A 141,264-nucleotide genomic window follows, 5' to 3' on the forward strand; every position below is an offset into this window, starting at 1 on the left:
GAAGAGGGAGGGAGGGAGAGGACTTGAAAGCAGTTCTTTTTCTAGAGAGGCAGGAGGCAGAACATGTTGGCAAACAGGTGGAGTTTATCGCAAATGAGGTAAAACTAGCACAGTAATGCAGAAATACTCCGAGGTGCAAATGAAAGGTCTTCCACGGGGGAGCAGGCGGGATGCGAGGGATGGGACTTGTGGCTTTCGCAGTGAAGCTGAATTAGACACTTTCTGTATTACAGGGCAGTTTGGTTATTTTTACTTGTTTAGTTTCTGCTGCAGAGGAGCTGAGAAGATGGCTTGTCAGACTTTTAAAAACAAATTGGAACTGTTCTGAAGTCGGGACTTAAGTTTTATGTAGTGGGGAGACATTTCCTTTTGAGGAACTGCATTTATTTATTTATATTGTGATTTATATCCTGCCTTTTTCCTACAAAGGGCTCAAGGCAGCTTAGATGCATTTGGCCTTCTCTGCATTCCCATGTTGGGATGGGAAACTCGACTGAAATAAACAAGAATCTGCTTTAAAGTCATTTAGTTTCATAGTGCAGCTGTGACACATGAAGATGCTGACCCCTTGGACAGCATCACCATTTTAAAAGCCCCCAGACCCCTGTTTTGTGAGAGCTGTCACAAGTTGTCTCTGGCTTGATACGCCCCACTTGCACCCCCAGAGTCCGTTCTAGGCTGAAGCGGAGCAGTCTAGGACTGGAATGCATATTGGCTCCTGACGGGAGACCATTTCCCGTTCTTTCCTTTTGCCCAACCTGAGTGGTGTTGGGTAGATGTAAGCCCTGCACTCCTTTACGCTGCCTGAATGCACGTGTGGGAAGCTTCTTCGAGTTTAGGATTTTAAATAGCCATGCGTCTGCTTGTCTGATCCATCAGAAATGAGCAGTTGCTTTTTAGTAGCCTACGGTGGGGGGTGGGTGTAGATATAGCTGGATAAGCAGAAGGTCATAGGGACTACTAACTTTGGTGGATTTATTTGTATGGCTGCCTTGGTGGCCAACTCTTGCTGGATCAGCAGGTGTACAGGAAAACAGGTGACTGTCTGCTCGTGTGTGTGTGTGTGTGTGTGTGTGTGTGAGAGAGAGCGAGAGAGAGAGAGAGAGCAAGCACATGCACATGACCAGGGATGAAAGTAATCTGTTGCTCCTATTTGAGTAACGGTTGCTCTTGATTGCTTCGGTGCCAGGGGTCTCCAGGCTTTGGGCTGGTGGACACAAACTATTGAGACAAAACTACAGCGACTTGCCCAAGAAGTGAAGCACAAGGCAGAGACTGACTGCACAAAACCACTCTTTGGAACCCCAGAAAGATGTCCCTGGGGGACAGTGCCTCACAGGCCAGCTAAAAAGCAGGCTTGAATTAAAAAATCTTACGAAGTAAAATAAAGCTCAGGAGGGGCAGGAAGTCTGCTGGGCACCGAGATTCCCTTTCTGTCCGCTTGGCCTACGCTACCGTAATGTCTGAAAATGTCTGCGTGCTTAAAGTGCTTTGCCTCTGAGTTGAGTGGACGATTTGCGTGGAGAGAGGCTCTGTTAATCCCGAAGAGAGCGGGAGAGGGAGTACGTGAGGGTGGTCATTGCTCTCGGCTGTCCCCTTCCCCCCCGCTACTCCCCTGCTTAAATTTCCATGAGTTCGAGAGATGACGATGACTCACAGCTTGGAGCGAGCCGAAATCCCGAAGGTGCTACTTTTGCTGCCTCCTGTCATGTACTGAATTTCCAGCATACCAGGGAGATGTCTGCGGAGTTTCTTGGATGATGTGCCGTCCACAAAACCTCCCGCTGGTTTGCACAGGAGCGATTAGCGAGGTGTGCAGGGCTAGGAAGCCGGCGCTTCACCACCGGCTTTTGATTCCCGCTGGCTGGCTTGTTAATTCCGTATTGGTTTTGCTTCCTCCAGGATATTGATGCTGAAAGACTGGCACGGACGTCCTCAGTTGGCAATGCTGCCTTGACTCCCTCCAACATACAGACATTATTGGGTGGTTGGTTATCTTGTGCCCAAGGTAAGTTCTGGAACTTTATATGAACAGATCTCAGGAAAATCTTGATCCCTTTCCTTTCTCCTTCCCTTTATTTATTTTATTTATTTCCTCCCTGCTCTCAATTTTAAGCAATGCTGTATTTCTGACTTATATATTCTGTGCTGGAAAGCAAGCAATGCCATACAAAAATATGAGTTCTGCTGCTGCAGCCATTATATAAAGTAAACACAGAGGACTTGGGCTGTCTTGTTTTGGTTTTGCTGAAACATGAGTTGCCACAAAAGTCTTGGTGGTCCTATTCTCTTATCATTGGATGTTGCAAGCAGCCACTTCTCTGACTTGTGAGATTTCAGCAGGTTTTGCTCACCCACTTTCAAGGATACTTTTACAGCCACAGGGACTAGAAACTTGGCCTGTTTAACACATGTTAAAAGATAGCATAGATTTTCAGGAAGTGGAATTTCTGAAGTGGACATTCGCTTTGCATTTCAGGACTTCAGAACCTTAGTAAGGGTACAGCTCTGGAGGGGGCAATGCTCTTTTCCTGGTCCTTTTCTGCGTTTTTCAATTAGTTTAGTTCAGCACCGAGCATTGCAGAATGATGCAACTTGCATAAATTCATTCAGATTAGGGAAATGGGCATGTGTTTCTCTGTTTTGTATCTGCTGTCCTTTAGCTACAGGCTGTGGCGAGGAACAGAGAGCAATGCAATCTACAGAAATTGAGCTCTCTGTCTCTCACCTTGACGCATTCCTTCGCTCTAGGTTTTCTGCCATTTTCCTGGAATTAGAGAAGAAGCAGAGAGTTCTCAAAGGCTGGCTTTGGTCAGAGTCTTCCTTCAGCACAGCACTCGGGCGTTCCCAGAGAACTTTTGAAACCAGTCCCACACAGTTCCCGTAACATTCACGGAGAGGGCAGGTGGATGGCAGGGTTCTTGTCTCTCTCCAAAATGCTAGCAACACTGGCAGGAGAAAAGACTGCTTGGTTTGCCCCCGTCTCTCTCCATGTTGCCCCCGGGGGCTTGAGGGCAAGAATCCACCTCCTCTCCCCACAGCTGTGCTCACCAACTGCTCTTGCTCCTTGTCCTGGCGCAGAGCATGCAGTCTTTCTGAGGTGCCACCTCCTCTTCAGTGCGGTCTGGGCCAGAGACACACCACAAGCCCATTGCCGCGATGCAAAGGAGGTGTGCAAACCCCCTGGGCTCTTGCTGGGGTACGACCCCCTGGGCGTTCTTGCTCATACCTGCCCTTCGGCGGATCTCTGACCTCTGCAGCCTCCTCCAAGTACTGTAGAACTCAATCCATGGGGAAGTGACTCTTTCCGCTGCGTCAGTGGCATTTCAAGTGGGTCTAAATATAACTTCTGAGGATTACTATGGGGTGGTTTCCTCCCTTGACTCCTTTCCAGTGAAAGCTCTCCGCTCAGTACAGGGTTGAGGCACATGGTTCTCACCGGGAGGAAAGAGTGGGTGACGCTCATGGGCCTTCCAGCCACAAAGTGAACTGACTATATTTCCTGTTTCCAGTAGAAGAGGAGACTCCTCAACTAACGTGGCTCGTTTATGAGCTTTTTGTGCATTTAATTGGAGATTCTTTGTTGCCTTTTAATATAGGCACCTGGAGACTCTATTCTGCCTTCTGTGGGTTTCGAGAGGGGAAGGGAGCAAGAGCTACAATTACAAACACAGCTAAGAAATAAATGAAAAAGCATTTTGCTTTCTCTGAAACAAACAAGGAGATCCTCAAAGGATCTCTTTTTGTCTTAGAACAATCCCAAAGCACTCATTTTGCAATCAGATTAGTAACATGCTGCAGAGTCTTGCTGATTTTGCAGAAGAGTGATCTTGTTGCATGGACATGGCTGTTGGAACTCGCTTTCAGAAGACGTGTCCACGCTTTAAAAGGGTTGGGGCCAATCGATTCGTCGAGGCAGCAAGGTCTTTCAGTGGCAACGCTTCGTGATCTGTTTTCTTGGCCTCTCTGGATCTATTTTAATCAGCACTGTATCATCCATTTATGGAACATGTTCTACTGGCAAAACACTCCAGAATCTCAATCCGGTTTAATTCAGGTATCTATCTATAGGGGCAGTCACTGTGGTTACAATTTCTTTGAAGGGGTAATTTTCATATGGTCACCCTGAATGTCTATTGTATAAACAAGACCTTAAGACCAGTTCTCCTCCGGCAATTTCAAATATGTCTTCTCTGAATAATCTGGTTTGTAGTAGAGGAAACTTCTGTTTTGAACGAGACTGAAATGCGCAGGAAGAGGATGCCTGGGATGTACTTCTGATCCCCCCCCCCCCCGGCCCCTTGCATTTTCATGATGCCTGAAACTGCTCTTGGATGCAACCCATTGTTCTGTTAGCTGCCTCTGATGATGATTTTGCATGTCCTGTGTTTTGCTCACAAGGGGAAGGGATGTCTCTTTCGGTCCAAGGGTTGAATTCAGTTTCAGGGAAACTCTTGTGGGTGCAAAGCAGTCATGGATGGGGCAGGGGGGACAGGGCCAAAATGTGAAACAAAATACCAGTGTATTTTAGCTTAATGCACATATTACCAGTAACCAGATCACAGGGGAATATCATATGAACCTTTCCAAATGGGAGAGAAATTGTGTAGAAGCTGGCAAGCCACCCAAAAATGTGTGTTTGGGAGAAGGGATTGGGGCTGGAAGGCTGGATTAGACCCCCAGACTTTCTGTCTTAGAGTATGGTATGGTAGACTTCTGCCTTTTAAAAAACCTCTCTTTTGTATAATGTTGGTTGCATTCTTTGAGGAGGCCATCACTAGCATGCTTCTTAACTGGATCTGGCAAGAGACTAATTAGCAACTGGCCGCAAAGCTGTTTTGGAGGCGACAGGCAGCTCTGGTGTTGATTCTGATGCTGAAAGTCGATTCTGCATGAGAGGGCGGGCCGGCCTGGTCCTTTGCGAGGGGCACAGAGAAAGTCCGAGGCAGGTAGGGGGTTTTGAGCCCATCACATGGGTTTTGTTTCTTGAGAAGGATGGAGTGAACATGCCGTAGGTTTCCCATCCTCTTTTTCAAGACTTCGTTTCCAACTATTGGAGCAGAGCCTTCAAATGTGGCTTAATGATTTTGCTGCTTGGGATCCTTGTAGTGAGAAGGGCAAAACACGCATAGGAGCGTTCGTAAACAAGGCAGGCTATGGGCAAGGCAATAGAGCGCTGGAGGAGGTTTGGAAGAAGCCTTGCTTTCGAATGTGAGCGTGTCTCTCCTGCCCAGAGAGAGCAGGGTATGGTGCCGGGTGTGTGTGTGTGTGTCTTGAATCAGGACGTGCAGCTATCGCGCTGCAGAGCCTTGTAAGTCCCCCCCCCCCCCCCGCCCCGGTTCAATGTTTCTCCAGCATCCCTGGCTACAAGGATGCCCTACAGCATACAGGGCCCATCTGCCTGAATATTTTGGTGCCACCTTCCTTGCTTGCCAGACCCTATGGATTGTCTGGGCACGATCCTTCCCTTCATAGCATCATAGAAGAGTAGAGTTGGAAGGGGCCATGAAGGCCATCGGGTCCAACCCCCTGCTGTTGCAGGACACCATGTCACACCATCCCACTCAGATGGCGGTCCAGTTTCAAATTGAATTTTGAGCCCCTCTTCTGCTGAGAAGACTCCGCCTGAGTTTATATTCCGCTTTTCCTGACTCCTGGCTTGCAGTGCAACCCCCTTTGTGGTTTTAACTACCTTGAGTTCCCCCTGGAACCTCATTCCTGCCAGTCTGGGGCTGAGCACCTGCCTGACTGGAACTGTCAGCTGCATGCCCCAGGTCATCTTCAGACCTGGACCGTGCCATTTCCTTGGAGAATGCACAGGGACATCCAGCAATTGCCCACACAGGAGGTGGCCCTGAGGAATCGAGACATTGACAGCCATGGGACCAGACGTCTCCATGCTGGCAGGTAGGTCCTGAGCTGCTTTGCAATAGCTCCTAAACCACACACAGGTCATGGTTTTCAAGGTGTCTTAGAAAGTACTGGTGTTCTCTCTCTCCTTGGAAGTAAGCAACTCCAAAAGTCCTCTCGGAGAATTCAGAAGTTTGCTTGCGCTTGTTAATGTGAAAGTGGCCTTTTCAAATGTGTTCAGCAAAGGACTCTTACATCTTGTAGCTGGAAGGTTATGTAACTCATTGGAATCTGAACTCACTCCAGGGCCCATTTCTGCTCCCAACAATGTGTAAAATATCACGGTCTCCAGATGCAGAAGCACGTTCTCTTTTACTGTCACAAATCCAGCAGGAAAACTTGGACAGCTCCTTCCCCTGTGGTTTGTTGTTATGTAAATAAATCCTTGGCTGGGTCATCCTTGTCTCCAAGAGGGGAAAAATGTAAACAAAACAGCGCTTGGTTGTTGTGGGGAGAACCGTGCCTCTGTATTAGGGAGAAATGGAAGGCTGGGGAGGGCTGTGGTTCATGCCATTAATTTGTTTCTTTGTTAATTCTAAATTGCAAGTTCGTAGCCATGATGAACAGTGTATGTAAGAGAAATGTCCTCTTTGCCTTTGTAAAATACTTTATGGTAGCCTTGCAAATAACTCAACGGAAACTACTAGTCCACATGGTTTTAGGCTAAACAAACAACCCAGGGACAAACGAATGCGACTTGTTTGTTACTACAATAGTTGTTTACTTCTGTCAGAGGAGGAAGAAGGGCTTTGCGATACACAAACAATTCCCGAGTGTCCTTGTGAGCTGCAGACCTGCCTTCTATAAGCCATGTCTTGGCACATCCTCCCTCAACCAGATACCTTCAGGTATGTCAGGCAATGGCATTATTTGCTGGAGTTTGGGTCAGGGCTTTGAAAGTGCAACCTATTGTTCCTTTAGAAGAGCTTGACTGAACCTAAAGCCTTCCAGTTGCGCTGAAACACACATTGCACAATCCTAACCAATGGCCTACGCAGGACTGATGTGGTGGGAGCTGTGGTCTGCATTATGTGTAGGGGTCAAGTTGCGGGAGGTGGCTTACCCTGCTTAAAGTTCAACGTCTCTCTAGAAATGCGAAAGAAGGGCAGATTTCAGCCCAGATCCACGGTTCCTACTGCAAATAGCAGGCCCAGTCATTCAAGTGGTCTCTCTCAGACGGTGGATTTAAAGAGAGCTGTCTGAAACGCAGCAGCTTACCAGCTATTAAATTCACTATATTTATTTATATCCTGCCTTTTTTTCCTTTCAAGAAACTCAGGGCAACTTACATAATCCTCCTTTTTCAATCTTATCCCCGCAACAACAACCCTGTGAGGTAGGTTGGGCTGAGAGTCTGTGACTGGCCCAAGCCACCCAGTTGGCTCCATGGCCGAGCGGGGACTCGAACCCGGATCGCCTGAGTCCCAGTCCCGTGCTACACCCACTGGCGCTAAGAAAACCCTAAATTTTCCCCCATGGGGACATGCCATTTAGCTTTTTTTTTAAAAAATGAGACCTGGTTTGGGCACCAAAATGTTGTGGGCCAGGAGAGGCATCCCCAAACGCATAAATGCATGCTGGGAATATGATGATACGGACAGGTGTGCCCATTGCTGAACACTCAGAAGCAAGAGGCAATCACATTAAAAAGCACATTGTTAATCATTTAGGGATGCCTGTATTTATAACAAGGAAAGATAGTCTAAATCTTGCCTGCAGAAAGCGCAAAGTGGTTCTTGCTTGCGTCTTAGGGTGATATATGGACTTCAAAAAGTTTCTCGGTTTCTTGAGGCTTAACAGAGTTGGCTGAATCTGGCCAAGAATGTTCTGAACAGTTCTTTAGTTCCTGGAAGGAGACTTGCACAAGTTTGTAGTTTCTGAAGCAGTGTCATTAACAAATGTAATTTATTCATACTTCAGGCCAGAGTGCAAAAGATTAATAAGTGCACTTTATTAATAAAGGTAATAATTTAGGGATCTTTGTAGTTTGATATAAACAAGAAATGTAAAATACCAGAAGCATTGGATGAAAATTAAAATGCCAAGAAATTGAGTGAAAAACATTGGTGGGAAAGGCTTTTTTTTAGGTGAAAGCAAAGAAAAAAAATATTGCTGTGACATTTGAACTTGGTTTCTAATCAGGGGTAAGATTTGGACATGTCTCTGCATGGCACTGTAAACAAACTGATGGGTTTGTGCACATGATGATCTGGCTTTCCAGTTCCTGGTAATTGAATCTCTCTGAAGAAAGAAGAGTTCATTAAAACACAGCCTACAGTCTGTAATTCCTGATGTACCTTTGAGGATGGGCCTGGATCCCGCTAAAACGCTTTTGAAAGCTTGTTCGTGTTTGCGATGCAGTCATGTTATCAAAAAAGGGATTGTAAGTTTTTATAGTTAAGGAGAACAGGAAGAAAGGAGCCAAACTCTAGTGATGGTTTGCTGGCCTTTTCACAGTTCTTTACTGTTCTTGTTTCTTGAGTTCCCATGATTACCAGGCACCACTGTGGCTTAAATAACCCACAGTGGGTTATGGTGTGTGTCGGCCACCACTGAGAATAGTCAGCTTGCAGTGGACAATTGCCGTGGCTTATTGTGACATGTGAACCAGGGCTGGTTATCCAGGTCTGCCCAAATTTGCACCTCATGCTCCAGTTGGGCTCCCACTCGCCCTGCGCATGGGCGATAATGGAATGCGCTCCCCAGAGAGGCCTGCCTGGCGCCGTCGTTATTTGTTTTTCGGCGCCAGGCGAAGATCTTTTTATTTCAACAATATTTTAATAACTTTTAATATCAGTTTATGGGTTTTCATCTGCAGTCAGGGTGGATCTGGATTTTATTTGTATTATGTTTTATTTTATTTTATGTAAGCGGCATACAAATGCTCTAAATAAATAAAGTGACACATCCCTTTATCTCCTCCTCCAAGCTGAGGAGAGTAAACACTCTGAGCCAATGCCGAGTGTTGCAGGGCCAGCTTCAAGACTGGGAGGGTGTCTGGACGTCCTTCTGTGCCTGGAGGGAGCAGCTGGGCCAAACATGGCGCGTTCTGCGCCCAGTGCGGATACTGGCACAATGGTTAGCTTTGCCTAGGCACAAACAGTACGGAGTTGGGCTTTGCTAGGACTCCGGGTCCGCCCCACACCTGCTTTCATTGCTTCAGGCCAGAGGGCCAAATCTGGCCCTCCAGATGGTGTCGGACTCCAACCTGCACCATCCCCAGTCGGCATGGCCATTGGTCAGGGATAATGGGAGTTGTATTCCAACAGCATGGGGTGAGCCCTGATTCCTCATCCCTCATTTAGAATCTCTGCTGTGGGATGAGGTTGCTGGCAAAAAAAATTCTCTGCATTTCGAGGGCAAAGTACGAGCCCGCAAGGGGACCCGTGGTTTCTCCTGGAAGATGTGGCTTCCACGTACCGAATTATCTACTGCTCAGGACTTGCATTTCAGAGAAGTGGCCCCCATTCCTTCCTATCAGTATTGTTCAACGGAAAAAACAATTGTTTTTTTTCCTCTCATTTTGCGTTCTCATTTTTAATCTTTAAATTCTGCCAATGCAAATAACGCATTAATAGAGTGGAAGACCAGATGAAGGTTTAAGGGAAAGTTGGTGTTCATTTTTTGAGCCAACTAGATGCCTTCGATTAAATAAATCCTTGTTTAAAGAAAGGGGGAAAATGAAAGAAACATAATATACATTTTATTGTAGCATGCAAAAGCTTACAGAATAAATTTCCGGAATGAGCCATTTGGAAGGTCTCTGTGGACTTTAAGATCCACGTCATTAATTTAATTCTGCTGCTTTCATTAAAATCATCTACACATTTTTTTACTACAATATACAGTACAGATGCACTTAGAGTGGGAAACCAAGACAATCAGAGAAGCATTTCAAGAAAGTAATATTGAAGAGACTCACTAATGGTTTTTGAAAGATGCCTGGAAACATGAGCATTAGGCTAGCCTGCATCAGCAAATTAAAATTGGAGAGAGAGAGAGAGAGAGAGATCTGTATTTCCCCCCTGCTTTTACTACCCCTGGATAATGCTGGTAATATTGTGTTCCTCTGTAATTGAGCAGTCAGAAGAAGCAAAAGGGCTCTCTAAAATTGGAATTATCAGTGAATACAAACACTATTGGAGATGAAGCACGGGAGTGAGACTATAATTAGAAGGGGCCGTTAATCGAAGGAGCATCTCATCGGACGTGTGTGCTCTGGCCCCCGTCCTGCTGTTCCCCAGAGCCCACTGCAACCGTGCAAATGTCACATCTGCTGCAGGGCTCGTAAACCCTCTGCGTGGCCCAGGAATCTTGTACGCACAACGTCGACCTCTCTCGCCCTTCTCTGAAGATCCTGCTCGATGTGCCCCCTCTGCCTGTTCATCGAACATCAAAATGCAGCTTCGCTTTGCCTTCTGGGCGCCTTTCGTTCACCAGAAGGTCTGAAGGGAGAACTTGCTGGTGTGCCAGACCCAATCCCAGTCATGTGCAGGAGTCTGTGTGCACATATTGTATGTGTAGGTTCTGTTTCTGAGGTCCAGACCTTCCACTTAATGCGTGAGCTCACAGATATTATGATGGGGTTGGTGGGTATGCTCCCGCTCCGTTTTCCACACGGTCAGGTCATGCGTGAAGAACATGTTTGCCAAGTCTTTCTCTCAGGGTTGGACTTGGGTTGAGACTTGAGTGGTGGGTTAGACTCCTCAAGATCCCTGAAGTTACCAGCTGGAGCACCAGGCCTCTGTGTGGCAGAAAGACTGGCTGATTGACTCCAAAGGCTTTTCATACAAGGCACGCCAACTGAAGAGGCCAAGGTTTCGGAGGATGCCAGCTGGCCAGATACGAAGCCGCTTGGCCATTTTGTTTTGATTTGTGTATGCCTTGAGACTGGTTTTCACAAACACAAGGACACGTTTAGTGTTTTGGTTGTTGCTTAATTCCTCTTCGCTCAGCCATTTTTAAAAAGATTCTGCGCCTTAAGAAAATAGACAACATTTCACTTGTCTAATCCAGTCTAAGTTGCTCAGCTTGGCCCTTTGCTCCAACCAAAAATGTTACGTCCTGTTGAGATTTCAAGTGTGGCCACCTTCTCTTTCCGTACTTCTTCAGGTAGAGCCTGGGGGCTGCCTGGCCCCAGCCCTGGCCGAAGGTCCATGAGTTCCCTCTCCGTTCAAATTCTGAGCTCTGCTGGAAAACACACGGCCTTCCAGAGTCCGTTGAACATCAGCTTCCATCAACCCCTGCCAGCACAAACCATTTTTAGTTGTGAGGGAAGCTGTAGTCCAACAAATGTATTTCATTTGAAGATACAGATCCTGCCCCAATCACAGGCTTAGAGAGCAAGAATGTTGGAAGATGAGACAGAAGTAGTCTGTGAAATGTTAAGGATTAATGCAGGATTCACTGAGATAATAATCCTGACCCACAGTTTGGTACTAGTGAACAAGCAAGAAGGTGTCTCAGCTCAGGGTTGTTTGTTTAAAGCTTTTCTGTCCCATCCTATTACAAAGGCTCAGGACCATCATACAATAAAAATTGGAAAAAACCACAGTTCTCCCACTCATTTGCAGACAAATCAAACCTCTTTTGTGGTGAGGCTAGCCACAGGCTGCCCTCTCATCCAGATGGTCCAACGACAGTTTGCCCTCACAAACCACACAGTTAATTCTTGCGATGACACAGCAAACTATAATTTTTCCCAAGTTAGGATTAGGATGAGGGAGCCCGGGAGCCCAAGGCTTTGGGGTGAAGTGGCCTACGGTGTCTGCAGTAGGATGTGGGATAGTTATGGGGGGGAGAGACTCTTCTCCGGGTTGTCTGCCTTAAATCAGGGCTCTCGCTTCCGAAGAACATACAGAATCCCATTTTGGTGAATAACACAGCCCAAACTGCTTGGTTCTCTGTATCCTGGCCAGGCCAAAAGTCAATGCTGCTAGAGATAATGCCTGCCCATCCTCTGCTAGAACAGTGAAGTGGATTCTACTCAACTGAATATAAACTGAGCTGGGCCTGTGTTGAGTTCACTTCCCATTTTGGCATCTGCCTCTAAGCCCATTTCTTCTACCCGCACAACAAGTGAACCATCTTCCCCAGCCCTTTCGTGTCTTCTTTTTGCTTCACTGCTGACTAGATGATAACAAAATGCATGGAGGGATCATTCAGTATAAAAATAAGGAGAATGTGTGGGTATATTTTTCCTCATAAAAATGAATCTGCATGTGTCCGTAATTAGTCGAAATGCATTTTCTTTGCATTATTTATTGCCTGTGCTCCAGAACCTGCCACAGTTATGTCTGTCCACAAGCTGCCTGAGAAGATAAAGTTGGCCTCTTGAAATAATTTTTTAATGACTGCAAAATGTAATTTGCCTCCCACTGAAGTCAATGGAAAAATGGTCATTAGTTATAATGGGGCTAAATTACACCCTAAATATATTTAATGGTTGTTGATGCTTTTTTAGTCTTTATCCTCTTTATTTGGGAAAGGAGTGCTATCTAAAAAATAATAAGACAGCTGTGGATACAAATGCGAGCATTTGGCAATATTGGTAAAAATGTGAAAGTAGTCTGCAGATGAACTGATACTTATTTTTGCAGGGGGATCAAAGAACTAGTCTGTTAAGTCACAATAGGCATTGAGGTTGAATATTTGAAAGCAGCCATCCCATAAAATATCTGATACCTGCTTTTCCCTCTTTAACCTGTATTGTGTTCAGACTTTACCCTGCAGCACTGCTGCCTTTCCATCAGCTGGAGAATTCCCGTGAGGTTGTTGGCTTGGTGAGAGCTAAGGAAGCGTGGCTCTCTTTTAATGGAAACAACCACCCGCCGGAGGTCCAGCGTTGCCCTTTATTTCAGCCCAGTGGTGGGGGAGTCGTTGATGTCCCTGCTAGCCAGGTGACTTGCAGACCCACTAAACCAAGTGCCGATGAGGTCCAGTCTGGCAGAGATTCACTCAGGTTTCTTTATTCAGCTGAGCAAAGCAACCAGGTGTCTGCTCCTTACAGGCAGGCAGGCAGCAACACACACACACCGTCCTCCTTTTCCTCCCTTTTCCCACTTAATCTCGCTCCCGTTGTTCCCTCATCCGATCCCCTCTCAGGGTCTGCCTGGCCCTTTACCCACTCCCCTTGCGGGGTCTGCATGTCCACCTCGTGCAGGGGCTTATCTATGTCCCATCCCTTCACAGGGGGAGCGTGATCACTGCGTAGGGGGTCTTCTTCACACTACCTCTGTCTGTCTTTATCACCATTCCTTTGCCTTCCCTTTTTCCTCTCTAAAGCAAGCAGTTTTACAAAACGCAAATGGTGTTTGTTAAGCTAATCAGGCTCCTTCAGAGTCATTGTTTGTGTCGAAGGCCCCTGTGCGGGAATGGCTGTGATATGACGGAATGGCTGTGATATGACTTGGCTGTTGGCCGTGGAACTCCTCGGGCCTTTGGTCCTTTGGTCCTTTGGTCCTTTGTGCACCCAAAAGCGTCTCCGCCAGGGGCTTAACGAAGGAATATGTCTGGACGCCTTGGTAGCTCAACCATTCACGAGTGGGGTGTGTGGTGGAGGTTGGCTTGGTAGATGGCCCAGGTTGTGCATGAGTGTGGTGGCGTTTCCGTTGGTGCATGGCTAGGCAGTTCTCTGGTTTTGGAGGCCTCCTACTCCCAGTGCAGCCCATGGGATCATGGGAGCTGTAGGTGAGAACTTCAGGAGACCACAAATGGTTCACTAGCTGTGCTAGTTACAGAGTGAGAGACATATGTGACAGATTTAAACTGAAGCTCTAGTCGCTTTCCCCAGCGCCGTCCAATCCCTGGGAATCCTGTGGCCTACAGGGTATGACGACCAGACCGCGGCTACAGTTGCAGCCTCAACAAAATCAGCGTTGGGTTTGTTTGTAATGATTGATTCCATGTATTCCATTTTTATCCGCTCCTCCTCCTCAGGACGGCACACATGCCGTCTCCACCCTGGCTTTATCCTCACACCAGCAGCAAGAGATGTGAGGGGGCTCCAGGGTCTTGGTCGCGGCCTGTGAAAACGAAAGAGGAAATGCTCAGAGTGCATGTCTTAGAGCTAAGAATGCTAACTTTCATGCCTGCAGGGTGTTTGCCTCACCGTGACACCCTGGAGCGTGCGCGGGGCCGCTTTTGTGTGCCTGCTTGCGTGCCGTTCCAGTTGTGACTGTCGTCAACATGGAAAAGTTCCTCGTTTTTCCGAGTAAAAGGTCGCAATCCGTTTCTGGACTGCAGCCCAGAAGAAGTCTCTGCTTCTTTGTTTGCAAACAGTGGTTGTTGGAACACACCCAGAGCGAATGCAGTCTGTACACCCACCCCGCTTGTGTCTCGTTGGTGAAAAATGCATCGTGTTCTCCCTTCTCACACCCAGAACAGCCAGTCAGTCCTCTGGCTACCTATGTCCTCACTTTGGGCAGGAAATGCCGCGTTTTCAGCCTGATCTCCTTTGTTCTGTCAGGGCTTGAACCCTGAAACTCCTGACTTGGAGCTGAGTCAAATGACTTGTCTCCATTAAATACATATCCATGTGTGTGTTTAGATAGCAGCTGCAGAATCTCTGGTCTGGATTGCAACTGGCAACAAATGAGGGATGTTTAGCCTTTACTCCTCATTTCCCAATAAAAACCAGACAACTGCGCATTGCTACGGTTTTCTTTGGGTGGGGGGGATTTTGGGCAGAACTATGGTAGGGGAAGGGGCTAAGCCCTCTCCCCCTGAGCTATGGAACCGTGAGCACCCAGGACTCCAGATACTGTAATCAGCAAAAAGCAAAAAAGCTTTTGCATTGGACAGACTCTATATGAGCACTAGGAACCCACCCATTATTAATACAATGGGGTCTGGCCCTTGGTGATGATACTTAATAAATAACATTAATCTAGAAATAAAACCAGTCACTCTTTGTTAAAGGCCAAGGTAAAAAAAAGACATGCAGCCGCTCATGTAATATTTGAATTCTTCCCATTTATATTCCATTGTTACCTCTCTTACTGTATTGTTTCCTCTGCTAGAAAATAGTGCTAGAAAATGCTTTAATTAAAGGGTTCATCCATATTCTAGAGCAACTTAGTATTATTAATAATGCATACCCTGTTGAGAATATAGAATTACTGTCCTTCTGTGCATTGTCCTCCTTGTTAGAGGATCCTGTCCCAGAAGTTTAGAATCATTGTTGATCTTTGCAGCGTCTAGACTGGCACAGTTGTTCGGCTAGTTTCTGAAACCTCGCCCTGCAACCCCGGGAATGCCTTCCACTTCACTTTTCCAGGATACAGTTCCTCTTCTCCCGTTTCTTGCTGCCTTCGTGGTCATTTGCCATTGGATCTACCAGTGCTTGCCTTGTCTGATGCTAGCCTAACTCACCATCTTAATCCTGATGATGGGCCACAGGTTGGGATCCAATACCTAGGAAAACAGGAAGCTGACTTACGTTGAGTCAGCCGTTTGGTCCGGTGTCGTCAGCATGGACAGGCAGGAGCAGGGAGCAAGCCTGGGACTTTCTGCAGGCAAAGCGGGGGCTCTGCCACGGAGCCTCGGCCCCTCCCTGGAAGAGCAGCTCCCCCCATATTCTGCCTGTGCATCAAGACCCTCAGATGAGGCTGCTCCCTCTGTTTGATGAGTTGGGGAAGTACATCATGCTTGTACAAAGGACAAGAGTCGCCCTGACTTTTAGAACACCCCCTCCAGGGAAGCTTGCCTGTAAAATATATTTAGCATCAAGTCAAAATTTTTACAATTGGCTCCATTTCCGTTGTCTGCAGTGTCGTGTTCTGTTGCCTCTCAGTTTTATGTTATAGGAAAGAATAGATTGGATTAATTATATTGAATGTTTATTATTATACACTGTCTTGGAATCCACGGGGATGAAAAGCAGTCCAGAATTCTTTAAGCGAATAAATAATTGTATTGCATCTTAGTAAGTCATCGGATGTTGCTTGCGTGCATTTTCCCAAGATAGCCTCTACCCCCCTATATAAATTGAACATTCAGGGAGTGGTATCTGGCTTTTTTTAAGCCTTGGAAACAGTGCTTGTTTTCTTGCTAATCAGGTAATGTTGTCGTGTAATGTTATGTTATTATGTTGTTGTAATTGCAGTTTGATTACTTTATTCTGTTAACTATTGAATCACTATGTATGTTGTTTGAAGACTGCCATTCCCAAGATAAACTTGCAATGTGGCATTGAGGGTTCTGGATATAAATGATAACAAATAAATAGATATGCCTGAAAAAGACACACTGCTTATGGCCCCAAGAGAGCCAGATTTGCACAGAGCTGACAGACTTGTGTCTGCAGGAGCCAAGGTGCGGTCCAGACAGAGAACACTGCAAAAGTTTGCGTGCAGAACCTTTAAATGCGACTCCTGAGTTTCAAAGATGGCAGCACATCTTTGCCCATGTGTGTAGGCAGAAATTTTGGGAATCTTAGCTGTCACTTCTGGAGGATGAAGAATATGGATTTAGCAGTGCTGCCACATCTGATGAGGGAGAGGAGGAAGACCATCTGTGTAACATGGAGAGAGAGAGAGAGAGAGATCTTGGTTTCTTTCTTCTCCTCCTCCTCTTCTTTTTCTAATAAACAGCACATTTGGGCTGAAGATGTTCTAAACCATACACAAGTTGTTGAAGATACTACATGGCCTTGCATCTTGGTTGCCTTAATCTTGGCTCCAGATGGCACATTTCATCAAAACATTCACCCACTCAGGTTTACACCTTCTGAAGGAATTGGCAGATCTAAAATCTCTCCCCCAACTCTCTCTCTCTCTCTCTCTCTCTCTCTCTCTCTCTCTCTCTCTCTCTCGCAGCCTATTACGCTCCTCAGCTTGGTGTTCGTACTTGCAGGTGGTGTGCGATCCCGCACACTGAATTTCATGCTCCGAGGCACTAATGTCAAATGTTTGATCACCATTAAAAAAAATATTGCTAGTGTATTGGATAAGCCATTTCAAATTGCAAGGCTTTTCAGGAAGCCAAACTAAATGCATTATTGCACAGTTCATTCATTAACTCTGCTGTTGTTACCCCTTCTTTGGAGGAGAGCTGTAAATAAATAGCCATTTGGACATAGTCAGGTGTTGCTAGAATGAACTCCGGCTGAAGGGAAGCTTTACACATGCTGAGTTATGTCTCTCCACCTTTATGGCCACAGTTATTACCATAAATATGTGTGTGGTCAGGTCAGTGAGAAGCTGAATTGTAACCTGCCTTCAGGAAAAGGAAGTGAGGCTAAGGCTTAGAAATTGGTGAAACTTAAGGCTTAGAAATTGATCAGGCTGACATGCAACCAGATCATTGGCTTCATGTAGGAGATTTTCCTCGAAGAATGAATTGTGTTTCTGATATACAGGCACACCTTCGTTTGTGGGGTTTTTGTCTCTTCTCTCTCCTTGCTGAATGTTTCTCCAACAATGACCTTCAAAGGTGGCGCGATACTCAAAACCACAAGTTGTTGCCTAGGATGTAGCACCAAAGTACAATTTGACCACATGCCGATTTGCAAAGCAGCTTTGGGTTCCATATCCTGCTTTGATGGAACCAAAATATGGGTATTCAGGGACAGTAAAATGCACATATTAGCAGAAATTGCATCAAAATGTATGCATTCATGTATAAAATGCACTAAATGGCATTATATTAAGGAGTACTCCTTGCAAAATTCATGCTTTCGGTGAGCATACGTTAGGAAAGTGCTCATCAATTGCATACAGATTTTTGTGCAAAGTGTACCCAGTGCAGGAATAAGATGGAACAAGGATAGAAAAATAGGAGAAATGGTGAGAGATTGACTGATCTAGCCCTTCTCGTCTCAGCTCTAGATCTGTGCTGCAGAATGGGAATACAATGTGTACTCAGATGCGACAGTGACCTGAGCTTTTGCATCTCGTGGAGAAGGGAGAATTTTAACTGGCACAGCCTTGCTTTCCTCTAAGGTACTCTTTCCCGACAAGCTACCTTGGTTGAAATGGCTGCTTCTGCAAAACTCTTAAAAGGCACAGCTGTCCTCTCCTCTCTGAACATCTGGTGGCTGGGGTGATTAGTCCCACAGGGTTGCTGCGAGACTGAAAAGAGGCAGCTGAAACGGACTTTATAGGTGAAGTGCTCTGATCTTTATAGTGCTAAGATACTATAAAGGACAGTTTTGTTTGTTTCTGTTCCGAAATCAGGGTGTCAACTCAAGGAAGATGATTCCCAGTCATCTTTTATTTTGTGTTTGCTGCACGTGTGTGTGTGAGAGGGAGAGAGGGAAGGAGGTAGGGAGTGGCTGAGCACACTCATTAATTTTATTTAAGGCCTAAGAGCACGATCATTTCTTAAAATTAACTGATGGGCTGTTGACTTGTCACCCTGTGAATGAAATCTCCTTGGTTTGTAATTTGTTTGACAGGGTTTCTGTTCTGTTGTCAGTGTTCTAATTACAGGGAAAATATAACCCAGATGTTTGATCTCTTTTGTTTATTTTTGTGTGTGCCCCTCTGCCTTTCTTTCATTAAATTGGTGTTCTCCCCCTCCCCCCCCCCCCGGTCTGTTTGTGATGTGTTGTGGCTGGGGTGATTTGCTGCACGAGCTGTTTATTAATTTTTATCTTGGGCATTGTTATCATGTCTTGCTCAGATAAGACTGCAAATGATAAGATCCCAAAAGAAAAGCAAGCTACAATAATAACACTAATAAGAGTTTAAAATATTCTAGAACAGAGTCATTCAAAAACCCAGCAGTCATATTAAAACAACAGTGCTCAGAAGTCATTGTGAAAAGCAATACACGCCCCCCCCCCCCCAGCCCAAAAAGATGCCTTTTTGGAAAGCTGTGTCTTAGCTATCCACCAAAAAGCGGAAAAAGGTGGGGCCAGAGAGACTTTGCTGGGGAAGTTGCTCTGAAGTCTGGGTGCCACATCAGAAAAGCCCTTCGAGGACCTTCTGGGCACAGATGCTCGGCTTGCTGCAGAGCTGTGGTCCCTTTCCCAAAATATAATCTATCATGCTCACCTTCCTTCTCATGGAAAGAGGCTGAGGGGGGCCAGGAGCAGAGCCATGGAGGTCTTGCCAAGATTCGCACTGCTGCTTGTCTGCAATATAAGTCAGCGATGTAAAATAAGTATTCAACCTGTTAGATGCCCCTACAACATTTAGCACTTGGGTAATGCAAGTAAAAATGATCATCTGCCGGTACTGTGGGCCCGATCCTCCCTCATTTCACCGTGTCCACTTAAGGCCAGCTCTGATGCCAGGTCTTAGATAAGGAAATAGATCCGGCCTATAGGTCAGGTGATACTGGGCCATGATTTCATTAATAATGGAAGGTGATGGCTTCTGTCACTTCTGCAGCTGTGGACCAGCCTGAAGACCCGTCATTCCTGACCAGTACGCGATGCTTGCTGGAGCCGATGGGGAGGGAGTCCAGCAGCATCCTTGTCCTAGGGAATTATAATTGTTCCTCGAGCAGCGTCCTCCGTCTTCATGCCCCAAGTGTCCATTGTCCACAGTTGGGGAAAGGCACACCTGCGTGACGGTGCCAATAGTTCGGGATAGTCCTTGGAGGCTGCTGTGTGTGAGAAGTGGCAGACCGTGTACCTCCACGCCGCCTCCTTCATTCCTTTGACCCATATCCTGCTTTTTTGTTACGAAGGACTCCAAGTGGCTTACAGCATTCTCCTCCTGCTGCTCGCAGTCTTCCTGGCACAACAACAACCCTGTGAGGTAGGCCGGGCCGAGAGTCGGTAGTCTTTGGCATCACCGTGCACCCTGCACTGAGGAGGCGGCTGGGGCTGGGCTGCCTCGAGGCTTCACTCAGCTCTGTGGCCTCGCAGCTGCTTGCCGTGTGCATGAGAGACAAGACACGTCAACCCACACGCCTAGTGAATTGACTGGGGAGGAAGCTGAATGCCAAAGCGTCATGTCTCTAGCAACTGGCCGTAGCGTGTTAATAAGGCAGCCCACCAAAAGAGGCGCTTATGTACTTAGGACTAGTACCCGAAAACAGCAATGCGCTCAGCGCAGGATTTGCGGGGGAAGTGCCCAGGGACCTGCTCAGCTGGAGGGCCTCAAACTTAGCGAGTCTGGTTATTTTGAAGTAAGTGAAGTGATACAGATTACTGTTTAACGAGGAGCCGTCTCCCCTGGTAAACACATTAAGTCCAGATTCTAAAATTACCTAATTGCACCACTGCCAGGAAATAGGGACTTCCCCTGATAAATTGGATGGAGCTTATGAAATTGGCTTCTCCCCCAAACAGCATCCCTTCCATTGTGTGTGTGTGTGTGTGTGTGTGTGTGTGTGTGTAATTTTGAAAACCTGTAGCCGTTTTCCACCTGCCAGAATGAAGTGAACATTTGGATCCTGGGGCCTTTCATTTTTAGCCTCACAAAGGCTTAAAATGCTCTTGGCTCTACCTGCCCCTCAGACCCAAGGAGGGGAAATTGGGTGAGCCAGCAAGTGAAAAATTACATTTCTCCGTAGCGATCTCTGTGGAAGAGATTTGTTTTCAGTACGGCGTGTCTCGCTGAAGGTCTTGGCAGCGAAGTATTATACTTTGTGATGGGTTCCAGTTCTTTCTCTTTGAACCCCCTCCCTCCATCTGTGGGAAAGACCTGAGGTTGGATCCGGGTTTATACAAACTTGGAGTAGACTAACTCAGGACTAGCACAAGTCCCAGTGATTTCCATGAGCCTCTTTTAGGGATGACGAATTGGAACCTCACTCCTAATAGGCCTTCCCTTGAGAAGGTATTCTGGTCTGGCTTGACTTCGATTCAAAACAAAACGGCAACGTGGTAAGGGACAAGTTGAAAGAGTGGTGTTGGGTCCGTGAGGCGTTTTGCCTTGATTCCCTGTGCCAGCTCTGGGGCACCATTTCAGTTTCCTTAGCTCAGACCGGAGCTCAGTGTGAGATCACATGTTTTGCCAGGTCCCATCCCTGGCCTGAAACCCCGGAGAGGCATTGCTGCCAGCCAGTGATGGGGATCCTGGGCTAGGTGGGTGAGGATCTGGCTCGGTGAAAGGTTGGTTCTTGGGATTCCTCGATAGGATGACCAGTAAATCGCAATTAAGTGAAGGACACTCTCTGCTGTTAGGCAGGAAATGCCTTCTTCATCTCAGCAGCCTCTTCCTGGAAAGCCCTTCCTTTGGAGCAGAGCTGCAGAACCTCGGCCAAGTCCAGCCCCTGCCCCTCCGGGTCACCAGGATACCCCACCCCCTCCTCCAACAACCAGTCGCCTCTTGGTTTCCTCGCTTATTTACCATCTTGGAGAAGCTGTGTTTGGTCCATCACTGGGCTCTAGATTAGCACCCCTGCTTCCGACAGCTGCTTTGAGAAGGTAGGTCTAAGACCCCAGCCACTTGCCGCCCTCTGTGGCCAGCTGGCACATGTGTCGCTGTAGCTACAGCATCGTCCTCTGCAGAAGTGCGATGTTGATGCTTAGTTGCAGATTGCAAGAGGCCGGATTGCTCTCCTGAGCCAGAAATTAACACATAACATTCACCTATGTTTATTTAACTCATGGATTATTGAATTCTGGGGCTGTTGTGATGCCAAAATACCGTAGTTCGGTAACCACAAACAACTCAAAAACAGAACACATGGTTTGTTGTTGTATTGTAAACTCTGGATTGTTTAAACTAGAGGTTGTTATGTACAAACCCAGAACTGTGAGAGTTTTTTTTAATGTTCACCATGCTACAGAGAGAACAGACCACAACAAAAGTCGATTTACATGCCAGTACTTTAGGGCTGCAAAGACATCTGGGGATACAGGGAGGAGGTAGATAAGCAGAGGAAGGAAGCAAGGACACCAAGGTTTGAGAAAACAACTACCACTTCTTCGATTGTCTTCTGGGCAAATCCTGAGTAGGCCATCAGACCATTGGTTAAATAAGCCATGGGTTAACCTTATGTGCAAATCAAGATAGTATAAGGCAGGAAGCCGTGCTGAATCAGACTAACATTCCATCCTGTTCCACACCCTCCTTCTCCAAGTGGCCATTCAGGGGCCTCCAGAAAAGTAACGGGCATGAGATGAAGGCGGCGTTAATCCTTCTCCTGCTCTTGGAAAAGGTGGACTGGCCCTGAGCATGGAGGTTCTGTGGTGCTGTCATGGCTAATAGGCTTGGATAGCCATGCCATCTGAGAACGGATCAAAGAATCTTTGCCCTTCTTGTAACAGTGCATCCTGTTCATTAATTATGAACTGATCAGTGTAAACCACTTCAGGTGCATTATTTTGGAAATACGGTATACAAACAAACCCACTGGCTGGCTATATGTGTGAAGACATGGTTTATTTTCCCTGGCCTGAATTAGCTGAATTCATTGCTGGACCACAGCTTGTAGTTGTATATGGGGGTGGGGAGAATTTCTACACCATGCATTACCTTACAGTTTCCGGTCTTCCCCTAGTCATGTTGTAGCTATACTAGTAAAAAACCGAAATGAAACTTGCTTGCCTTTGTTCACTGCAAATGTTGCTCCAAGCCCTCGATTTCTCCAGGCGGCTCTGCCTCATTTTTTACCATGTGGGTCTAAGCACAGGGCCCATTCTGCTGGGAACTGTGCCTTCACCCCCTTGCACATGGACACCTGGCCACCTTGTGCTCCCACGCCGGAAGATGTGACGTTTCCGACTCTTGGTTTTGCCTCAGCCCCCTGCCAAGTGGCATCCGCGCTCTCTGCCACCGCCTCTAACGAAAGGGCCAGCTTTCCTTGGCAAGAGCTTCCATGCATTTTGTACAGCTTCTGCACTTCTCCATGGCAACACAGCTTACTGTTCCCGGCTGAAGAGAGAATCTGTTTTCCTTTTGGTGCCTTTTCCCCGCTCCCCCTCCCCGTGCCTTCTTTTCCGCTGGGCCTTCTTATCCCTGGGCATGGATGCACTGCCGGTCTTTGTTGGTCTCCGGGATGCGTAAGGAAAGGACCGGGGAAGCCTTGTCATCGGAGGATGCCAACGCAAAGGGGATGCTGCAGAAGCTGGGGGCGGGAGATGGAGAAACGAGATCCGCAAATGCTCTTAGTAGGTTCTTTACAACAGGTAATTCTGAAAGCACTGACACGGTAGTTTTTGGCAGCTGGGAAAAGGACGGCCCAGAATGGCCACTATCCTTTCCGATTAGTTGCGGTTTTGATGATGTGTATACACCCATCTGAGTGAGAAACTCAACTGTAGGAGCAGCTTGGCCCTTTCAGAGGGGAATTCTTTGTGGGCTTTAATTGTTCCATCCTGTCCGGACAGATAACTGAGTGACTTTTACATGTTTCAGTTCATTTCGGTGTGTTGTAACAAAGGCAGGTCTGTATCTGAGCCTTTTATGCTGGAGACGGTAAAAACAGAACACAGTGGAGAGGAAGTCTTATTATAATTGTGTTGCTACTGGCCCTGCCCTCAAAACATTTGCATAGTTTTTTATCCTGATGTGAGCTTCAAGGAAAGTGATGTGGCTTTGCTGACTTTGGGCACAGTTGAGTTTAAATCGGGGAACAGCTGGCTGCAAGGATACTTGTTGGGTGAAACAGGTGTATGAATTTCAAAGAATGTGTGCCAGCTGTAAATCTATACGGCTAGACAGAAAGTGAACATACACTCCAGGATGGGAAGGAAATCACGTGGCTATGTGTGTTTTTAACCAAAGATGCCAATGCCAGATCCAAGGTTTAGGCCAGCCTAGGATAAGTTTCCCTTAATGGACCATCTCCCAGGTGGGTTTGTTCCATCTTTACTTCCTTCTTCCACTTCTACTTCACTCCCCTGCACCTGAGTTCAAACATCCTGAAGGAAAATTACAATAAACGGTTCTGTTCCTTTCCTCTTGTTGCTCTTTGCGTGCTCAGAGGCAGCTGGTGGATAGCAAGGAGGGACTTGGGCCTGCAAGCAGCAGCTCTTCACAGCAGCTCTTAAATGATGGTATAAAGGTTTCCTACCCCGCCCTCCCAATGGAAGACCATGCTATGGAAAGTCTCCATGTTTTGGAAGTAAATTATCCAAGGTGCAAATTGGCATTGATTTGTAGAACTTCTCCTTCCCCGGGTATTGTCCATGCCTCTTACGTTGTCCAATGTTTTTTCATGTAATTTTTATCTCCTGGAATTTCCCCAACAGGTTCAGGGGGCATAATGTCTGTGAAAAGGTCTGGTGTAAACAATTAGTTCAGATTCGTTTGCTTTTCTGCAGCATGTATGGCTGCAGTAATTGACAGCAGCAATTCTGTTTGGAAGCGGTATGGTTTGACGGCTCTGCTGGTGATCGTTGTGTCTATTATCTGCAACTCTCAAGGAAAGGAGTCATAACTACCTCAGACGTTTGCAAATTTGGCTTGTGTCTGGCACGAACACCCAAGTTAGATGAGGCAACAAAGACTTGTGGCATGATCAGGCAGCGGTAGGAGAATTGAACTGGGGCCGGAGACGCATCCTCTGTTCTGGAAACCTAATGAGAATCAGTTGGGGTTTTAAAAACTGTGAACCCCTGGCTCTGCCTAAGCCGCATATGTACGTGTAAATAAACCGCCAATGTCTCTAGACAGCTTTTAGCGCTACACCGTAATCGATCTTCCACTGTAAACTGCATGTATGGTGTCTTGTTTGTAGAAAAGAGGGGCCTATGTAGTTTCTGCCAGAAATGGTGGGTCTGTTTTGGGATACCTGTGAACATAATCTGTCCACCCTTGCACATATAAAAGAAGTGTACAGTCTACAGCTCTCAATGCATAGCCCCCCCCCCCCCGGGCATTCTCTTTCATGCATATCCAGGTCTGAAGGGGAACGTTGCAAGGTGAGGGACTGGCAGGGCAAAGAATAGAGCGATTTAGGACTGAATATACTGCAACATGTATGTTTTTAACTTGCAGGCAGGAGTTAGTTTCATTTACTGTTCTAAAGGCGAAGCTCCTCCACCCGCAGCCTGTATGTATGTATGTATGAATGTATGTATGTATTTAAAATATTTATATGCCATCCTAATCGCAAAAAAGCCTCAGGATGGCTTACAATGTCGAATATAACATAAATGACATAAATAAAATTCCCAACGCACCTGTCACAGGCCTCTCCGCATCACCGTCTCCGGATTCCACCTCCTCAGCTTCCTGGGTGTATATGCCCGGTCTGACAGAGTCTGCACGCCACGCCAAGTGCCACATTGAGTTGGCGTTGTCGGTCGTTTCAGAGGGGATTAGGAGAATGGGGCGGTTTCCCCGTTTTGGATACTTTAACTCGAACAAGCCTCCCTGAGTGCTTACGGCTTGCAGTGGGGATGCTGAGTTTGTTCTCAGGATGGCTTGTTGCAGCATCCGAACTCAGCAGTGGGTCGTCTCAGGCAGCTACGGATCTGCCTGGAAAGAGCTGTGAGGAAGACTGCAGCTCCCTGCGCCCTTGCCGGCGCAGCCTCCCCGCTCGCTCCTTGGCTGTACCTGCCTTTTGTTAGAGAGATTTCTGGAGATGATCCGGCTAGGGAGGAAGGAACTCTTTTGGATGGGAGTCATTTTTTTTTCTTTTTTCGTTTGCTGTGTATGAAAGAGATGGGACTGTACTTATGGTCTGAGGGAGAAAGAAATTGCTTTGGGGGTGGGGGAGGGATGAGACCTACAAGCCACCGGCAAACTTGGAAGGGTCCTCGGGGTCAGAATACCCCATGCATCTGAAGCAGTGGGCGGCATAGTTTCCCAAAGCCCATGCCAGAATGGACTTGTTCATCCATAAGGTGCTGTAAGACTCTGTTGTTTTGTAGGTAACAGTTGGTACCTCTCTCTGGAGACCCCACTGAATCTCCCCCCCCCCTTTTATGCCGATCGTCTCCATCTGCTCTCCACTTGTCGGTTTGTAAACAAAATGAAAAATCGCAAAGTTCTATTTGTTTCCTCTTATCTTTTCTCCAAAAAGGAAAGCCACACCAAAGGAGCAGTTGTCCCTGCAACTTGTGACTGACTGGGGAAGTGGGAAAATGGGGGTGGGTGGCGGATGCTGAACCCCTTTGGTAAGAGGGCTGCTTTGGAAAAGATGCCATGGGGAGGTACCTGGTTTTGCTGCGGTTACCTGGCATTTGGTAAGGGGGTCAAGAAATGATGCTTTTGTAATGGGAAAGAAAGAGACTATGTACTTTGTGTATCCTTAAATGACTTGTTTCTTCAAAAAAGTAAATATAGCTGGGGGAGCAGATGGAGAACTGTCTTGTTGCAGCTTGAGAGTCATGGTTTGTTAACAGACATTTGTAACATGTTTCTACATGTTTTTTTTAAAAATTATCAATTTAAAATAATGATAAAGAAATGTTTACTTCTTCATGTTTCTTTCCCAGTGCTGTTGCTGGTTTTTGAAACTACCTTGTTCGATTGCAATCACCCCACCATTCCAGTCTCTTGAACTTGAATTTACCTGGTGCTGCATTTAGCTGGTGAAATGTTTTCATTTTGTGAAGAACCGTGCCCTTTCGGTTCCTTTTTGGAAGCAAAGCGAGATCTACAGCTTTCTAGTATTAGTTTTTAAAAGCAACATTTTACAGATTTTATATTGGGGTCAAATGCACCACAATCGAGTCATAATTTGAAATATTTGACAACGTTATTTGATGCATTTTTTAAAATGAAAGATGATGGTTGATAGTGCAAGGAAACAGTTGTACAATGACTCTGATGGTAGAAAGTGGCACTCTCCAGGTTTCGACTCAATAAGCCCTAACCATTTCACGGCCCAGGGTCACAGAATATGGGGATAATAGTTGAAAACATCTCAGGGTCCCAGAATATCAGCCTCATTTCCTGCAACTCAAAACATGATAGACGTTTGCATTAAAAAATATAGAAGCACTGTTTTATTATAATTGCTATTGAAGGTGACTGTCACATTATTAATACTGTAATCTTATCCCTGTTCAGAAACTACAATCCCCAGCATTCCCCAGCCGTGCTGGGAGCTGTGGGACTTTTTCCCATCTAAACTTGCATGGGATTGTACTTGATGAGAGTTTGCATCATGCTTGGTCCATTTAAGCCTCCGCTACACCTGCAGGTGCTGTGCTGCAGGTGTTTCCATGTCACTTCAGTTGGGGTCTAACTGTCAGTGGCAGCAAAATAATGCTTCAAGCAATAGGATAAAGGCACCATGAGCAGGCTGAATGTGAGCTGGCTCTGGTGGGGGGGATTTGTATGAGGATTCTGTTAATGCACAGAAGGGTTGAACAACAATATATGCGAGCCACAAGCTGAACTTCTGTAATGCTTGTGTAAGGGAAGGTTTCTTCTATTCTTCAAATCCTTCGCATTGAATTTTCTTGCTCTTTTCTTTGTAGTTTTGTGGAAAGAGCAGTCTTGATCAAGAAAGAGAAGGCAAGTGTTTGCCTCTCCTCCCGCAAAGTGTTTGCTTCTCCCCCCCTCCTTTCTTTTCTTTTCTTTTCTTTTCTTTTCTTTTCTTTTCTTTTCTTTTCTTTCTTGCCATATTAAGTCTGGTCAGATTGGCTTTTGAAAGGTCAGATATTAGACTGCTTGCACTGTTTGTGGATTCTTTTTGAACCTCTTCCTTAGTAGGACAAATGCATTGTAATCTATTTCCTTCCTGCCTAGATTTCACACTGGGGTGTGTGTGTGTGTGTGTGTGTGTGTGTGTGTGTGTGTGTGAGAGAGAGAGAGAGAGAGAGAGAGAGAGAGAGAGAGAGAGAGAGAGAGATTTATGTATATGCATGCATTTGATGTGATGGTACATTACTCTTTTCTGAAGAAATACTTTTATTTTACCCTATCAAAAGTTTGGAAAGAGTAGGGGAAAGATGAGATTCTTAGACTGTTTTTAGTCATGTATGGCTTTAGAAAATGTTTTAAGCATTTTCTTGCAACAGATCAACACACAGAAGGAGTGTATTTTCTATAGTTCTCAATTGACATGCAGAATATTGGCCAATTAGGTGATGGTGTTACAAATGCATTGCAACAGTGTTTATTGCCCGGCTTTTCTGTGGGTTATAATTGCAGAATAGTTTAATGGCAGCAAGTTGGAACCATTTTGTCACTGCTGGGTTTTGGGAAGGTCAGAACTCTTCCCTCGCAGGCTGCGAAGAAGGAGAATTGAGGGAGGTTATAACAGGGAGTATGCAGTGTTGTGAAAAGGGAGAAGGCAGTGAGCCTGGGCAGGTGTTAATGAGCGGGTTTTTGGTTCTCAGCCCCCACCCCATATTTTAATTTGGCTACCGCTGTTCACCAGACAGCAGGAAATAACTCTTCCTTGGATTGCACCAGTAGCAGAAATGCAGTTCAAAACACCCTTGTTCTGTTCCTTGGATTTGGTTTGTTAAATCTTGCTTCAGAAACCCGCCAGTACGTTTCAGTACTTAAACAGACAGCTACTCGGTTGGAGGTGCAGCTTTGGATATTCTGGAGACGCTAATCTCAGTTAAGGCATAAGCGTGTGGCGATTAAGGTGAGTATACTGGGTTTCTTTTTCTGTGACAAATTTTGTGATGCACCATGTATCATGATAGTATCAAAGCACATGCTTTTTAGTGCGAAGTGTTGGTGAATGTGTGTGTTGGGAGGGAGGGAGGGAGCTGCCTCCAAGAGCTTATAGTGTCTAAATTTAAGTCACAAGGGAGTGGTGAAAGATGCAAGGGCAACAAGGGAAGAAGACGACTAGCAAATTCTTAGTTTTAACCCAGGATGGGGACCATGCAGTGATTCTCAGCCTTGTTTAAACTTTCCTCCTTCCCCACAGCCGTGTGGGACTCGGCTGCCCAGCACCCAGCTCTGTTTTCTAGATGGATAGGCAGAAGTTTTTGTCTCATTGCTTAAGATCTGTAGGTCTGTAGAGAGCAAGATTAACCCTATACAGGGACCAAGAGGAGACCCTTCCTGGGAGAACACACAGGGAAATGTGGACTTTGAAGGGTGGGGGCGGGCATGGTCTATCGTGCTTGCTGACTCCGGACACAGAGACTTAAAAGTGGGGCATGATATCTAGAGCTATCATGCTGTCTAGATATCCAACCCTTCGGTTATCTTATTCTCTAGAAAACACCTCCCAGTGGATAAATGGCTTGACAACTTTTAATGCTTCAAAGTGGAACAGTTCTTCTACAACTGAGAAGGAAGGAAGGAAGGAAGGAAGGAAGGAAGGAAGGAAGGAAGGAAGGAAAGATATATATACACACAAACAAACAAACTGGTTTACATATCATATGACTTTCCTTTGAAAAAGCTTGGCAGTTTTGGTCTGGGGAAGATGCTGAACATCTGAGTACCTTAATCTCTGGAAAGAATTATGGTTCCTTTGGAAGAGGGGTAGTGTAGGCTAGGGGATCTAAGTTAAGAACACCTGTTGTGGTTTTTTTTTTTGTAGCTTATTAACAACTGGATACATAGGTGCTCCAGGATGATATGTAAGGATAACCTCCCTTTCACAAATGATGCACTAGTGTCCTAACCAATGTTAGCTGAACTTGTGTCATTCCTTTTCAATGGGTAGGACTAACATTGGATGTAACCCTGTACCTTCGCTCAGACCAGCTACTAGTTTAGACATTCTGCAAGCTTTTCCGGAAAGTAGGGATCACATTTCTTGTCGGCGGAAGAAGAATTCTGTTGAAGCTGACAGCTTGCATCCTTTCTAAGAATGACTAGCTGGCTCCAATAAGGAAGCACTCGTCTGGAGGGTGGTGTGATGGCACAGAAAGGTGGCTAATGCTTTTCATTGCCGAAAAGTCTGGCCTAAATTTATAACGGCTGCATTGCTGTGAGCTGGCCAGGCGCTCACAATTCAAGGGGGTAGCAAAAATAGCCCTCGGAGCTAGAAGTGTATCTCTTGCTTATGACACCACGCTGGTTATTTTCGGCACAGTGGGACTATTTATAGGCCTGATGCTTCTCCGTTTGAGTTACTATGGAAACGATGTTATTGGTATGGGTCACCCTGGCAGATGTTGACTGAAGCAACAAGGTGCTCCAATTATCAAAATTAAAACCTTGGAAGTTACCTAGGTCTCCATGAGACCCACTGTTGGTTGTATTAATTATTGGGAGGAGGATAATAGCAACATTTAATTTTATGGTTGTTCATCTCCACCCCTCACATCCCAACCAGTGCTGGACTGTGCAGGATTTCAGGGGCAAAATGAAGCCCTGAATTCCATCGAAACACCTTATCATGAAGCTCGCCTTAAAATGCCCGGGAGTAGAAAGCATGCTTGATGCGTTGGAAAGTGACTTGTCACAGAATCGGGCCTGCTGAGCTATACAAGCCCCTCTCTTGTCTCTCCCATACACAGATTTATTCATTTATTTAAAGTTTTTATATGCCGTCCCCTTGCTACATAGCCTTGGGATGGCTCACAGAGATAAATAAATAAAACAATAACCATTACAATTAAAACCTGGAAACACTGGCTGCACAATTAATATATATAAATATTAAACATTATTAAAATACTGTTTGAATAAAAAGGTCTTGACCGGGCGCTGAAAAATAAATAATGACAGCGCCAGGCGGACCTCTCTGGGGACCTGGTCTCTGCCAGGTCTCTCAAATTAGGGCCAAGGTAGAGCTCTGTCTGAAACCCTGGTTCAGACAATACCATAACCCACGCTCAGGGCATTAGTACGGGTCCAATGTGGCTTGTTAAAACATGGGTTATGGTGTTGTCTGAACCCAGCCGCGGTAACAAACTATGGTGAAGAACACACAGTTTGCAGCCCAATCACAACCCAAAAGTGAGCAAATGTGTTCTCTTCATGGGTGTTTATAGTGAACAAAGCAGAGTTCAGACAACACAATCATCCATCAGAAATGGACCAAAATAGTCCATCAGACATGGACCATATCAGGCAGCTTCTTGTGTTCCTTGTTGTTGATGTGGGAGACCATGCTGAATCCCCAAATGATAAAACCCCATGACTGGTTCATTATGTGTAGACTTCTGGTAATCTGCTTTAGATCAGAGTCCATGATGGTTTTCCTCTGAGACCAAAGGAAAAGATTGTGAACAGTTTGGGGCAGGGAATGTTCTGTTTTGGCAAATATTGGTGACACTTTATATTGGTGGCTCTATAAATAACAATAATTTGATAAGTGATTCGTCAGTTGAAGTCCAAAGCAAAGTAAAAGTAAAAAAAACTCAGAGTATTTAATATTCAAAGTATCATTCTGGGGGTGGCCATTAATGCTTCTGGTTTGTTTTTGCTCCTTAACGGTCCCTCCAGAAGGATTCCGGCATAGGACAAGGTTTTTAGTAGGCGTGAAGAGGCTTCAGAATCCTGCTGAAATTCAGTTTCCCATGGCACATAATCCCTTTAGGCTCTTTTAAAAATCTCGGCTTTTAATTGGTAGAAGACAAAACTAGGTCAATTCCTGCACTGAAATAGGTCTTGCCCTGTTTTTTTTTTGTGCCCCCCCCACCCCCAAGGTGACTTAAAGACTCATTTGTGTTGCAGGTTATCTTAGTAGTACGTATTGTTGTGTATTTGTGCTACTTGTTTGCAACACATTTTGTATTGGGCTGCTAGGCTTTCTACAACTGCTAGGGTTCTCAGCTTTTTTGCCTTCTTTTAATTCTTCGGTGCATTTTTCAAAACGTAAGCAACAATGGTTTATATTTTTGAAAGGGACTCCTTTCGAAGCACGTGCATTTTTGACCTGCAAGCTTTCTCCAGTCATTTTTAAAGTACGCTCGTGCACGTTTTTGAAATGTGTACTTGCTTTCTGATGGGGGTCTGAACATCATATTGTATAGGATTTGGCCACAGTCTCCATCCAAGTCTGTCCAGCAAGCGCAAAAGCTCATGCTAAGATTTTAGATGCAGTCTTCTCTAACTGAGCATGACGGAGCACCTGCCCTTCTAACAGCTCATGGTGCTCCTGAACCGTTCGCTGAGTTGGTGGGAAGTCATGAAACATCCATGAACGGACTAACTCCAGAAGAGAGGAGGGAAGGTGGACAAGGAGAAAGTGGGGAAGAGGCTTGAAGCCAGGCGGTTTTGTGTGCTGCTGGAGGAGATAAACTCTTAGAAGTCTCGGGTGCAGGAATTTACGGAGTCTTTGGAAGCAGAAAACCCTGGGGCAGGGCTTGTATCAAAGATAGCTACTATGGAGCATCCATATTCCAGCAGGGGCTAACTGACAAGTCCTCTGGATTTACTCCTCCTTTTCACCACTGCAACCTGTTTGCACTCGCTTTTTGCCCTGGCCCAGGCAGTGGTGAGGAGGAGGAGGAGCAGCTGCTGTCCGTGCCTCCTTGTCTCTGTCAAGGAAGCGAACAGCAGCAAGAGGGACGGAGGTGGAGAAGCCAAACCAGCCAATGACAGTGGCAGAGCAAAGGTGGAGAAGGAGTCGTTGGAGTCTTGCGCAGGGTCCTCAGGACCAGGAACCGGCCCGGGCCAGGATCTAGGGAGAGGAACATGAAGGAGTATGAAAGGAGTATGAAGAAGGGAGGAAGGCTGGATCTCTCGGACTAATTCAGAATAAGAAGCTTAATCTTTGGCTGCAGTTCTCCAGTAAATCTGAAACCCAGAAGGTCGCAGCAGCTTGTGGCGCTGAGCTGAGCTGAACTGAGCTGCTTCCATCTCAGGCATTTGTCTCTGTCCATTAGTGTATTCATTACTGCTTCGTGACTCTGGGCTGGGCGGTGGAAAGCTGCAGGGAGGAAAATGCCGGGGCCTTTATGAAACCGTAATGCTGCTCCCGTCCAGGTGGGTTAGCCCTTGTTCTGCTGTTTAGGAACATCGCACCCCAATCATGCATGGCAACACAAAGAGACAATTATTGTACTTCCCTTTCCTGCTGTTCTTTGAACACAAAGGAATGAATGAATTCTTCCAAGTCTAAACGGTGACACAGTTCAATGAGAGAAAGCCGCAGAGGTAAGACTCTGATAAGTGACACCTACAAAAACACTGGCAAGAAAGACCCCGTCTTGTTCGGCACGGCTGTGTGTGCCGCTCACTCTCCAGCAGCAAAAGTGCAGCCAGATGAATACAACGTTTGCGGGGTGGGGGGAGAGGAGGTGCCCCCAAGTCAGCTCTGGCTTACGGCACCCCTATGAGTGGAAGCCCTTCCAAATGCCCTGTGCGTTACAGCCGTGCTCGGCTCTTGCAAATTCAGGGCTGTGGCTTCCTGCATGAGGTCAATGGCCATCGGGTTGCCAGACATAATTGGCTTAAGCTTTAAGTGCAGATTCAAATTTTGATTGGTCGCTTATGCAGTCTTCCGGTAGGAAGACCGCAACAGTCTTGTTCTTGAAAGGGTGTTTGTCATTGGCCGAGCACGTGCTTCAGCTCTCATCCTCTCTGGGGAGGGCCAGGAAAGACCCCACCCAGTCCGGGAATGCTGCACATGGGTTCAGCAAGAAAGTTAATGAGAGCCGACAAAGTTAATTGAACCAGCAAAGGCGGCCGTTCTACCATGAGTTGCAGCTAGATCCCTTTCAGTGCCTACACCCTTGCTCCTGAGTAAACCCCATGCAAAAGCTCCCTGATGATCACTCTGAGCATCACACCGTATCCATTGCAACCTAGTGAGCCGTGGGATGGCGGAGAAGACTCAGCCGCTGTGGCAGAGCAAGGGTTCAGATTAAAATAGTTTTTGGACCCCGGGCAAGGGATCTCTGCCCCAGAACTGCTTGACTGTTCTCTCTCTTCTGTGGTAAGGAAGTTTACTCAAGAATCCAAGTCCTCTGTTCCAAAGAGGCCTCTTTGCACTTGGGTCAGCTGGGAGCTTGGCACACTGACCTGGTTCACGTGACAAGAAAATCCATCGTGGCTTATCAGCCATGGGGGACTTTAAAGTCCTGTGATGCTGGGCCATTTCCCACAGGGGTTGTTGGGCTTGTTTCCCACACGGGAGGGAGAGGGACCTTCCATCGCCTTCACACAAACATGTTGTTGGTTGAAACCTGAACGATGGAGAAGAAATGCAGCCAAACAGCACCACAAGGGAGGAGTGGATTCTTCACAGCAGCTGCCTCTGTAAAGAAGATTTCTCCAGAAATATTGAGATACAGATCTTGTTGCTTATTTGCTCCCCACCCACCATTTTTAGCCTTTTGGGCAGAAAATTCAGAGCAACGATAAACATATCTTTTAAAAGATAGAATCAGTCGGTCTCTCTCTCTCAATCTCTCCCTCCCTCCCTCCGTCTTACACAAACAGAGACACTGAGCACATGTTATTGTTAATTTAAATTTTCCATCAGCGAGCAGCGACAGCAACCAAGGCAAAATGCATCACCTGATAGTAGCACCCTTTTTAATGTGCAACATTTCTAAAATATACTGCTAAGTATCTTTTGTGGTGACTGCACTAGATATTTTTCAATTCTATGGTATGCAATTAAGTTACAGAATCAAATGAGAGCTAGATCGATGGCTTGCCAGTTTGTATTGATCCTCCTACGGGCTGTATGCATGCATGTCATTTCCTCTGTATTTCTCATGCACAGCGATGACAGCTCTGAATCCTGGGATTCAGCTGCTTACAACCCAGACACTTCAGAGAGACAATTTGTGTTTTTCTCCAGTGTGTGTGTGTGTGTGTGTGTGCACAGAGTGGGAAAGCAATGCTGTAGACAGGAAGCAAGGCAGCTAGCCAGCTTGGGAATGCTTGAGCCGCCATCCTGCACATGGCTGGAGGTCCAGCGAGCTCCATCTGCAGGACTAGCTGGAAGAAGCCGAGTTGGCAGGAAGGTGCCTGAGCGTTAGCGCAAACATGGATTAGGCCCTGCCCCCACCTTCGTAAAACTGGCGAATGTTCTAGTGTGCATCTGTTCCCCTTCCCAACATCAACACACACAAGGCTGGTGCACCGGGTCAAGATCCACCCAGTCCTAACATTCTGTCTCGACTAGCATCAAGCCAGACATTCTCAAGCGAAGCCGTGAGGGAAATAGTTGCCTTCTGCTGCCATGTCCCCAGCATCTCAGTCCCACTAATGTTCAGTGGTTAAGAGGCCTTTGTGGATGCACCTTCCAGAGTATCACCGTGCCTGAGCAGGCACGTTCCCTTCACAAGGGCAACGCGTGGCAGACCCAGGCCTCAGGCTGGCCGGGATGGCTTTGACATGGGAAGCGAGCGTGCAAAAGTGGCTTCCAGTGGTGGGCTGGCAAATTTGAGCATGCAGGTGTTCATCGCGACACTCCCTGCGGCTGCACCTTCATGGGTGGTCCAAAAAGAAGGGTGCTCTGTGGATCCAGATCTGCCTCTCCATTCTAGCAGGATGCGTACCTTTCCCCTCCCACACAGCAGCGTTCGCCTCTGCCCTACGCAGGTACTGGTGAAGCAGGTACTGGTGAAGCTACTGCCTGCCCGTTCGAGGCCAAGCCAACCCCAAAGGCTTTTCCTTGCAGCAGGGAGTGATCAGCTGTCGCTGGGGGAACCCGTCCAGCCTCCTCCCTGCCAGAACCTACTGTGAGGATTGCAGCTAAGTGCAGAAGGGAAACCTGAGAGGAGTGGCAGATGGTGTCAGTGTCCCCTGGTAATAAATGGTGCCAGCGCTGTGTCCTGGGAGTCCTGGCTCTTGCACAACTGCTTCGCAGGACATGAGAGCCTGCTCTGGCTTTACTTACCTGTGTGTGGGGCGGGACTGTGTCACTGTGCCAGATGCCTGCAGGTGCTTCGTTTGCTCCATCGTTTGGGTGCCCTGAGTTCTGTTGGGTGCCTCGTTGTGACATGTGGACATCCAAAGAAGGTCGATGAGTTAGAGACTTCGGGGGGTGCCGAAAAGGTGTTTGGGGGTTCATCTGCTGCCTGGGACACCACTTGGCACACACCTGCCCTTGTTTCTAGTATTAGGCAAGGAGGAGGAGAACCTGGCTCTGTCCGACTGTTCCATATTATTCATACGTTGTATAAGTGTCTCATGTTCTCCCCACCTTGCTTATATTTTATTGGAAATGTAAAAACCCCTGGCACTTTCACATTCTCTCTTAGAGAAGGTGCCCAAAGCTGCTGATGGTTTTGGTTTTGGGTACCTTCTCCAGGTGTGCAAGCTGAGCATAGAATCAGACAGTTGGAAGGGGCCCAGCAGCCTGCCCATTGCAGGACCCAAGCCACCCATCCAGATCTCAACCCAGCCTGACTCTGCTTAGCTTCCAAGATGAGGCAGAATCAGGCACGATGGGGTGAGGCTGAAACAGAGGCAGACTGCTGTCATAACGTGCTTTTACTGCACTCCCCTAGACACGTGCCGCGTACATCCTGGCAAGCGGTGCCTTTCCCCAGTGCCCGAAATGGGCAATTAGTGTCTAGACTTCAACTCTCAATGGTCACATTTCACAGAACTGCTCAATATTGATCGCACACCTGCTCGCCACATCAGAGTATCGTCACCGCTCTCTCGTAGCAAGTGGCAAAGGGCATGTTGTGACATCTGGCATGTATTCTCTCAAATACACGGATCCCAAATAGAGCTGGTATCAGGTACAAGCACATTGGGATCTCTGCAGCAGGTAACTGCAGCCCGCAAGTTTTAATCTCCCACAGTGCCTGGGGGTACCAGACATAGTGTTTCTCCAGTGCATTCTGGGAGGTTTAAAATGGTGACTGTTTGGCACCAGCTCTAGGCCCAAAATGTCTACCAACCACCTCTTAAAATTATCCTGAAATCAAATCTGGGATAGTAGGTGCAACAACAAGAATAAGTACATCTCCTTGATTTAATGGCTAGGGACAGGGTCTAACTCAGTCAAATACACAAACGGGTAGGTCTCGTTTCATTGATTTTCGTCGTCTTGCCTTCGTATTCCTTTTGGTTCCCCATGCCAGAGCGCTCCTTTTAGGTGGAAATGTGGGTTAGTGTGGTGGAGGAGGTGCATGCTGGGCCACTGTTCAAGGCGTCCTTCCTCCTCCTGGGCAGCCACAGCTTCAAGCAGAGGTGTGTCCGGGCATCTTCCGGCAGGTTTACTACAGCGGTTTTCCAAGGGACGTATATTGTTTTCTTAGGCTGCGTGGACGTCGCACGTGCAACAGTATCTCACCAGTGCAACCATTGTCAGAGACAGCCAGAAAAGCTGAGCTGCATGCAAAATAATCTCATAACAGACAGCCTTGATGAGCACTGGAGAAATAGATGCCTTGAGGGACTGGGAAAATAAAATAGAAGAGAAATAAATAAATAAATCCAGGCAAAATCTTGCTCCTAGCTAACAAATGACACCAAGTGCTTGACTATTACTGCTTTTACAGCAGCTCTGTGAACGCTGCTGGGCTGCTCCGCTTCTCTCTGGGGGGGCCTCTTGTTGCTACTGCCTTTCCTTTGCTGAGGTCACCCTCCCTAAATGAAAGCCAGCAGTTTTAGGCAGCTGCACATCCCATATGCCAGGCTTATGGGGGTGAATAAGGAGATGTTTTGCAGAGATGGATTTCTCACTGTTCTCTCCCTCCCTCCTCCTCTGAAAGTCCCAGTATAACTTCTGCCAGATGGGAATCTGGAGAACATTTCTACCGTGCTTTCCCCCAGTTCCCTTTCCCCTTGGGTGGTTCCTGTTTCAGGCAGACTGTAGCATGCCTTGAAGAATTATTGAAGGCATCATAATGTTCCGTTCCAGAAGCCGAAGATCACCTGCTTAAATGGATTCCACTCTTGCAGTGTGGAAATTGACAGGGAAGCGAGTTCCTCTTTTCCAGGGATCATGCTTTTCTTCACTCAAAATGTGGAGTCTTGGCAAGGTGCTCAGCCATCTCAGCAGGAACGTGCTTTTTGGCTCGTGTGGATGCAGCACTGTGGACGAGGCCTGGATTAAACTGCACAGCCCTGTTCCAACCAGGCTGGGAACTCACTAAGAACCGGGAGCAAGAATGCATAAGGACAGCCATGCTGGCTCATTCCGAAGGCCTGTCTAGTCTAGCATTCTGTTTCCACAGTGGCCAACCATGAGTAGAATCCGAGTGCAAAGTTCCCCAGCAACGGGGGCAGAGAAATAGTGTCTCTGATAGTGGGATCGTGTCCTGTTGCTGTCACTGGGATCCATTGCAGCATGATGTTTGGAGCATTGGGCGGGGACTTGAGAGATGTGGCTACTAGTCCCCACTCAGCCATAAAGCTCACTGTGTGCCTTTGGGTCATTCTCAAACTTTTAGCCGAACTTACTTCACAGACCTGCTCTCGTGAGGATGAAATGTAGAGGAAGAGAACCTTGTAATCTGCTTTGGCGTCCTTGTAGGAGGAAGAACAGTGGAGTATAATTGCAATGTAGCAACAACCTGACTAGTAGCCACGGATGGTCTGATCCTCCATGTGAAAGAGCTGAAGGGAGGCCATCAGAAGCAGGATGCAGGAGCAAGGAGCGGCCTCCGAGAAAGGAGATCCAGTCTCAAGCAGCTGCCCAGGTTCCAGGGCTGCAGGACCTCGGAGAGCTCCCCAGACTCGCAGAGACGTTCCCTTGAAGCTCAGAGAGGCCCAAGTGAGTCGGTCTCCTGACAGCTCGCTCTAAGCTCTGCCCTTCAAGGCAGGGTTCAGAAGAGCTCTGACTGCAGCATTCTGTCTCCCGACTGACAGCTCTGGGCCTTCTTGTGTGTCCCATACTGACGCTGACCTGGTGACGCTGCCTTTCCCGCTGTCCCACCGTGCCTGATCTCATGGTGACTCTCACAATCTGGGATGTTTCTTCCTCCACCTCTCTTGTGTTCTGGTGGGAGAATTGATCAAGAAAAGGGCAGAGTGGTTGTGTTCCTGTTTCCAGCTTTGTTCTGAAAAGTCTCCATGCAGTTAGTTTTTTCCTCCCTGAATTTTGTCAGCTCTTTTCCTTCTGCAGGGACTGTGGCTCAGGGGCTGCCCTTATGTTCTTTAGCTAACTGGTTGAGTGCTGCCTTTCTCCTTTTCAGTGGTTGGGAGAAAATAAACAGCAGTGTATTTGTTCTGTGAACTCCAAGCAACATGGGAGTAGATGCATTTTGCTAACCCCAAAGATTGGCTGAATTCACTCTTTTACTTTGGCTTTGAATTCAGTGTTGTTATTGTAGGACTTCTTTTGAAGAGTTGGGCAGCAAGTATGTGAAACTGGCACGGAGATTTCTGTATCCCAAGAGGAACCTTAATCAAACTTGATCCACCCCCTGACAGAAAAGCCTTTTTAAAAACATTACCCAGCCCAAAATAAAACACAAACACTTACCCAAAGCTGCCAATTTGTTCCTAAACTAATGCTTGAGAATTTGACATCTTAAGAATTTGTGCTGACATGCTTAGGTTACTAAAGTTGTTTTAAGTTAAATTTCTTTTTCCAGCTATGAGTTGGAAGAGGCACATTCCCCCGACGAGGTGGTTGAAATATGGATGAACAATCCCTCACCTTGCCAGGTCTAAATTTATTTTAAAAACACAACCCTGTGTTCCATGTTTGCCAGCAAAGTGTGGTTGCTGAGGGCAACAGATCTATGCCTCCCTGTTCCGTTCTCCCCTATTTAGTAGTGCAAATATGTATTATGCACCAGGCACTAATTTAAATAAGCAATTTTAAGTGAGTGGGGTTTATTTGGATTGATTGATTCTTTATAAATATTGATTAAATCTTCATAAATGTGCATAGGACTAGAAGACTAAATAAACCGCACTTCCTTTGGTTTAGATCCATGCGTACGTTGCAGTCTACTTAAAAGAGGCATTCCCTCTAAGGTGAGGGTGCGGGGAGGATGCATCCTCTAAAATGGAGCATGTCATCTGTGGGTCATATAAGACTAAATATAATTATCCTGGAAAAAATGCTTTCCCTGACTAATTAGCATGCCTCAGCGAGGCCAGTGCCTGCCCCAGCTAGGTGGCTGGGTCTGAGAACCACCAGTTCAGTGTCCTGGAACACTGAGTGCTGCACAGCATTGTGGGAAATTAACATGGCAGGTGCCCTTGGAACATGGCTGCTCCCACCAGAAGTTTGGTCCAAAGAAAGCCCATCAGCATAAACAGCAAGGGCATTTTCCCCTCAGATCTGGAGCTATCCTTGAAAAGGTGCTTCTTCCACCTTGCATCAACACCTAGCAGTTACCTTTACATAAGTGGAGCCAGTATTGGTATAGAAAATCAATATTTTTTTGCCGGAGAAGACAACAAAGGAGGGGAGTGGCTTTCATACAGAGGTATCTTTATTGAGTTGACCACTGTAGGAAGTTGTCCGGAGCGCCAGGATAGACGCACCGTCGGTCTCATCTGGGAGAGGTCCTGTCTACTTGTTATCCAGCCATCTTGTAATGGCTGCTGTTTCTCTTTGGCTTGCTTTATTGGCAAGACTTGCCCTGAACCCAGCCTAGGCCAAGCTTGAAAATCTGGCGCTAACTTGGCTGCCCCTGTCAAGTCAGAACTGCCTGTGGGTACCAAGACCAGAAAACCTTTCCCTGCCTTGCTACCATCTGCTAGCTGCTGAAAATATCTGCTGGGAATTATGGGAACTGCAGTCTAGCAAAACTGGAGGGAAGCATAATGCTAGTTGAAGACCTCGCTTTGCTGTACTCAGTTCACCTTTGCCTGCAGATCTTTGGTCCAATAAAGACTATCGGACTAGAATCTTTAGTTGCTTCCCTTCTGGTACAGTAATTTGCACTTGCTCTTTGTCTGTTTGGAGTCTTCCTCTCTCCACCTCCAAGTATGTTTCATGCTTTCATTCTTTTTGTTCCTTTTATTTTGCTCGTTTTCAACCAGTTTGTTTATGCAAAAATGGACTCTACAGCTTCAGTTCTTCCTCGGGTGTTCAGAATAGCCTTACCTCTCACTATGTAGAGTTGAACTATTTTTAATAGGAATTAGAGGGCAGGTGGGCTGAGCTTCTGCTAGAAAATACAAGTTTAATTGTGGGAGGAATGTTTTTCATGTGTGCAAAATGTGTTTTTTCCAAAGGCCTGAGCATCTGAGCGATGCGTTCCAGACAGTCTCTGCATTTTAACAGAAGCTGGCCAGAATGAATAATTCTACCGAAGCTGCTCTACTAGAGGAGTGTGACTCAAATATGTTCTGTTGGCTGGCTGCAGGGAGCCAGCTGCCCCAGAGTTATCACCTCTGCATCTATTTGTTCTCTGAGAGAGGCTAGATAGAACAGTACTTCCTTCTAGGGTGTCTATCAACACCATCCCAGGAAGATGGGGCGCTTCCTGAGACTGGGTGAAGTGTGACTTCTTATCCCCAAACCATTGGTTGAAGCTTTGGGACCTTTCTCAGTTTGCAAATGATTCAGAGCAGAAACGTCTTTTATTTCCACATTTTGTTCACTTTTTCATTAAGTAAGCAAGGCAGATGGTTAAAGCTGCAGCTGGCCAGAAAAGCTCAGGATGAATGTGGACTCAGCTCGAAAACAGAAAAACCGTTTTCTGATCCCAGTTAAAGATGATGCTGAAGGGCTGTGCTTTGCGTTGCAGCATGTTAACCTCCCAAATTTAAAAACAAAACAAAACGTATTGCAGCAGGGAGCCTGATAGGCACCAAGAAACCTCATGCGGGAGACCCCAGGCTTAGGTTAACAGGTGATAATATTTTTCCTATTCACAAAAAATAGATTGCAGCACTCATGAAAGTAAATTTCTTCCCTAGGTCACAGCACACCACCCTAATGTATAGAAAAAGCTTTGCTAGAACTCTTCTTTATTGACATAAAGAGCACCACAGTCAGTTTTATACCACTTTAAGGGCTATCTTCCCACAGGGAATCCTGGAAATTGCACTTTGGTGAGGAGCTAAGATCCCTGGCATTCCCTTGCTAAGGCAGGAAGTTGTCCAGTGATTTTGCAGTGACAGAAGAGTGGGTTTGGGGTTGGTCTAAGGGTCTTTCAGATATCTCCCAACTCTTGTGTGTCTGTGATTGTGGAAAGAGACCAATGCAATGAGTCATCCAGTTGGGCGAGTTTATCCTGGCAGGTTCCCTGCTTTTAGGGAGATCCACTGCGTTGTGGTGGGTCCTCAGAGGGCCACTGCTCTGGAAAGGGGCTTGCCTTGGCCCCCCATGCCTGGGGAACGTGCTGATTTGAGGCTGATGTGAGAACAAGAGGGGGAAACTAAGCCTGTGTGTAGCAAGACGCCCATTTATGCAAGAACTGGATCTGAAAAGCATGTGGGTAGCTGGCTTTTCTCTCTGCCGGCTGACACTAGAGGTTCTCCTGGAGTCTAGGGTCTGGGCCACAGGTGAGGAATGGCACTTGCAGCGCGTGGGGGTGATGCTGCAGGCCCTCCACTTATGCTCAGTTTATATGCGTGTGCACACATGGGTAAATAAGCCAAATATTATAGGCACGCCATTAGTCTCCCGTGACCTCCCTCTGAAGAAACAGAACTGAAATGCCTCGCTGCTCGGATGCAGGGCAGAAGCATTTTCTGAGCACAGAGGGGCAGCCAGCCAGTCCACTCACGGCCTTCTGCTACAGGCCCGGGGAGCTGCACTGTGTTTATTCATTTCATTTATAAATAATTCCTTCTATTCCATTTGAGGGTTGCATTCTTAACAGTTCCCAGGCAGCGTCTCCTTTCCAGGCACCAGCTGGAGCCCAGCTTGCTGGGTTTCCTCAGCATCCAATGGCTGTAGCACATGATCCCCCTGAGCATATAAATCGGATCTAAAAATTCCCGCCTGAGGAATAGCAACCTTGCCTTTCGGAGCAGCCTCCCTGTTGCTTTTCATTGAATGCCAGCTTTCCGTCTGTGTTCCGGGCCATTCCGTGTCCCATGCTACAGATTAATTTGTCTGGGAAACCTGACAGGAAAATGCCACTAACTGGAAGGACGCTGTCGATCAGTTGCCAGTCCTGGTTAGGCAGGCAGGGGGAATAACCAGATCGAAATGGTGTTTGAGTCCGACCATGTACAGAGAAATAGTGGAAAGTTCGCTTCCACCAAGTATTTTGTGCTTAAACTCCATCCTGTGCCTCGCCATTAATGGGGAACAAAATCAGATGAATCCTCGACCTCTGACAATGACGTTGCAAATACCACCTCTGGGCATCATACTTAAGGCCCAAAGTTTTTGGGTTGGAGATTAGTCAGCAGAAAGTCAATTCTGCCTGCTGAGGGTCGTCCCCCCTTTTAAAATGTTTTATTTATTCATTTATTTATTTTGTATAAAAGCCGCTTGCTAGCATAATGCTCTCTGAGTGGCCATTGCAATAAAATATCAACAATAGCATTACTAAAATACAATTAAGATATTGTAATAAATAGACAAAACTCAATTTGTATCAATGAAACATTAAAAATGTTAAATTACATTAAATTAAAATTAGAACCAGTGCCGTCATATAAATAGTTTAAGCAGAGCCATAGGTGCGTCAAAAAAGCAAGATTTTCGTCAGAGGCCTTAATGTTCTCTAGTTTGTTATCCAATGATCAGTGGAAGGAGAAAATTGGAAGCAGAGGGTTGCTAAGACTGAGTCCAGCCCAGTGCTCTTATGTCTGGTTTAATTTCAAGAACTTAAAAAGACCCATTCTGGATCAGAGCAAAGTCTGTCACTGCGGTCCCACAACGAGGTCTGAGTTTTCGGTACAGATAAAGTTGTATGCTGGATTTTATCTCTCCATGCATTCTTAGAAGAAATTCTGGAAATAAATAGGAAGGGGGGTTCCTACAGAAACAAGCAAACAAGTAATCATGGCTTATCCTAACTTGGGAGGAAACAGCTTACGCACTAGCTGTTGACGCTGGCTATCCTCATACATTTCTGGTTGCATTTAAATGTGGTGCTTCGGGAAGAATTATACGTTCGTAAAGCTACCAGCCCTCACTGGCGCCAGTGGCATTTAAGTCCATGGCCTAGTTCCCTGCCTACCCGACGGGGTTAACAGTGAAGCCATCATAAGCGTAGCTGTTTGCACAGTCAGAAGCAGAACTTCAGCACTGTTGTGCTTTTCAGGGGATGTACCTGTTCTCTGATGTACCACAAGGCAAGATAAAACCCTCACCAATGCATTATTTGCGTCCCGGCGTTCCTGTTCCCAACATGCATCAAACGTTGATCAGCCGGAAAAAGAGATTCTCACCCGTGTGTGCTTCATAAACCCTCCACTTTGTTCACAATCTGGAAATATCCTGGGAATCCATATATTACTGGGATGTTATAAGAGGCTGCATTTCATGTCACAGTTGTGACTTGTGACAGCAGGCCGTAATTTGGAAGGGTGAGGGGAGTTGAATTACTCAGCTGAAATCAGAGCAAGGATCTGAAACTGAGTGGGGATTAATTTAAAAATGTGGTCTCGGTTGGCATGAAATACTGTTTGTTTCTTTTCAAAAACAGTTTTGGAATGAGTTTATTCCCCATCCGTTATTTTCCTGTGGATGAGCCACTGAGTGGTGAATGGATGTGATGTTCCTAATCGGCTAATGTCAGGCATGAAAACATGGATATTAAACTTTTAGACCATTGCAGTGAAATTGGGGCTTTGCAGTCAATCAGCAATTAGATTATGTGAGCATTCATTACTGTCAGTAATTTAATAAATGGAGCATTTTGTTCCTCACATTTATTTAACCTAGGAAAGAAATCAACTTTGAACGATATTGGGTAAGGCAAATTTCGGAAACCATTCTATCCATATTTTTAAGGCATATTTTGAAGATTCTCGTCCATATGAAACCTGGCTGTTAATAGAAGGATTGTTTATACAATGGAGTCTCTCAGGTTATCTCAGACTTGCAAATCAATGCTCACTGGGCAGCTAGACGGGGAAGAGAATCGATCCCTTGGCATCTTGACATGTTTAAAGAAAGACCAGTACTTATGCCTGGACATTGGACTCTTCAAAATCCCCTTATTGGGATCACATTTGCTTCCAGCTGCTTCTTCTGTTTTGCTTCTTAGTGGTTTTTTATCAACCTGAAATAAAGAGAAATAGTATTTTTTACTTTACATCTGTTCACTATGTTACCTTGTATTTTCAAGGGAAAACAGAATAGTCAAAAATAGTTTTCACCTATTAGATATAAAGTAACTGAAAATATGTGCTACCGTATAACAATTTTTATTGTGTAGACTTTACAGCATTATAAGACCTTTCTGTAGCATAATATTTTAGTCCTTTTGGCCTTCTTGGCTTGAGAAAAAGCCACATTGTCCCCATCAAAATGAACTTCACTAAACCAGTTTATTCATAATTAATCGTGTGTTCGCATTTGTATATCTTCCGTCTTTAACAGATGGTATGCCACAGAATGAACACAGAGAGGTCTGTTTTGTAGCTATGAAAACTATGTAAATTTTGAACATATATGTACTGCTACTTCTTTGCAGGGTTGGAAATTTTAGGCAGAAGTATTCTAGTTACCCACACTCTGGTATTTTTTTCATCTGGATTACTGCTGGGCGTGATACATGGGGCTAAATTTGCCTAGCCACACCTTGGATCCTGGAGCCCTTTAGTGGCCAAGAGGTACCAGATCTTGGCCCCATATGGGCACATGTCCCATTCGTATATAGGGAGACTTTTCTCTGTATTTCTGTCCCATGGGTTAGTATCACTGGGACATGGCATTTCCCGCTGGATTAGCATTCTGCCTGCCAAAAAGATACTTTTACCAGATGTGGGAAGGATAGGGGAAAAGAATAAGTTAGTGAACAAAATCAATGGAACCAGGGAACACTGAATTGTTCCTGCTATTTTGGGAACAATTACTTTCATTTTAAAAGCCCCAGTAGGGCAAATTCATAGCACGAAAGGTTCAGTGATAAATTGGTATTTCTGAGAATTCATATCCTTCCATTTCTCCATAGCTGGCTCTTAACAAATTTAATCTTCTTAGAATCAATTCTTTTATATCTATCATTTTGGCAATGATCTGATTGTTCAGCTCAATAACTCAGTGCTACCTTTCAAAGGTTTTGCAGTCTATTTCCACCAGATCCTGTTTGTTTTAGACTATTTCCAGCTCTCCTTGCCTTTTTATTTTTTTTATTTTTTTGCATTATTCTCATATATTTTTAACCAGGTATTTTTAGCTGAATAGGATGAGGGTCAAGGGCAGGCTGGAGGGAGAGAAAACAATGACGAGAAGGAGGGGGAATGGGGGAGAAAACAGAAAGAAAGGAAAGAATGAGAATCTGAATAGGTTCTGTTATTTACCAAAAGCAGGGGATTTAACTTGTGTAAAAGATTTGTAAAAGATACAAATTTTGTAAATGTTAAAGAAACATTGAATTAAAACTAGATTGCTAGATTATTAGTTGTCATCCAAAGAGTGTTATACATGGGAAATGAAAATCAGCCCCATCTTACAGTTAAAATGTCTGAGGGATTATATTGTGCGTGTTTTAGGCAGACAAAGGTCCCCCAACACCCAGCAGGACCCAGTGCTGCCAGGAAATGCTGGGAATGGGAAGAATTTTTTTCTGTCTAAAGGTGCATAAGAATGTACCTTAAATGTTGTTTTTGTTTTGTTTGTTAACCATTTAACTACACTTTATATACTATGATTCTTCCAAAGCACCCAAGAGATATACAGTTGAAAATGACAACGTAGAGTCTAGGTGCAGGAGACAATTCAAAGGGGGAAGGGAACTGGAAGGGATGGCCAATATAAGCAATTGCAGATCAATTATTTCATAGTTTTTTGCATAAGGTACACAATGGCCAGGTGCTGCAGCCACTACAGGAGACAGATTGGGGGGGCACCCCTAATGCTTGACCCCAGCCGTCTCACGAGGGCCAGCCCAAGATGCTTACCTGCCTGTGATGAAGAGCAAGATGGCGCCCCCTCCTCTTCTGCGTACAGAACCCAACAGAACTGTTTCTGCAAGACGGTCATTGGGCAAAAGCACCTTCATGGTGCGTGAAAGCAACAGGTTGGCTCAGTAGACCCTGGGCGGACCGTGTGGCCTCTCCCCACACAACTTGCTGGTACCTCTCAGAATCTGCTTAATGGGAGCGCTGGCCCAGTTTTCTGGGAGGTCTGTTGCCTTTAATGTCATGTGGGATTCCTGGGAATCAGTGGAGCATCACCTACCACCTCCTGAATTGGGCGCTTTGCTTCAGGTGAGAGGATCACAATTGCAGGTTACTATCTTCACCTTTCCTCCATGCAGGAGGGTGGCAGGGAGGATCCAGCTGGCTTGCCTTGTTGGTTTGTTTTGCTGCTGGATTCCACTACATTTGGGAATGGCTAGCTTTCCTTGTGCTTTCTGGCTCACTTCCTTGTTATTCTGGGTTACGCCGCATGGAGGTTCGCTCTTCTTTGATTCTTCCCCCTGCTTCCCTCTCTGATTTGTGGCTTATACAAGTCAGCTCAGTTCTCCTATCGTTTTGCTTTTCTTTTCATTTTTCAGGCATGGAATAACTCTCTATGTTAATTTTCCAGTGGCCATTTAGTGCATGATCTTTGCTACCATTAAAGTTTAAAAATACCAATTTGGAACCGGGAACATTGCAAAAGGAACGTTCATGGCTGGCCCATTTAATACTGCAGGGAAGACTGAAGTTCAATATTCCTTTTCTATTAATGTTGGTGAAAGAAATAAGGTCTTGTATTTGTGAAATTGTATTTAAATCTGCTTTTTGTGAATGTGTTTCTTTCTCATTGCCGCCTCTCTCCCGCTGGCTCGCTCTTGCTACTGTGAGCATGCATTTGACTGCTCTGTGGCCTACAGGACAATTTAATAGCTACAGTAAGCCTGTATTGCATTTGGCCTGATTCCGTCCTTCTACTGTAATAAATGTTGGTTTCTTAATGAGCGCTTAAATTCAAAAGGTGACGTCAAACCTCATCTAATAAAGGAAAGAAGATTAAGACTCATAAATGCAGCTGTTTCTTTTAGCATGCGCTTCAAGCAGCAAGCCTTGTGTCTCCCAGTGTTCACTTGTCTGTGATTTCTGGTATCTTCGTGTATTTGTTCAGAGTTTTCTCATGCTAATCACACTCCCTATGTCTTCTTAGTGCTGTGCATTAATTGGTAGTTTAAATGGAGAAAATGCTTCTTGTGCAGGGTGGTAAAGTTGGATTACACAATATGCTGAGAAACTGTATAAAGAATCAAGGCTCAGCCAAATTGGGGTTTTTTCTGTGGCTTAATTGGTTTGGAGTTTTCCAGTGCAAAACATGTTTGCCCTTGGTGGTCTTTTTCCCAAAATTTCCTGCAGCCATGAACACTGGGTCTTGAAAATGAGGTCAGAAGTCTGAGATTCTGCTTGTCAGAACAGTACCCCTTCTTTTGCAGTCACCACTGGAAAGCTGTATCAGTGTAGAAAAGCACCAGTAGGGGTGGTAGAGAATAATTCATGGTGTGCACATTTCCAAAATCCTGGAGATTTCTGCAGCCTAATTCTTCTGTGTGTGCTACCTCAATATTTTAAGGTGGGCTGTCAGCTAATGCTCACATCGTCTTTCTAAAGCAGGCAGCTGTTTGAAGACTTTCATGAGAACGAGAACCAAGGAAGGGGCCTTGTGGATCAGAAGAGGACTTGTATAGAACAGAACTTGCATTCTGTTCCTCAAAGTCCACCCAAATCACAGTTTTTTCTTCTAGCAGAAGGTTTCTTGTCTTAGAGCCCAACCAGGAGAAAAACGGCTTAAAATAAAGTTTCCCTCCCTCTTTGCTGGAGGAGTGTAGGCAGGAAAAGGTTTTGGTTTCCCCATTAAATCACCCAATTTATAAGGATTCAACGACAGACTTGTTTCTACCAGCAATTCTGCCTCCGTGACTTCTTTGTCTCTTAAAGTCTCTTGCAAAGATTCTCTGAATGTTTTTGCTTTTGGATTGCATCTACATTGGAGGAAGATAGATTGAATCCCCAAGGAACTGCCACTTCATCCTTTCTGCTCAGTAGGAGTAAAAAACTGAGATTTATTGTATTGAATTTCAGTTGCTGCAGATTGGGCTGTTTTGATACAAGTTTCTTTTTTATTATTTTAAACGACTTCCTTTTTTGGCACACACTCTGTCCAACTTGTTACAGAAACCTTTGCTCTTGCTTTCAGCACTTACATCTTTTGAAGGATTTTTCAAGAGGAAAGCGTAGTGAAGCACAAACTATAGTTTGCTGATTCAACTATAACCACTGTAGTTTGCCCAGTCCTTAAACTTGGAAGAGGTGGTGGAAGAGAGACAGAGACGTGTTTGGGTGTGTTTCTGTCAGCCGACGGGTACAATCCTATGTATATTTAAACAGAAGAAAGTCCTACAGCTCCCAGTGTTCTCCAGCCACTCATGTGGGATAAAGAAAGCTGGGGTTGGACATTTTTTGCTCTGAACATACATGGGATTGCGGCCTACGCATGTTCATCACCATTGTAAGCATGTCTGCATTACAACCCAACAATATTTTGTGAATGTTGAATAGCTGAATGGCAACTATTAAGGTAATCATAACCGCTGGGCTTTTTTGTATTTCATTGTATTTCATTTCCCATTACTAGCTCTGCTGGAAATATATCTGATTCTTCCTTTCCCAAGCATTAAGAAATGCAGGACAATATTTACAATGCCTGTTTGCTGTGGAAGACAGTATACCGGAGGCCTTTGTAATAAATTGTGAAAAGATAAATGTTCAAATCCAGCCAGTTCACAGGTCAGTTTAGTTAGGGGTGCGGAAACAAGTCCAGGGGTGGTGCTGGGACTGAAACAACATTATCCAGTTTCTTCAAAGTTCCTCTTTGCGTTTATTAAATGTGCTTGCCAGATATTTTTAGCAACTCGTCTGGGTTAGTGAGAAACCTGGCTTTACGAGTCTGAGTGCCCATGTCTCACAGCGCATCTCAGTGTGGCTTTTGTGCAAAAACAAGCCGAAATCCTATTAGTGAGACACCCGAGTCTTCATCAAGTAGCAGACTGTGCGAAGAGACAGCCATTTCCTCATTCTGAATAACAGCACAGAGCATTCCTTCTATCCTGGCTCATCTGCATCAAATAAACCTTATTTGCGGAACGGGATTAGGGTCCCTCATGTCAGGGGAATGGTTGATTTACCTTGTTATTATTTCATAAGGCTCATTTATACAGAGCCCACTGGAAGGGCATCTCATGCCTGTTTTTCAATCTGAAGTATAGTTTTGTTCTTTGACTGTCTGCCTGAAAGATTACTTGTTCGTATCACTTCATTTTAAGTGTAATTTCCCCCATTTCAGTTCCTAGCGTCCTGCAGATTACATTGCTTTCAAGCTGATGGCTGTACATTACACTTTCTAAAAATGTCTTTTAAAAACACAAACACCCACCCGCCAACAGAGCAGGTTAGAAATGCCTCCCGGGTAGAAGGAGACTATTTTAATTCGGATTTTAAAATAAGTACGTTTCTGGGATGGAAGAAATGGAAGCAAACTATTGTAGTGATTTGAAAGGCTATGCAATGGGACGGCATACAAATGCCCTAAATAATAATAATAATAATAATGGCTTGTAGTCTTTCAGAGCCTGGATTTTTGATGGTGTGTGTGTGGAATTTTGGTCCATTCCTGTTTTCTTATAAATATTATTGGTGTGTTTGGTGATATTAATTAAGAACAGCTTAATGAGATTATCTCCACCCTGTTCTGGAAAGTTCTCCTGATGGATTAGCCTGTCAGAGAAATTATAAGGGTCAGTTTGTGGGGTGAAAGAGTAGAAGATGGGCTACTTCCACAGAGCAGCCTCCCTCTTGGTTCTGCCACACTAGGAATATTTTTCTTCTGGCAGGTATGGCAATTTAAAAGCAGTAAAAAGGCATGAAACAAGGACCTGAAAATGAGAGGGGAATAGGTGTTTATCATGCAGTGCCAGACAGCTAATTTATTTAGGACTTCTGAGGGAGTCAAGCCGGGTCTGCTTTATTAACATTTAAATGAAAAATACTTGGAGGCTCTGTTATGGTTGCTATGGGATGCCACTGAAAATGGTGCTCCCCGTGGAGACGAGGCCTGTCCTCATGGGCTCGTTGGCCAGGTCTAGCGGGCACCAGTCCATCATCAGGTTTTGTCTCTCCACGGAAGGTGGAACATGATAAAAAGGGAACCTGTCAAGAACTTTTGCAAACCTCACCACTGATTTAGTCTTTGAGGCATTGTTGTAGTGACTTTAAGGAGCCGGGTGTTTATAACGCTGGTAGAACGGTTTGCTGATTTATGCTGACATGGTCTATTCTGGGCTTGGCTTGTATTACATTTCGTTTGTATTTTTATGTGTGGGGGGGCTTTGTAGGGCTGAATATTGGCACAGAAGGAATCAAATAAAAAAAACCCTTGGGCCTTGACCCTTTGAGCCTAAGGTGGATGATCACTTTGTGTTTCCTCTTGCACCTTGAAAATGGTAAAGTGAGCAGTTCAGAGAAAAAGTAGGAAGGGACCTTTCCCACCTCAGTTTTCACTTCATAAAGATTTTTGTGGACTCAGATTTACGGCCAGATGACCCCTGAGAGACAGCTGCTCGACACCTCCTGGTGTTTGTTTGAATTTATTCATGGACTCTAATGAAGAAGTGGACTCTAATGTGGGAAACAACCACTCTAAATCTTTGCAATAGTCCATAAACATGCAACTGTAACATGGAAAAGTCTCTTCCAAAACCAACAAAACAAGACTCCCTACTCTGATTTCCTTCCAATGCCTCAGAGCCCATGTCTTCTCCTTTCCTGTCTCAGTCCTATATATGTTTAGATGCTTAGGATTGCACCTTAAGTACACCTAAGTACATTTAATTGCAGCATCACATACCCTTTTCCTGATTGCCCCTGCCCTTTTCCTTCCTCTGTTTTTCCCTGTCTAAAACTTTAGATTTTAAGCTCCCTGGGGCAGTGGCCAGTATTCTGTAAAATGCTATCACCCCCTATTGATGTTACTGTAGACATAAATGATAAAATACTATTCAGCATTTTACTGAGAACAGACTCTTTCTCAAAATGCAGGGCTTAGTTGTATCCAGCTGGAATTGGGCATTTCTTGTTACTGTCCTGTGTAATTGGAGAGAGAGCACAATTTTCAAGTTCTCCAGCCTCTGCAGTGTCCAACCCTTCCGTGACATTGAGATTTATTTTCATTTATTTATTGACTGCATAGCGATTGTCCTTGTCTTCTTTTTTAAGTAGACCTCATCTCCTAAACAAATGAAGAAACTATAAAGCTTTTCTCTGAGCATGTGCAGGGTGCATTTATCTTGCTGCGGAGTCATCGATTCCAGCCGGTGCTGATCTTGGATTATGGGGCAAAGTTTCTACAGGCAGTTCTTCAGCTCAGTTGCATCTCAGATTATGACAAATGAACCTCCAGACCTTTCCTGCACTGGACAGGCAGCAGGAAATATAAGAAGTATTAACTGAACATTTAACAAATGCAGGTTATTCTGATCTGCACACAGGGTGACTTTTAAAAAATGCTTAGAATAACATTTTGGAGAAGACATCGGTTGCTCTCACATAGACCTGTCAATCTTAGTGCCCTAAAAGGAGGGTTATTTTGCTCAGTCATATCATCAGATGCTACTTGTGGGAACAAACACACAGAGGATTTGATCCTTTACCACAATGTAGCGCTTGGCAAGGGTGCAGAAACAAATGGGGCAGAGGAGAGAGGAAGAAAAACAGAAAAGAGCATTCCACTCCCAAGGGGGCACACTCCATTACTGACTTGTCACTTTGAGGGGTATGATATCCTTTTGGGGCTGATGGGATTAACCTTGAAGCTAGTATGCAGCCTTTCAATATAGATGCATTATTTTTCCTTGGCTTCTTTTATGGCTCCTATTGCAAATGTGGCAGAAAGCTTGGGATATATGGATGTTGTGCAGTCGACTCCACTTGAATTTTGCAGATTCTGCGGGAGCTGTGTTTTGTGGTCTGCTCACTGGTAGAATAGGATTTTGCACAAGTCCATTTGGACACATTTCTGCAAAGTCATGCTTGTGCAGTTTGCACTTTTGAAAATATACGAATTCCACCCCTCACCACCTATATATATTTTCATTATTTAGCCTGTGGAGAAAATGGATAAGTTATTTAGAGGAGGTTTATTTTTCTGTTTTTCTGTGAATAAATTTGTGTAAAATTACTATTTTTTTAAGGGATCAATAAGTTTAGAGAGCCCATGCAACTCTAGAAAAGCCCATGTCCTTGCGTCAGGTTCTTCGAAATTTGAACTCATTTAAGTCAAATGTGAATTTCTCTTGTTATTGCTACTGGATGCAGAGGGGAAGTTCTGAGGAAAGCTTATTCAGGGCTCCAGCTGCGCAGTTCTAGGGCACTGTGAAATTGGTACCACTTTTGGCTTGAGTTGGTTTAATGATAGGTTAATCAACTGAAACATTTGGTAATTACCCAGCAGTGGGAGTCAGTGTGAACTGATGAAAGCCAGATTTTAATTGATAAAAGTTAAAGGCACAGCAGTTTGTGTTTTGAGACATTTTGGCTCTATTGTCTTGCTGTAGGGAAGAATAAAAATATTGTAGTAATACAAATATTGAAAGGTAGCAATCTCTTCTGTCCAAGTGGTAGCTTTTGTTTATGAATTTTTCTTAGTATTTGATAGCATTTATATCCCATGGAAGACACTTGTATTAAGAATCCAGTAATAGGAAAAGGTATGTATTTATCGATTTGCTCGCAACATCTTTCTGTCACCCTAGAACAACAACAGTAAGGTTTCTGGGTGGCTTATAATTTTCAGATTAAAAACAAAGGACCACCATGACCATAAAACTTGATGCAACATGTTCTTAATTAAGGTAGCGCTGTGGTGCAAGACGGTGGACACAACTTTATATCTTTGAACTTAGAGGATTACGGACATCCTATGGAAGGATGGAGAAATGAAGATGCAAATGTCACCTTTGCATTCATCTCACTTTGCAAATCCCTTGGTTTCTGGTGTCTGAGTCCCATGCCTTGGAGACTAGGAGATTGCAAGATGTCTCATTGTGGTAGTGACACTTTCTGCTACTCTTTGCCCTCTGGAACACCCCAAAAACGCCTTCTTCAAGGGCACAGTTATGACCTCAGAAAAGCAGCTGGCACAGTTAGTTCCATGCCGACTGGAAGTGGGAGGAGGTGAATCCAGGACACAGATCTCCAGCTACAAGGTCTGAAAGATTTTCCAGACTTTTAGCTGAGAATCTGATACTTTCTTAGGGCCAGCAGAGATGCTGTGTAGTGACCTTTGCTATTAACTGGGAGTAGACTCCATCTGGAGGACTTAAAGAGACTTATTGCTGAGGTACGAATTGCTCTGTAATTGGTGAAGAGGCAGATAAACTAGTCATTCTTCATACGGGGCTCAGAAAGAGACACCAGATTCTTCAACAATTTCGAAGTTAGTCGTTGTAGATGTATGAGTTTGATAAATGACCTGGTCACCTGTACATTCTGCAAAGTATTATGAAAATAGACATGAGTAGAATTTTAATTTTTATTATATTTATATTTTGCCTTTTCCTCTGAAGAACCCAAGATGGCTGACGTGTTCCTCCTCCTCCTCATTTAACCCCCTAACAACTCTGTAAGATAGGTTAATCTGAGAGTCTATGACTGACCCAAAGTTATCCAAAGAGTTTCATGAGTGGGGGTAGGAACCCGGATCCCTCAAGTCCCAAGAAGCTGCTGAGATGGACACACAAAACGTGCCCCTCCTTTGCCCCAGCAGGTCACCTCTTTGAGAAAGTGTTTGTAATAGTTGGGTAGAGCACTGTGATAAAAGCTTTCATCTTTCATGTTAGCATTTTCACCCTTGAGCTATAGAAGAGTTGCGTGGAAAAGCATTTATGGATAAACTTGCGAAGTTCATTGAAGCAGCAATGCTGATTCTCATCCTGTTTGTATGGCAAGATCCCGCTGCTGCGGCCAAGCGTGGCTTTTGAGAATTCAGCCTGAAGCAGCACTTTTAATCTTGCTGCCTCTGGGGAGCCATTTCCCACTTGTGGGACAGAGAACCCCATCCTGCTTTGCACAGGATTATGGGAGCAGTTCTGGGGCACACACAGATCACATGGGAGGACAGCCAAGCCAGCCAGATCTCTCCATCACCCCACATAAGCTGGGATGGTGCTGCATCAGGTTGATGGGTGATTCTGGGTCTTAATTCTGGAAAGCTTGACAACCATTATATTGTCTCTCATTGAGGCATTCTAGGTTCAGGTCCAGCGAGAGCCAATGTGGTACAGTTGTTAAGAGTCCTGCAACACACTGTACACCACTCCTTGCAATACCTCCTTAGGAGTTTCTGCATATCTTGAGGTTTCCATTCATATCCATAAGAGCTAGAAACTTGTCTTTAAGGAAAGCAAGCTGAAATTCTGAGTGTTCTGAGCCTTTGGTGAATGTTCTTTGCTCCATTGGCATAACACAGTTCCAGCTGTGGAAGGCACATGTTTCATGCGTTTTACATTTGTATTCTGCATTCTCTGAAAAGTGCTCCAAATGTTGCGTGTGGTTGCTCCTCCCGACAGCTCTGAGGCTCGAGAGAATGAGTGCCCCAAGTTCACCCAGTGAGCTTTATGGGTACCAGTCTTGGTCTGATGTTCCAGTGGCTTTCACATGAGGTGCATTGGTCTCACAATCTCCTACCCACTTGAAAGCAGAGACTTCCTGCATCACAACTAAGAGCTGGTGAGGGTTAATCCCCCCTCTCTCTGTGTCCGGTTTGTGAAGGACATATTTTAGGATCTATCCGAGATCCCTGTCAGGGCTGGGTCCCCCTTGTGTTTGTTGGGTCTGGTCTTGTGACTTATGGGGGTGGGTGGAGTCTGTTGTTCTGGGCTACAGTTCTCATGTGGAGTTATTCAGATCATAATTTAATTCACGAAAGGAAGCAAGGAAGCACAGCATTAAATACATCTCTGCTTCTGTTTTTTATTTCAGGGGCATCAATACATGAGCTTACTGGTATTTAAGCAACCTCCAATAAATACCTTTGGCTTACATTTCTGACCCAGACCAAAGGGATTTCAAGATGCTTATAAAGGAGTATCGGATTCCTCTACCGATGAGTGTGGATGAGTATAGGATTGCCCAGCTGTACATGATACAGGTTGGTATATACACACAGACACACGTTCACGAGCTGCCCCACAAGAACAAGAAGTACAAGATAAGTAAAATGACCTGACTTTTTTGTCTTTCATATTTAAAGTGTAAAGTCATACAAGGAGTGGAAGAAGAACATTAGCTATGAAAAATGTAACAGCTGACTCTCAAACCTGTAGAGAAGGAGGAAGTGAAGGGGAGAGCAACTCATCAGCCGGGTCTGACTTGGAACACTGCCTGCAGTGAAAGGTTCCTTGTGTGAGGAATCTTTCTTCCGAGTTGGATTTGGTTCCAGGTTCTTTTTTTCTGGCGATGAGATGTGTAGCTGGTGACTATCTGTAAAGTAAGTTACTGGCAAGGGCTGGCTTCTCATTATACTTGCATTAATAACAGAACCCTTATTTTGAAAATTAAAGCCCCTTCAGCTAGGGAAAAGAGGTGGAAGTACGCAGGTGGAACCGTCTTTCTTTTCCCACCTGTTGATCTGGGTCACACATCACACCTAACCTGTGATTTGTTTAATTCGTGGTGTGTTACCCTGCCCAAGGCTTGGCTGGCAGATGATGAAACAAGCCATGTCAATCCTTCAGGTGTTTGTCTCCTCCCCCCACCCCCCCCTCCATGCCACAGTATCTAAAGGACGGCTTCTTTCCATACTTGCCTGCCTGTTCTGTGAGATCATCTTCAGAGGCTCCAGTTTGCAGTGTATTTAACTGGGTTTTACTGATTTCATTCTATTATTTTGCTGTTGCTCAATGCATCAGTTTTGGAATTTTGGCTGCAGGATGATTCATAAACTGAATGCATGAATTAAGACATAAATAAATAACCAAATAGTCACAGTGAGCTGCTGTTCCAGAAATCTGTGAGACCTCAGAAACAGCTGGCTAGCGACTGTTGGGGATAATAAGTTGTTTTTAATGTGTTTTGCTTTGACCAAAAAAGGCAATGCTTATGTCAGCCTGGTTTCTTGTGGACCTTTCCTTGAAGCAGCTCATGGTTAACATGTCCTTGAATTTGGTTTGAGCCAATGGTCCTGTTCTGTTTCTAATTTCAAATAGCATACCATAAATATGCACTGAGATTTTCCGATAAAGATACATCGAATTGGTCCTCTGGTCTGCAGCTCTTTGCTGTACCTGCCCCAGTAGGTGTGTGCAGGCATCGTTTCTTCCCCTGGAATCCCCTGCTGAGGTTTAAAGTGCTTGGAAGCTGATGCTGGATTAATTGTGGCTTCTGAAGCATCTATCACAACCCCCTCCCCCCAGCTGTCCCCGTTCCCATTTTGCACGGCTTTCACTCCCTTGGCCGCCTGCCGACTCCATGGTTTGCTGTTCGGCAACAACACATAACAGCCTCCATCAATTAGTATTAATTTTACATTACATCAGTGGACTTAATGTACCTTGGACTTGCTTGCACATCAGCAGATCTGAACTAGAGTTGGTTTCCTTTATTAGATTTTCAACTCCGTCGATACCGACATTTTCCATCAGGTGCCTTCCCAACGCTAATGCCTGTTAGAGAATTTAGTCTGGTAACTTTCTGCTCATGGCTTGCAGTAGGATGTTGTGGGCATGTGCTTTTCTTGTTGATTGTTCATTTCTCCTTTTGTGCACCCTTCAGAGTGTCGGAAGTCTCTGAGCTGAGATAATACGTATCATGGGCTTTCTTTGTTGCTATGACTCTCTGGACAGCACCAAACTCCAGATAATTCCTTGGGCCAAAGCTAGCTGTGTACTAAACGCATAGCTGCTACCAAGAAAGGGCCCCGCTATCGCCTTCCATAATGTCTTGTGAGTGGCTGTCCCGAAATTAAGGTGGAGCTAAGCAAACATTTGCATTCCCTATATTTTGGAGTGTAACTCTCATATGCCCTAGCTAACTTGGCCAATAGTTAAGATTGATGGAGGGTGTAGTCCAAATCGTCTAGAGAGCACTGGGTTGCCTTTCCTTGATTTAGGGAAATGGCTAATATCCGTTATGACCCTCCACCCCCCTTCCCATCTTTATTCCCCTGAAGATGGAAGCATAATTATAGACTTCCCAACACCATGTGGCAACATGGAGAGCACAAACCCACAAAATGAAACCTAGCTAAGGCTGAAAGCTTTTACTCAGTTAATGGGTGCAATTATTTCGTTTTTATATTTGGAATGCATCCTGCCAGCATCAGACCCTTGCTGATCCTCATACAGACAAAATACCAGCATAAAGTATTACAAAGCAATACACTTAAAAATACTTACAAGAACATACACTTTGAAATCAGCTAATGAGCTATCTTTACTTGCCAAGACAAATGCATACTGATATTTACTCTGGGAAAGAAGCTCATTGAATTCTTGATTGTGGGGTATCTTTCCCACTACGTAGAAGTAATTGTCCCTCTGAGGTGTAAAATTAGCACAGTGAGGAAGAGAATATTTTCTTCTTTGGTACTACTATCGGAAACAAGTTACTCACCCCCTATAATCTGTTATCGTGTATTACCGTGGCAGTTGGGCTCTTGCCTAGTATGAAAGACCTATTACAACAACACATGCTTCATAATCTTTCAGCCCCATAGCTTATAAACTTAAAACAAACACACTCTCTCTACCCCAACTTGTTAACTCATGTTGGCACCACGACCTGGAAGGGATGCAAGAAAATGTGGTGCATTTCCGGGGGAGATGCGGGGTGAGTTTTCTCTCAGATGTTAGGTTTCTGAAGTAGAAACAGTTTTCATTCATGTTTTCAGTCTATTTACATAATCATAAATACTGCTGATTTCGATGCTGTTTGCTTTCAAATAAGCATGTTTGACATTGGAACCCTATTTTAATTTCCAGTTTATGGTTCAGTGGAATGTTTTTCCTTCTAATGAACAGGGGTCTAGAAGTGTGGTAGAAAAGAGATGTATGTGAGCTTTTAATCTGGGGAAGGTCGTTTGTCCCTCTCTTAGCTCTCTCTTTGGAGATGGTTAAAAGCAGTTAACTTCAGAGATCTCACTGACATTAAAAGGGCCCATCATGTACCATGAAATGCTCAGGAGTGGAGGAAAGTCTTAACCTTTGTATCCCACGGGCCTCAGCATCCCGCATTTGGTCCCCACCACTGAGAAGGCCTTCTTCCAAATGTCAGTCAGAGAAGGGTGGTAGATGTCAACTGTAGTTACAGGTAGAGTCATACTAGGAAAGGTGCCTGCATCTCTCAAGGGCTGCCATGTCCTTTCCTCAAGCTATCCAGTCCAGGTCTGGTTTAAAGGTAGATAAGAAGGAGAGCAGGAACCCTGAGAAATCGCCCATCAACCGCGAGCACTCGGACAGCAGACGGAGGAATTGGCCCAAAGATCTAGGGATATACATGAATTTAATTTATGATCACAACACACTGTTCCCTGAAAATGCTCCAAAGGACTGAATTGTTGTTTCTTGGAAAAAATACGTATTTTAAAATGGTGCATTTTGAAAATGTGTGTTTTCCCATATTTCTTTATGGAGAGAAAGTACATATTTTGCCTGTTTATAATGCATATTTTTGCCATTCAGAGAAAATGGGAAAAGAAAGTAAATGAACATAGGAAAAGAGTGAAGCTGAGCTTCACAGAGGTGCCCGGAGAATCTGAGCAAATGTAGCACTTGCTTGTTCATTCATCCCTGCCCAGGTCACATTCTTCCCCACGCTGGTGAGATGCATTATTTCTATTTAAGTGACAGAAATTGTACCTAAATTGCATTTATAAATGCACTCATACAAATTGTATGCAAATCTGTATCCCCCTTTGTTCCTCTGTTTTTACAAACATAAATGGCAACTTCATCCAATGAAATAGTGAAGGACATCTAAACACCATAAAATACCAGATTTTTGCACAGTAAGCTCTTGTGTGTGTTTAAAATATAGTTTATCAAGAACAAGCTGTTCATACATGCTTCTGTTGCCTGACTGTAGGGCTGTTTCAATTTTACTTGGGTTAATCCTAAACCCCTGTGATTCTCAGTAACCTCCTTGTATTAATATAGAGCTGTAATGAGATCAAACTCCTATCTTACATTGTGTGGAAAAGGTGCATACTTGGGTTCAATTGGCGTACACAGCCCTTGTATGTGGTTTCTGGTGACATCATTTGATTTGCTATTAGTGCTAACGATTTATCTGCTCTGCAAGAAGTCTGACCAAAGCTGGCCTGAACTAAATCCATTGGATTACTGATGCAGTCTCATTGCCATGGAAACAGATGCTGGAGCTTAAGGCTGCCTGTATCATCTATAACATGATGCTAGCTGGATAGGATAAATGAAATAAGAGCAGAACCTGGGATACCGATAAACCCTAAATAGAGATTAATACGATAGCACCACAGAAAGGTGGGAAATACCCTCTAACAATACCTTTAATTTCCTTTGAGAAATAAGCATCCATTTACATTCTGATCAGTCTCTCTGTATTAATGATGAATGGATAAAGGATGGTGTGTGATGAGGCCATTCTTTTAAAAGCTCTAAATTAGCTTTTAACTGTGATAGAAATGCATCCTTTATCTCATGTTTATTGAGGTGTCTGGTCCGCTCGTTCCATAGAACTTGTGGCTTTATATTGCACCATTCCTCAATACGGACAATATCTGTATCAAAGAAAATTAAATTTCTGTGTTACAAATCACACTGGGAGGCCTGCAGTGTTTCCGAAAAAGAACTGGGCCTACCTTATCTATCATGTTGGGACCCTTTTCCCAGTCCTGAAGATAATTCAGGTTATATTGTTTTCACTTCAGGTTTTATTGTCAGCAGAGGTTATTTGTCTAACTTACACTGAGTCAGACCATCTCTGGCTCCATACTGGTTGCTCCAGGCTTCTCCAGCCTGTCTGGCTGGCGTTGATCGGAGCTGCAGTCTAACACACCTGAGGGTACCAGGTGGGAGAAGGCTGGTTACACCAGTCTGGCCTTTCCTGGAAATGTTAAGCAACTTTTGCACGCAACGGACGTAGCTTCCTAAGGCCATCCAGGGGAATGAGTTTCTTGTCAAATTCCAGTGCATTTTCCATTAGTACCCCACCATGGCTTAGGCAGTATCCTAGGGTTGTTCTTGAGCTATTGCAAGCACATCTTTCTGCTTGTACTTGCTGTTCTTAATTGGTGCCCAGCTGTTACGAGCACTCCGTTCCTTAGCATTAATAACGTGCAGTCAGAGTAACCAATTCCTGCAGCCGTTTCCAGCCTCTAGCAGACAACATTTCTAATCCTCAGATTTTAAAGTAGTTATTCTGTAATTGTGATGAGGTTTTTAACCTCTAAGATTTATGCCTTGTAAGATTGACATTGGTGGGTGGGGTGAAGGGAAGTCTCTAAACAAGTTTTAAAGGGCTCAGCCTCAGATAGATGCACAATTAAATAGCATTCAGTATTAAATATTCACAATTAGTTAACATGATTGTAGCTCCATTTTTGTACTCCCGGTAATCATAAAAACTCTCTTTTAAGTAAAATGACTTGTATGCTGCATACATATCTAATACAAATGTCTGTTTAATTATTTGTAATGATTCTGTTGAATGGGTCAGGAGTGCGAGGTTCCTGGAGAAAAAGAAAAATATGAGAATGGAATGTGTGTGCCGCTCCCCCATTTTCAGCCTGAATAACAGCCTGCCATTCATAATTTGCAGACCCTTCAGTTACTGAAAAATAACAAGATGCATAGATCGGTCCTCCAAGAGTCTATACTCATGTCGGAAAGCTGCTGGCATTGCAAACGGTTTGTGTCTAATGAATTCAGTGTCATGTTGAATGATCCAAAAGAACTAGCTGATGATTCCCAAGTCTGGTGTGACTCAGACCACAACAAAGAAACAGCCCAGGATAACCCATGTATTCCCATGTGCGTGCAAAATAAGTACAGTACTGATAGGGCTGTTATTTTCCAGAGATTCTAGTTCTGTAAAATATTCATTGGAAACGACCGTGTCTTAGCTGTAAGTAATTCTGTCAAGAAACTATCTGTGAGATTCTGCTTTGAGAGTATTGCCTAATTACACCTCCCAGCAGAGGAAGCTGCAAGCCAGACCGTCTGTTGTTGTCCCATTTTTTCATGACTCTTAGATGCTAGAACACATCTCTCACTGTTGCAGCGGGGACATGCTGACTGGCGCATTCGAGGCTGGCTAGCCACGGTTCCCATTTTTGCTTATGCTAGCATCTCAGACAGTTACAAGATAGTGAACAACCTTCTCAAAATTCAACGTGAAAAGGGATGACAAAAGCGTTAAAAGGGATGAGATCAGAGGGCTGGAATTTACAGTGGCTGAAATTAAGTCTCCTGGAGTCCTGATGAAACCATTTTTGTGCTATGAGGTGGTTGTTTGTATTGTCAGTTTCCTCCACTCCACAAGACAGAACTGTGTGCTGTAATATACACAGATTTATCTTCTATAGACAGTAATTTCAGATACCCTGTCAACTTCTCACTTAGGCTGCAATTATTTAGTGACAAAAGATGGTGATTGCAGATAAATATATGAGAGGGGAAATGAACTGAGTTAGATAGCAGTGCAGTATGAAGAGCAGAATTCACTGTTTAGCCATAGTACAAGCTTGGGCGAGAGACACACATAGAGCCTGGTTGTACAAATGCTGCCAGCTAAGATAGGGTGTGTACCCATTGTCTGGGACTTGTGCATTGTTTGTGTGTGCCTTGTAGTGGTTCCTGAGGACGTTAGAACTTTTGCCCGATAAATATATACATGTACACTTAAAAACAAGCGAACAACCCCCAAAATATGTAATGATTTGGGTACCAGATCATTGTGTACTAGGTTTTCTCATTCTTTGGAACATAACAGAGGGATCATAGCTTAGTGGTGGAGATTTGCCGGCCAGATTCAATCCCTGACATTTTCAGTTTAAACAAAGAAAAGACCTGGTAGCAGATGTGGAACTGCGTGACTCAGAGGAGAAAGGATTGGGCTATTCTGACCTTGTATAAGGAAAAACAAATTATACTCCTGTGACAAAGGTTACACTCCTGTTGTAAAATGAATCCAACCAACTGGAGAGATGGGCAGATAGTAACACAATGGCGTTCTGTGAGGATGGACATAAAGTGTTACGGGAGAAAGTAAGCAAACACAGAAGCTGCTAGGCACATAATGCTAGGCACGTCCTGGTTGTGTGTTGTTGGCATGTAAGGCACCAACACTATCCTAAGTTGTGGCAACAGATCCATTGTTCCCCAGATATTGAGAAACAATAATACTGCCCTCACCTGCATTAATTCTGAAGACCACCTCCGACAGGTCATTAGAAGGGCTGCTGATAAGTGTGATGCTGTTACTTTCGAACATTTTTGTGTACAGCTTTGATCGCCCCAACTCCCTGCCTCATTCGTGGAATGTTACAAAGAACTCTTCCTCTTGTAGACTTTCGTTGTTTCCCCGGGCTTTCTAACTTCTTTTCCTTATGGCAGAAAAGCCATGAAAGAAAAAAGGACGAAATTTCCGCACAGCACCTTGTGACCACAGAGGGAGAGGCTCGTGGCTTTCACATCTCTCTTTCTAAATGTTTTTCCATGGTCTCCCCATGTCTGTGCATGGACACATGTATATTTTGCTGTATGTTCAAATGTGGGTGGCCCTACAGCATATTAATGACTCTCCTGTTATTTGCTGGGAGGACTGGGGTCATTCTAGTTTTCCCTCATTGACTTACACACATTATTGGACAGGCAGCCAAGAGGATCAGAAAGGTCTGTCTCTTACCCTCCTTTGTCCACCTGTTGTTTGTGCGTCCAAAAAAAATGGTGGTGAAGGGTTGATGATAGATGGGGAGCCAGCCAGCCTCAGCGATATCCATCAGTACCATTCTTTCCGTAACTGTTTGTACGAGATCAGGTGCCATGTTTACACCGCTCTGCTGGGAGATTTATTTTAATAAAAGCCTTTTAAGTAACTGCCATGCTTGCTAATGATAAAGCAGCTGCTTCTCTGGGTTCTCTGTAGCAAGTAATTTAATGCTATTACTTTGGCTAGGATGGGTTTCTATCACTCGCCATCTGCCCTGGATATCTGTTGACACAGCCATGCGATTGCTGGAAGCTAGCTGTGGCCAGGAAGGCAGCTGTAAAGGGATGGCTGGGTTCTTTATTGCAATGCAGTGTAGGAGGGCTTGCTGTGATCACAGCGCAGACATACCGCGCCTCTGACTGTTCTTCGTCGTGGCCTCTGTGCATCACACATATGGGTTCTTCCAGCGCAGTGCCTTTCGCTGGAAGATGAACAGCTAACGGTTTTTGGCGGGAACTCCGCTCCCCCTCCACTCTTGCCGTCTGGTTGGAGGACCTTTCCCCCTGGGGCATTTCCCTGAGGCCATGACCTCCTCCTCCTGATCTCAGCCAAGCAGCTTCTCAAATTGGGCTGATCTCCCAGAAGGGCCAGGGGAAGTGGCGGGGTGAGGTGCTGAAGTCTCCACCCACCTGTAAGGGTTCAGCCTGAGGAAGAGCTGCCCTCCTGGCAGGCTGCGTGAGAGGGCATCCCACACTGGCGCAGGACCTGCTGGATGGGGCAGGGAAGCAGGGTGGCAGCAGTGGGGCAGGGGCAGCGATCACCCCAGGTCAGTGAAGTCTGCTCCTGGATTAGCAGAGAGCTGAGTGGGTGCTCTGTCTGTGCCGCCATACAGGCTAAAACTCATTTTCTGTTACGGAGATCTGAGAATCATGAGAATTAGCACCTCGGGGCCCACAGGCTATACAAGGCCCTAGTTTTAAATCTTGCAATCACCATAGACCTCGGGACTCTCGGCAGTCGATGCAGAACTGAAGGGTAGCCAGCAGGTTGCTTGGAAAACAGCATGTCCACCACTGTGATTCTTCCTCTGTTGGGCACGGCCAGTGGGCATCCTTCCAGGTTGAGTTGTGTACCCTCCACAATCCAAGAATGCCTCCTAGAAAGAGGTCCAGAATCCTTTGCGACGTGCAGGGATTCCATGGCTGGCACTTCACAATCCCTGGCAGGCAAGCTGATGTAGAACAGACTCCCTATGGGCGGAAAATATTTGTCCTGTTTTTAAATCTACTGGCATCAAGGGCAGGACTTCCCATAAACATTTAATGAGTCTTTTCTAACCGCGTGGAATAAGTTGCATCTGTCAAAGAGAACAAATGTAAGAAAATAATTTGCGTTTGAATGATGGAGTGGAGGAAGCAAAGAAACAGAGCAAGTCAGAAGGGCTCTCCTGGGCCATCTAGTCTGACCCCCCGGCTCCAGCTGGCTCCGCTCACGACATGAAATAAGGGTCTCTTTATGAAATCGGTCACCTCTGACTCTTTGTCCCCAATTTTAGCCAGGAATGTTTCTCTCTCACACACCCATTAGCTAAAAGATAATCCTCTTACGCTGGTCTAAATCACATACCAGTTAAACTGAAATGTCTTATTTTCGCTTGATCTTTAAAAAAAAATATAAAACTTAAAACATTCCATATATTGGTTGGAAAGTAAATGTGCTTCCCTTTTTCTCCCTCCGCTTTATCACTAGTGGTGTTTCTTTTCAGCTCGGCCTCAGACATTTGGATCTTCTGTGTTTTATTAATCATTCTTTTTGTTAAATGGGAATGTCTTTTCATCTTGTTTGCCTGCCAAAAATAAAAGGTCATTATTGAAGTGTCTTTTACAGTCAATTCATAACTCTAATCTCAGCTTGTCTTTAATTCCCTAAGTGCCAACCTCTCGAAAGCTCTCATAAAATGCAAACTAAAAGAGGTTTCCTTTAAAGAAAAGTCTTATGTCATCATTTCTTTTGCTTCATAAAGGAAATTCCTGCACTCACCTTTCTGATAGTACACACGCTAGAAACAGGGAAATATTCTTTGCCTGCCAGTTAAGTGTTACGTACTGAATACAATTTCCTTATTAAAGGAGCCAAAATTCTCAGAAGTGCTACGGATGACACTTGAATGCCAGTCAGTGTCCAGGCCCAATTCAGTGTTCAGATACTACCTACAAAATCCTAACCAATGTGGATCCTTGGTGGCCTAAAGGATTGTCTCTTTTCAAATACACCTGCTCAGACCCTGAGCTCATTTCCAGAGTCCCTTCCCTGGATCCCCCTACAAAATAATATGGGTTGTGAGGCCTTATTCAGTGGGGTCACCCTGGCTGCAGAATATTCTTCCCCAGGGGCTTGTCTAGCACCTACTCTGTAATATTTTTGCTGCGAAGAGAAGACTTTTTTGTTTTCCCAGGCTTTTTAGCACTATTTTTAAACTATGCATTTCTAGATCTTTGCAGTGCTGCTGGCTTTCATTCGGATTTTATTTTGTTATAAACACAGAGTTTATGTATTACTGTGTTGCTATAATTTATGGCTTTAAGATTTGCTTTGTGAACTTGCCCAGAGGGGCCTGGCAGTAAATTTTTTAAATTATAGAGTTAAAAATAGTGGCATGGCACTATGAAGTGCCAAAAGCGTTGAATATGGCTTGTTTTGCACTTTGTAGAGTTAAAGATGTCATTTTGGGGGTAATCTCTGCCTCCACCAAAACTTGCAGCAGCAGGCTGTCCTGCAAGACACACAAGGACCACAAACGACAGGTTGGCCACCTGTGGTGTGAACACCTTGACAGTTTTACCTGGCATTTTCCCGTAGCTTCCTATGCTGCTGCTCCTTCCGTACATGATGAGCATGTGTCTGTTCTTACTGATAAATCAAAGACAGGCCCCTATCCTAAGAAGCTTAAAATGTTGGCCACTGGAAGACAACCAGCCAGTTGGAGTAAAGGATGGATGAAAATACAGTGGAACCTTGGACATAAATGCAGCAGGGAATGAAGGTGTGTGTGTGTGTGTGTGTGGTACCTTAACCAAGCCTTCGTTCCGTGTCGAGCCAAAGAGCCTCAGTGTTGCCTGATGCTGAGCCTCAACCAACTTAAGGACAATGTCGAACCTACTGATCCTTTGCTGTTTTTCTTGTTGCCGTTGCAGAAAAAAAGCCGAGAAGAGACATGTGGTGAAGGCAGCGGCGTAGAGATCTTGGAAAACAGACCATACACAGATGGTCCCGGTGGCAACGGGCAGTATACCCATAAAGTATACCATATTGGTATGCATATTCCCAGTTGGTTTCGGTCTATACTGCCAAAGGCAGCATTAAGAGTTGAAGAGGAGTCATGGAATGCGTATCCTTATACAAGGACAAGGTATCAAACACCCCTTCATTTACATTTCTTTTCTCGTACGCTCTTAATATGCAGAGTGCTTTGCAAAACCGATGGTTGGTTGGTTTTCACAGGAGGCCTTTGAGGTAGATCATGACAATGGCCATTTCACTGTGTGAAGAAATGAGGGTGACGGACGAGAGGACCGCTCTCCTCCTGGCAAGCCATTTTTGCCTTAATCATGGCACCGCCTGCTTGCTTACTTTATCGCCTTTTTATGCCGCCCCATAGCCAAAGGCTCTCTGGGCAGCTCACACTGCAATCAAAATATATTTAAAATACAGATAAAAATAAATAACAATAACAAACCATAGAACATAATAAAATTAAAATATAATAAAATACAATCATATAAATAGGAAACAGGAGGAAAATCAGCACAATATGACCAATAGCAATAACCAGTGTTATCTGACTTTGCTCCAAGGAGCAGTGGAGATTTTGAATCATGGTTTACTTAGGCGGCTGGTTATTTGTGTTAAGCATTCACCTATATGTAACCTCCAAGGCAGCCTCTCTTGGAAGCTTTCTGGTTTGCTATACAGCACTCTTAGTATCAGCAGTTACAAGACGGCTTGCCTGCTTTCTGCAGCATTTGCAGAAGCTGGGAGTTCATCTTAGGAGAGCCAAGGTGTTAATACATGCTGTGTCACGTCCACGAGGGTTCCTCCCACCTTTGGAAAGCATCTGTGTTCATTACGTGTTGCGTTGATGGTGTTGTTTTCAAAGCGCTTGGGAGTGAAGATGCTCTTAGTCTAAGTGTGCCGGCGGTTCTTTCTTTTCCAGGTACACGTGCCCGTTTGTGGAGAAATTCTCTATTGATATTGAAACCTATTATATCGCTGACTCAGGAGAGCAAGCCAATGTCTTCAACCTTTCTCCTGCAGAGAAAAGGCAGACACTTCTTGGTGAATATTGTCATTCCACCTCCGCCCCCATCTTTTTCTCCATCCTTCCTCACTGTTGCTATTGTGTGTATTTGTGTCTTTGCAAGTGGTGTGATTAACATAAGAAGAGCCATGCCAGCTCAGAGCAAGAGTCCACCTGGCCCCACGTTATCCAGCCAGCTACCCACAGGACCCTGCAAAGGGGAAGGAATGCCAGAGCGATTCCTTACAGCTGCAGGTGGGGGAGTGCAAAGCACATAGGTGTTCTGCCTGGGATGCAGGAGGTAGCCGATAGCTGTCAGAGCCAGTGGCCATTGATAGCCACATCCTCCATGAATTTGCCAAATTTTCTTTGAAAGCCATCAAAATGGGTGGATATCACTACATCCCGTGGAGGTGAATTTGTATACTTCAGCTAGATGCTAAGGAAAGATCTCCCTGCAGTCAGCTTCATGGCATGCCTGCATTCAGTTGGAGCATTATATGAGTGCGGGGAAACATGCCTACCTGTCTGCTTCCGCCGCATCGTGTGTACTTTGGTACACCTTTGTCATGTCTCTCCTTGTTTGTTCTTTGTCCAAACTAAACAAACTTTTCCTGATCAGGGAGTTGCTCCAACCTCTCAATCATTTTAGTTGCCTTTTCCGGTACTTTTCCTAAATCTATGGTATCTGTAGGTGTGGATTATTTGCCATGCTATATAGTTAGGAAAAAGGAATGTGGTAGAGTAGCTTCTTAGCATGCAAAAGCACCCTCGTTTAATCGCTAGGACCTCTGCAACAGGGCTAGGAAAGGTCTCTCTTTCGCTGAGAGCCCAGAAAGTTGCTGTTAAAATAAAAGCAGTGGTCTGACATAGTAGAAGACCCCTGTCCATGTACGTGATCCTTAACAGACGAAGCAAACAAAAATGCCACATATCTACCCTAAGGAACTTGCAGTTTAAATGCTGACATGAGGGAGGCGGCAAAGGCGGGAAGCAGGTGAAAGGCAGAGATAACAAAGGATAAACATAAGCGCAAAAATGCATCTGTTACACCGAATCTCTGATATCTGGTGACACTTTGGTGTGAATTACATCGGACAAATGTGGTGAATATCCCAAAGTTGGTGAGTGTTGTCAGTCACGTGTGTGTGTGTGTGAGAGAGAACGGTTAAAGATGGCTGGCTGTCTTCAGGCTTTCAACAAAATTAGTCTGTGATCGTCAGCCTTCATGGGTGAATGTCCATGTTCACTAAATGTTTGCCATTTACTGTGTACCCCCCACCCCCCCACACACACAAACTTGCTAGGTGACAAAGCACCATCTTGCATGTTAGAATACAGAATCAGCTTCTCTTGCTTATGGTGTGCAGGATTGTTAAGAAAAGAGAACAGAACTGGTACTTATTCCAGCGCCTGGGTCTGGTGATGTGTGTGTGTGTGTGTGAATGCCGGTGGCAGCAGATTGTTTAATTAGTTTTGCCAACACTGGCATTTGCTGGTGGAGGCAGAGAGGAGTACAGCGAGTGAGCTGTGTGACTGGCTTGTTGTTCTGCAGCTCCGCTTTTTGGGAAGGAAACGCCAGTGGTTTTTGCTTTGGGATTTATAAAGCCGTCAATCATTCCTTGAACTGCAGCCTGAGCCTCGAAGCCTCTCTCTGTGGAGCGGAGAGCCAGGGTGCTTCTACAGGCTCAGAAGCGAGTGTAGATCCTCACGCCATCAAAATGGCAAATTCCTGTGGTGCTTTTGGCATCGTACTGGCACACGTCAATCTGTACGGGCTTATTCACAAGGCCTTTTAGGTGGCTGGGGCATCTTTCGGAAAACAGCGCTTGGGTTGAGGCTGGGGTCGAGGCTCAATCAATCCTTCGCTCTAAACCGATTTGCAGTACCTATTTAACTTACCCACAGTTTTTGCAGACACATTTCTGCTTTTCCCATTTTGCAGAGAAATTGTTCAGCGTCAAGGAGAGTGACTTGCGGTGGCGTACCAAGTGACTCTGGGGCTGAGCTGGAATCCTAACCAGGACTATGTCCTGGGTTGGCCAGATCCAGCCCCCAGTCCGGCCCCCTCCCCCCACCGTTCTTTGGAAGGCCATCCCGCTTTCTTCCATCTGCTAGTCTCCCAGCTTTTATATGTTTTCTTTCCTGTTGTTGATACTGAAATGCCTCTCTGGGGGCTCAGTTCCTGGCAGTGGGATCTTTCAGCTGAAATATGCTTATATTTTGGGCAGTTTGGCCTTGCTTCCTCTTGGCTTCACCCCTGCCCCTCTGCCTGCCACTGGAATGCAGTGGCAGGGGCTCCTCCAAAATGGAACGCGGCCCTTGGGATGCAAGAGCGATGCCCCAGGCCTGCTGGAGGACGTGCCTAGGAAGCCCGACGGGATCATTTGCGCTCTCTTGATCGCACTGTTCACACATGCGCCTAAGAGGGGTGAGTGCGCAGCGCGGATGAGTATGTGCATCGCGTGAGCACATTTGTGCAGAAGGAAAGGGTATTTAAAGTCCCGCTCCTAGGAATTCAGGTCCTGTAGCCTGTACACACTATGCCAACGAAGCACATTGGCGTATCTGCTTCTTAAACCATTGTTTAGCCTTTGGCTTACGATGTTTCATTTGGCATTCCCCACACGCTTATCTCTGCAACCACAAAGGCTGGAAATGTACCCTTAGAATTAGTGTTAGGCTGTTTGTGTAGCATCATCACTGCCTTTTGCAAAGTGGAAGAGACGGATCAGGGATCCTGCTTAGGGACGCCATAGGTGGAGTAGGCGGCATATAAATATTGTGAATAAATAATAAATAAAAGTTGATACATCCAAGGTGGACAGGCAGGTAAGGTCAATCAAGGAAGATGATGCATAAATTTAAGTTACTCGTGCATAGACTTAGTTTTGCGAGGAGGTGGGAGCTGCCGAAGTTGTCTTGGAGGTGGTGGATTAAGTGGAACAGCTTGTAAGAGAGCCAGTTTCACGCAGGTGGACTGAAATGCGGCTCCAGTCTTAGGAGCTGGGTGGAGGCAGGTGACGGCTGAGTTTGAAAGCTGAGATTATAAGCAAGTTGCTTTCTGTGCCAGGCACCACGTTCCCCCCAGAACTGCAGCAAATGCGTACCTGTCTTGACTATGTCGGAAAGAGAGAAAAGCTGCCCCTTTTGCAGCGGCAGACCAGTCCAAGTTGCTTCAGGAGAGACGCTGCGGTCAGATTTGACAGAGAGATCCCTCTCGTCGCCTTCCTCACACTCACGTACCTCCTCAGAGCAAAGTTCCTATTTGTGGTGCTTTCCGGAAAGAGCAACTGCGGCCAGCGTGTGACCAGACCTGTCCAGACCGTTCAAAAACCAAGTTGTTGATAGCATTTTCATAGTTACCAAAACGAGACTTTGTTGTTTGGTGTTTACCTTCGCTTAGTTTACATTTCTGTTTAAATGTCTCATTCTGCACTTAGACCCTATTGATATTGTTAAAGATCTCATCCCTCCCCATGAATACAAGTCCGAAGAGGACCCCAGGCTGTACAGGTCAGTCAAGACCACCAGAGGGCCTCTCTCGGAAGACTGGATCAAAGAGCACAAGAACAACCCCGGGAGATACCCCATCATGTGTGCCTACAAGCTGTGCAAGGTGGAATTCCGATACTGGGGGATGCAGTCGAAAATCGAGCGCTTCATCCACGATGTGGGTGAGTCACTTCACCCCTCGAGCTTCCCTCTGTCTTTGCGTCCTGGGCTCAGCTGCTGGAAGGCAGAAATGCTCGCACTGCCTTCCCCAATCTGGTGCCCGCCCCCCAGATGCGTGGGGCTGCGGCCGCCGTCCCCCTCCAGCCCACGTGGCAACTGGCTGGGCGTGATGGGAGTCGCAGCCAACACGTCGGGAGGGGGCTGGGTGCGGGGGGGCGGTTTTATTTATTATTTATTTATTATTTATTAAAACATTTCTATGCCGCCCCTTGCCGAAGCCTCGGGGCGGCTTACAACATAGATAAAACAATAAGTTAAAATATCCATATAAAATAATCTTAATTAAAACACACATTATAAGATAAAATAAGCCGCCCTGGCCAGATAAAATTCAATTGTATTTAACATTTAAAATGTTGCTTAAATAAAAAGGTCTTCGCCTGGCGCCGAAAAACAAATAACGACGGCGCCAGGCGGACCTCTCTGGGGAGCGCATTCCATAACTTGGGCGCCACCGCTGAGAAAGCCCTCCTCCGAGTAGCCACCCTCCTAATTTCTCTCACGGAGGGCTCCCGGAGAAGGGCCTCTCCCGCCGATCTCAGGGGGCGACTGAGCAAATATGGATGTAAGCGCTCCTTCAGGTAACCAGGACCCAAGCCCTTGTGGTGGAACCGCGGCAAGGCAGGGCTGGAGTCCAGGTGGCTCCTTCGTGCAAGAGGGTCTGGCTCCAGGGCACCCTGGAAGGACAAAGCCGGAGAGCTCCAGGCCACGCTGGCTGCTTGGGGGGACAAAGCCCCGCTCTCTCTCGACCCTGCCGACTGACCCGGCATCTCCTCTGAGCACGTGGCCCTAGCGGGAGCCGGGTTCCCCCACCCCTCGAGCTTCCCTCTGTCTTTGCGTCCTGGGCTCAGCTGCTGGAAGGCAGAAATGCTCGCACTGCCTTCCCCAATCTGGTGCCCGCCCCCCAGATGCGTGGGGCTGCGGCCGCCGTCCCCCTCCAGCCCACGTGGCAACTGGCTGGGCGTGATGGGAGTCGCAGCCAACACGTCGGGAGGGGGCTGGGTGCGGGGGGGCGGTTTTATTTATTATTTATTTATTATTTATTAAAACATTTCTATGCCGCCCCTTGCCGAAGCCTCGGGGCGGCTTACAACATAGATAAAACAATAAGTTAAAATATCCATATAAAATAATCTTAATTAAAACACACATTATAAGATAAAATAAGCCGCCCTGGCCAGATAAAATTCAATTGTATTTAACATTTAAAATGTTGCTTAAATAAAAAGGTCTTCGCCTGGCGCCGAAAAACAAATAACGACGGCGCCAGGCGGACCTCTCTGGGGAGCGCATTCCATAACTTGGGCGCCACCGCTGAGAAAGCCCTCCTCCGAGTAGCCACCCTCCTAATTTCTCTCACGGAGGGCTCCCGGAGAAGGGCCTCTCCCGCCGATCTCAGGGGGCGACTGAGCAAATATGGATGTAAGCGCTCCTTCAGGTAACCAGGACCCAAGCCCTTGTGGTGGAACCGCGGCAAGGCAGGGCTGGAGTCCAGGTGGCTCCTTCGTGCAAGAGGGTCTGGCTCCAGGGCACCCTGGAAGGACAAAGCCGGAGAGCTCCAGGCCACGCTGGCTGCTTGGGGGGACAAAGCCCCGCTCTCTCTCGACCCTGCCGACTGACCCGGCATCTCCTCTGAGCACGTGGCCCTAGCGGGAGCCGGGTTCCCCCTTCTCACTTTCAGGACAACAAGCCGGTTTTTGGCAGCAGCTCTGTCCTCTCCTGTGTGCTTCTGGCAAGCTATAATCGGTAAAGAAAGTGTCTCTGAGCGTGCACGGAGATTTTGTTGAACCCAGACTATAAACGACTTCCAAGAACCCTCCTGAGAACCCAGAGCCCCCCTCTGGAGGGCCCGTTCTGAACAGGGGGTGCTTCCTAGCTGCGTGTAGCCCCTCGACTTGCCTGGCTCCTGTGGGCCCCGCCTCATTCGCCCACCCCGGCACTTGCACACTCGGGCCTGCCCAAACGTCTGAACCTTGAGGTAGCTCTTCCAGCAGTTCCATCGCGGCATCTGGGCCCCCCTTTCCCTGGGCTCACCCTCCCCATCGGAGTGGCCCGTGTCACCCTGGCCCTGGAACCCTGGCCAAGAGCAGCTCCCTTTCCGTTCCCACCAAGCGGAAGCGCAGCAGGTCTCGATGCCGTCCATGCACGATGGGCAGGCTTCCCTGGGACCCCAAGGGTGTCTCTCAGTCCTCATAGAAGGGGGTCCCTTGGACCCCAGGCATTGGCAGCCAAGAGCCTCCAGGGCATCTGCTGGAATCTGCTCTAGCCTTCTAGAATGCCATGGCTCCATTCGGGGCTGATTAAGAAACACTTCACCTCTCTGATCCCAAAAAGAGATCTTGGACAGTGCAGAAACGGATAGATTGACTTTGTCATTGAAAGAGAAAGAAGATACTGATTTCTGTCAAACTTGGGACTCTTTTTATTATTGGCTGGAGAAATGGGACTTCATATAGATTTAAATCTGCTTATAAATTATCATCAATGGAAAAAAGTGTGAGGGCTGACCCAGCAGGTCCGATGTTTCTGATGACTGATGTTGTTTTTAGTTCTTCTTTGTTTTAGGGTTAAATTTTGAATAAAACTTCTTATAAAAAAAGAAAAAAAACACTTCACCTCTGCCTGAATCCAGGTCAGCATAGGTGGGCAGCTTAGTACGAAAAGCAGGCACAAAGTACTGTGAGAATCAGGAACACCCTGAGGCCGTGTCAGTGGACTGCTGGTCAGCCAGGTTGCCTGTGTGTTTCGTCCCCCCGCAGGGTTGCGGAAGGTGATGGTGAGAGCCCACCGGCAGGCCTGGTGCTGGCAGGATGAGTGGTACGGGCTCACCATCGAGGACATCCGGCAGCTGGAGAAGGAGGCCCAGCTGATGCTGGCGCAGAAGATGGCCCAGTTCAGCTTTAACGAGAACGAGCCAGAGCAGCACCTTCCCAAAGATCCCCTGGGAGAGAACGACCTGGAACCAAAGGCCATATCGCCATCCACTGGGGCAGTGGATGCTGCTAGCAATATCGGAGAAGCCCTGTCAGGGCGAGTGCTGACCAAGCAATGGTCAACTTCTTCCAAGTCCTCTTCGAAAAGAGGAGGTGAGTCACACCCAGGATCCGTTTGACCAGAAATGCAGCTTATGGCTGATGGCCTCCAGCGTGCTGGAGTGCTTCCAGGAAGGCATCATTTAGTTTGGCTATCTTGCCCTCCTGAATTTGCAGTGAGGGTAAAAAGGCAGAAGCAGTGGAAAAATACGAGGTGGTTTTGAGCAGAAGACTACAATAACCAGACTGCCTGTCCACGTCTGTGAATGATGCACGGTGGATCTGTGATGTAGCCTCATCTCAAAGCAACTTACTGAAAATACAGAGGTTTTTTAATCTCGCCACCCATGCCAGGTCCCCACGATATCACAATCCCCTCTGCAGGCGCAGAACCCCTGCTCTTACTCTTCTAGCAACTTATAACAATGCCATTGTTAAGAATCCTGGCATGGGCCTTATGCTAGCCCAATTTCCTTGGCTTTTTACAATAGCTCTTGGAGAATTCAGTCATGACTTAAATTCTCTGTTAAGCCACCCCCCCACTTTCGTTTCTTGTGTTTGTTTGTTAATTATATTCATGTTCCTTTGAGGAACTCAAGGCAGCTTACACAAGCTTTCTCTTCTCAACAGCCCTGTGAGGTAGCTTAGGCTGAGAGTCAATGACGAGCCCAAAGACAAACTAAAAATACCCCAAGTAAATAAATAAAATAAATAAATAAACCTGAGGAAGAAATGCATAGGAGACGTCGCCATGCAAATGCGCTGCAGTGTGGCCTTTTTTGAGGACAGGATAAAAGTCACTCCTTAGGGAGCTCCTGTTTGTTCAGGACTGAATTCAGTCCATTTGTGAAGAAACTTTATACTGCCCGGAGCATGAATTCGTAATAGGTTTACACCCTGGAGGTGTTAAGGCCTTCGATGGAGCTGAGGGTCCAGAAAATGCTCACAAGATCGGGTTTCTTTCGCTGTGGTGTTGTGTTCCAGCCATGCTCTAGCTGGATACAGAGAATAGTTTTCTGAGAAAGGAGGAGGGTAGGGTTGTCCTCGGCTGTAAGGATGGTTCATCTACTTTTGTCATCAAACAGATTTTTTTGAACATTTTACAAACCTGCAAGCCACATGAACACAGATGGTAGCAGAATCGGGGCCCTCACTGTGCACGGGGTTCGTTCTGTGTTACAGTTGGATCACATCCCTAGGAAAAGAATTCTCTCCAGCCCTCATTCTTCCCGGACTTCTGTCATACTGTAGTATTTTTGTACCATGCAGGACAAGAATAGGTGGCTAGCAGGATCCCCATAATATTCAGCCACTGAAACACAGAGTGAACCAGTTTGGCTGTTTAATTGAAGTTTGCAATGCTTCCTCCTTCCTTCCATCCTCCTTCCCTCCCTTCCAGCTATTGATTAATAGCTTTTGAAGCCAAGCATTCACAAAGAAATATGCACAAAATGGAAGAAACAGCAAGACATTAGACAAAATACATAAGTGTTTGGTAGACATAATTAAATAGATACATAAAGAAAAAACTACTTTTGATCCTGCAACTCAGTTAAGGAAAGGGAGCAGTAAAAACAAAGATGCTTAAGGCCACATTGAGTGTCAGTACTAAAGAGGCAAAATAATGTTAACAAGAGTTCCACAGCTGTGGGTCCACCACCAAGGAGCCTCTGTTTCATATATTAGTCAACCCAGTTAATTTTACTAGCAGGTGTGTGCCCATCCTTCAAGGTTAATACTAGCATTTTAATTAGACCCAGAAACATGCTAGTAACAGTGCAACTGATGCAAACATTGTGTAAGCTTGTTTGTGTTTAGTTGTTTATTCAATTAAAATCCATTTTTGATTGGTTGAAAATATTCCCCTGATTAATCCAGCTGCTCCATTTTTAATTTTTCCATGATTAATGAACATGGAAGTAAACCATCTGCTCTGTTTTACATACAAATGCACCTTTAGAGAGGCATTCCTCCGATGCTAGAGTTGAAGGGAAATGCCTCTTCCAAGATGATACCTGATACGGTGAATCCAGTCATGAGGAATTCCCTTTGGAGCAATTGCATTTTTCTTCTATGTGCATTTATGCAGATTTTAATCTGTCAGTGGATTGGTTGACTGTCTGAAACTTGCACACAATGAATCAGCCTCGATTTATTTTATTGTGTGACCACCTTAGCTCGGGGGTATTTGAGTCTGCCAAGACATGTTTCCGAACTGGCAGGAATTCTAATAATATCTGAGGATTCAGTGGCGAATGGGAGGGGACTATAGAGGGGGCAGTAGAAATGCTTAATAATATGCCGGGCGTGGAGGCGTCTGCCATGACGTGGCTGCCTCAGGTGATGCGCTGCTCCTGCAGGCACATGTCTGCCGAGTCGGAGATGTGCAACACGAAACAAGCCTAGAGGCTTGATTAACGCGTGGATCCGATAATGATCTCCTGTTCCTTAACTCTGCACTGCACTGACCACGGCAAAATTATATGTCCTTCATTATAAATGTAGATGGCTTCTTCCTCCCTCTGCTCCCAGGTCATTTCTCCCAGAGGATTATGGATTAACGCAATCAGTCCACAGTCTTTCTACTGGGAAAGTGGTTGAAACCATGGAGGGGCTGGGTTGCAGGATGGGAACTTGCGCCAGGAGGAGCCTTCCCCTGCTCCGTTGCCACACATGATGAGATCGCAGGCCCCTTAAAGAGAATCTTCCTCTTCTAAAGTGGGTTTATGGGCTGGATCCTCTCCTGCTGCCTGCCATTCCAGCCTGAGTTGGGGTGAAGGGCTGCAGTTTGTTCCCAGTTTGTTTTCCAGTAACACGCTCAGGAAGCCGATCAGAAGTATCCTGTTCTAAGGCCAATAATGGCTTAGTGCCCCCCCCGCCCCCCAGTCCTCTGATCTTTCCATGAATACAGTTGCATCCCATCATCTTTGTGGGCTCACCTGTAGAACAAATGGGACCAGGAGTGGGGAATACAGGAGAACACAGGTAGAAGGAGCTCTGCTCCACTGTTTTGAGAATCGCTGCCTTGATAGGCCAGACTGCTAGCTTTCCACAGTTGCGTTTATGCAGAAGGTCAGGTGGACCCTCAAGCCGCACCGCCTTCCGCATCACCCCCAGTCCCAAGCACCACCGTCACCGAAGCAGCCCCTGCTTTGGCGGGCCTTGGGCCCCGCATCCTCGCTGCGTCCCCTCCTTCGGCGAGTCTGCCTTCGGCTCTTGCTCCTCCCCCTCTGCCTCCCCATCGCTTCCATTTCCTGCTCGACGACGGGCAAGAAGCCCGTGAGCGACTAGGCCGTGGCCTCCCCTCCTTTCCACCCCCCGCCCCGAGCCAGCGCAAGAGGCAGGTGCATAAGCAGGTCGTAGGGCTGGCAAGGGGAGCAATTCCAGGGGGCTCTGCCATGCTGTGATCCCTTGCAGGGGCCCCACCGTGCCCAGGCCGCCCCGCCACCCCCTCCTAGGCAAGCCCTGCGCCCTCCCACGGCCGCTCTGCCCCTGACTCGGGCACGGCGGAGCGCTGGGCACCTCTGGCTTTGCCTCTCGGCAGCTTGCCCTCGTCAGTGGCCAGGCACCCCCTTTTCCAGAGTGGAGGCGGCGGGTGAAAGCAGCAGGCGGCAGATCACGAATTGCGGAGTTAGGGAGTCCTCGGGCAGCGCTGGCCTCTCCGGGCTCCTGAGCTTGAGGTAGGAGACGGCTGCACGTCCCCGAGGGAGCCGCTCGGATGGCCTGCCGAGGGCTGAGGAGGTGCCTCTGCTGTCTCCCCGCGAGGCCCCGATCAGGCGCCTGCTTCCGCAGCGAGACCCCTGGCGTGTGCAGGGACCCCGTCGCAGGCCAGCCTGTATTGTCGCCCGTTCTATTTTGAGCCGGCATTGTGCGCGGCCCTTTGACGTCAGAGTTAGCTGTGCACTGTCAATCACTTTGTTTCCTTATTCCCGGAGGGATGGGGTGGGATAGCCGGGGGCTAGAGAGTGAATGCCGAAGCCATAATTAGCTCTGAGACTGATCCAGCGTTGTGGGGGTGGCCCAGTGGCCTTTCCACATGACAATTAGTAAAATTAGAATCCGAAGTAATTGCTTGGCATGTTCAGCCTCCTTCTGCTGGTTCAATAATAAGTGGGTTTTTGTGTTGCCATGTCACTTCACACAAGCCACGGGATGCTTTCTGGGGAGCTCCGTGTGAGTTTAATCGGCTCGTGGCCATTTCGCTGCCTTCGTCAGAGTAGCTGTGGTCGCGGGCGTTCAGTGCGCGTTCCCTGGTCCCTTACCAGAGTGGGGGAGAAGGAAAGGATGAGCAGAGCCGGCCCGGCTCCCAAGAGCCGGGCGAGCAGGTAGGTGGGGGCCACAGCCCAGGACTGGAGCGGTGCTGCTGTCCCCAGGGACGACAGCCCATGCCTGACTCGCAGGGGCGTGTCTTTTTCTCCTGATGGTTGGGGATTTTTCATCCTCTCAAAATCCCCCTCTTCGAGCTGCTTTCGTGTACGCGGAAGAGAGCTCTAGGGTTCCCTTTGGGAAGAGAGGCAGTCGGAAGGGGAGTGGCTTTGCCTCCAACCTTCTGATCGCAGCATCCAGAGATGCTTTTATGTAGAAGACAAAGTCCTTGTCGAGAGAAGGAAATACACAGTGGGGTCTCGTGCGAACCTTTGCCCGCACTTTGCGTGGGGCACACGAGAAAATCGGAGGCACGTTGGAGGTGTGTGATGCAGGAGGAAGGCCTGCAGGGTCAGACCCACGGCCTGTGTTGGCGGCCAGCTTGCCCTACCAGGAAGCCCCGAAACTGAACGGGGGCGCAACCACTTCCTCCCACTCACGGCCTCTGGCGACTGGCGGGCTGTTCGCCTTCTGCTTCAGGGGACTTGAGGTGATGTAAAGGCCTTCAAAATTCTGGAACCGTCCCTGAGCAAAAGCATTCCTCCCTATTGACAACGAAGGGCTTTTGTGGGCCGTGCGAAATGGCCTCCGGTGGTTCCCGCAGCTACGTGTTCTCCTGTCCTGCGCTTCATCTCATGGAGAAGCCAGCGATCATTTTTCCACTGCAAGGTGGCGATGTGAGAATGAGAGGCCTCTCTACCTGCTGAACGAACCCTTGGCCCATTCAGCCAGCCAGCCAGCCAGCACAGGAGCCGGTTTTCACGGCTACTGTCCAGTCTCAAACAGCTCAAGTCGAACACATGAACCCTGACTTGGGTGGCCAGCTGAGATCTCGTCGTCGTCATCGCCCTCCCCCAGAAATGTACTCCCCCCCTTGATTTTTCTGCATCCAACCTGAGGAAGGCTTCTGTGTGCCTTGAAAGCAGGCAAAGTACCCTACAGACGTAATTTTGCCCTCCAAATGTATTTATTCTGCCACCCCTTAATTTCAGAGAGGAACTTTTCCAATCAGGTGGCTTCCTTTTCTAATTGCCAACTTGTACAACCAAAATGCTTCTGCACATCCTCCGATGCTTATAAATAGCTGCCCTTTGAAAACAGCGACGGAGGCTTGCTGTGCCCTGATGTCTTGGTTGTGGGTTATAAGAATCATAAACAATGCGGAGCAGACTCAGGGTGGAAAGTTTGACATCATGCAGAATTCACTGGGTTTCTTGCGCCCCATGCTTTGGGGGTGGGCTTCCGCGAGGACCACCCCGCTATGCCTCTGCTGGGAAGGGCCCGCTGGGACTGCCCTTGTTCTCTGAGCAGAGGCCAAGTCGTGTATAAATCCGTTTTGTTTCTCCTAGCAAGCCCCTCTCGCCATAGCATTTCGGAGTGGAGAATGCAGAGCATCGCAAGGGATTCGGACGAGAGCTCGGACGATGAGTTCTTCGATGCACACGGTAGGTGGGGCACCCAAAGAGAGCGGCTGCTCCCCTGGGGCGGGGGCCTGTGCTTATGTGGCGGTGTGCGTGGGTGTGCACGTGCGGAATGTGTGCGTGCCTGTGTATCCCTGGCAGTGCGTGCGGGGCGGGGAGAGGAGCCGCTTCTGCTTGAATGGGAGATGTTCTGTACCACTGACGGAAAGGCTGAACCCCCCCCCCCCCCCCCCGGTCCAAGCTGGTCCTTCTGCTCACTGCGGGCTGTCACCGAATCCATGGAAATGTGCATTGATTTTCTAGCAGATGTGGCCCAGGATGTTTTGGTCAGTGAACAAGAAATGCAAACAATGATCCTAAACGAAGTTACTGGCGATTTGCTGCTTGCTAGCAGCACCCCAAAGTCTGCTCCTCAGAGTGGTTGCTCTGCTCTGCTCTGCTCTGCTCTGCTCTGCTCTGCTCTTCCTGATGATTTTCAGCTAAGGGTTTGGAGCCTGCTTAATCTTCGTTCCCTGGGTGTGATCATGCACTGAGTGGAGGGAAGGAGTCCACGCTCAGCATAGTAGGGTTGGGGTAAAACAAGGCAATGGCTGTAATTAGTGGCTTGCCTGTGCCTAACAGCCTCGTTGCTGCTTTTTGTGCTTGGTCTGGACAGACGGCAAGAAATAGCGTTGCTTGCAGTTGGTGTGCTATGATGTACTGGTTAGGCTTGCGTGGACTAGTAAGGCCTGGATTAAAATCTTGGCTTGACTGTAAAGATCAGTAGGCAGCCTGGGGTCCTTTGCTGTCTTCTCCTCCTCCTCCGCGTTTATTTTTAAAATGTTCTACAATAGTAGCTTCTGCATTAATAATAATGGAAGCTTAAGGAGTTCCAGTGGCAGGCTTACAAGCTGAAAATCTCAGTGTTAGTTGAGGCTAAGAACAATCACGGGGTGGTTTTGACAACGAAATAGGTAGCCCCACATCGCTCTCCCCAAGCTGGGCCTTCCAAATCTTTTTGGACTGCAAGGACATTTGGGAATCTGAGAAACTGTTGTGCGCACCCTTTAAACCTCTTCTGCCCAGTGTCTTTTGTCCTTGAACCATTTAAATGAACTCCTCTTTTGGGGAATTGTAGAAATTCGACCACAACACGATGCGTTGCAAGGTGTCCACCTCAGGCGGAGCACTCTGGCACTTTCAAAACCCATAATTTTCTGTTTGCTGCATTGGATGTACCACTCAAATCACCAGCAAAACGTCCACACAGACATGCCCATAAAGTGATACTCGAGCAAAACAGCTCCACATGTGGTTGGCCTTCTGTCCTTTCCTATCCCATTTCTTTATTTTCACTTTTTCTGGCAAAAAATAAGTAAGTGTGTGTGAGAGAGAGCAGAGGAGAAGTCCTCTTTGAAAAAGAGCATTCCTTTTCTATCACGTATTATTGGAGTGCCTTTAAAATACGAAATGTTGTTTCACTGCTACATAAGCAAGCAGGTAGGTGCCTGCCAGTGGATTTTCCACCTAAACTTTGAAGTAACGCAGAGAGTGGCAAATTGTTCCAGGGGCTGTTTGCTGAGGATGTTCTTCTATCAAATATGCTTCCAGAGCAGTTTATATGCCTTTAATAAAATGAGACAGCCCTTGCCTGTAGGCCTATAACTCCAAGATACTTGACACAAAAGGAGGAAGAAAAGAAGATGACTCAAGCACCAAAGAACTACTCATGACACAGTTCTTCTGGTGGTCAGTTAGAATGAAAACCGTTCAGGGAAAGAGGAGTCCAAAGGAGCTGGCTTTTCAGCAGGGCTGAGGGGTAGCTCTCCTTCCTGTCGCCTGGGGAGGTGCACGCCAGTATAGGTGATGTCGAAGAAAGCGACAAGAGCGCTTCACTGCCTTCATGACTTGTAATCTTAGTGGCATCCGGCTGGCATATGGTGGGGAGGTGATGCTGGATTTAAGGTGGGCTCCTCAATCCAGGTGGGATTTAGGTTTAGCATAAAAACACCTTATGCTAAACTGAGCTCACTCTGCTTTGGGTTTAGCCCCTGTGGCACAGAGAGGAGGGACATTTCAGTGAACACGCTGGGGCATTGTGGGCAGAGACGATCTGGGGGCATTGTGCATTTCAGCCTGGATGCCAGTGCGGTTTGTATTGCTAACCCATCCTTGGTCCAAACCTTACATTCCTCAATTTCTTTTCTGTGCCTCCCTTTGCTTGCTTATCCAATAGCACCTAAAGCCAGTCAAGCATTTGCTGGTTTCCAAAAATGGACTTGAGAGATGGAAAATTAGATGCATGTCATATGTTCCATTTCTGCTTCCAAGAAGCATTTGCTTTGTCCTGCTTGGGAAGGTATTTGTCATCCTGCGGTTTGGCTTTGTAGACTGTGCTTCACCAGGGCTTCTCCTGACCCAGGTGTTAGAGGTATTTCTCTGGGCTTGCAGGAAGGAGGGAGGGAAATATCTCCCTGGACACGAAGCACCCTGCACAGGTGAATAAGACTTGAATGCCTGTTTGTTGTAAATATAGGAGGAGGACTTGTCATAAGTTGCCACTACAGAAATGAAGGTGGTGGTGGTGGTGGTTGTGTTTTGAGACAACATTCTCTTGCAAACATAGCCTCTGCCCGCAAGAGTCACGCAACTTCATCCCTTCACGGTTTTGCACAGCACTTCTAAGGACCGTTCCAGAACATCCAGGTGTCTTTTGGACCTCAAAGGGTCCAGTTTTGCCAATGACGACTAAGCAATGCCCTTTGCTAGAGAAATAGTAGAAGAGAAGGGTGGTGCATATAAATACTGGCATAAGCTCAGCCTTCTGCAACTTGGTGCCCTTCCAAATAGTTTGGACTACTGCTCTCAGCATTCCTGACCGTTGGGCGTGCTGGCTGGGGCTGATGAGGCTGGAACTTCAAGATTTCTCTGGGCACCAGGCTGGGTGAGGATGCTTTATATGCTGTTCTTGAATATTATGCAGATACCACATCCTTCCAGAATGTGACATGCGACTGAGCAACACATTGCAAGGCTGAGTTGCTGTTTGCACATGCTGCTTTTTCCAACGCGCCCCCCTCCCCCATGGTTAATATTTAGGATTGTCCATTTTCTCAAAGGACTTAGCTGTACCTCGGCAGCAGCAGGCCAGAAGCCATATAATATAAATATGTGGACACGTGTGGTAAGCTTTGGATTCCATCCAGTCTGTAGTATTTTTGGTATATTTCCAGCCTGGCTGGGAAAAGCAGCTTGTGGGATTTCTGCCTTGTGCACCAAAATATCTTGACTACCTTTGGCTACTGTTTTGAGGAGGGCAGTATCCTGAGGTGGCCCCGAGCGTCCAGAGAATACAGCACTTCCCCAAACCCGTAGGAGAGGGATTCATGACCAGGAAATCTAAGTCTGTGTCTGAAACCAGGTGGTAAAGAACTCGATTGTACGGTTGTAATAGATTGTGCTTGCTGCAGCCTCCAAGCTCCTCGGAAGAAACAGCGCCCACTGAAAATAATTTATTAGTGCCTCGCCCTGCCTGTTCTTATTTGGGGTATGTCGATTGCTTCAGCACATCACAACAAGAGCAGGATCTAGATTTATTTTTTTAATCTTGCAAGCCTCCCCGCATGCTCTCGTTTGCTGGCAAAGTGTGACAAACTGAATTATTAATATCAAATACCTGTGTCATAAAAGATGCAAATAATGGGTAGAGGAACCCGTTCGGTGATCACAGAAAGCAGCAGCAAGACCTGTAATTAAGCTTCCCAGGCAAATGGGTTCAATATTTAGATTAAGTTATAGGAACAAGCTTGGAATGTAAATTCCCCCCTCTCTGTTCCTTGCAGCTCTGACAGTGCACACTGTGCTCACGCACCCCACCCTGCAAGCGCATTGGGCCACGGGCAGAGACCTTCCTTGGAGAAATCGGTGCGGTGCGTGCATCAGCTGCACAGCAACACCGTGTGTTGAGCTGTGGGGAGGGTGACACTGATTTGGGCAAGTTTGTCTCCTCTTGAGCAAGCCCCTGTCCTGACTCTGCAGTATTTATCCCAAAGAAACAGTGACCTCCTTCTCCGTAGACTTGAAACATTACCCCATTCTGAGATGTAGTGATCGGGACCATAGCCGGTTAATTAATGGGTTAAAGGCAAGAAAGTTACCTGTTTGGACAGTTAATAGTTCTGTCAGGGGCCGTAGTCCATTTTGACGCTCCTTCTGCAGAAATGTAAAAAGGGGGTTTCAAAGGACAGCAGGCGCAAGGAGATCTGCTTTATACTGAACTAGATCTGTGGTCCTTCTAGCTTAGGGCTGTTGACACTATTGGACAGGGGCTCTCCAGGATTTCAAATAGGAGCCTTTCCTAGCCCAACTTTGCCAGCCCAGTCCCAATCCAAGCAGGTTTTTGGGTTGGGTCAGGTTGGATTTTTCAGCACTAGTGTACAAGGCCCCAGAGAACTTGGGAATGAGGTAGCTGAGAGCGTTCTTTCTCTCTTACCAATCTGCCCAGTTCCCTAGGCCATCGGATGGTGTGTCCCTGGTGGTTCCATATGGACCTTTACCCTGATCAGACCTCCCCCCGAAAGCCTCACGCGTGGTGGCTCTATTCCCGCCTCTGGAGGTCAGGCGGGTGCCAGCATGGTATTGTTTCCAGCATCCCATTAAAACACTTATTTAAGAGGATTGTCAGAAACGGAGATGAGCGCCACCCCCTATAGCCGCTTGGCTAGCAGAGTAAAACCTGCAAGGACCCCTTTCCTTCCCCTTCCCTTTCCCCTTTCCCCTTTCCTTTCCCTTTCCTTCTTGAGCAGTTGTTGCAAGCAATACAGCATTGGTGTCTATGTGACATTCAGAGGCGGGACCTATTGCACTGAAGTCTCTGCCCCAGGTGGATTCCAGTCAGGTACTAGGTCCTTGCAGTACAGTTGAGGTGCCGCATTCGGTGACTTCCGCAACCTGAAGGGTCGGCAAGGGAGAAGGCGCTCTGACACGCACATCAGGCATTGGCCAAGGTCAGCACGGATCAGACAAGTGGGCCCTGGTGCGGTTCAGCCCTTGTGTACACTGCAACTTTAAAAACAACCTGAACAGGCTGGAAGGCGACCGACCAGTCGTGACGCTGCATATTCTTCTGGCAATGTGTGCTCTGACGTGGCTCGCATTGTTTTACCTTCAGAGGTGGGCTCCGGTCTGATCAGTAGGAACATACCAACAAACTCTGCAGTTGGTTCCTTTTTAAATTCCCAGCTACCACCTGTTCCAGTGACCACCTGCGGCAGGTTGATTGCTATAGGTAGTGACCTTGGCACGAGCCGTTTCCCTACATCGCCTTCTGTTTGTTTTCCTTCTTTTACCCTGAGTCAGTTCGTCCTGGGGCACCATATCGCAAAGGACTATGAGGACATGATTTCTGAATCTGGAGGTCTGTGCTTATGGTTTTTCCTCCCTTTATACTGTGGTTAAGGAGTGAAGTGTGTTGCTTTATACCCACTGAACGTCCCTTTAAAAATTCCAGAATTTGTAATGTGAAGCCACTTCATCATCAGGGGTGAATCCCATTCCCATGGGGTAGTTTGGTGGCCAGCTGGTTGTCAGTCCTTGGAAGCAGTCATGGGAGAACACACGCTACTTCCCCCAGACTCCAGCCTGGGTCCCTCTTCTCCCCTCTTAAGGGTTGAATGCCCTTAGCCATGGGTAAGGCTTGCTATGTTGATACAGCTTGTTTAAATGCTTTAGAGTCTGCAGTTAGCACGCTTGTGCAATACCTTCTCTTTGATGCACAAGATTCTCTTTATCTTTCAACACTTCTGATTTCCTAATCTCAAGAACTGTGGGTTTTCTGAGCACCAGCTTTCCATGTTTGCCCTGCTAGCCTCTATCGGTTAGGAGTTGGCCCAAGACTAAAAAAAGAGCTTCTGACACCATGTTCCATCTGTATTTCTGAACATAATTGTTGCCCTCTCTCTCTTCAAAGAGGGCCTGTCTGAGAACGAAGAGGTGTTCCCGAAAGAAATCAGCAAATGGAGTTCAAATGATCTCATGGATAAGATTGAAACCCCTGAATCTGAAGAAGCACCAGGTAATTTCTTTTTAGAAAGGAATATTGTATGGGACAGTAATCCTTTTACAGTTCAGACTTTACGCAGTGGCTCTCTCAGTTGGATATAGACTGTCGGTCCCCGGTTCGCAAAACTGACATTCATTTGCCTGCATTACAAACCAGTGTCCGTTTTATACCTGTTAAACTTCCCCTATAGAATCCTGGACACACACGGTGTGGCAGCCACTCCCCCACCTGGGGTGAACCCTGTTCCCCTGGGGAGGGATGATCCAACGTGTTCATCCTTTTGCTGATGTTGAGATAACTCTCTGCATGGATTTTCCAAACCGGAGGTTGGAAGCAGGTGCCATGTACCCGCAAACTCGGGCTTCTTCCTGCTGCCTGTGTTGTTACATGAAGGAGTACTTACAGATGTCCTTTGACATACTGAATCCTACGAATCTTGCTGTGCCTCTTGCCTCTTGCTGTGTGAAAGAAAGAAGCTCTGCTCATGCCATTGATCTCTCTTTCCTTCCAGATGGTCCATGTCTTGGATCAGCAGCGGAGTACAACGTTGGATCCAGCGTGGAAAGACTAAGTATAATTGAGGCATGCCATCTAAATAAATCCCTTTTTCTAGCATGTTCGAAGGGGGAAAAACTTACAACACTTTTGTGTGAGCAATGTATTCATTTCACATCCTGCCTGCTTGTCGCTGTGACCCGGTAGTGAGATCCGGGGCCTTACCGAACCTTGAGACAAGATTTGGTGTCTCAAGGAACTTTCCTTCCCTCTGGAAACCCTACCAGATTAACTACAGCGTAACTAAAAGTACTGCTCAATTTTAGTTGCAAAGGAAAGAAACTTTATTTATTTATTTAGAATTTTTGTATGCCGTCCCATCGCTTATAGCCTCGGGACGGCTCACATAAATAAATAAACATAATACATAAAATAATACAATTAAAAACCCAGAATCACCCTGGCTGCAAAATTAAAACCTATAGGTATTATTAAGAGTTGTTAAAATATCGTTTAAATAAAAAGGTCTTAGCCTGGCGCCGAAAAACAAATAACGCCGCCGCCAGGCGGACCTCTCTGGGGAGCGCATTCCACAGATGGGGCGCCACCGCAGAGCAAGCCCTCCTCCGGGTACTTTGCCTCCTGATGTCTCCTGGAGGGCTCCCGGAGGAGGGCCTCTGCTGCCGATCTCAAGTGGCGGGAGGGCAAATATGGCAGCAGGCGTTCCTTTAGGTATCCAGGTCCCAAGCCATTAGGGGCTTTATAGGTGATTACTTATATATGGCGATGTGACTTGCTGGACTGCCCTTCTGTGTGCTTTCGAGAGACAAAGGTATATTTGCAACCTGCTTTTTGGGGAATGGGGGAGGAGGGGACAAGCTCTCAAGGAGCATATTCATTCTTCAGTGCTCTCGCCTTGATGAGCGGCCAAGGGCATGTGCTTCATGTCCCTCAAGCTCCGAGGTTAAATATGCCAACTTGACAGAGAGCTGATGCATCTGTGGAAGGAGGAGTTTGTGGCTACATGCAGTACACTCTGTGCTTTCCAAGTTTGCTGGACTCCGGTTCCCTTCACCCCACTCACCAAGTTGTAATCTCGGCACATCTGGAGGTTGGGGAAGGGCAGTATAGATTATTCTGGCCCTTAGAGGAGCAGCAGCTCCACATAGAGAATGCGGCTGTCTCCTTCTTTAGCAGTAAGGCACGAGAGACCAGCAGCCTCCTTCCAGACATATCTGTCTTCATCCTGGACATGTTCGAAAGACATTCTCGTTGGAACAAGAGGCGGTGCTAAAGCCCAGGTGGAGCTCGGGAAGACCCAAGGCCCAGCTCGTTCATAGAAACAGAGCGAGTCAGAAGGGGCCTCCCAGGCCATCTAGTCTGACCCCCAGCTCCAGCCGGCTCCATCCATGACATGCCCACCCTGTGAAACACCCTCACTGATGGGGCCTTAACCACCTCCTGTGGAAGCCCATTCCACACACCGTCCCGTTTTTCCAGCCCTCCTCCTCCAGTCACCACCACCATCACCAGTTCAAAATTCTCCCTTTGCAAGTTGTGGCCAGCACAAGTTATGAAGAACTTTTAAAATTCTCACTCGCAAATAAGTTGTCCCCCCATACTCTCAAGGCCACTGACTTCTGAAGAGCCAGTATTCTGTTTGCCTTGATAAGGTTTTTGTTTTGTTGTGCTTTTAAAGGTCAGCCAGTGTGGTATAGTGGGAAAGAGCACAGGACTGGGACTCAGGCAGCCTGGGTTTTAGTCCATACGCAGCCATGGACCGCACTGGGTGACTTTGGGTGAGTCAAGGACTGTTAACCAAACCTCCCTCACAGAGTTGTTGTTGTGGGAATAAGATTGAGAGGAGGAGGAGGAGAACTAGGTAAGCCACTTTGAGTTCTTTAAAAATTAAAAAGCGGGATATAAATCAAATAAATTATAGAATGTTATGCTGTGCTTGCAGTATCTTTCCACCCCTTCCCCATGAACTCTGGAAGAGAGAGTCAAAGTCTGTTCTGCACTTAGCCTGATTTATGAGGAGAATAAGCATGTAGAATCACGGTATACAATTAAGGCACGAATGTGTCAAACACAGCATGAAAACAATCAAATGCTGAACGGGTTCCAGGAAAGTACTCCACGTTTTTGGTAACCCTCCCAGTGAATCCCTTTTGTTTAAACATCATCATCTCTCCTGCCACAAATGCAGCCATTTATAGTGCCCAGGCATCTACTGTTCCAGCTACTGAATTCTTCCGGTTTCAAAGGACAAGGTGCTTCACCACTACAGTTGCCTGGTATATCCATAATGCTGCACGATCTGAACATTTCTGGCTGTTTCACGTGTGTCCAGGAATCCTTGTTTTGCAGCAGAAAGGGGATCTGCTTGTCTGGATTGATTAATGGAGCTCTCGGCAAAGCTTTCTGGGCGCTACTGTTCCACAAGAGCAACTTCAGAAAGGCTCACAAATGACCTGTTATACTGAGAAGTGCGGAGAGCTTGGCATAAACCCAAAGGAACTTTGAGATCCACATAGAACAAAGCCTTCTAAGCTCTTTAATAAAGTGCTTGGGGGGTTTTCTCCCACCAGCTGGTGTATCTTGAGGTCCTGGTGAAAAATAAAGTGTACCCCACAACCATAAGGGTGCAGTAGTTTGGGCCTTGGATCCAGATCGATCTAATTTTGCATGTCTTTCTCCCTGCCCCCTTGCAGGATGAGACCGTAACTCCAGTAGCACCGCCAAGCAAAATCCATGTCCTGCTTTTGGTTCTCCATGGAGGGAACATCCTGGATACGGGAAGCGGCGATCAGAGCTCCAAGCAGGGGGACGTCAACACCTTTGCCACTGCATTTGACGCCGTCATCAGGGTCCATTACCCAGCGGCCCTTGGGCGTATCGCCATCAAGTTAGTTCCTTGTCCAGCCATCTGCTCAGAAGCATTTTCTCTTGTTTCCAAGTGAGTTACTGCTTGCTTTCCTCCAGTGAGTCTTGCCTTCTTGTCATGTGCCTGAAATACAGCAGCTTCAGCTTCATCATCTTTGCTTGCAGGGCAAGCTCTGGCTTAATTTGATCTTGTTTGCTTTTCTGTTGGTCCGGGGTATTCTCAAAGGTCTCCTGTAGGACCATATTCTGAGTGCATCGCCAACAGAAATTCTTGCCTGGATTAATTGGGAAGTTCAGGACAGTTAAACCACTATAAAAATGGATCGCCACATTTGTTATTCACCCATAGGGCATTGCTGTTATCATTCATTATTGATTTCATTTCTCAATTGCCCCACATGGTATTAACTGTCTGGGAGGGTCCCAACAATTTGCAAGCTTCACTAAAACAAACCGCAGATAAAAATACAGCATAAAATTTCAATATACAAATGTCTGAGCGACAGCTAAAAACCATTTCAGTAAAATACTAAACTTGCTGAACCTAGCTATTGCGAATGCCATTCAATGCCTGGTTTTAGCGTAGTGCCAAAAAGAGGACGCGAGTTCAGACCTCAGTGGGAAGATCATTCCACAGGAGCCCGGGAGCCACCCCCGAGAAGGTCCTCTCCCATGGGGCCACCTTCCTGCTGAGCCTCCCTTGGAGGTGCCGTTCAGGGGAAGGCTTCTGGAAGCATATCTGGAAAGCTGGTGTGGCGTGGTGGTGAAGAGCACGGGACTGGGACTCAGGCGACCTGGGTTCGAGTCCCCGCTCAGCCCCCCATGTCTCCCAACTGGAGACGCAAAGCCACCGCAGTGCTCATTTTCCACAGCAAAATCAACCCCACCTGCTCCATCACCATGATTTGGGGCCTGCTGCTTCAAAGGCCCCAGTTTGGGGGTTACCAAGCTGCACAGAAGCAAGAGAGCCAGTGTGGTGTCGTGGTTAAGAGCGTGGGACTGGGACTCAGGCGATCCGGGTTCGAGTCCCCGCTCGGCCATGGAGCCCACTGGGTGACTTTGGGCCAGTCACAGACGCTCAGCCCAACCTACCTCACAGGGTTGTTGGTGTGGGGATAAGATGGAGGAGGAGAATGATGTAAGCTGCCTTGAGCCCTTTGTCGGAAAAAAGCAGGATATAAATCCAAAAATAAATTAAAAAATAAAAAGTCCATATGAACTCCCCGGCAGCCAGGCCAGAAAAGATGTTAGCAGGAGAGACCTTCAGGTCCCGGTTATAATCTGGCCGCCGTGTTCTGCATTGGTGACTAGCAGGGACACCCTCTGCCTGTGCTGTTCCAGTGGGCCGCTTCCAGCGTCCAACCAGTACCATAAAGAAACTCGAGAGGTCTGTGAATCAGCCAAGTTACTCTGGCAATAAAGAGGCAATTGCTTGCTTTTGAAACGACAATAATAAAGACGTCTTGAAGGTTGTGTAAAAGAGCCATTGCGATGATCGGTGCCACGAGGCGGGCTACCAACAGCGACTTGGACAAGAGAGAGGAGCCAGCTGAATCAGAAAAGCCAGAATATAGAAAATGAATAAAATTAAGGGAATGAACGATAGTGGTTTAGCTTGGTTGAGGGTAATACAGATGCAGGAGCTATATAATGGACCAGAACGTCCCGACCTATTTGACGGTGTCTTTCCACAGCAACCCATGTGTCTCGGGAAGCCTCAAAGCGTTCCCTTTTATTTCCATATGTAATGAGCCAGAACCATATTTCCATAAAGACATCCATGTCCTTGTTGCCCCTCGCGGTCCGTATTTGTTTACTGAGCTTTTCTGCGAATGCTGTGTCGTCATTGCAGCAATGCTCCATGATACTTGCCTTGCATGACCCTGCTGTCCCGTCTTAAGACTCTGCTGCGGACTCTGGGCGTTGCAGAATGACCCTGGCCAGTCAGATGCAGGCTGCAGAGGTCCCACGATGCGTCACAGAAAAGGGGACAACCCCTAATGTTCTGCCTTCTCTTTAGTCTCAGCCCGTACAGTTATGACGAAGGCTGCCTTTCCAACAGCCAGGATCACACGCCACTCGCAGCGCTTCCTCTGTTGGCCACGTCATCCCCGCAGTACCAAGAGGCCGTCTCCACGGTGATCCTGAGAGCCAACCAGGTGTACAATGAGTTCATCAAATCCCAGGAAGGTGCATCATTCAGTGGCCAGGTGAGCAGGCTGCCTTGATGGAGGGGATGCAGGGAGCAAGCTGCCGCTTTTCATTTCTTGTGGAACTTCATGAAGGAAAAAAAAAAAATCAGGGCTCAGATTAAATAGCTCTTAGCTGATGAATCCATATGCGGTGTTAAGTATATTAACCAGGTGATTACATCTGCATATGTTTTCTATGAGTAAAGTAGTAAATAACTTTTTTATTGTTAAATGATAAATGCATCAGAAGAGGCATGCCCTTTTGTGTGTGTGAGAGAGAGAGGGGAAAGGTCTCTTTTAGTACCTCACGTCACTTGCATTTTTCTAAGTGAAATATCACCAATTATATATAAAAAAAAGATTAGAACATTTAAAGTCTGTTACCTGCCACTCGTATGTCCAAATTTACTCCAGATTTTTCTGTTGGTGTTCTATAATGAGAACAATGAATGGCTTTTGTTTTCCCTTGCACAGGTGTGTTTGGTAGGGGACTGTGTAGGAGGGATCTTGGGCTTTGATGCTCTGTGCTGCAGCAATCAGACGATGTCAGAGAGTCAAAACAGTAGCCGGCGTGGGAGTGTCATAAGCGTGCAGGTACACACACACACACACTCTCTCTCTCTCTCTCTCTCTCTCTCTCTCCCTCCCTCCCTCCCTCCTTCTAGGCTGGCAAGAAAGCACACTTTTCACTGTGGAACAGTCATTATATACATTATATGCGTATGCTTTTATGTAGCTCATTTCACCTACATTATCTTTAGAATTCTAATCAACTGAACAGGCTGCCCTTGTTTCAAAGGAGAAGCAAGAGACATGATTGTTTTTCTCCCTAAGGCCGTGCTTAGTGAAATTTCCATCCAAAGCGTATCTGATTTGCATCGTGAGCATAAATGTCTGCCGGGTCACCATTAGGTTGTCCTTGGTGACGTGTTGTGCCCACAACCACTATTAATATTACAAAACTACAGCCTGCCCCTCCGTTCCCTCAGAGAAATCGCTGGTGTTTCCCCTGCTCAGTCTTGCCTTGATTTCAACATCCGTCCTTCTGTTCTCTCACCTTGGGTCTCTCACCTCAGTCCAGCTACCCTCATGGCTCCCAGCAGGTAGTCCCCCTCCTCAGATTCCTACACTGGGTCATTTCTGGCCCCCAGATGCAGTCCAAACTCCTGTACCTGCAAAGGCACCCACCCCACTCTTCTGCATTGCCCTCGCTTGCATCACCCTGTGAACTTGGCTCATCTGGCTTCTCCGTCCCCAGCTGTGCAGAAGACTTCTGCTCCCTCAGACAGCTCCAGCCTCCCTCTGTCTCTCGCTGCCCCCAAGACCAAAAGCTGCTTCCCAGAAAACTGTACCCACACGCCACTGCCACCTTCTCCAATGGGATGGTGGGGGTTGCACTCCAACACAGCTGGAAGGTGAAAGGTCGAGGAAGTCTGCCCTCTCGCGACTGCGTCTGTGCAGTTGAATTAACCACACCTGCGTCCCATTTAGCTCCCACCTCCCCTTCCTTCCCTCTCCTCTCTCATTTCCTCCGGGTCAGAATTTTAAATGATATGCTCCTCGGGGGAAGGATTGCTGCTTTTGCTCTCTGCGAAGCACCTTGCGCTCTGACCCCACTGGCTCTCTGCAGCCACCTGTGTCCCCGCGCCAGGGATGCGTTCCAACCCCTGGCAGCCCATCGCGTGGGAAGAGGAAGGTGAGCCGAGAGGGAAGGGGTGGCCCAAGCCATGCCATTTCGTCATCTTTTGAGATCATCTTTTCTCAGGCACTTGACAACTTATGAGTTGCTTCTGACCAGACCTTGATTCTTTTTCTGGCTTGTTCTTAGTTGCATGTGTGTCTTGCGATGCGTGTTATGTTTGTACGGACATGGCTTTTATATGATATTGTAAAGATTCTAATCTTTATAACCCGCACAGAGAACTTGGTATAAAGGTGCAGTACATGACACTAAACAAAATTTGGCCCCAGCCCTTGTCTGCTCTCACCTGCGTCCAAAAGCAGCCCTGGGCGAGAAAGACTTTCCTAGCCCTGCGCTCTGTCAGGGTTGTTAATAACGTGTTACACTGATCGCCAGAAGGGTAATCTTAATCACAATGGCTGGATCACTAGCCTGCCACCACACCGGGGGGGAGGGGGTCACACGCTGACATCCAGCAAGTGCAGTGGCCGCCTGGGGGTCCGCGGAGGGGCTGTGGTGGCCTTCAGTGCTTGTCTTCGAGCGGAGGGTCAGCAGGGCGATTGCCCTTTGTCCGGGGGTCTGACGCCCAGGCCTTGTGCCCTTCAAATTCCAGGACACTGACCTCTTGTCTCCTGGAATCGTTGTGAACAACAGCTGCTGCTCGGCGGGCTCCAACCTGGAGGCCAGCCGACACCTCAGCCGGAGCAACATCGACATCCCGCGCAGCGACGGAGAGGACCCCAAGAAGCCGCTGCCGCGGAAGCGGAGCGACTCCTCTACCTACGAGCTGGACAACCTCAGGCAGCACCACGCCTTCCTCTCCAGGTAGGTGTGCGCAGACGCCGCGCATCGTGTGCCGAGTGGCTTTCGGATCCGTCCCGAGATCTCCCCGCGCTTGGTAGCCCATCTTTGGAGGCTGGAAGTGTCAGAAAAAACACTGACAGTGGACCTGTCCAGGTGGAAACTCCAGTAAGAACAGTGGGAGGTTTTCAGCCAGGCGTCAAGAGCTGGCGGCACGCGAGTCGAGACATTCAATCTGGAGCTTTCGGAAGCAGTCTCTTCCCCCCACGCCCAGATGGTTTGCCCTGGGGGGCGGCTCTTTGAGTGGCAGCCGCGGAATTCCAGCAAGCAGGAATTCTGGCAAGCAGTAGAACGGAAGCCCCACTCCTTGCAAGCAGGGGCCAGTTCAGCGCCCCAGCACTGAAGCCCCTGGGGCTGCCCAGTGGGGACCGTGGCCTGGGCTTATGGAGGCCTTCGCAGCCTCTGCTCTCCCTCCACGGGCCGAGCGACGCCTGGTCACTGAGCCGCTAGGCGGGCAGATTCCAGCAGGCCCGCCCGCGCTTGTCCGGGACGGGTCTTTTCCCTGTCATTGCACGAGCAATGCGGTCTTCTTTATTTCTTTCTTTATTTTCTGATTTCTATCCTGCCTTTTCCCCACAAAGGCCTCAAGGCAGCTTACATCATCTCTCCTCCTCCATCTTATCCCCACCACAACAGCCCTGTGAGGTAGGTTGGGCTGAGAGTCCGTGACTGGCCCAGAGTCACCCAGCTGGCTCCATGGCCGAGCGGGGTCTCGAACCCAGGTCGCCCGAGTCCCAGTCCCGTGCTCTTCACCACTGCGCCACACTGGAGCTGCAAACCTCCCCGGGGAAGCCTCCATTGCTCCCCTCAGCTCTGCTTCCAGCTTCCCCTCCCCTCCGGTGTCTGCGTCACGGACATGAGCCATCAGTGATGTCTTCTGAGCCTTCCGGGCAGCATCCACAGAACCCTCACGGTTCCAGCAGCACAGTTCGAAAGACCCCGATTGAAGCACAGGGATGGGAGGGTGGCGGGGGCAACTCATGGCAGGTGTCACCAAGCAGCAGAGGCAGCGGTGGCCTGTGGACTTCCTGAACAGGAGGGCCTGGAACAAGGCAAGCCAGTTACAACACAGAGTTGAACGGGGAAACCATTGGAGGGGTGGCTCCGGCGGGTGGAAGGGTACTGCAGTCTTGTGGCTCGGCTTGCCCTCCTCTTGCCCAAAAAGCTGGTAGCTCTTCGGTCCCCGGTGAGTGGCCAGGACAAAGCGACCGACGTGTAAGGGATCACATGAGGAAAGGCTGTGCTATGTTATATATGCCACGCGTGTGTGACTTGACGGAGAGACATTTTATGCAAGCATGCAGAGATGAAGGCGCTTCTCCTGCCAATTGTGATCTTTCGATTTGTCTTTCCTCTCTTATTTCTTTTCTTTTTCTTCTCTTTTATTAACCTCTTAACACTTGTCCCAACAACTTCTTTGAGGAAGAAATAGGTAAGCACAATTCGTGGCTTTCCATAATGTAGAAAAATCTAGAACATGGGGGAGCCATATGGAAAGAAGGATTCTTAAGTGGTAAACCTGCACATGCTTACCTGGGAGCAAGCCCTGTGGAGCACAGTGGAGGTTACTTCTGACAAAAAAGACGTAGCATTGCATGTGTGTTCAGGGACACCGGACAGGGAAAGACGGCAATGCTGCATTGGACCGACTGACTTTTTGAATGCTTTGCGAGCTTTTAAACCTGCTACCATTCTTGTCTCTAACCATAACTATAGGAGCCAAAATGATTTGCAAGGTGTGCCTGGCCTGGAACAACAGAAAACAGACTTTCTCCAAAATATCTCAGCTGGAAATTTAAAAATCAGATACGATTTCAAGTGTGATAGATGTCCCCTAAAACTTTTGGCCAACTTAACTGCATAATCCTTACCTATTTTCTATTGCATTCTGTGGCTAATACAGCTGCCAATTCTGGTGTCCATATAAGCACACAAAGAGATATTTCTTAACAATATATTGAGAGATTTATATTGAGATTTATATCCTGCCTTTTTCCTACAAAGGGCTCAAGGCAGCTTACATCTTCTCTCCTCCTCCATCTTATTCCCACAACAACAACCCTGTGAGGTAGGTTGGGCTGAGAGGCTGTGACTGGCCCAAAGTCACCCAGTTGGCTCCACGGCCAAGCGGGGACTCGAACCCGGATCCTCTGAGTCCCAGTCCCGCGCTCTTAACCACTACGCCACACTGGCTCTCAATAGATGCAGACAGGATAGGGTTTTTAAAAAGGAGGGCTGGGGGACACAGAATTTCCTTGGAAATGTTGCTTTTTCCTTTTTCCAATTCCTGTTCTGCTGCTAGAAAAGATTCCACAATCAATTCAGCATTAAATACAATACTTAGCATAACGTCACCACAAAATACATCTTAACTACTGTTAGTAGTCTGCTGCTAACGTAAATGGCGCTGAAGCTCTCCAGTGCTGAAGCACCAGCCCTCCCTCCAAACGCATTTCCTTATGGGCACTTTCCAGTGCATTAAAGCTGTACGGACTGCATGCATCACTCAGCACAGCATGATGTGTCTTTATAATTGTCTGTCTAGTTGCATTGCTCTCCTTGTTCTTGCTTACAGCCCATTTCCTCCTCTCTCTCTAGTTTACATTCCAGTGCCCTGAAAAACTACCCAGGATCACGGAGGTCGAGTAGCTCCACTGCACTGGATGGCGGGCATCTTGGGAAATTCGAATTCGAGATCACGGACTTCTTCCTGTTTGGATCTCCTTTGGGGCTGGTCCTCGCATTACGGAAAACCGTCATCCCATCCCTTGACAGTAGGTTCTGGCACAGGGCAAGAGCAGTGCATGAAAGTGCTTTCTGCTTCGGAAGGGTTTGGTGGGCAAGGAAGCGAAGCTGCAAAGCTGGAACTATAGGCAGCCAGGCAGAGGTAGCATTCATAGAGCAGTGAGATGGCCTTTATTATCATTTTCCTCTCCAGGGCTGAGTTACGGGCAGGGCGAGGGGCTGAGTCCCACCAGCCCTGTTGCACCAGCAGCCAGACCCACTGGACCTAGCAAATGTAAACAGCCAGGGCTATCAGGGCTTCCTCAGTGGGATCGCAGGACTGTTGACTCCGGCCTCAGAATGACCTCTCTGTCCTTTTCCTTGCTTTGCTGCCATTTAGTCTTCCAGCTGAGACCAGCCTGCCAGCAAGTCTACAACCTGTTCCATCCTGCAGACCCTTCTGCCTCACGCTTGGAACCTCTCTTGGAAAAGAAGTTCTACATTTTGCCTCCCTTTAATGTCCCACGCTATCAGAGGTTCCCGCTTGGGGATGGCAATTCGGCCCTTCTGGGTAAGTCTCCTTTTTCCTGCTACCGAACTCCCAGCGCTGGTGGCCCAGCTCAGCCCTTTCCCAGCCACGCCGGCCAAGGCCCCGGAGAACCGCATTTCCTTGCATCTGGAAGGCACCAGCCTGGAGAATGCAGACCAAGCTTTTCCAGGGAAATACGCTTAAATGTTCCTTCCTGCAAAAGAAAACTGGGCTAGGATTTCCACTCTCCCCAGAGTATCCGGCATGTTTCGTCTAACTGTAAGTGGTAGAGGACACACAAGATGAATGTGGATAGACTGTGCCTTTTGGTCTAAGTAGGGCAGAGGCTGCCATATTTCCACATCATTGTTACCCTCCTGAAAATATTTCCCTCCATTGCTTTTCTCGGAGCCTGGAAATCGGCCTCAGCAGAAACAGCGGGTGGAAGGACTGCTTACCCAGCTCTCCGTTCTGACAGGGGAAGGTGGCTCGGTCTCCCTTCCTTCCTGCTGCCTCTCTGTTTCCAACTTCCATTGCTACCCACTTGATAAGTAGGCAGAGCTGACCACCTTCACATCTCGCCAGATTGTCCTTTTCGTTTCCTGTGTCCAGAGTTGTTTTAGAACTGCTGTAAGTCTCTGCTTCCATTCCTGTGGCCACATGCCTGTTGTTTTCTGCCCCTCTTTGTTTTCTTCCTCGCTTACTTCTAGTTGAAACAGTCCAGAGCAACCCCGTGCTCCTCGTAGAAAGCAGCCCCCTGGTTGCTCTCCAGAACCAGGAGACCTTCATGGAAACCAGTATCCCTGTTCCCATCCTGAATTGGCAAGATGTTTCCAGTAAAAATCCTGGATTTGTTGAGTGTGTGTAACCTGCCCTTCCCCTTTCCCGTATTGTCTTATGTCGTTATCCTGGGGTTGCGGTGATGCTTGATAAACACAGTCACACACGCGAGCACACACAGGCGATCCTGAACGCTTTCTCAGGCTGCTTAAAGGTTGACTTGATCCTCCCAGAGTAAGGAATAAGGGGCAGGAAGATGGCTGCTTTTAGAGGATCAAGTAAGAGGTAAAATGTATTTTGTGGCTATACAGAATCCTTAGCTACAGAGTGCGCACAGCAAACGTCAACTACAAATTAACAATTAGATAAACGGAAGGTTGCATTATGCTGGTTGATGACTAATGCAGCAACCTGAGAGTAGAATTCTTCCCCCACCCATTGAAGAAGATTTGTGTGCCCCTCAGAAGTTTGCCCTTCAGCATTTTTAACATTACATGGTTCCTGGGCACCCACTGGCTAGATGCACCTACCATGACTTGTTTTTTAAAGAAGCGACATCTTTTTCCTTCCTCATGCATCATAATTCTGCAAGGCACAAATTGTAGGAAAGGTGATAGCAGCTGATCCAGGAACTGTTAATTCCCAAACCAATAACAGAAAGGGATTGAGGTACAGAAAAGACATGTCTGTTTTCTCTGGCACTGCAGGCTGGAAAATGAGTCAGCCAATTGCCGAGTCATCCGTTTTTATTTATTTCTTTATTTGCTTTAATTTGTCGCCCCAAAAGGCTGCTCTTCATTCTGCTTCCATGGAGCAGTGCCCCTTGCTTGGAGTTGGCCACTTGGGTTTACCTGCCCGGATAGGAAATATTCATCACAAAACACCTAAGCTTGTGCCTTTGTACTCAGCTGTTCACTCCAAGTGGGTCGAACAGCAGCGCCCAGAATGGTAGTTTGTGCATTTATGGTTAATGTTTCCCCTGAGTATCCTGGAACTCGGGCAAGGGAAGAATCTGTGATGGTAGGCAGAGGCAGTTTGCGGACTGGTTCTTTCTGACTTTGGTCTAAATGCCTCAGGGGCTGACTGTGTGCCCCCCGCTGTCCAAGATGCCATTGTCTGCCTTGTGATCCGTAAAAATTCCAGCCACCTGGACAGCAAGGCCCTGCTTATATCCTGCCGAAGGGCTCTCCTGGGATAGGTGGCGTAGGTGGGGATGAAGTCGCCCCACATCTGTTAGAAAGCACAGAGAAGTGCCAGCAATCTGCCTTTTAAAGATTGCTGGTTTCCTCTTACACCCTTTATTTAACCCTATTGGTTTTTTAAAATAAGGTTAGTGTTAACAGCCATCCAATATTGCTTGTGAACATACCCTTTGAAGTCAACACCCATACCGTGCCCGGCAGTGTCAACATTCCCCCGTCCCCCATCATTTCTCAACAATTAGGACTAATTACCAACAGAGTCCTTTGCATATTTGTTTCAAAGGCTCCTCAGCCCGTAACTTTTTCATTTGCACGATGAAGGAACAAAACCACTTCATAAATCTCCCAAGAGTGTCATTGTGCGATTCTACACAAGCCTGCTTGGCGATAACCTCGTTTTGCTCAACGGGATTTGCTCTTCATCTTGGATGTCAGCCTCCGGAAGTGTGCTGAAGAACCGGCCATCTCCTATACTGTTAGGACGATTGTGAGCTTGCATTACATCCCTTTTGCAGTTGCGAAGCCCCATCTGGGTCTTCATGGGGTCTTAAAAATACACCCCTTAAATGATAAGGCAGCAGCTGCTCGTGTGAAGCTCCGTGTGTGCAGTGGAGCCTTTCCATGATCACCGGAGTGACCCTTGTAGAGGCTTCCGTGTGTCCCTAAATACGCTTAGTATCTGATTTAGGCTGGACTTACTATTATTTGGAGTTTTTGTATGCCGTCCCATTTGCATAAGCCTTGGGACGACTTCCATACAATAAACAAACATAAAAATAGAATACATAAAATCTAGATTCACCCTGGCTGTAGAATTAAAACCAATAAATAGTATTACGAGTTGTTAAAATATTGTTTAAATAAATGCAAATAGCATCCTTGGTTTGTATGGGAAAGCTTTCAAGACCTTGGTTTGTGCACCGGCTGCTGCTGCTGCTGCTGCTGCTGCTGCTGCTCTGCATGGCTGAATTACTTTTCCAGTTGTCCATGGGGAAGGCACTTTAAGACGGTGGTTGACTTGGGAAGGAAATCGGAGCAGGTCATCCCTTCTTCCCTCTTCCATTCCAACTGTGCAAAACAGCTGGGCGTGTGGGGGGGAAGGTGATGAGCTCTGACACAGCCCTCAAGTTGAAAAGGAAGTGCAATCGGTCACTGACCCCCACCTCACAGTGAATTTTAACCCCCTCTTTTTCTTGGACGGATGACCGTTGTTCCATAGCGTTCATCGGGTTTCATTGCCTTCACACTGCCCTGCATTTTGTCCTTGCTTTTGTGGAGGGCGCTGGGTAAACGTAGAGCAAACAGAATGAAAAGCGGATGGAGTCGTCACGCTGCCGTGGTGTGGATTTCCCTGCCGCTTCATTGGTAGCTACTGGCGTGTGTGGAGAAGCACCGAAAGCAGGGATGTCTCGCCTTATCAGTTAATGAACTGCTTCTCCAGAACTCACTTGCTTGAGACGGCACTGCAAGCTCGGAAGGCAATCCGTCTTGTGCGTCTTCCCGTCCTTTGCTCTGCTCTGGGTCTGCACACCGACTTCCCATCGATCGATCGGGGCTCTGCGCTCACACTCTCCCTTTTATCAGAGCACAGCAGCTTCTCTCTGAAATGCCTCCTTCTCTGCGGAGGTTCACAGTGTGAACAAGGACCGGCGACACAGCTCGGCACAGCACAAGAGGCAGCGCTGCAGCCGGGGAAACTCAGCGGATCAAAGCACGCTTTGCTTGAGCACAGGCGGCCTCCGAGGAGAGGGGCAGACGCCTCGGAGTGCTTTTTCCTTGCGGAAGAGCAGCTCTTGCTTTACGTAGTACATGTGCTTAAATATTGGGATATCAAAACACACACATATGAAATACCATTTAGTCTTTCAAGGGCAGCAGCTGTGAGACAGCTTACTGAGGGGCAAGGCAAAGAGATTCTATTAAGCTAATTAAAATGCTTCCATCCAGATTAATTAGACCAGCCATATCTAAAAGACATTTTGAATTCTCGGAAGGGTAGCTCTGTTAGTCTTTGACTACAAAAACAACGGCCTTGTGACAGTTGAAAGACTACAAGAATTCATAATGGTGTGAACTTTTCTGCTCTCTCAGGTGCGTGAAGTGTTACCTTGAGTGACGGGGGTTTACAGTTCCCCCAGAAGCACCTGTGTGCACATCTGTACCATTTTTGCATGTCCTTGGTGATACTGATAAACTGTTCAGAGGAGCTGATGCTATCATAAAGCTGTTGGCCTAATGGGCTGAAAGCACCTTTTAAAGGTGTGTTTTCCAACCAAGATGCTGTCCCAGAATTTAGTTTTTTGCTTTATTTTAATGTTGCACAGAGAAGAGCACATTCTATCGTTTGTCAGCAAAGCCACAGCTACAAAATAATAGCATTAGACCAGAAATAGGCCATTAAACATCCATGGACTGTGTCCGGGTAGCCCAAGCTTTTCCTTGCAACTCAGGTTGAGCAGTCCTCCATTCTGTTCCTTTATTGTTCTGTAGAAGTGCTCTGCTCCACGTTTTCTTTCTCTAAATTCTGGATTTCTGAACATTTGCTATGAAATTAGAGCGTGTGAATATTTAACTCCAGGCATCTGGTGCAAGGGATGCCCTGTGGACCTCCAGAATTGCCAGGTGGACAACAGATCAATTCTTCTTCCCAGGCTGAGAAAAAAAGATAAAACTTCTGGCCACGGATTTTATGAAGTTCCTCTCTCCCACTGTTGCAGAGAGGTTCTAAAACATACACACACCCTGCTTTTTTGGAAGACAGGGTGGGGGTGAAGAGGCTTCAGGCAGGCAGAAAGTTTGTTCTCATGGCAAAGGCAGGATGGATCTGTAGAATGACTGGGGAAGGCAGCGTTTAGGCTTTCAAACCAGCCGAGGGCCACAAAGCCACCAAGAAGCGCTCCTCACTTCGGACACTGGGATGTTCACAGTACTACCTGTTGAACCTTAATAACTTCCTCGCCATTCTACTGGTAGAACCCAGCCCTTCCTGCAACTTCAATTTTCTTTTGCTCAGGTGCCCTTCCCCCATTTCACATTTTCGGTGCACGCATACAGAAGTGCAGACAAGCAGTCGCTCATTGTATGAATAGCGATGTCAATATTGATTTTAAGCACATTATTAACATAGAGGGAATAAAAAGGCATGCAGAGAACTGAAAAACCTAAGAGCAGAGGCAAAATGAGACTGGACAGTGGGTGTTTTTGCTGCTTTTTAAAATCACAAAAGAAAAACCCAAAGATGCATTTATTTCAGTCTGCCTTTTGGTTGAATTGTATTGTATTTTTGAAAAAATCTTTAGCTGTTGATGGGTTTTTTAAATTGCATTTTCATGTGTTTGAGAGTCTTGTAAGCCTCCCTGGAGGACAGCATGCTCCTGAAAGGCAGGTTGAGAATACTTAAAATAAATAAATGCCCAGTGGTGTGTACAAAATTGGACAATAAATGGAAAAAATGGATCAATCCCACTTCAAAAGCAAGATGAGCTGATTCAGAATCTGAAATCCAGTAAGAACATGGATGAGGGGAATTCCGAGCCGATCCCACTTGCAGGCCCTGCTTCCTTGCAGAAAGCAAAAGACACCCGTCTTTCCCCATCTGTATATCCCGGCCAGCACGGCCCCTGGAAGTTTTCCATCCTTCCCCTTATTAAGGGACGCTGCTGCACCAGGGTATGTTCTAGGACAGTGATGGCAAACCTTCCAGAGTCCAAGTGCCCGAACTGCAACCCAAAACCCACTTATTTATCGCAAAGTGCCAACACTGCAAATAAACCTGAATACTGAGGTTTTCGTTTAGAAAAAAACAAATAAATATGATGCTGCAGATTGCCAGGGGGACAGCACAACATTAAAAAAATCTCAGTCTCTTAATTAGAACATCTTTTGCTAAATCTTAGATATTAAATTTCAATTTTTCATAAGAAAACTCAAAGCTAAAATCTTGTGTTAATAGAAACAAATGTATTAAAACGCACTTCCAGTCCAAGCAAATATATATATATATATATATATATATATGCTTGGCAGTGCACTGACCGGCCATGCGAAAGCTCGGACGAGTTGTGGCTAATGTGTCGCAGCTTGTGATGTCATCGCCTGGCGCCACTACTTTCCGAGCATGTGCATGGCCCCTATGTGCACTGTTATCCGATGCTCGGCTGCTGGGGCGATGCTGGGGTGACTTGGCTCGCGTGCCGACAGGGAGGGCTCTGTGTGCCGGCTGTGGCACGCGTGCCGGAGGTTCGCCACCACTGCTCTAGGCCTAAATGCACATGAAGACTGGCTTGATCTCATGAGGTGGGCGCTATTTCCACTGCACATTGTGAACTGAGAATATGCCCTCAGTCCTCGCAGCTGTGGTTTGCAAGGAAGATCTGCAGTGCCAGTCAAATGATCTTCTGTGGACACTTGTCCCTCACGGCTGACTGAAGAACCCCTGGGAAGCTTCTAAGGAGTCCCCAGGATTTCCTGGAACACAGTTTGAAAGTCATCGCTTTTACGCAGGCATTGCAAATTGGTGTTCATCCATCCAAGCATTGATCAGGGGCGTTTCCTCCTGAGCCAATTCTTTTGCTTCCATCCTTTGGGACATGGCTACAGAGCTGCTGATCTCGATTGTGTTGATGCTTCTGCTGGTGCTTGATCGTGTTTTGTGTTCCAAGCTCCATCAAAACTCTTCTCCCCCCACCCCCCGCCCCACCCCACCCCGCCATCAGCTTTGGAAGTTTTCATTTGGCGCCTGTGCAGTGGTCTTCTGCCGTTTGTGTGTGGGTTGATTTGATGTCCTTTTTTCATCGTGCTTGTCTCACTGTGCTCGGCGTCTGTTTGGTCTAATCTTCTCGATTTACCTGTTTGGTCTCCATAGCAGATGTTGTTCAGTCTCATGGTGGCGTCTTCGTGGAAAGCGTGTCTCCTTCTGCTCCCATTTCAGCCCCCCAGTTCAGGGGCTTCCGGCGGGCCAGTGAAGTCAGCATTGCTAGCCAGGTCTCAGGAATGGCAGACAGTTACACAGCTTCCAACATAGCCAACAGTAAGTGTTCCTCCTCACGCACACCTCACATGTGTGAGTTCCTTCTCCAAGGCTCTGAACAGCTGTCAAGGATGGATTGATGTATGGTCCCAGAGGATCAAATAAAATTGTGATCTGTATGACTCTACACCGTCACTTATTCCCAGCCTTAGAAGTGCTTTAAATAAACTTTGCTGATTGTACGTAGCCAAATCATGGGTGGATAATTCCTGAAGCAGATTTACATCGATATAGGAACAGTTGTAATGGTGCCCCCAGACTTCAGGCTGACTCAAAAATTAAAATCAAACTGCCAGCGAAAAATCCCAGCAGCTAATGTAAGATTTTATAATCTATATCTGGTTGCTTCATTACTCTTAACTGGGAGATAAGATTCTTAACCTCAGTTTCTGAAACTGGCAGCCTTCCGGGTAAATTTTCTGGAGTAGCTAATGGTTGAGTAACCTCAGTTTTGAGGTCAAAAAAAGAGTGATCGAGACCTGGATGAACGCAAACATGCTGTTTTGTGGTCCTGTGTGGTCAGGTACTTTGTTGAAATTCTGGGGTTATTATTCCTAGGTTGTTAACCTAATGGACAAGCGTTCTCGTTGGGCTAGCAGAAGTGGAGAGGCTGGTGGGGGTGGGGGCCCTTCTGGGAGGTCACAGCCTTTAAAAGCTGGTCCCACTTCAGTCCTTGGCATTTTTGGGTGCTTCCAAGCATTCTGAGCTTCTCATGCACTCGCTAGTTGTCGTTCTAGTCTGTAGCAATCTTGGTAGGTAGGTAGGTATGTGCCCTGTGTGTGTGTGTGTGTGTGTGTGTGTGTGTGTGTGTGTGTGTGAAGAGCAAGTCTTTTGCTTCCATTTACCACCATTAAAATATACTGGGCTGAATCCAGCTTCCCCACCTGCATCTCCGTTATGATGTATTACCTTATAATTTTGCCAGGAGTAATATAAGCTGCAGGGGAGTTTCTCTTTGCTCGATGGTAACTTTCCTTCCTGTCTAGGAAGGAAGCTGCGTGCAGAGTTTGTCGTGCTAGATTCATCCTTGAGCAGGAATGGTGAAATCCCGGGTGCCTAGAAAGATCTGATAGTGGTGGCTAAGAAGGTTTACAATGATCCACCCTTGCCTTTAACTTTGAAAACGGCTCTTAGAAAGTCGACTCTGGACCATATCAGGGACTGGCTAGGGAAGAATGGATTTTATTTTTCAGTTTCTCATTTTTCCAGTCTTAGGTCTGTATTGTCCTGTTTGTTCCTCAGTTTGCACATTTGTAAAAGTGTGTAAGACGTACACAATCATGTTTGTGTGCTTCTAACAGATTTGAATGTAATTTTGCCCAATATATGCGATTTCTCCAATATACTGCTTTTTTGTGTGTCACTTTCACTTAATGTATGGGTTTTGGTGCACCATTTTCCTAATGTAGATATTAGGAAAACTTCATTTTAAAATTGAGAAAAACAAGACTACTAAAGGATATCCGAGTTCCGCTTCACGTCGCTGCCCCTTCCTTAACATGGCTACTAGCCTGCTTCCTAGCCTCTCCCGTTCTTGAGCTCAGAGGTAGGAAGAAGCTGGGAAGGACCACAGCCTGAGCTACCACCAGCAGGAATAAGCCATCCCGGACTAAGCGAACCAATGGCTGCCCTCCAAGTATTTGGGACTTCAGTGGCCATCAGTCCCAGACAGCATGCTCAGTGGCCAGCAGGGCTGGGAGTCGAAGTCGAAAATATCCGGAGGGTACCTGGTTGTGTACTTTGCAGGCTGTTGTAGGCTTCGGATTTGAAGAACATTTTCTGCTCCTCTCTCCAAGTGTGATTCACAGCCGGGGCAGAACAGGTGCTCCAGCGCACCTGTTCGAGTAGGTATGAGCTGACCGGCGTCCTCTGGGAAATGACACTCTCCAGATGTTTGATTTTATCCCTTGTGTCATGTCTGCCCCTGAGCTTGGTGACTTGGAAACCACCCGCTCCCCACAGCTCTGCCCCATGATTTTGACCCTCCCACTCCTGGGCAGAAGCAGCCCCCGGGCCTTTCCCGCTCATTTCAGCTCGGCTGATGCGATTATCGATTATCGCTGCCCCAAGCATGTTGCTGAGGGTTCATCCTGTTGCAGAGCAGCTCTGTGCTCTCCCCATAGAAAGATGTTCTTGTGCACTCAGATGGGAAAATACCTGCTACTGTAGCAATCCATCAGTCATCTGTCTTCAGCACATGCCTTCCCCAGCCATAAGGACTAGAAACTTGTCCTCCAGGCTCTAAAAAGCAGGTGTGTTGGGTATGGCAGTCTGGAGTAACCCGGCAAGGAAGTGGAGATGGGTAGTCTCCATCCGCTTCTGCTTGAAGTCTTGCTCATATTGAAGCTGTATAGGTGGAGGTGGCAGGCAACCTGTTGGCCCTCTGAGTCAGCTGCTCTCTTCCGAGCTGGAAACTGCAGTAGCGCTCTTTGGACGTGAACAACAGAGAGCAGGCCATTAGCTCCCTCTTCTGTAAGCTGCCATAATGGAGCAGCAAATACCTCCCCTGCTTCGCACTGAAATAGTCACTGGCTGAAGTCCCTCTTGGCAGCATATGGAGAGGGCCTGTTTCCCCCTCGCTTGCCTGACTTGGTTCATTTGATGTTACTTGCAAAAAATAACAGATATTCTCAGCCCTAAGAGAACAGACCGTATGCAAAAGATATTTGTAATTCTTAAACATCTAAATGATTTTGTTCTTAACCCCAGTCCATAGCCCTAATGCATTAAATGTTGTGTATGCATGACTGTGTTTGTTTTAACAAGGATGTATTTTGTTTTTGTTTTCTTTTTTAAACTGTGTTCCTTTTAGAAAACAAAAACCATCTCTGCCAGTCCAGGGGGTTTAGCCTGCTAGCTCTGCTTGCCCTCCCGCACAAGTCCCCCACCCAACCCTCGCCCAAAAGGCATAGGGCATCCAAACCCGAAAAGTCCCAGAAACCTTTAGGAAGAAGGCTTGGGAGATCCTCCCTTTGGGAAGTGGATTCCATTCTACAGATTCCAGACCTCGACATCACTAAAGGTATTCTGGAGAGAGACAAGGGGAAGAAGAAGTACCAATTCCTCACTAACCGGCTCTGCCACCATCTCCAGAATCAATCCACCTGCTTTCGATGACGGCACTTCTCAATCTTTGAGCACAACTGCAAAATAATAATAAAATTTAAAAACGCTGCTACGTATTTCTCAGTCTTGGGTGTCTGGTTTAACAAACACTTTTCTCTTTGCTTTGAAGATTAACCTTCACACCACTAATAGCCAGCTGCAAGTGTTAAATACACCCTGATTCATTTTAACCTTTTGCATGTTGCTACGATTTCTTTGAGGTATGGGATTATTCGTGATTGTCCTATTCGGAGAATCCCAGCGTTGGAAATTTGATTTGACAGGAAAGAAAAGGTCGGAGTACCTGCATGTAGGAAATGATCTTTGTCTAACTGAAATAGTCGCCGTGTATCTTGTGAAAGTACAGCTAACGTCAATGTGTTCTGAAAAATATAGCAGAAGTCAATATATTCAAAAAGTACAGCTAGCTGTCTGTGTACATCAGATTTCTGGAAACAAGCGCTTTGATTTTCATGCCAACCCAGTCCGGGCGTCAGTTTGAACCGTAAGAACCCAGCAAAATGTGGCCTTGTTGGGTATTTTAATCAGTTTTGTTTATGATACTATTCTCTGAGGTGGACCTAAGCTGTTTTTAAGCATTGGCATGACCACGCAGAGAAAGTCTGATACATTCATTGGAAAAGCCACAGACTGGAAACAAGGGTGTTTTGTTTTAATGCTTGGTACTCTTATTTCTCCTAAAAAGAAGCCAACGATTTGGGGTTTGCCTTCTTCTGTCTCGTTCTCAGTTGCTTCCAAATGGTGGGGAACCAAAAGGATAGACTACGCACTCTACTGCCCAGACGCCCTGACTGCCTTCCCCACAGTAGCTCTGCCTCATCTCTTCCACGCAAGCTATTGGGAATCGACAGACGTGGTTTCTCTCTTGCTCAGACAGGTCAGTCCGGCGCAACTTGGAACAAGCAGAGTCCTGTGGTGGTTATTCTATGAGACGGGGGCGATGGCATTTCTGTGCCACGAGCTTAGCTTTTCCTCTGTATACACTGAGAAGATACTTAGGTCTCATGACCTGGCTCCTGACTCTTCCACTCCCTTCAGTCCAGTCTCTTGCTCGAAGGATCCTGGCAACCTGCACTCGGGAATCTTTTCAGAAAATAAGAGGAAAAGGGGGAAATGCTCTAGGAGCAGGCTGCTCGGTCCGTGATGTCGAAGCTGGAGCATGCTTTGAAGCAGGCAGGAGACTGCAAGCACCCTTCCCTAAGACACTGGAGGGACTGCAGAATTCAGCTTGTAGGGTATGCGCAATAGAGACCTTGCCTAGAACATTTTTCATTTTTATAGGGAAGTGCTGGACAAGGTTTGTAGATATGGGGGCTGCACTTTTTGCAACCTCCTTATTAAAAATATAAATTGCATATGCTTCAAAAATCGTTTTAAGGTGAATACCCGTTAAGATGGAGGAAGCTGACAGCGGCATTCCATTTTGCAGAAGCCTCACAGGTACCTGGCTCTTTCGGGAGCTGGGCCCACAGTCAGGGAGAAGAACTGTGGTGACTGCAATTGATGATGTTTTATGTTATTTATTTAAAATATTTCTTGGCCTCCTATCCAGGCAGAAGCCATGCTTCAGCTGAAGTTCCTATCTTGCACTTTCTATAGAAATCACTGGCCATGTTGTTTCTCCACAGGTGATGAGACATGAGAATTCCAGTATTCTAGAGCTGGATGGGAAAGAGGTCTCGGTCTTCACACCTTCCAAGCCGAGGGAGAAGTGGCTTCGCAAGAGGACCCATGTTAAGCTAAGGGTGAGCACAGAGCTTCCTTTTTTGTTTTTAAGTTCTTCAAATACCACAAAAGCATTATAAAAATCAGCATTGTACATCCAACAAGGAAAAATGGTGGTCTGTGATGCCTTTTCTTTTAATTGCATTTCTTCATTTTGCAGCAACACAAAGACATGGCAAGCGTCAGCATTATAAACCAACACATGAAAAGTGGCCTTTGTTTTAAATGGTTCAATTTTTCATCATCGGACAAAACAAAGGGATCATAAAACAACACTAGACAGTGTATTTGAAGGCTAAACATAATGGCTTTCACTTTCTGAAGGAGTTGTCTTAATGTAACACCAACAAAAGTATGACAAAACCGAAAGGAGAGTGGGAGAGTTCCAGGTCATAAATGGATGTTGAGAGCTAAACGTGGGCTCTTGTGACATCCTGGCATCTGGTATCATACAGATGTGTTTGTATGCAGCTCCCACGGTCCCTGGTCATTGGCCTTGCTGGAGAACACCAGGTTCCAAGCTCTTCCAAGTTCTCGATTTCTACCAGACCTAAAATCCTAAGGATTTCAGCCTGTGTGGGAAAGGAAGGGCATGTTCAGGAGCAAAAGGCTCTGCCCTTAAAGACAGCCCAGAAATGCTTTTAGATGGACAGACAAAATAATAACACCACGCAACAATGCAGCTATTGTTTCTTTTAGGTTGGTAAATGGCCGTCTGACTTGCAGAAATGTCAAAGCTGTTTTCCTTTCTTTGGCAGAATGTCACAGCCAATCACCGAGTAAATGATGCCATTGCCAATGAAGATGGTCCACAGGTGTTAACGGGGAGGTTTATGTACGGCCCACTAGACATGGTCACACTCACAGGGGAAAAGGTATGATTTGGTCCAGGTCTAATCTGAATGCTTTTAGATGGACAGACAAAATAATAACACCACGCAACAATGCAGCTATTGTTTCTTTTAGGTTGGTAAATGGCCGTCTGACTTGCAGAAATGTCAAAGCTGTTTTCCTTTCTTTGGCAGAATGTCACAGCCAATCACCGAGTAAATGATGCCATTGCCAATGAAGATGGTCCACAGGTGTTAACGGGGAGGTTTATGTACGGCCCACTAGACATGGTCACACTCACAGGGGAAAAGGTATGATTTGGTCCAGGTCTAATCTGATACTCTTAAACGGGGGGGGGGGGGGGATAAACATTTCACTGTATATTTCTACAGTATTTTCCATGTTGTAGAAGAAACTTGTGTTATAGTTGCAGCTAATGCCTAGGTCAACTGAGATTCAAATGTGCTAAATGTTTGTTTGAAACTAATTAGCTGGTCAACATTACGGAGTTAATCAGTGGACTGAAACCAGGTGTAACTCAGGCAACACCCATTTTTCATACAAACATCGTTCCTAGAAATGGAGCTGTTCAGTCCATAGGAACCAATGAACATTATGAATAGCATCTTAAAAAACACAAGAACATTTTGCCATAGAGAAACTTAATATGTAAGCCTGGCTCTTAAAGTTGTGTTCTCTCTCGTTCACTAGGCAACAGCACTTGTGGTATTTCTGAGAACAAGCTAATAATTATTATTACAAGGCTTGTCGCTTATTCCCTTTTCTTCCCTTTTATTTCCTATGCTCGGGCCAGAATCAAATATCCTAATCCTCTTTCTTTTAGGAATGTGAGACATTGATTAGGAATGTCCTTATTATATGGCCACATTATCACCTTTCTACAGTACGTTTCACAGGAATGATAGCATCTATATTTTTCTTGATCTGCTTTATTTAAATCCTGCTTTTTGGGTAGCGTAGTGGGAGAGTGTTTAGAGAAAGAGGAGATCACAGTATGTACCACTGTCAGTGTAATCTCCAGAATATCCTTAGCGAAAGGTACTTCTCCTTGCCACAGTCTAAACATCAAAAGTAGGGGAGCAATGAGAAAATGGCTTCCGCCACATCAGGCAATTATGACTGACTTTCAGAGACGGCCTTCCCTACCTAGAGCTTTCCAGATGTGCTCCCATCATCCCCAGCCAGCACAGCTAGTTGTGAGCAGGTGACGATGGAATTTATAACCCTGCATATCTGGAGGACATTAAGTTGGGGAAGGCTATTCCGATATCTCAGGTATCGAAAGCCTTTTCCAGTCGTAAGCCTGAGGTCCTTTGAAATGAAGGGTCCAGGGTGGAACCTGGGGATTTCTGTGTCGAAGGGATGCGCTCTCAGCCGAACTATGGGATCTTCTGTGGGAGCAGAGCAGACGATCCACTGTGGAATCCCTTAAAGCCTTGCAATCGGAAAGGGCGTGCGTGGCTAGGCCGGTGATGCCCTTCTGTCCTGACTTCTTCCCACATACCTGCCTTGTCCAACAGGTGGACATTCACATAATGACGCAGCCCCCATCAGGAGAATGGGTTTACTTCGACACGGAGGTCACCAACAGCAGCGGCAGGATTTCCTATGCGGTCCCTGAGAACAGGAGGCTGGGGATTGGAGTGTATCCTGTGAAGATGGTGGTCAGGTGAGCTGCTGCGGAAGGCCTCCTGCTGTGCACGGCGCTTGGGCACAGCTCCAGCCAGAGTGGTCGAGGGCAAGAGCAGTGGCCAGTCAGAGCCACAAAATGTGGACGTGGCCTGGCCGGCGAGAGCAAGGCCGGGTTCAAGAGAGCCAGCACCTCTGCTAACGCACGACTGAACACGAGAAAGCCCCTCGAGGAGGCTCTGCCCCGGGATGGAGCAACCGCTCTGAGGGAAAGGTGGCTGACGCTTCTCTCGTTCCCCCGTTCCGTTTCCTTCCTCGCCTGCCGCCGTTCGCCTCCTTAGGGTAAACATATGGGTACATTAAAGAAACGAACCATTATCCTGAATATAAATTGCAGCTGCAGAAGACCGCAGTGGGTCAAAGCCCCCCTCCCAGCCCCTGTGCTGAGGTCCCGGCTGGAGGTCCTGTGCTTGCTCCAGATTGAAAGGGGGAAGCTGTCAAGAGCAGCGAGTGGTGGGTGGTCACAGACGGGAATCCGCAGGGAGCAAAGTTGACCTGCAGGCGTGAGGTACAGCGTTTACCTCCGTTTGTGGCTCCCAGAAGTTTACTAAGAGCAACATCAAAAGCTTTTGCCCCCAGAAACAGCCTGCTGATGAGAAGAAAGCAGGGTGGGGAAACCAGGAATGGTTTTGTGAGTGGAAACGGTCTGTGCACTGTTTTGACCCTGTATGAAAATTTTGGTCTGAGCCACGGCCTTCGTTCTCCTGTGTGCTTGTCTACACTTAGCCATGATTTTGTGCTTGATTCCAGTCCCTGAACTTCTAAATAAAAGCCAGGTAGATCCCAGACGCCTGTGGCCTGCTCGCCCTGGCTGGATGGAACACTTGGACCGATTTGGCAGTATTCTTCTTGTGTTCTGTTAGCAAAAATAGAACCGCCCTTTTTGTTTTGCGAGGCAAAAGAAATTCTGTCAGCAACATCTTGCTGCACACATTTTGTTATCCAAGGAATTTACATCCAGTCTTTCTCCTTTGAAACAGGTGCCAAAATTGCTAACAAAACCAGGTTTTCTCTCTTACTAGGCTCCAACAAGCCCAGTATTTTGTTCTCGCCTTTCTTTTAGGGGTGACCATACATACGCTGACAGCTACATCACGGTTCTGCCCAGAGGGACGGAATTTGTGGTGTTCAGCATCGACGGCTCCTTCGCGGCCAGCGTGTCGATCATGGGCAGCGACCCCAAAGTTAGAGCTGGAGCGGTCGACGTAGTACGGTACGAGCGCTGCGGAAATGTTTTGTGCTGGAGAGTGCAGGGTCCCACAGTTTAGATGGGGGGGCCCTTTCTCTCTGCCGCTTCCACCGTCGTTGGGATTTCAGTTGATTGACTCTAGTCTCCTGACATGGAGTTTTAGAAACATAGAAACAGAGTAGGTTTCTTAAAACCTTGAGTGAGTGAGTGAGTGAGTGAGTGAGAAGGGACCTCCTGAGGCATCTAGTCTGACCCCTGGTTCCAGCCAGCTCTGCTCATGACATGCCTATCATGTGCATATCCAGCCTATCCTTGAACACCCTCCCCAGTGGGGCTTCAGCCCCCTCCCGTGGCAGCCCATTTCATGCCCCTGGGGTCCTAACCATCAGGAAGAACTTCCTGGCATCCACCCTAAATCTTGGTGCCCTGAGCTCTGTTGCAATGGAGCGCACCTTGCCCTCCACTGCAGGGGAAAAAGAGTCATGAGCCACCTCTGCGTGGCATCCCCTCACATACCTGTATGTTGCTAACAGGTCCCCTCTGAGACTCCTCCTCTGGAAAGTGGATCTCTCGAGTCCTAGTCCAACAGTTGCCCCAATCCATCCCACCAGCGCTCATACCTTCTTCTTCCTGTTCCTCCCCCGCTTTTTTTGTCCGTCTCTCCCGCTTCCCAGGCACTGGCAAGACCTTGGCTACCTCATTATCTATGTCACAGGCCGCCCCGATATGCAGAAGCAGCGGGTGGTGGCGTGGCTGGCACAGCACAACTTCCCCCACGGGATTGTCTCTTTCTGCGACGGGCTGGTTCATGACCCGCTGCGGCACAAGGCCAACTTCCTGAAGTCCCTCATCACGGACGTAAGTGGGGGGCGGGGGGGCGGGGGAATGCGCAGTGCCCGATTGCAGCCAGAGAGCTGGGGGACTCTCGGCAGGAGCAGGTAGAACTGCCCAAAGGCACAGGGTCCTGTGCATCCGGCTCGGGTCGCAATGCCAAGGGGAAGCATCTCTGAGTAGCTGCTTGATGTGAATGTGCAGCTGGCCCATCTCCAGGCTGAAGGCCTGTGTTTGTGGGGAGAGAAAAGCAGGATTCTGCAGCACGGACATCAAAATTATAAGACCGAGCACATTTCGCTCTCTTGCTCCAGAAGCGTTATTGATATCACGAGAAATCAACAGGCAGAAACCCACGTGCCCTGCTAAAGCCACCTGGAATGAAAGGCTTGAGCGGCTGGCTCCTGATTGTGAAGAATTATGTCCCTCATAAAAACTGGCCACAAATGCTTCTTTTTTCCTTGCTTTCCTGCTTTTCTAATAAAGGTGTTGCAACACCGCAAGGCTCCCTGCGACACTAGAGCGCTTGTGCCTTTCATCACCTTGACAGTTACAGGCAAGCCCGGTGAGGAGGCCAAAGGTCCAGACAGAGAATCAAAGGGAAAGCAGCTGACACATTTCAGCTTGGCAGAGGCTGACGCTAAGTGGGGAGTGGTACTTCTGTATTCTCCGAGGGGGCTGTAAGCTCCGGAGAGCGCAAAGAAGGCGCCAGAAGCTGCAAAACCACATGCCTCTGACTCCATTCCTGGAACCTTCTTCCGAAAAGGCTTTCCGGTTTCATTTCAGAGGCTTTTCAGTCGGGCAGTCATGTCCCGCTCTGCAAGAGAAACTTGATTTAGCTCTTGCAATTCGGTTCTTCATAGTATGTGCTTCAGAAGAATGGACGTCTCAGGGTTATGATGGGCTTGCATTTAACCGGTGATCACTTTGTGAGGTTTATCCATGGGGCACTCACAACTTTACAACTTGCCCGACAGGCCAAATGATTGACTCCACTGTTGGATCCTTCCTCACACTTCAAAACAGCTGCTCTGATCTGATTTTAATGGAGAAATGCTTTCAGGTCAAGGGGGGGCGGGTAGCTTCAGAAGAGGTCTCGTCTCCACCTCTTTCAGGAGGCATGGACCACCCCGTCTCCTAAGGAAGAATTTATCACCTCCCTGGGCCAGTCCGTTGTTCCTTCCTTGCTGACTTCTATAAACCAAGAGGAGCAAGGTGCAGGGCCCAAATGATCGCACAAACTTGGTCAAACACGTCGTCAGCATCCTTGAGCTGTACCAACTGAAACTCATACAATAGAACTGGACCGGGCCATACTCTGCGTCTCTCAACAGATTCAACAATTTTAACTCTGGAGCCTTAAGTCCCAGCAGATACAAGGGATGTTTTTTTTCCTGTAGTCCTGTAGGAAATAATTTACATCAGGCCTAAGAGGTTCTTAGGACCAGCACACAGTATGCCCCAGATTAGCTAGGTTGCTAGTTGCAACACGCAGGGGTGATATGATTCCATATGATCCTGTTTTATGCCTCCAAAACCAATTTGTGTCATAGCTGGGCATTCATGCGATGATGCTTCCATCAAGAAAATGGGTTTACTTTGACTTGACGGTCAGCAACAGCAGTGGCAGGATTTCTTAAGTGATTCCCAAGATCTCAGCCAAGATAGATAAATAGATAAATTGATATTTCAGTTTGTATGTCTCCACAGTAGCCTATCTCTGGGTTCTCTTGCTTCGCTTTCTTTCGCTTCGGCTGTGGGAAGAGGGTGGCATCCACAGCGATGACCCCAAGCATATGGACTTCCCTTGAAGGATTTGAGGGAATTAGCGCGTCACAACCAAGTCCTATCGGAAGTAACAGGACTTTAGTGCCACTAATATTTGACTGTGCTGCGCCCATAGCTTAGCATGGCTTAGTCAGGAAAACAAAGAGGTTTGTGATGCTTTTTGCACATCTAATGATGTATTAGTTCCCCAAGCTATTCCTGTTAATTGGTTGCCTGTGACATTTTGAGGAGGGGTGCCTGAGCATCCCCCGGCTCACCTGCAAAGGGCCTGTGGTCCGAGCATGCTCCAAGCGGACGCCTGCACATTCGCCAGGCGTCTGCAGTGACCGCTGGCGTGGCCCCCCTCCTGTGCCCAAAGACAACGCAAACCCAGCTTGGCATGACTACCTTGCCTTCCTCCTCCTCCAAAGCAGTTGCTGGGCAGCCTTGGAGCGGCAGGCTGAAGGCCGACCCTGCTTGTGGGCATTCAGGAAGGGTTCTCCTCTCTACCGGCAGCAAGTGCCGCCAACACCCCCCATGTGAACGTTCCAGCTTCGGCACAACGTCCCCAGGTGTCATATGGGGCACCGCCCTTGTTCCAAAACTGAGGCGGCAGCGCAGTGTCCTTTTTGTTCTGGCTGACGGGATTGCTTCTCTTCCCCGCCTCCTCTGCAGCTCGACATGAGGATCCACGCAGCCTACGGATCGACTAAGGATATCTCAGTGTACACCTCCATCAGCTTGCCCCCCGCACAGATCTACATCGTCGGGAGGCCAACCAAGAAGTTACAGAATCATTGCCAGGTAACAGTGCCAGCAGATTTTGGGGTGCAGAGTCCTTTGCCGGGTGCGAGAGGGATCCCTGATGGAGCTTGTCACTGCAGGCATTGTGTGTCCCAGCCCTGCTGCTGTGTAGCGTCTCTTCCAGCGACTCGGAGGAGGGGTAACGTTTTGTAGCCCCCACCACCTGGGACTTGTTTTAACTTTCAAGCGCCAGTTTCTCAGCATGGGGAGCAGGGGTCAAATACTAGCAGGAAGTGAAGCCAGGAAAGAGTTTCTGACCCAGGCAGGGGTGGATCTCTAGAAAGGCCAGGCCAGCAGCCCGGCCGTCTTGGGACAAGAGGCGCAAGAACCGCAAGGTTCATGAGAAGCAGCAGCCTTACCTAGGCCTTACCTGGCTTTCAAAACCTGAACAAGACGTCTGGGCAAGTCGATGTAAGTTTTTGCTATGTTTTGCAATATGCTTTGAGCACCTTGTATTTTGGTAATGCGTCTTTTGATTTGCTAACCCAAGTTAGAATGATGGGGCCACTGGGCTCCGGATACGTATATTTTGCGAACTGTGTCAACCGATGTGGAAGGGCCGTTTAGTGAATAGCATCATTATGGTTAGGGAAGACAGCTGTTCATGCAGGTCAATTTTGGGGGGACGCAGATGGCTGTCTCCCAGGTGTCTCTGCCAAGAAGCCAGCTGTTTGTGTTGCTCTGTTGAGTGCTGAGAAGGATTTGGACGCTGCCCTGTTACTTCTCCCCGTTTCTGAACAGGTGTGGGGTTGGAGTGAAATTCCCTTGATGCTTGGCAGAGAAATACAGATGACCGGTTTACCAATAGGTTATGTCAGGGCCAGACCTTCCCTGCTCTCTCAGGCAGAACTGTGCTGTGTGCTGCCAGTTCACTCTTCAGCCCTGGAATTCTGTGATAGAGGATCACGGTATAATCTGGAGTCTCCACTGTGGTGCCTGTGGGAACCGCTCTGCTCCAGGACTCCTCCCTTGGTGCTCAGTAATGTTTGTTTCTTATTCAAGCTTTTTAAAATCATTTGTTTACCTGGGTTGCCTGGCGTACCTTGGCATCCTTGATTTGGGCTCAAGAGTTTGTTTAGAATCCACCTCTGCCTTGTACTTAAGTTCCTGGATAAGCTGCTTTTCTTGCAGCCTCACTAACTATTCTTCCAGGGAAATGAGTGTCTTGTCACCAGCCACGCCTAACAGGTCTTCCGAAAAGGCAAGCCTCCCCCGCTGCAGCCTGAGACGCCCCCAGACAGCTTGGAGACCCCTGAATAGCCAGCCATCTGCATCCGCCCTCCCTCACACCAGAAACGGCACCTGTGAAATCAGCATGGGAGCGAAGCGCAGTTTTAAACCGTGAATGCTTTTCAGAATAAGCGTTCTGACTTTTCTTTTTGATTTGCAGTTCATCACAGAGGGGTATGCAGCCCACCTTGCCCAGCTGGAATACGCTCACCGCTCCCGGCCGGCCAAGAACACCACCCGGATGGCCCTTCGGAAGGGCAGCTTTGGGCTCCCGGGCCAGGCGGAATTCCTGCGCAAGAGGAACCACCTGCTGCGCACCATCTCGTCCCAGCCCGCGGGAGCCGGCGGGAGCACCAGCCACAGGCCGGAGCGAACGCAGAGCCAGTCGGAGAGCGACCGGGAGAGGGACAGGGAGCGCAGCGAGCGCAGCATGAGCCTCGCCACGGGGTGCTGGGGGCGCAGCGCGGCCTCCAGACTCGAACCGGGGGCCCTGGGGCAGAAGTAGAGCCGGCCAGGTTGCTACGGCAGGCAGCTGCAGATGCCAGTGGCGGAAGCAGGAGGAGGGAGGCACCAAGGAGGCCTGCTGCGTGGGACGAGGGGCAAACATGGTGCTACTCATTGCCAGCGACGCGGCAGTCTTTTTGCCGGGGGCAACTGAGGGATTCTCTTTCCACACGAGTCACGCAGGCCTCGAGAACAAGGGTGCTAGGTTTGCGGAGCACTACCGGACGGGAAGAACAAAGGGGCGCCGGAGAGGCGAGGGAGAGGATCAACGGCCTCCGGGTGCAGCTCCTTCCTGCCCACCCCCTTTTCTTATCCAGGTCTAGCGATTGTACATATGTGCCTCCTCAGCTTCTTAGCCATCAGTCAGAGATGCAACTGGGGGGTGGCGTGGGGGGAGGCCCAGGTGCCCGTGGGGGCAGAATCGGTTGAGTTCGAGGGGTGTTCGCTCGGGTCTGTTCCGTTACCTGGATGGACAGAAGCTGCCGCATGTCGCCACTTTATAGGAAAATTAATTGCTCTGTTTGTGGAGTCTGGAAACTATGGGAGGAAGTGGGACAGGCCCAGGGAGCTGGGAACGGATCTGCATTTGGGTACAGAGCAGCTGTGTCCACGGATTCTTTGTGATGGCCATTCAAAGCCATTGGTAATATAGGCATGGAATTAGTTGAGCAATTCATTTGGACTAGTTACCATTTTCTTTTTTAAAACAAATCAAAGCCGATTTTTTATGCAGGCTTTTGGAAGTGCGGGGGGGGGGGGTTGTATTAACTCAAAAAGGGCGTGAGTGATGTGGAAGTCTGCCCCCGGCGGATGAGCTGGTGGGGTGCGGAGGGAATTTCAGCCGTTTTCCAGATATTACAATATAGTCCGAAGCACCTGGGACACATAAGGTGCTATATTTGCCCAGCCTAAAAAAAGCGAAGTCCAAATTCTTTCCTCCCTCCTCCTCTCCGAACATTTTGTTTCTGCCTATTATCCCTTAGAAAAGATTCATTCCTTCTTCCCAACTTTGATAACAGCTTTTGACAGAGGTTGTAAACTTGCTTTCTTTTTAACTGTAGTGATGCAACTGTAAAACCTCATTGTTTTAATTTGTTTTGCACTGATAACTTTTAGAAAGGAGGCCTATTACTATTTTATAACGCTACACCTTCTCAGTTTAGAGAGCACGACAGTTAAGTGTTGCTGAGCCAGAGTATATCTACCCAAACACACACACAACACACACACATGAACTGTCTTTTCCATTAGCAGTTCCAGGAGATAAAAGAAACAAGTATATTAGCTGATGGACCCAAACTGTTCAGATTTACTGGGGAATGCGTTTGTTGTTGTTCTTGTTTTAAGAGTAACGGTATATCTGTAGCTTCTCTTTGTACAGGTTTGGTGGATTTGATGCAAATAAGAAAGGGTCTCTGAGGAGCGGAGGATCTGAGGGATCTGCTCTTTTAAAGGACACTTGCGTTATAGCGTTCTCCGTTAGCCATTTTGGAATAGGAGTGGCAGCACAATGGAAGCGGTTAGGGTGCCCACAGGAAAGGGACTGCACCTTCTCCCCAGCCGTCACCACACCCCACTGTCCACCTCGCGCTGTCGCCAAAGGCCGTTCCTGCCAGAGCTAGGTTAGCCCAAGATAAAGCGACAGCCATTCTCCAAATGTTACAGTTGCCCTTTCCTGACTAGAGCTTCTGACACCTTGATATTTGCACAGGTATCTTCCTGGCTGTAGTGTGTCCGTCCGTCCTCCCCTCTCTGACCATTTGTACCACTTTCTACTTTACGAGCTACCTGTAAAGTGATTTCTTTTCTAGATTTGACTGCTTTGTTTCCTTCTTCTCTTTTTCGATACCAAGACTCGCAGCACTGTGAATGCAGCCTGTTTCAAGCCAGAGTGAGACTTTGTCGGCTCATCCAGATGTTTTTTTTTTTTAAAGCGAACACTCGGTCACTGGTTGGGTTTGGACACAGAATTTAAAATGGTGTGCTTTTAATGATGAGATGCTCTTAAAGGGGTTAATTTATTCATCCTTGAAAACTGATACTCTTCTGAAATGAAGCTTGTGACATCCGGCAGAACTCAACGGTTTAGTTAGCCATACTGCACGACTCTAAGCCACTTGTCTCGAGCAAAGTCAACAAGAAGACCCCAGCAGGTTTTTACTACTTAAAAGAAAAAAAAAACTTGGCTTCCCTTTCTGTGCATTCAGCCTAGTTCTTTGAGGAAAATATACATTGCAAATTCAGAGAGGGTGGGGTTGTCCACATGGATTGCTCGATATAATAGTTCACGTGACCATGCAAGAGTCGTTCCGCTCTGCAAAAGTTACCCTTTGTGGCAAAAGAGGCCAAACAGCCACAGTCTGTCTTTGGCCTTGAAAACAACCACTAATTCAACTTTACTTTCCATTAGAGACCACGAACCAAGGTGTGGCATGTATATTTTCCAAGCATCACATGACAGATTTGGTGTTTCCTTTTCTATTATGTATGTGTGTGTACACAGTGTAAAGCAACAGACGATGTAAATCCAGGGGAGGCAATGGATATATATGCAGTGAAAGTAATTTATGTAACAGAAGTACGTGTGGAGGGGAAGAACCCTTCCATGCTGATTCGTATTTCAAAGTCTACCTTTCCCCCCTCACCCCTTTGAGGCATTACGGACCAAGTCTAAAGTAATTGTCAGAAGATGCGTTATCTAAAGAGGGAAGCAGCAGTGGAACATTCCATGAATGAGGCAAGTTGATGGCACAGCGAAAGCCTCGTCAGGAAGCACTTGGGTTTAGTACCTTCCTGTGCCATTGCAATAATACTGGGCGATGTGAGCGCACAGTGATAGAAAAGACGAAGGTAGGTTTGGTTTTGTGCGTTTGAAACACCCCTCTAGCGGGCCATCCTTCTGCTCGGTGACTTGTACATATGTATCCCTTTGCTGTGTTGTCCTTGATTTTGAAACCTGAATTTACTGCTTTCTAACATTCAACAATAGCAATAGATAATTTGGAAGTAGGATGGCTTTTTTCTGGAATGAGTGTGTTGAGCGGCATTTACTCGCAAGGTGACCGACACCGTGTCCCCCACCTCACAACAGTTCAACAACTTGCAAATGCAGAGGGGTGATGTGTGGAACCTGAAGCCATTTTTATCAACCGGGTAACAAAGCTGGATTTGAACAGGTCTGTTGCAACTAAATCTGAGTCCACCCTGGTACGTGTTGTAGGCAGTCCGGCCTCTGCGGCGATTTCCTCCAGCCAGGTTGGGGTTATTCTGAAAAAAAGAAGTGGCAGCGGCCAGGAAACTCTCCCCTTGAGGCAACAGGGGCACTCTGTTTTCCCCGTGAACCAGGTTTCCCCGATCTCACGACACCGGCTGCACAGCACCCTGAGAATCTCATCCTTTACTTAAAACAAAGAGCAAGTTTCTGGTCCTTTCTGCAAAGCTTGAAAGATCATGGGTGGAGTTTAGGGCAGCTGAGGGGATTCAGCAGAGCCATCAGTCTAGCAGGAGTGAACTTAAGTGCTTTGCCCACTTCCCCTCTCCTATGGTCAACAAATTATGTGTGATCAATATATGCAAATTTCTGAGATTTGCATTGTTTCTTCCGATTGCACAGTTTGACCCATCTTGGCACAACCCTGGAATGTAGGTGGGTTTCGGCTTTTAAAAATGTGGCCGCGTGATCCCTTTTTTAGATGTCACACAGTGCCAGGCCCAGTTGTGCATGGATAATTTTTTTTCAGGAGACTTTATTGTTGTAGAACTTTTCCCACTTGGCTAAAAACGTAGAAGGGGCTCCTGCAGGATACTAGCCTGCTGTGTATATGCACGCAGTGGAACTTCCCGTGCTCGCTCTGCTTCACCCAGCCTCTCTCCAGATGTTTTGGGCCCCCGTTTCCAGCATTCCTAACCGTTGGCCCTGCTTCCTAGAGCTGGTAAGAGCTGAAGCCCAAAACATGGAGGGCCCCAGGCTGGTGCGGGCTGGCCCAGCCAGGAAGGCCGGCTTCTTAACCTGGTGATTCCAGGAAACGGTGGAGGAACTAAGTGTGGGGAAAGCCACGGTGGGTGCCGAGCAGACTTGGGCTTCCTCCTCAACTACGGCCCATAAGTGATGGTAATAATGATGGTTTTCACATTTTGCAAAGTAGCCCAAACATTTACAGTCTGAGAAGCGATTAAAATAACCAAAACCCCACACAGGGGCCTCTTCCTTGGGTGGTAACAGCCTTACACTGCTGTTCTATGCTTGTTTGGCATGGCCTGGTCCCCAACAAGGGCATCAGATACGTTGTGCTGAACGTGTGTACCTACAAAACCGATGGCAGCTGCATCTGTGCCCGCTGCTCTATGGGTCTTACTCCCAGGGCGAGGAGCGTCCCCGCATAGCAGCGTGGAGGGCATGTGGCACAGCCACCTGGTGGGGCTGCGGAAAGGTGGGCCTGAGGACACCTGGACAGGCCGTTGCCTGGGCAGCCCCACTCAGGCGGCGTGAATTCCGTGATGACAGGGAGGGAGGGAGGGGTACGAGGGCACCGGATAAATAAATATTGCGAGTCTGATGGAAAACAGGCCAGCCTTTATTCTATACCTTCTTCCCAAAACAAGGTCGCGCTTCATTAATTTACACTGGGCTGGATTGTGAACGTCTTCTGACAAACAGGTCTTTTAATTTCTTCGAACAATGTTCACACTGTCCTGAAGCGAAGTCAAGGGAAATCGGATGCTTTCGGGGTTGCGAACGAACGCTGCTGCCCCCGACCGTCTTGTCCCACATTTAATGAGCTGGAGCCGTCCCTCTTGTTCGGTATCTCTACCGTTGCTGCCAGGTGTCTTGTTCTCTCCCAGCACTTTAATTTTGCCTTGAAGCCCCAGGCGCCCTCCCCAACCATTTCAATTTTGCATTCAGCAGTGTTTCTTTTGTTGAATTGACGGGGTGGGGGGTGGGGGAAGACGGGTGTATAAGGATGTGGTTGGAGTGTGAGGGTGGGGCGGGAGAAGGGAACGGACCCATTTGAGGCTATTCAAGTACAGAAAGGCACAACTGAGGTCCCCGAGTCCAGCCGGGTCCTGCTGGTTCATCTCTCTTATTACGTTTTGTGTGTGCATGACTCCGTCGATCCTCCCGGTCTTGTACGTGACGATCATCTTTCCCTCGCTGTTACTGCCGCCTTGTCCTACGCCTGGGTGTGTTTTGTGTACGGTTATCACTTGTACGTTAACACCAATTAAAAGAAATGGGAAGGCTCTCTTGCAGTGTCTGCTTCTTTGCGAGGCTTTCAGGAGAAGGAACTAGCTAGCAATGTTCAGGATTAAGAAACTGGCTTTGGGATCCTAAGGAACAGGGGTCTTTCTCAGCCAGCACTTCGCTTCCACGGTAATCAGCCAGAACCTCTGCGGTAGCTCACTTGCAGGAGGAAAGTACAGGAAACAGACGGTTCTTTGCACGTCACTCTAACTACCCCGGCAGTGAGTGACGAGGGGTTGGTTGCGTCCAAAGCGATCCACAGTGAGCCCAACTGAGGACGGGTGTGGGAGAGGTTTGTGGCTAGCCACGAAGAGCTCAAGCTAGCCGCAGCCTCACAGAAATACCGATTTCACAGGGTCAAAATAGGTACCCTGAGATGAGATGAATTTATAGTTGACCCTGGATCCTGCAGGAGAGCAGGGAAGCAAACAGCCTGATCTCAGTTGTTAGGGAAAAGAATCAATCGGTGGAGCTGGCAGCTTGGTCAAGAGGACATCCTGTCCTCTGAGCTCTACGATGCAGCGGTCCTCCTCCTGCAAAATGTAACTTGTACCCCCTTTTTCAGACATTGCGCCTCCAAAGTGTTTTTAACATGGGTTGGCAGAAGGTAGATCAAGATGTAGCAGCAGATCCTAGTGATCAGGACTCGATCTGCAAAGTTTGACTCCCAGTTTCTAAGAATTGCAAGAATTAGAAAGCATTTCTCCCCTAAATTAGATGATTACAAAAGAACTGTTGGAGGGAAATAGCAGTGGATTTTTCTGTGGAAGGATCTGTGGTTTCGTTCTGGTACCGATCATACATTTGTGTGTTTAGAGGCATCTTGTTCCTCAATTCTGATCAAAGGTCCGTCTGCTGCACCACTGTTCTGCACCCAGTGGGCTTCCAAGGTCTATTAACACCCCCATGGCTTGAACAGCCAAGCTGACTTGGGAAACAGGCCCATGTCCTCTACCCACAGACAGATGATTCCCTGAGACACAGAAGGTAATTCAGATGGATAGAAATTTATATGCTTTGATGAACAGATTGTAGTAGCACTTTATATTGTACAATAGTGTGGCATTTGTTATTTGGAGCATTGGAACTAGAGCAGAAGTGGTGGTTACGGGGGAAGAAGGCATGGCGACCGCATCCTTTAAGGTCAAAATCAAGCCAAAGTTAAGCTGTTCCACTGATCTCAATGGAACAAAGTTAAGTACGCTTTTAAACTTTCCATTGAAATCTGTGGCTTACCTCTGCTGGACTGTCCCGTACAGCATTTTATAAATACTTTACAACACCTTCTATACCAATGATAGGAGATTCCCACTGAGACAATCCTTACATGAATTTCTGGTTCAACAAACGGTACATAGCAAAACCCAAACCATTTACATCAACATGCCCAGCCCTTGCTTCTCAAGGGCCTGTAAGAGTTTGTGGACAACCCCTCCCACCTTTCACAGGTGCCTCTTTGGGAGGCCTGCTCAGTATGCCCTCATTGCAGGACAGTATTTTCCATCCTGAAGCCCTGTGGTTGCAATCTGCCGTGTCTGGACAGCAACCGGTTTGGGGACAGCTGTTCTCCAGGGATGCCTCCAGGTAAGACATCTGCCCAAACAGAGACTGGGGGTGGGGATGCTGTGGCAGGGGAGGCAGAACCGCCCCCAGAGGGCAACAACACCCCCCTTAATGAATGATGCTTGTGGATTGCATAAAGCTTTTGGCATGAGTGGCACATGGGCTCGCTGCTACAGGAAGCAATCCAAGTGGAAGAAGGACTTAAACGCCTTAAGGCGTCACATGTTGTTGCAGATTCCAGCCAATAATGCATAAGCGATTCAGCAGCCCCGGCGGAGGTTAATGCTTTCCCGCGTGTTTCTGCTCTCCGGGATCAGGGAAACCTCCATTCCTTCGTGTTTCTCTACGGGCAGCGGGGCACGCATGCCTCAGATTCTAGCCTGGGGCCCTCCCTGTGCTCCAGGCCTACAACTCCCATGCTTGCCAAGACTACTGGGAGTTGGCTCCTTGCCATGTGCCACAGCTGGGAGGCCAGTCCAGGCCCCTCGCTGCTGCCGCTGCAGATCTCCCACAGGCAGAGGCTGGACTGAAGGGCCAGGAAAGCTGCAGTGGGGTGGCCGAGGGGCCTTGGGTGTTGTGCAGGAACAGTCCTGAAGCTCAAGCGCATCTGCAAGGCATCGCAAGGGTGAACCTGAGGGAGGACCGCATGCCAGGTCCAGGGCTATAACCAGAAAGGGGCCCCTGCCTAACCCTTGCTGGCCAACCCACAAGAGTGACCAACACCAAACTATCGTGGCGGGGAGGAGCTACTGGTGGTTTCCCAGGACAAGAGGGAACACACTCCGCTCTTCATCCAGATTTCTACAACTAGCAAAATTCCGGGGGCTACCCTTGAGCTGTTCCCTGCCCTGAAATGCAGGCAAACAGCTGGAATGCACCAGACTGAGTAGGTTCGGCCTCGATGCTGCAGTTTGCCCATCTGCCTTGGAGAAGGAGGCAGGAGTTGTCAAGAAAAGCTTTCGCCAGGTGCTCTCCTTGTCGTTGCTGGCCCTGCTTTCCCCCCCTGGGGCTTTCTTCTGTTGCCACTCACCCCTCTCTCGCTCTGGGAAACCTGCTTTCTGGTTTCACCACAAGGGAGTTGGGCTGGGTGAGGAAACAAGCTGTCGGTCGTGATTCGAGCCCTTATGGGGCAGCCCGGAAGCAAAACGGGAGGCAGCGAAGGCATGCGGCAGCTCTTAGACCCACGCCCTCTCCTGACGCCCCCCCAAAAGTACATCCCCGGAGCGCATAAGTGCATTTCAGAGGAACGAGCAGGGTTTATGCCTGTTCTCAGCTGGGCAGAACACCATCTTTGGCACGCAAGGGTGGGGTCCGACCTGTTACTGCAGCATCCCCGTCCTCATCTGGAAGGAAAGGCCGTCTCCCCGGGTGGCTTGCTGTGAACGAAGAGGCGGCACAGGTCACATGCCTTTGCAAGAGCAAAGGAGCCCCAATTTATAAAGCTCAGACATAGGAGGATTCGGAAAGCAGCTCCGCTTTCTTTGGGAAGAAAAGGGAAATAGGCAGCCCACAGGGCGGCAGAAAAGAGAACTGAAGCAAGAGGTAGAGTGAAGTCTGTCCATCCAATCCTCCCTGGGTACGGGGAATGCCCTCATGCTTGACAGACCTTACTGCCCTTCTCAGTAGGGGAACCAAAAAGTCTAGTCTATAAAACCAAAGAAATAAAGACAAGGGGACCCACCTAGGCAAGTCCAAAAGCTAGAATACTGCCAAGGGAAGCGGAGCCACTGTTACCGCATGACTAAAGAGCTCTCATCAAAGCTCAGCTGACCACAGCCCAACCTGCTGCCCAAAGCACGACCTTCACCATCCTCAAACCACGCCCCAGCCCTTGTCCCGTTCTGAAATAACCAAAGAGCCACATGCCTTGTTAATTTCTTTGTGTCTCTCCTTCGTAACGATCTCTTCAAGGACTTCACCGTCTCCCTTGATGAGCCTGGAAGAGAAACACAGGGCTTCCAGCTAGCTTGCCCAAACTGAGTGTCAACATGCCCACGTATTGTCAATGCTTGGAGAGCATCAGCTGGTTAAAGCCACGAGAGCACAATGACCTTGCTGACTCTGACCAACTGGGGATTCCACCAGTGGCCACACAGACGTCTCTGGGGAACCCAGAATGAAAATGATCCCGTCAGTTTACAGGAGATTCCATGCAGGGGGTGATTAAGAAAAGGACCGAAAGCAAAAATGTCAGTTGCATACATCCCTTACAAAAGTGGAGCCAAATTTGTCGGCTCAAGGACCAAATTCCATCTCGAAGGAAGAAAGAATTAAAATTCAAGTGGCTCATCTTTCGTGGACTGCTTGGGCCATGTCTTTTATTTTGGGCCAAGAGGGAGGGGCCATCGCTCCCACCTCTGTTCCGGGTGGGCGGGACTTCCCCTGCCCAGAGATGCGATGAGGGCGAATATGCTAAGAGTGCAAAGAAACCTTTTGTATTCACTGTGCTTTAAATATGCCAATTGTCAGCACAGCCATTTTCTACAAATAGGTTGCCTACGAAGGAACCCGAGAGGTGGAAATGTGCTAATAGGTGCTTGCTATGTGTGCGAAAGCACCAGAAGAAAACACAGCTCTTCATCAAGAATACAAACGCAAGAGAGAAACCAGCAAACTGGACTTCGTAAAGGTATTGCAGGGACCCCCGCCACCGCCGCCTCCACAAATGGCACCTGGTCCGTCCGGTTTCTGGGTCAACGACTCTCCTTATCACACTCTGGCGCGCGTCCCATTCCTCTTTCGTCATGGGCTTCATGGCTTGGATGCGGGACTTCTGCTCATCTGTCAGGGCTAAAAAGTGGACTGCAGTCAGAAAAGGCTCCAGTCTCCAAGTCAGAGCACCTGAGGCTACCCTGGGTAGTCCCCTGACACCCCTGCCGAGAGAGCAAGCCTTACCCGGCCCAGGGTCCGCCCCCGCCTCCTTCTGCCACTGCTCCAGGGATGGGCCAGGCAGCTCCTCTCCTGCCGTCTTCCCTTCCTTCTCTTTCTCCTTCAATTTCTTCTTTGCTTTCTTTTTGGCTTTCTTCTTTCTTTTCTTCCGCTTTTTATCTTTCTCCTTGGTCATCTTCTTCTTGCTTTGCTTCTTTCGTTTGGATTTGCACTCATCTTCACTGGACTCTTCCGCAGAGGAGTCTGAGGAGGAGGAAGATCCAGAAGATGAGCTGGTAGTCTCAGAGGAAGAGGAGCTGGTGGTGCTGGCTTTTCTCTTTTTCTTGTCCCTTTTCTTCCTTTTAACTGGAACCCAGCATTAATTAGACACAAGCAGGGAGTATCTATCACATGGCCAAACGGCTCCAGAGCTATCATCCAAGGAAGCACGGGAGGAGTTCTCTTTTCTAATCCCAGTGTAACTGCACTGGCTATTCACTTGTAGGGAAGGAGGGAGAGTTCTCAGAGAGTTCCTTGCCCATGGGAGGGCAGGGGAGCCATGCACCTTTCCAACAAATTATATAAGCAAGAACACGGACTTACTACCCAAAAGCATACACCCACGTTACAAAAGCTGGCTTTGGGCATGACACTTTCACAGCACACCTGAGAGATACAGATTTGCATGAACCCCCTCCCTGCCAAATTCCCAGTCCTGAAGGTCCCGGTAAGACATTTCAAGGAAATCAAGCCAGTGTTTGTTTTCAAAAGGCTGTAGGAGGAACTTCCTCACGCCGCTAATCTACCCAAGACGGCCAGCTCGGCTAATGGGGGTCTAGGGCAAAATGGGAGCAGCAGCTGCTATGCCCCTCCTCATCCCTGGAGGTGGGTCAGGGGCTGCACTGGCCCACAACTTAACGCTCACTGTCCAGCACAGCCCCTTCTGAATCTGCCCAGGGACAGACCCACAACCATGAAAGCCAGCGTGGAAATAGCCCACGCTCTGATTCTTACCTTCTTTGGCAGAGGCCGAGTCCATCCGAGGCCCTTGCGATTCAGGCCCTCTCTTGCCGGCTGGAGACGGGCTCTTCCTGCTGCGGGAGTCCTTGCTGCTCCTCCTCCGCTTCTTTTTCACCTTCTTCTCCACATCTTGCCTGCTCTGCGACTCGCTTTGGCTCCTGCTTCCAGATCTCTTCCTTGCCTGGCTGTGAGCCATTGCGCTACCTGGCCTGCTCCAGGCAAGTAGATTTTTTTATCCCTTTTAGAACAGTTGTGAGCAGAGGTCAAGACGACTGGTCGCTACACTGCCCTCAAAGATGCAGCCTGATGTAGATTCATAGCCACTGTAAGTAGTCCACTAATCTTTTCTTAGCCAATTCGGTAGCCTGCAGCAAGGAGTTCCATCAGTTAATTCTCTCCTGCATAAGAAAAGGAAGCACTTCATTTATCCTAACCCTCATAACTCCAGTCCATGAACATATATTTGTTGGCTAAAAAGTGCCACAAGACTCCTTTGTTTTTCTTTTAAGGGACACTAACCACCCACAAAATCTTCCTCCTCTGTAGCGTCATGATTAAGAGCAAGAGCTGTGAGCCAGGAAATCCTCCAGTCAAGCCTGTTTTCCAGATTAACCCTAGCTGGTTAGGGGGGATGCTGGGAGTTGTAGTCCAACGCATTTGGAAGGCATATGGTTGAAGATGGCTGATCTGAGGTGGGCTGGCCTCCACATTTTGTGGCAGGGAGTCTCATAGGTTAACCAACTCCCCATTGTGTGCAGGGCTACTTTTCTGTGGTGGCGAAGGGCACAAGTGAGTTACACAAGCGAACACTTCCTCTGTGGCACAGCAGACTACCGTGGAAGGCTATTGAGAGGATGCCATGGGGAAAGGACTCATTGCATGCACTCCTGACTACTTTGTAGTTGCGGGGGGGGGGGGTTAAAGTGTGAGATATGCGCGTTATTTCCCTTTCATTAAAGAGCCTCTTGATGAGGGTGAAAGGGGGGAGCACACAGGCTGGCTTGGAACTCTACATTAAGAAAACTAAGATTATGGCATCCGGTCCTATCACTTCCTGGCAGATAGATGGGCAAGAAATGGAGGTAGAGACAGATTTTATTTTCCTGGGCTCCAGAACCACTGCAGACGGGGACTGCAGCCAAGAAATTAAAAGCTGCTTGCTCCTTGGGAGGAAAGCTATGGCAAATCGAGACAGCATCCTAAAACGCAGAGACATCGCCCCGCTGACAAAAGTTTGTACAGTTGAAGCTACGGTTTTCCCAGTTGTAATGCATGGCTGTGAGAGCTGGACCACAAGGAAGGCTGAGCACACGAGAACTGCCACCTTTGAATTGAGGTGCTAGTCCCTGGACTGCAGAGAGATCAATTCTTGGCTTGGAACTCTACATTAAGAAAACTAAGATCATGGCATCCGGTCCTATCACTTCCTGGCAGATAGATGGGCAAGAAATGGAGGTAGTGACAGATTTTATTTTCCTAAAGGAAAGGAATCCTGACTGTTCTTTGGAAGGACAGGTGCTGAATCTGAAGCTCAAATACTTTGGCCACCTAATGAGAGGAAGGTTGAGGTTGGGGTCACTGGGGCGGTGGGCGTGGGGTTGGGGGGACTCCGGGGGATGCTGGAGGGCAGGAGAGCCTGGAGGAATGTTGTCCATGGGGTCAGGATGGGTCGGGAGCGACTTTGCCACTAAACCACCACTGCGTCCCTTCAACCCTGGTAAGAATCACCACCCAGGAACAACCCAGCCGAGAAGCTGCGCGGCTCCTTTAAGAAATGCTGGCAGCTTCCGTTGTCCTTTAAAGCCTCATCGGCCAATCCCAGCGCCCCCGTCCTCGCCCACCCGCTTCTTAAGCCCCGCCTCCACCGCCTTGCCAGAAAAGCTCCCCGCCCGGCAGAGCGCATGCGTAATGAAGAGCAGGCCGAGGGAACCGTTGCGGACACAATTGTGTCCCTTTCTGCCAGACTCACCAAGTGAGGTAAGGAATTCGCTGCCGAGGAGAAGGAAAGAAACGCGGCGCGGCCTGAGAAGCGCCTCGGCTGGGGCGAGCTCTCCACGCCTCGGCGGCAAGCCCTCCGCCTTGAGCACCGAGCGGGCAGGCGCCCCCCCTTTCCAGCAAGCGTTTCGCTCGCTGCTTCGGCGACTTCCGCTTTGCTCCTTGCGTGTTGCTCAGACGCGTCCGCCGGGAAAACGGAGGCTGCGTACTTTGGTTCCCCCCATTCTGGTACCCTAGGCCACAACAGCGTCTCGGAGTAAAACGGAAAGGGAAGGCAATGCAGAGCCTTTCCCGCAGCTTCTTCACTTCGCTAATAATTTTTATTTCTTTTAAATATCTTTATACAGGTTTTCTGTTCAAAAGGTCCGAAGTGGCTTACAACAGCAAAATCTGTCCGTGGTTACCTTTGTCTGAAAGGTGGGCTCTGCGTCTTTAACAAGAAAATATTTTAAGCATCTTTTGTTCCTATTTTTCAACTCTTAGTAAAAGTATGCATTTTCTAATCACTTATGTTTTTACCTTTTTCATTCACTGCCTAACTTGGTGTGACATACTTCATCCCCGCAACAATTTTGTGAGATAAGCTAGGCTCAGGGCCAGGCTGAACTTCAAGGCTGAGTTAGAATTTGAGCACTAAACAAACAAGTTAGAACCAGATTCCTCAGCCCCAGTCCAACACCTTTAACCATGCTTTTGCTTACGCCACACAGTGTTTCTTATAATCAGTTAAGTTCTTAGATCAAAGGCAAGTCCTTGGAGCCGTTTCTTCAATTGTGTTAACATACTATTCAAATTCAGCAGGCCAGAATTTCTACCTTGAGCGATCACCACCACCATCCTAGCTCTATGAAAATATTTGAAAATTCCATAGAATCAGAAGAGTTGCCAGGGGACATTCAGGCTATTAAGTCCTATTCCAAGCAGAGTGCAGAAATTCAGTTTAAAGCTTTTTTTTTTTTTTGACGGATAACTGCCTATTCTCAGCTTCCAGTGCATATTTGTTATCAAAGGTGCTTTTATGCAGTTATGGGAAATAAGGATTCAGTCAACCATCAGTGAGAATATGTGTCAAAATACACTTTTGGCAAATGGTAGAAATGAGCTATAAGGTATTTTGTTTCAAAGTACTAATAACTTTTTGGAATATGCCCATAATCTGTTGTCTCGCTTTGCTCACAAAGAACTAAAACAATGCTTGGAATTGGTTCTCCTTTTAACGGATTACTACTTTTAATTAATAAGCACATGCAGATTAATGGTCAAGGCTGAATTTAAGCTACAGAGGCTCACACAGACATAACAAACATGTAAGAAGCACCCTGCTGGATCAGTCAAGGGTCCATCCTCTTGCCCATTTTCCCCAGTGACTGCTGTATATACACAGATGTGCTGCCTTTGATATTGCACATAAACATAGAACCATCAGGAGCAGTAGCCTCTGATAACTTCCTCCTCCATTCATTGGTTTGATCCCCTTTTTAAAGCCATCCCAACTGGTGCCTGTAGCTGCATTCAGTTCCACAGTTGAATTCCATGTTGGTTGAAGACACGAGGAAACTGGCCAAAGGAGTGGAAGCTCACATGAAACTGAGTAAGGCAAGGTGGGTAGCTGGGGAGAAACATAAACAAAAGGATGGTGGCATTGAAGTTTGGAGGTAAGAAAGAGATGAGCTGTCAGCTTGATTCACATTTGGAAGAGGAAACTTGCTTGTTCCAATATGTGTTCTAAAGCATCAGCAACTGGAGCCCCCCCCCCCCCCCCCCCGCATCTCCCTTTTGGCCACCAACAGAGCCTCCAGTCCCAAACAGCAGCTTCGCCCTGCTACATTGTCCGCTAGCCCCCTTTTCTCCTAAGCTGGCGCCCAAGCAGCTGGTTAATTAAAACACACCACACTCTTTGCTTGGCCCATGTAAGCTCCTTATAGCTACCATCTTTCCCTCCTGCCACTAACATCTTTATTGAAGTAGAGAGGCATTGCCCTATGTTACAGAGCACACGTCCACAGTCTTGGTCTGTTCGTCTTCAGGACTCCTGGTGAACCCGTCTCCAAATCCCTCGGCGTCCACCAATTCAGGCTCCCTGTTGCACATGGGACAGAGCTGGTTCCGAATACTGGATGCCCGCATCCAGACAATCAGGTTCCAGCGCTCCCCGGAGGCGATGGGCAGTGCTCCATGCATCTGCCCTCCCCTGTGCAACAATCCGTGGAAAGGCACGTGTTCGACTTCGATGTATTTTGGCACAGGGTTGGCATCCTGAAAAAAGAATTCAGGGAGATCATACCATTAGCTGCAACCTTTGCGAGTGCTGCCAGCAAAATGAGATGGCCTTGGATAAGAATATGAAGCAGAGACTATTGGAATATTTTTTCACGTGGCACACCTTTTTGACACATGGACTTCGCCTCCACAAGCTGACCAACAGCTTAAACTTTTTTTTTTAAGAAGTGGACTGGAAAAATGGTGGAAGAGCCCAGCAGTGACTAAATGGAACCACACTCTTCTGCAGTATGCCCTATCCAATAAAGGTCGCTCGGGTGTCTTTCTTGGTTGACCAGCAAGACTGGTGACATGTCCCCTTTGTCCCAAGTCCCATTAACTAGGGATATGCGGCTGTTATATGGGCAGCTTCCATGCAGTTTTTGTCGCTCATAAGCTGATCAAAAGCTATCCTGTCGGTTTGTCTAACACTTCCTCTTTAAGACAGCTAACCTTGAAGCCGTCATATTTTTGTAGCAACAACTGTGTGCATTTATTGCTCTTACTATATTACAAAGTGTATTTTATTTTAAAAAGAGGGAGACACCTGCTTGAATTCGGCAAAGTAGAGGTTGCCTTCACTGAAGTCTTTGCCCAAGGAGACATTAAGTGTCACTTCTGCATTGTCATAGTGGGAGCTCAAATCGAGATCTTCGTGCAGGTTATACTTCACAACGAAGGCTTTGTGGCTGTCCAAACAGCTTCCCCCACAATCTGGGTAAAGCAGCGCTGTGAGGGGCTGCAAGTATTTCTCCCGCAGAGGTGTGATGACAGTTTCATCCATCCCAAGTTCATTTAAGAGAACCTACAAAGGATGATGTGAGAGAAAGGTGGGGTGTGAGCGAAAAAGAAAAGGGGAAAACCCCAATGGAACGCAAAAGATGAAATGGCTAACAGAAGGGTTGGGCTATTTGGCAGTGGCTAGCTTCATACAACACAACAAGCCATGATTCAACAACAACCCATGATATCCCATTTCCTAGTTATCCTTGTCTACAAAATATGACTCTCACCCCATAGTTATTCATAGAGTTGGGTCTCCCCTTGGGCATCTCAGACTGCTCAAAATTCTCGAGCTCCTCAATGAAAGCCTGGCAGAATTCCTTGGTGAACAGTGGTAAGCGATAGATTCTTTTCTCTGATGAGAGGAGGGAGAAAAACAAAAAAATGAAACAAGCTTGGTTGCATGTGGAAAGGAAAAATATTTACCAAGTAACAAGTCAGGAAAGGATTTTTTCCCCTTATACAATGGGGGAAAATGGTTCCTCCTCCTTTTTCTGGGAAGGTTATCTTGCTCAGAGGTAGAACTTCTCATGAATATCTTTTGAGTTGCCATGCAGGTCCCATGTTTTATCCCTGCCAAACTCCCGTTTAAAGAATTTCAGGTGCCAAAGCTGAGAAAGACCTGCCTCTGCCCAAACCTTGGCGAGGCTCTGTTTCTACAAGCCCAGAATGGGCCAATGGGCTGACTTCATACAAGGCTGCTTCCTGTCTCCAGGTGAGCCATGCTTTCCACTGAGCCGTAAAATACTGTTGTCTATGTGGCCTTGCAAGCAGATGATGCATCTGAGCCAGAACATACCTGATATGGCTTCCACACGGCACAGGACCCCTTGGAGCGTAGCATCTTGGGATGTGCAGTATTTGACTGTTTCTAGAAATTCTGGTGCCAGGAAGGATTCCTAATGTTGGAGGATAGTGGCAAGGATAGAAAATCACCGTTTTTTGCAAACAATTTACGTTCAACGGGCCTTTCCTGTGCCTCAGCTGGAGGGCTGTTTCCAGAGAGAGAAGAGCAAAGGTCGTGGGCCTGGGCTTTTGGCTGTGGTGTCCTGGAAGGGTTGCAGGCTCAACTGTTCCCTCCCCACACACCTGCACTCTGGCAGTGCCTTGGCTTTTGATCCCTCCACCCCAGCCGACAAATTCCGACCTTTATTTGAGGGTCACGTGAGCACCAACACTAACCAGGATTACAGTGACACTTTTACACCAACCTGGAAGGAAGCAGGCCCCCTGCTCGTGAATGTTTTAAAAACTGAGAACATTCTCTCCATCCACTTCCAGCACATTGAAATGTGTGCAAATGCCATGAAGCAAGTTCTTTACCTGTAAAGTATACAGCTGTGGATGCCGTGGTCTGTAGCTCTGGGAGATAATTCTTTTTCTTTCTCTTGACCGGAAGCCCAGTTCCTTCCTCCTCTGCACTTCTTGTTCAAGCTAGGAAAATCCAATCTGATGTTTATTAAGAGGTAATCAAATGGATACCAGAGAGATTTATCATGCTGACCTTCTCTAAGCATACTCGGGGAGGACCTGGGCCCTCTGATACTTAAGTAGCCAAACTTCACAGCCATGCTATTGTTACAACTAACACACATAACATACATTTAGTCCAATCCTATCCATTTTCATTTGGAAGAAAGTTTTGAGAGTCTGTAGGAGCTGTGGCACGTCCATGTGCCAGGGTCTGCAGCCCCATCATATGGTGACTACTCTGGAAATTATCCTGTATCACCGTCAAGGTTCACAAAGATCTGCAAATCCACAAAAGGGTTGTCTCTGTGGGTTAGTATCTTCACTATTATCCAGCTCTTGAACCCTCCTAGGGCCCCTGAAGCAAGAACTTCCTTTGCAGACCTGCAATGGTCAGGGACCAGAAGCGATTGTCCAAACACACCAGCATAGCCCTAGTCACATTGTACCTTTGTGCACTCTGTAATTATGAGCTGCTTTGGTTGAACAGCAGAGTATAAAATACATTAATCAACAAGGATTGAGTTAGTTTTCTTGCAAAAACCCCAACACCCAGACTGTGAAACTGCTGTACCTCTTCAATTACTGCTTTGAATTCTTCCTCGCTTCTACAGCCACGTTGTCTTAATGCCTGCAGAATACAGAGATGCCAATGGCATTTGCACACTCTATATAATCAAATACAACCCCTGTTATTTCACAGTAGAAGCCACTGTTTCCTGCACCAGCCTGCAAATGTCCATAAAAATAGACCAAGGATTCAAATAACACAGAGGCAGATCTTGTTTGTATAAGTCCAAAGATGCAGGTTTTTTAAAATAATGTGTATACCAGCTCTGAAAACAAAAATGTGGATCTCTCTTACACACATCCTGTGCATGTAGAAATAAATCCCACTCAATTCAACGGCACTTATTCCCAAATTCCAGCACGGGAGTATAGTTCTACATACCAGTCTTAAGCATATTTGCTTGAAAGTAAGTCCTGCTGTAATATGTCCTTTGCTATTTAATAACTGCAGGTTATTTCATTGTCATCCCTTAAATACTTTATTTGGAAGATTTTATGTTTCATTGTGTCTTTAACTTGCTTTGAAGGCCTTTGGATGGGGGAGAAACAGCTTTCACAGTTAAGGAACAGGTCGGTCCCCAAATTAGTGTGCCGAGGATCAAAGTGTTAAAAGTGCACATGTACTCAGATGCAAGCCCCACTGAGTTTAGTGGAACATTCTAGAAAAAACAGTCTTGTAATACTTAAAAGATTAACACATTTATTTTAGCATATGCTTTCATAAACAGTCTACTGTTAGATGCAGGAAGCATTAACTTAAGCTTTGCAAATTTATATACTTGTCATTGTTATGCGCCATCAAGTCATCTCCAACTTAGGGCAACCTGGTCAGTGAAAGTCTTTCAAAATGTCCTGCCTGCTTGGCTCTTGTAAATTGAAGGATGCTTTTCTGCCTAACTATGCATAAAATTGTGCCTTTAATAAACACATGCTAAGTACTATATGTGCTATATAGAAATCTTGCTTCATTTTGAAACAATCCAAAATGAAGCAAGATTTATATCTAGCACATGTATATTAGAGGCATGATTCAATGCATATTTAGATGGGAAAAGTTCTGCAACCCCCGCACTGTTCGGCCAGTTACACCATAAGGCCTTTTTTCTGCCTAACATACAGAAAAGGATGGGCCCCTAAATCTATCAATCTGAAGTTGATACTCCATGTATCTGAGAAAGTAGAGAGCATGCACGAAACATGCCAAAGTAAATTTGTCAGTCTTCACATGCTGCAAGACTTTTTTTGTCCTATAAGACTAACAAGGCTGGGAATCGTAAGCCTTAACTTTTTAAAGAATGCTCTGCCGGAACAAACAGTAAATATTTCTCCCGCTCCTCCTCCTCCTCCTCCTAGGTCGAGTTAGCTCATGAAACCTGGTTCTAACCCGGACTGACAGCTCCAAAGGGGGAGTGTGTCTCCATCTAGGTACGTAGAATTTCCACCCGCCTTAACTACCCGCGCTGCTCGCCATTTACCGGCCCGTAATCCCTCCGCAGCTGCTCCGGATCCCCCGCGTAACGGACGTGGAGACTGTAGCGCGGCACGAAGAGGTTGTCAGTGAAAAAGCAAGCGCAGGCCCGAAAGCGACCCCCGCCCGGCCCCATGCCTCCCCGCTCCATGATTCCGCCCGGCCCCAAAGGGGGTCGGACCACAGCTCCAGGGGCAACGGGTTCGGCGGCGAAACCGCCTCGGTCAGAAACAAGCGTCCGGCACTAGGGAGCGTCAACAAAGTACAGAGTAACGTGTAGGGTGGAGAACACACCTTCTCATCTAAAAAAGAAAAGTCTAAGCGAGTGGCCACAATGACAACATCGTGTGATAACCACCATGCAGCAGTGTATTGGACTCGTCTAGTCATAACTGTAGGCTAGTCACAGCCAGACCGACCTCACAGGGTTGTTGTGAGGATAACATGGAGGAGATACACTGGTTCCCTTAGAGGAAAATAAAAGCAGGAATAAGTATAGTACATAAACAGCGATTATTCCTTGAACTGAAAGAATCCTTTGGCCTTCCCGCCACATGCTGCAGACAATTGCCGCTCGGGCGTCCAGCAGTTACGACTGGGAGCAAATATGCGGCTGCAGCCGAGCTCATCCGCTGGGCATATTCGGGGCCGCTGGTTTCCCATTCACCTGCCATTGCCGCGGCTGTTTCCGGAAGGGATGCCGGAGCGGGACGGGCAGCTCGCTTCCCCGCCGGTCCCGTGGCGGGACCGCCCGTGCAGCTAACGGAGCCCCGCGGGGCAAGGCCTGTCCGCTGCCCCGGCGGGAGCCCCCCGCGCCCCCGCTGCCCGGGCGGCCTTCGCCTCGCGGGGGTGCTTTGAGTATCCGCAGCCAGCCAGCCAGCCAGCCAGCCGCGGGCAGCGTGCGCGGCGGCCGGGCGCCGCGCGGGGGTGCTGCGGCGAGGGCCGCTTTCGCACGGCCCCTTCCGCCCCAGCCTGGCAGGGCGCCCCCGGCGCGGGGAGGGAGCGCCGCCCGGGAGGCCCGGCTGCAGGCGTCTCCCCGCCGCGGAGCTCGGCGCGCCCGGGGCCCGGGGCCCGCGACCGCGCCCGCGCCCGCCTCCTCCGGCGGGCCTGCGGAGCATGGACTCTGCGTTGCAGGTGGCCGAGGTGGAGGTGGTGGTGGAGTCCTCGGGCCCCTCCAGCAAGTTCGAGGACATCTTCCGCCTGCTCTCGGAGGGCTCCTTTCCCCCCAGCTTCTGCTCCATCAAGAGGAAGAACCTGAAGCGCTACGCCCAGAAGTTCATGGTGGAAGGTACAGGTGTGGGCGGGGGGGGGGCAGCTTTTTTCGTCTCGTGGCCAGCTGCAGCAGGGCTCCCACGGGGGCAGGCAGGCAGGCATTCGAAAGGTGCAGCTTTGCCCGGTCGCAGGGAAAGGGGGAATGCTTCCCAGGTGCCCCACCTGGTCGGGGCGGGCGGGCGGGCAGGTAGGTGGCTACTAACAAAGCAGCAGCGGCGGCGGCATCCCGGTTGCAGAACCAAGGGCTGGTTCAGAGAAGCCCCAGAACTAAGCCCGTCTCTGTTTTACTAGCAAAGGACTGAAGTCCTCGAAACAGGCAGGTATACTGAGAGCGGCACGCTCAAAATATCTGGAGATCTGCTTTCTGCCTGCCTCCAAAGCGGGGTGGACAGATGGTATTGGACTCCATCTCCCATCAGAGCAGCCAGCAGGCTGCAGCATCAAAGATGATCAGAGTCGCAATTTAAGGCGATGTGCGGGCACCCAGATGCCCCACTCCCCCTCTGAAGGCTCAGTGACTCGCTGTTTTAATTTGAGGGTGTTTTGTGGGATTTGTTTTATGAAAAATGTGGTGTTGGGGTTCCCTGTTAGGGACAGAAAGCAGTATAAAAGTGCACTAAATAAAAACCTATGATGCCGTTGTGTACATTTTGAGTTCTCTTTCTGAGAACGCAAGCGAAATGTTTCAGCTTCCTTATCACCTGCACTGAGCCTTCCAAGGTTTACTGGAAAGCAAATCCCATTCCGATCAGTGGTACATACCCCCCAGGAAGTGTGTTGGCAGTTGCAGCCTTAATAGCCATGAATTCCCTTGACTGAGGTCATTCCAAAACAGGCTTGGGGTTTGTAATCCCGTAAGGTCAAAGTCAAGGTAAAGGCTGCACTGCGGGTCTCTTGAAAATCAGTAAACAGAGCGAGACTTTTTTAATCCTCCTGACTCCACCTGTATCAGCCTTAGAACTTCAGCAGGGGTACGTGCATGTGTATATATTGAATATTCTCTGTAGAAATGGAATAAAATAGATAAAAGAGCAGTAGGAAGGGTGCTGTGAATCTGGTTGGCCACAGAATAAACAGAATGCCAGCCTAGAGAAGCCCTTTTTCTCATCCAACAGAGCTCTTCTCCCATTCTTACGGGTTTTCTCTATGAGCCCTCTTCCTACCCACCCTCCCTGAACTACATTTCCCAAGGTTATCTAGAGAAATCATATAAACTATACAAGGAGCTTTGCAAAAAAAAAAAAAAAAAATTTGCATTTTGAAAACTTTTTTTTAGGGTTTCAACTTTTTTTTTTTTTTTTGCAGCTTCTCCTCCTCCAAAATCAGCCTGCCTTGTGAAGCCTCTGAGGAGGCTCAGTTTGCATTGATCTGTTTTAAATTCAACCTTTTATATTTTTTGGGTTTTGCACCCCAATTTTCTGCAAGCCCTTAGTCTTCCCTAGTCCCCCAGATGCCTCTTGCCTGTGTGTGGATCGTGGTCTTTTTGGGATCCGTACTTGAATCATGAGCTGACTATTGGTCTATAGGGTGACTGGAGTGTAGACAAAACTCGGAGAGCCAAATATGAATCTTATGCTAAATGTATCCTTGCATTTGTTATGCCTGATTGTTTTAAATAGTAGATGTACTCCTTCCACCATCAGGATTATGGATAAAAGCCTAACTCTTTTAGGGGGTGTCATGCAGAGGTGGGTAGAAACCTGTTTTTCCATGCAGAGGAGGGCAGGACAGTTTCCAATGGAGCAAAGCTTAGGCAACGAAGGTTCGATTTGGAGTACTTCCTGATAGTTAGGACCTCCAGGGTATTGAATGGGCTTCCACGGGAGGGGGTTGAAACCCCATCGATGAGAGTGTTCAAGGATAGGCTGGACAGCACATGGTAGGCATGTCATGAGCAGAGCTGGCTGGAACTATGGGTCAGTCTAGATGGCCTGGGAGACCCCTTCTGACTTGCTCTGTTTTCTATGTTTGTCTTTTCCCTGTGTTGGAATCCCAATTAATCCATGTTTGTGCAGTTTTTCCCCATTCTAAAAAGTCAAGACTCCTCTGCTAAGATTTAATTACTGGAAGAAGCGCTTTAAGTTAAGGTCCTGCGGTATTTCTGGTTTTAGCCATTTGGCCTTCAGCCTCTAAGATCTTATCTGAGATGGAATTTTGGCCTTTGGGAAGAAAGGAAGCTGCACCCCTGTGTTAGCATAATGACTGTAGGGGCAGGAGTGAAAGTAGGGCCTGGGCTAGACAAAGACTGCTGCGGATGCTACTGGG

At 47.3% G+C, this 141,264-nt stretch overlaps 3 protein-coding genes and 1 long non-coding RNA gene across 9 annotated transcripts; 2 read left to right on the forward strand and 2 right to left on the reverse strand.

Annotated features, from left to right (window-relative positions):
• Positions 1–1,698: 1,698 nt before the first annotated feature.
• On the forward strand, positions 1,699–119,240 carry PITPNM2 (phosphatidylinositol transfer protein membrane associated 2). The gene is made up of 26 exons (XM_044440536.1): positions 1,699–2,008; positions 55,578–55,746; positions 66,698–66,912; positions 67,717–67,838; positions 71,244–71,477; positions 74,295–74,621; positions 80,282–80,377; positions 86,301–86,405; positions 86,905–86,975; positions 89,603–89,847; positions 91,795–91,984; positions 92,441–92,560; positions 94,261–94,472; positions 97,107–97,282; positions 97,633–97,803; positions 98,472–98,621; positions 104,608–104,772; positions 107,585–107,794; positions 108,627–108,775; positions 109,527–109,643; positions 110,382–110,498; positions 111,996–112,144; positions 113,228–113,377; positions 114,028–114,211; positions 116,627–116,755; positions 118,146–119,240. The coding sequence occupies exons 2-26, from the start codon at positions 55,669–55,671 to the stop codon at positions 118,488–118,490; spliced, it is 4,227 nt and encodes a 1,408-aa protein (XP_044296471.1). The 5' UTR covers positions 1,699–2,008; positions 55,578–55,668; the 3' UTR covers positions 118,491–119,240.
• Positions 119,241–123,042: 3,802 nt separating this feature from the next.
• On the reverse strand, positions 123,043–131,320 carry ARL6IP4 (ADP ribosylation factor like GTPase 6 interacting protein 4). Of its 2 annotated transcripts, none has more exons than XM_044440522.1 (6): positions 131,152–131,320; positions 129,177–129,580; positions 128,190–128,426; positions 127,967–128,084; positions 127,161–127,230; positions 123,043–126,670 (listed from the first exon to the last, which is right to left on the reverse strand). In XM_044440522.1, exons 2-6 carry the CDS (start codon positions 129,376–129,378, stop codon positions 126,614–126,616), a joined length of 684 nt encoding a protein of 227 aa, XP_044296457.1. In that variant the 5' UTR covers positions 129,379–129,580; positions 131,152–131,320; the 3' UTR covers positions 123,043–126,613. The 2 variants fall into 2 exon arrangements, with proteins under 2 accessions (XP_044296457.1, XP_044296456.1); XM_044440521.1 differs by having other exon boundaries at positions 128,190–128,528; positions 131,152–131,319.
• Positions 131,026–131,683, forward strand: LOC123028573. Its single transcript, XR_006415705.1, has 2 exons — positions 131,026–131,159; positions 131,525–131,683. It is a non-coding gene; the product is annotated as an uncharacterized LOC123028573 (long non-coding RNA).
• A 689-nt stretch (positions 131,684–132,372) lies between these two features.
• OGFOD2 (2-oxoglutarate and iron dependent oxygenase domain containing 2) lies at positions 132,373–138,499 on the reverse strand. Of its 5 annotated transcripts, XM_044440517.1 has the most exons (8): positions 137,735–137,878; positions 136,264–136,320; positions 135,543–135,653; positions 135,019–135,118; positions 134,450–134,574; positions 133,984–134,241; positions 133,130–133,433; positions 132,373–132,786 (listed from the first exon to the last, which is right to left on the reverse strand). In XM_044440517.1, the coding sequence occupies exons 1-7, from the start codon at positions 137,876–137,878 to the stop codon at positions 133,158–133,160; spliced, it is 1,071 nt and encodes a 356-aa protein (XP_044296452.1). In that variant the 3' UTR covers positions 132,373–132,786; positions 133,130–133,157. The 5 variants fall into 5 exon arrangements, with proteins under 5 accessions (XP_044296452.1, XP_044296455.1, XP_044296454.1 ...); XM_044440520.1 differs by lacking the exon at positions 137,735–137,878 and adding an exon at positions 138,395–138,499 and having other exon boundaries at positions 132,373–133,433; positions 134,450–134,577; XM_044440519.1 differs by lacking the exon at positions 137,735–137,878 and adding an exon at positions 138,230–138,252 and having other exon boundaries at positions 132,373–133,433; positions 134,450–134,577.
• Positions 138,500–141,264: the final 2,765 nt, after the last annotated feature.

The sequence above is a fragment of the Varanus komodoensis genome, unplaced genomic scaffold, assembly GCF_004798865.1.
Source record: "Varanus komodoensis strain SLA01 unplaced genomic scaffold, ASM479886v1 scaffold38, whole genome shotgun sequence".
Taxonomy (NCBI): Eukaryota; Metazoa; Chordata; class Lepidosauria; order Squamata; family Varanidae; genus Varanus; species Varanus komodoensis.

What these genes read in the sequence shown, in the direction of transcription:
- PITPNM2 (XM_044440536.1), top strand. Translation starts at nt 55,669, where the DNA reads ATGCTTATAAAGGAGTATCGGATTCCTCTACCGATGAGTGTGGATGAG. An exon ending in TGAATCTGAAGAAGCACCAG is followed by an intron (nt 86,406 to 86,904) that starts GTAATTTCTTTT and finishes CTTTCCTTCCAG; the next exon opens with ATGGTCCATGTCTTGGATCA. An exon ending in AGACCTCGACATCACTAAAG is followed by an intron (nt 107,795 to 108,626) that starts GTATTCTGGAGA and finishes TCTCGTTCTCAG; the next exon opens with TTGCTTCCAAATGGTGGGGA.
- OGFOD2 (XM_044440517.1), bottom strand. Translation starts at nt 137,878, where the DNA reads ATGGAGCGGGGAGGCATGGGGCCGGGCGGGGGTCGCTTTCGGGCCTGC. An exon ending in TGCGGAGGGATTACGGGCCG is followed by an intron (nt 136,321 to 137,734) that starts GTAAATGGCGAG and finishes TGTATTCTGCAG; the next exon opens with GCATTAAGACAACGTGGCTG. An exon ending in CCGTGTGGAAGCCATATCAG is followed by an intron (nt 134,575 to 135,018) that starts GTATGTTCTGGC and finishes TCCTCTCATCAG; the next exon opens with AGAAAAGAATCTATCGCTTA.
- ARL6IP4 (XM_044440521.1), bottom strand. Translation starts at nt 129,378, where the DNA reads ATGGCTCACAGCCAGGCAAGGAAGAGATCTGGAAGCAGGAGCCAAAGC. An exon ending in CTCGGCCTCTGCCAAAGAAG is followed by an intron (nt 128,529 to 129,176) that starts GTAAGAATCAGA and finishes GCTGGGTTCCAG; the next exon opens with TTAAAAGGAAGAAAAGGGAC. An exon ending in GACACAAAGAAATTAACAAG is followed by an intron (nt 126,671 to 127,160) that starts GCATGTGGCTCT and finishes CTTCGTTCACAG; the next exon opens with CAAGCCACCCGGGGAGACGG.